This window comes from Cydia amplana, chromosome 4 (assembly GCF_948474715.1).
Source record: "Cydia amplana chromosome 4, ilCydAmpl1.1, whole genome shotgun sequence".
Taxonomy (NCBI): Eukaryota; Metazoa; Arthropoda; class Insecta; order Lepidoptera; family Tortricidae; genus Cydia; species Cydia amplana.
The window spans coordinates 12,897,778-13,041,956 of NC_086072.1; the positions used below are offsets into that span (position 1 = coordinate 12,897,778).

General features: G+C 36.4%; 2 protein-coding genes across 3 annotated transcripts; one reads left to right on the forward strand and one right to left on the reverse strand.

Moving 5' to 3' along the window:
* Positions 1–29,473: 29,473 nt before the first annotated feature.
* Positions 29,474–112,694, forward strand: LOC134647235 (lachesin-like). Of its 2 annotated transcripts, XM_063501502.1 has the most exons (9): positions 29,474–30,020; positions 58,673–58,792; positions 99,399–99,505; positions 101,350–101,535; positions 103,202–103,394; positions 106,364–106,492; positions 110,644–110,763; positions 111,389–111,559; positions 112,269–112,694. In XM_063501502.1, exons 2-9 carry the CDS (start codon positions 58,732–58,734, stop codon positions 112,508–112,510), a joined length of 1,209 nt encoding a protein of 402 aa, XP_063357572.1. In that variant the 5' UTR covers positions 29,474–30,020; positions 58,673–58,731; the 3' UTR covers positions 112,511–112,694. The 2 variants fall into 2 exon arrangements, with proteins under 2 accessions (XP_063357572.1, XP_063357571.1); XM_063501501.1 differs by lacking the exon at positions 29,474–30,020 and having other exon boundaries at positions 58,186–58,792.
* On the reverse strand, positions 43,071–45,455 carry LOC134647456 (uncharacterized). The gene is made up of 2 exons (XM_063501805.1): positions 45,320–45,455; positions 43,071–44,796 (listed from the first exon to the last, which is right to left on the reverse strand). Exons 1-2 carry the CDS (start codon positions 45,453–45,455, stop codon positions 43,724–43,726), a joined length of 1,209 nt encoding a protein of 402 aa, XP_063357875.1. The 3' UTR covers positions 43,071–43,723.
* Positions 112,695–144,179: the final 31,485 nt, after the last annotated feature.

The window sequence follows — 144,179 nt, forward strand, 5'->3', positions numbered from 1 at the left end:
TGAGATGGGTTTTTAAGGCTACTGCTCCAAAAATAATGTATTCCAATTTAAAATGGAGCTATAGTAATACTCATAATAAAAAAAAATCGATCCGACACTCTTCCAAAATCACCTTTGTATGAAAACCCAACTCACCCCCAATACGAGGGACTACGGGGTGAGGTGGGTTTTCCTGTTTATCGTCAAAGTTATGAAATGAAACTACCCAAAATAAAATAAAAACTGAAATGCAAACGTCCGGAACACTTAATATATACACCATTCAGTTTGCATATTATGTAAAAATAAAATGTTATCGAGGTTTGAATGTCAGTTTTGCACCTACTCACCCCATTTTACGGAACGTGATATTTTACAGCATATCGCTATCCCCTTGTGCTCGTATGTATCATGATTTGGTGCAAAATAACTCGGCCGCTGCATGTGCATGACTCTACTACGAAGTTTGTTGGTTGTTTGAAGCACCTACTAAAACAAGCTGGAACGCGCTTTGGGTAAGTATAATACCGTGTCGGGCTATTTATAGCCTCTGTATTTAGTCGTATTTTGAAAATATTTGCTTCGGATTTTATCACTATTTCAGTACAATGTATAGAACTAAGTACCTAAGTAATATATTTTATACTTAAATCAATTTGGTCCAAATATAAGACGAATAGGTCGAATAGTACATCGAAAATGCGACGAAACGTGCCGAGAAAAGATATGCACTGCCTTTTGCCCTTTGTCTCGTCTTGCATATTCTAGATTAAAATATCAGAGTTAAAGATAAGATAAATATAAAAGATCGTTTATTCAAGTAGGTACATACATATATTACAATGCGTTTATGAACTTCAAATAAAGCTACACCGTTTTCTAAGATCCAAATAGCCTACATCTAAAACCTACCTGAAACTATATGCCTTCTTACTATTTCGTATAAAATATTTTTACCTTTTCTCATGCACAACAGTGACATCTTTGGAGATAGTAATACCTAATATGTATTGGATTTTTTAATGATAATGGGCAGATTTATAAACGGAACGGCGGCGGTGTCTCACGGAAGTTTTGTTATTAAAATCAGATTTATTATAAACGTTAAAGTAGGCGTCATATATAGCTCTTGCTAGCTATGTTACACCAATGATTTGATGTCTACCTCTCAGCGAGGAGAGTGCACTTCAACAAGCTATCGATCATAAAGCATGTAAGTGAGGCCCCTGATATTGACACTTACGCAAAATGATACGTTAAATCTTTTAAGTCTGGAAATACGAACAAGCATAGTAGGAAATATAAGGGATAGGTATTTATACTTTTAGACACAGATCACCAATAGATTGATTTTATAACTTCGCCTATATTGGGTAGACACTTATCACGGTAAATACATATCTTGTGGTGTCCCGCTTACGCCTCGGTAAGTGCTGCCTAAATAAATAAATATTATAGGACATTCTTACACAGATACAACGTACAAATATTCATGTGCTTTATTATGGTCCGTATAGGTCCGTATATTTTATGTATAATGTCATCATTCAAATTTACTATTGACAATTACTTACTTTAGAACTGATTTAGACTCTTAATTGTTTTTAAAGAACACAACAACAAAAACTTGCATCTAGGTATTCCAAATTCTCACTAATAGTAGAGCGTTAACACAGGCTTTAGGTTAGTTCTCGTTCATGTCGTCTCGGATATGGGTGAATATGGTATCGATGCATTCAGCGTAATACCCTGAACACAAATATATGAGATGACAAGCGCGAAAGTGGTGGGGGTAGTTGCTGTGACGTCATAAATTCGCCAGTACAAACTTTATTTTTATTTATTTTTAAACATACCATGTGGGGTACCAAATGAAAGGGCTTTGTAAGTAAATAATAAATATATAACATACTGTACCATTTTCAATACTTGGTCTAACTATATATTAGAAAATATTCAAAAATTTCACTTCGAACTGCTCTATTCAATTTCTAGCAGTTCGATGTGATCTACTCACAAAGGCCTTTCATTTGGTACCCCACATGGTATGTTTACACGAAAATAGAAAAAAGTTTGTACTGCCGACTTTATGACGTCACAGCAACTACCCCCACCACTTTCGCGCTTGTCATCTCATATATTTGTGTTCAGGGCATTACACTGAATGCATCGATACCATATTTACCCATATCCGAGACGACATGAACGTAAATCGATTTCTAAAAGAGTTTTCTTTCGTTAGACGCTTTACTATAAGTGCACCGTCTTAGTTTAACCACCATTTAAGTGAGCTCTTTACAGTTAATTGTTACGGACCGTGAGGTCAAATTATATTGGAGACTAACCTCAATCTGGTTTAAAATGTTTTGTGAATCAGGTTGCTGCTGCCTACAACTGTACTTTAGTCTACCCACGTGCACATTTACCGATTGACATACCCGACAAGGGCGATTCGATGTTGATTGTCGTAGCTTTTCCGAAAACAGCTATTGGAATACTGGTTCTTACATACGAGTATAGGTAAGTATTACTTCATTTATTATTCTTTACTCTAAAAATAGTATAATTTGAATTTGACAACATTACCTACCTAATTGGTCCATTATTAAGTCAATACTTCTTTGTTGCAATTCTTGTATAATAGTTAAAATCTTATATCCGGCCCAGAAGATATATAGCTAGTCAAACAAGTTTGTCAGTAGAAACAGGTGCGAAGTTCAAATTTTCTATGGGACGATAATCCTTCGCGCCTACATTTTTTAAACTTGCCGCTCTTTTCTACTGACGGAAATTCTGTAACAGAGTACCTATAGTAAATATTAGACTCAAAATTATTTAACCGGCTACACTTTTTACTCAAACTTCATCTGTCAACAAACTTCAAAATCAAAGTAGGGAATCACAAAAAATATATCAATTATAGTGTAAAAGTAATAGATTGTCTCGCTAAATATTAGCCTCGCACCAATTTGACCGTGGCAACTTTAGCTGTAGCGCCTTGACGTCGATTCAGTAACATGATTTCCCAAATCGGCCGGCGCTCGTGAGTGCTCTCCAAACGTAGTAAAAGGAACAGCTCCGATGCTCGACCTCTCAGAAACGTGATACTGGTTATATGTGTTCTAGCACTTCAATAGTTTCAGAACTCAATAGCTAATATGCTTTTGTGTAGATATTATTCAATTAGGACGTGTTGTCACGTGAATATAAATAAGTATACCTCTAGACATAAGTATATTAAGAGGAAGGGTTAAATCATCGCTTATTATGTATGTCGTCAATACTAAAGCTGTAATTACAAGCATTGGTGCTAGGTTCATTGGAAAATTCATCCGTTTTGCTACAAAATTTACTTTAATCAAAAGTTATTTAAAATTTAGCACTCAATACACGACATTTTTGACCAAAAGTCAGCAACTTGTAATGATAAAAGGAATAGTTATCTGGTTTATTTTATTAATTTGATTTTAAGCAGCATGAAACACTCGGCGTGGGTCAGGGGCAAACGGAAATAGCTTCTAGTATTAACGTTTACAGTTATGACTAACGGCGTGATACAAATTTTAATAAACGTCAAAAATTAGATCTCGATACGATATGGATTGGATCTGCCAGTGCCAAGAGTGACGTTTCTTCAAACAAAAGTAGAATCAGACCGTTAGTATACATATAGGTAGGCCTTATTATTCAAACAATAAATTTAAAGGTGAAAATGCTTGAGGGAATTTTATACATAGTGTGAATTTTATTATATCCTAGTTTATCCTACGTGGACAAAATCGAAGGCAACAATTTATTTTATTATATTTAAACTAATGCATACAACTGTAAAAACGCTGTAAAGAAGTTTAAGGGTCGTTCTCTGAGAATAAGTCTGCGGTTGCGTCTAATCGCCACGACTTTTTGCATACATTTTGTATGGGTCGCGGTGATTAGACCGCAGACATATTTTTCGAGAATGACCCTTAAAAGTTATTTTTTACTGGCAATCAATAAACGGGAAACGATTCTCATAGGTTTGATGGACTGAGTAAAACCGAATATTTAAAAAATATAAAAAATGTTATTTAACTTCATGCACTGAACCGATTGTAATGCTAAAGAATTGTAAAAAAGTGTATCGTTAAAAGCTCTAGTTAGGTCGTGCTCGTGTTCATTAAATTCAATTGAAAAATTTCATGGAAAATGGTAAAATGAAGAAATATTTATTTTTGTATTGTATGTAAAGCAAAATAAGTTTACGTATATTGTTTTAAAGTTGCTCGAAGTACTAGCAATTAAAACGAGTCGCTGTGTATATGTCGCAGGGAAATGATCAAAACAGAGATTTGAACAAATCTCTAAGGGATATGATCAAATCACGCAGGATGTTAAAATATCATCATTTCCCTAGAAAAATTCAGTCATTTGACCAAATTACTGACTCTGTTTAGTGAAAAGACAAAATCGGCCAATAAACGCGAAACGCTTTTTCATTTCACTAGATTTGTTTAGGAATTTGACAAAATCCCTAACTACGACAGTAAGTTGACGAAACGAACTCAAGAGGTCAACTAGTTTTATCATTTCGCTAAACAGGTTTAGTGAAATGATAAAGTCTCAACTGGAAGATGGTGATTTGATGAAATCTCTGAACGGTTTAGTGAAATGACGAAAGCAAGTACAGTCAGTACAGAATACAACAGTTTATTCTAATACAGTTAAGCGATTTGATCAAATTTCTGACTAGATTAAAGTGAAATGGTGAAATAAAATGTCAATAGTAGGTATTAAATTTGTTTATTAAACCAGCTATTTTAATCGAATACAAGAATAGGTGGTTGTAAACCGAAACATAATATTAATTATTAAGAGGGATTGTCTTTTAAATTATACCATACTTTCTTACTACAATAGAGTATGGTAAAGTTACCTTCTGATGGTAAAGTTGCAAGTTTTGACGGTAATGAAAAACAAAGCAACAAGTGCGTAAACGTAATTTTAATTGAGTACTTTCCTCTACTTCAAATAAATTGTTTCTATTTAATAAATCGGATTGAAATGTAAAAAGTATGTGAGCTAACCGTGACGTCATTGTACACGTTTTCATATAATTTCCATATTAATAATAATAAATTTAATTTATTCAAGTAACATGACTCATATAATTTGTTAGTATACAATATTAATTCTTAACTCTAATGTTAGTTCCTAATTAATAAATTAAACATAAAATATTAGGAAATCGTTATGACAGTTCTAAAAAAGTAGCTAATTTGACTAGTAGGAAAGTAGCCAATTATTTGTTAAAACATGTTGTAGATTTGTGGCATCTTGAGTTACACATGACATTATGTTTTTTACAGGCACATCTATTTGTTTTGCATTGTACTTTGGACTTTTCACAGGAACACTTCTTGAACCCCTGACCTCCAAATACAGATAACTTAGCTGCAATTTCACGTAGACTGTACTTTGTAGAGGGAACTGCTGCAGTAAATGACGTTGTGGTTGGCTGATGTGCGTTTCTAGGCAGCCAGTCTTTTATGGTGCCGACAGATGTGCCGATTTGGTACAGATTATTTTTAATATTTAAAACAATCCCCGGTACATTACTTCCATCTAATGGACCTCTGTCTACCTTAGGGACGTCCACCAACACGCTTGATTTGATTAGCAACTCTTTGAATTTGTGCAGAGAAGTATCTTTCATTTTTTCAGCCGATATTTTCAAAAATATTGCCGCATTTTCCCTCTCAGCTCTAAAAGAAAGCAATTCTTTTTGGCATAATTGGCATTTAACGACTGAGCCATAACCTTCCTCTCCAACAGTACTTCCACATATTGCATGCACTGGATTTTCACAAATATCGTACGTGTGAGCTCCAGTACATTCTATTTCACAAACTATGCAAAATATTTTTTTTTTCAGTGTTGTCTGCTCCGCTGTCTGAAACCATGGACGTTACTATTTTCTTACCGTTGATTGCAACTTCAGCTGTTGTTAGATTATTCGAAGTTGAAGCCGTGTGATTATTTAATTGAACTGCTGGGAGATCATCATCATCATCATCGTAGTTGTCGAAGTTATTGATAGGTGTGTTTTTCGTGAATGATTGTAAATCGTTTAATGTTATAAGTTCGTCGTCGTTATCAGCTGTTATTGCGTTCTGTGATACTAAGTCCTGATTGTGATTCGTATATGTTGCTGGTGAGAGTGGCGAGTCCTCTGGTGTTGAAACAGCACATCCAGCTGCTGCAGTAAGGTTGTTATTCTGCTGTTTGAGAATTAGATCCAGATCTTCTTCATTAATAAGCTTGTCAAGCAACTCTTTCGGTATATGAGTAGATTCCAGCCCAGTTTTTGGTTCGAATAACGCCTTATAGGGTGTTCGTTTTATAGTGCGATGGAAGGAAGAATTTTTTTGGAACTGCACAAAATAACAACCTACCGACCAATGTTGAGATGAATTGTCCGTTAACCAAGCACGTAACATGGTTTCAACATCTGCGTTGGATCTCTCCACGGACCCTTGACTGGCCGGATGTCTAGGCCGACCGTTTACTATTTTACAAGATGGCCACAGGTTCGTCAGTTCTTGTATAATGGAAGCCGTGAACTCGCGACCATTGTCGCTCTGAAGTATATGTGGACAACCTACTTCCAAGAATATTTTTAGCAGCTGCAGCGCCACTTCAGCGGCTCTTTTCGAAAGCAACGGCCGTAAGAAACTAAATTTCGTTGCATGGTCTTGGTAGTGCAACAGCCACTTAAAATTTCTATCGGGCGTTGACTGGAAGTCAACTAAATCGACTTGACCTCGAATATTAAAGTCACCAGATGTAATGGAGTTCACAACAATTCCTTTTCTTGGAAATCGCTTTTTGGTTTGACAGACCGTACACAATTTCAAAAGCTCCAGTACTATCGAAGTAGGTATAAAGTACCTCGATTTTAAATAATGCAGCATTTTATCTCTCCCTCCATGTCCAGTAAACTGATGACTTTTTTTAAGTATGTCATAAAATTCATCCACAGCAACCACTATCACAACGGGGTCAGAAACTGACTTTCTCTTTATAATCAAATATTTTTCAGTACCAACCTCCATGAGATCGTATTTATTTCCGTAATACTACTGTTTATTTGTCCGTGGTGCTTTTAATACTGGAGCTAATTTAAATTGTTCGATAGCCCTGATAGCTTCTTCAATCCTTTCACGAGTCCATAGGGGTTTTTCTTTACCTTGCCTCTCATTATAACACGCACTAATAGTTTCATTAAACTGTTTTTCACACACAAATTGATTTTCACGAGCGCCCGAAGCCATTTTCTATAAAACGTATATTTTCTATAGAAACCGCGCGTAAAATTACTGACGTAATGTTTGTTTACTTGCCGCTATTGCACTGGGCACGTGCGTCTGAGCCGAGCCGGCCGGGCCGGGGAGACAGTAGGTAATCTACAGACTAACGATAGTAACGATGTTTGCCGAAGGAGTGTGTGTGGTAGAATGTAGAATGCTCTGGGTAGCCGTATCCTTTACTGTTTTGTGCGAACATGTGCATCACCACTACGTCCTGCTAACGGTACGCTGTACTGTACGGTGCCAAGAGCTTCCCACGCAACTAAACTACGCTAAATTACACAATAATAAAATACAATGATTCTGCCGTTAGGCTTAAAACACAAGGATAATAGACCCTAATAAACTAATACAATAACGTTACAGGAACTTAATGAATACAAAGGCCACGCGTAGCGGTCGGAGCTTAGGTATGCATTGCAATAATAACAAAGTGCACTTTTATGGCCAGACAATATTGCCGTTACGGGACCGGCCTACAAGACATAACTGTTATTTTTAGCTTTACTTATTAATACTATATAGGTATTCTATACATATATATTCTAATGCTACATATAACTTAATCACTTAATCTAGTCAGAGATTTGATCAAATCGCTTAACTGTATTAGAATAAACTGTTGTATTCTGTACTGACTGTACAACTTGCTTTCGTCATTTCACTAAACCGTTCAGAGATTTAATCAAATCACCATTATACCATCTTCCAGTTGAGACTTTATCATTTCACTAAACCTGTTTAGCGAAATGATAAAACTAGTTGACTTTTTAAGTTCGTTTCGTCAACTTACTGTCGTTGTTAGGGATTTTGTCAAATTCCTAAACAAATCTAGTGAAATGAAAAAGCGTTTCGCGTTTGTTGGCCGATTTTGTCTTTTCACTAAACAGAGTCAGTGATTTAGTCAAATGACTGAATTTTTCTAGGGAAATGATGATATGGATTCGCCATTTTAACATCCTGCGTGATTTGATCATATCCCTTAGAGATTTGTTCAAATCTCTGTTTTGATCATTTCCCTGCGACATATATATCACAAATTGAAAAATGTTCTTACATTCCGTAATTAATGTATTTTTTCTTTTCACAATACAATAACGAGTGGTTTTGGCAATGAGCTTTGGCCAAATTTATCATAATAGCGTCATAGACTCGCAGGTTTCATTTTATTGCCTTTTCTTAGCTTTTAATATCAAGTATTATTTTTATAGTTGTCATCATAATTAACTTTAATAAGAGCTTTAATTTTACTCTTAACCAAATGAACCAAAAAAAAAATTGAAGTAATATTTTTCGCGGTAAGGATGAAAAAAGCTCTTAAAATTACAATACTAACAAGTTTGGATTGACACTATAAATAGAATGGCCCATTTATTACATTATGAAAGATAAATAGAATTATTCCTGGCATTATAAGAAACTCGGGAGTTTCTATACTTTTTGACACCATTATACTTCACTACAATGGTTTAATAAAACCGTAAGTTAAACTGTTAGCTATAAAACTATTTTGGCTGGTGCGAGCCAAGTAAATGGGTTAATGAAGGGGAAAATGACGTCATCCATCTTAGTTGGATTCCTCTTAGCATCCCTACGCCGTGCCGCGCTTAATTCACTTCATTATTCCTTTTTTGCTTTATTTCATTATGCAAAAACCTCGAGAACAAGTTAAATATGCTTTGTTTATTTCGTTAATTTATGAATAATTGAAAAATACATGATTATTTGCTTAGATTCGTACTCTATACCTACATACGAGTATAACTCGTAGAAACTAATATTTGTATACCGGGTGCTTCCTGTAACAGGAGCAATAAATTAAACTGTAGTCTGTACTCCTCAAACTGACTAACATTTCTTCAGCAACTTTTAATCATTACGAATCCTTTAGACTTCCTCTTTTTCATACAAAATAAATATTGCCTTCAATGTACGCTGACATCAGTGTGTTTGACGTTGCTTGTCACGCTTTAAACATAACAAAATTAGCAATACATTGCGTCTTAGAATAAACTTAAAAGTGTAATAAAAATCAAAACCTGAGTTATTTTCAAAAGTTGCTGAACAAATGTTGGTCAGTTTGAGGAGTACAGCTTACAGTTTAATTTATTGCTCCTGTTACAAGAAGCACTCTGTATACTAATATTTGTCACACTATTACAATAAACCAATGAGTATAATGCAAATACAGGAATGCCACTTCATGTTTTCAGACTAACGGAATATTTATTCTATATTGTATGATGATATTTAACTCACATATAAGAATTTAAAAATAGGTACTTTAATCCTTACCTAACATCAGCGACCTATTTATATACACAAGAGTCTAAAACCATCAATACATAATTTATTTTTTGTCGAAACTCTGGCATCATAGTACCTACTACAAACAACAGTAAAGGAACTCAAATACGAAAAAGTTAAATCTCTTAATTTGACTTGTTATTACAGCCATTCCTATTTCTGCCAAAATTTCTATAGTGTACCTACATTTAGCTGTACTATGTAATTAATAAAATAAATAGTTAAATACTTATTTAGAAACAAATTTATATATATAAGGTATATTATTCAAATTTAAACAAGATAGATCTATGTATCGATTCGATTTAACATCGAGTGAATTTTGTGATATTTGTGATAGCGCTAGTTCTAAAATGGAAACTAAAATACCACAAATCGGCCTAAGCAACGGGAATAATACTGTTTATTAAAGCAGATTTCGCTCTATTTTGCAAAACAAAATTAAAATAATTCCTGTGAATTTTTAATTTCGTCTCAAATGTAATTACTGCTTAAAATCTGCCTGTGCGCACTATGCCAACGCCTGCGACCGTTATCTCCGAAACCAAGCGGTCTTTATTTTTCATTGTCTCGCCGAATGTGGGCTCGGCGCCGAGACTGTACAGTAAATACCTAAAATCACTACCCTGCTCGTTCCGAACGCAATAAAATACGCTCAGCGTTCGGCTAAACCTACGTTATTTACATACATATGAAGGGTGTGCACATCTACGCGACGCGCTGGCAAATCGGTCGCATACGGACTCTGCAAACTACATATTTCGAGTTTCGGGCGTATTCGGATTCAGAAAATGATTTTAACACGATGTTGGTCAGCATTCAGATAAGTGCACGTGAGAAGCAAAGAAATTATTATCTAATTGATTAACTTTTTTAATGAAGTGTCATGCAACAAAGTTTGTTGCAAAAGTCTGAACTGTTTGTTGAACAAACAGTTCAGACTTTTGTATTGTTAAGGACATAAATTATTTTACAAATAGTAATGCAAAATATAAATAGAGTGCGCTAATAAATAAATAATTTTCATATGCATTTGTGACAAACCAGATTATATTCTGATGAATTCAAATTACGGCCGTCTATATTAGGTATGCTTATTTAGATAAATGAAATTGGAGACATTACATTCATGTACTCGTGTTGTTTTGTTAAATTAAGCCCCGACTTTACCACGTTATTGTTGTATTTTCGAGTATTTTTCGTGCTATTTTTTGATAGTAATAAAATTAAAATAATCTTCATTGCCGTTGTTTAATCATTTTATTTTCATGCAAAAACTGCCAGAATAACATTTTTGCTTCGTTCTTGCTGTTCTTTATGAACCTCATTTAGCGGAATAGATGTTATTTTAAAATTTTGCTGGTTTTTCCGCCCAAGGCACTGCAGTAGTAGAAAAGTCAATTATTACGGACAAGCTACTGGCCATTGCATACCTGCCTTAGATTCAGCATTATGAAGCATTTACTAAGACATACGGTCATGAAAAATATACTTACTCGTAGTATATTTTTATAATTATAACTTATAAGTGACTATACTTGTTAAGGTTGTGTGAATAGTACCTTTCAGTCAAATCCTACAATTTACAATAGGTACTATTCAATTTTAGAAAATCAAATGGAATTAGTATGGTTTTAAAATACAACGAAACGAAACAGTTTCAAATTTAATTTTCATTCAGGGTAATTATTACTAAAACATTGCGACTAGTGGTTAAACCTATAACATTTTTATGAATGCTTGAATACCTCTCAGTACGAAAAAACCTATGTAAGTATAGGTTTTTTTAATATTTATATTTACGGTGTGTAATTGATTTTGTAGTTAAGCTTATTTTGGTCCATCTATGTTTGAGTAAATTAATATCGGCTGCAACCATGCACACACGAGATACATATAGCTATACTCGTATCATAAGCACTCTATAAGACTGTACTGGATTACTGCACCCACAAAGCGATATTGAGCCTCAAAGGTGTTATAGTTAATCTTTTGACAATCGATGTACAACATTAAAGAGATTACAAAAATAGTTATACAATATACCTATTGTACGGGTTTATCTTGCGAAAATCGAATCGACGAATACATACCTACACAAGCGTCTAATCTGCCCAATATGCAATAAACGTAGGTATGTGACGTACTTAATACGATAAACAATTCATTGAGTTTCAAAATAAATATAAGTTGATATGCCTCGTAATTAAAAAACAACGGGTTGCACTCCGGAGTGCCGGCAGAAGTGAAAACTCAATGACTAGTGCAAAATGTCTGCAGCACTATGTACAATTGAGGTTAACGCCATCTAGTGGTATTTCGTCGCATTACTTGAAACCTCTAAACACATAACTGTTAGTACTCGAGTTATGACCATGACAAAAATAATAACTAATCAATTTATTACCATTGTAATTTTAATTTAATGATTTAACAATATAAATGTATTTTCTGATGTTGACATGTAATATTTTAAGAATATTATCAATAAATGAGTATGAGTATATTAACCTGTCGAATCCCACGATATGACGTCACCATAAGCGTTCTGGCTCATATATGAGCCGTGGGAGCTGACAGATTAATACCAGTTAGAGGGAAACTCACTAGATGGCATTTAAATCAATAAAGAAAAACTCAATGACGTAACAGTTTTTCGACCAGGTCACGTGTCCGTCTTACAGTCACGTGCCCGTCTTACGGTCACGTGATCTGTCGCGAGTTTAACATTTTTTCCCCACCTCAAAAAGTGCACAGCGCCGCTAAAGAAGTTTTCACTTCAAAAATCCGCATGTAAGATTTGATCGAATACGAGACTATTCCAGATTATTTTTTAAAGATTTAAACAATACGACTTCATACAGGTATTAAGTTGTATTATTACGTAAGTCATTGAAACAATTATATTATTTATACCTACTCACAATTACGTTACAGATGTTATCGAATATGAGTAATATGACAGTTCTGTTTGACACTGCTAAGGCAGTCGTGGTTAGACTACATGTTTATTAAATTTTAGAATACAAGTTTCAATTGCTCTTTTTTGCTACTTAAAATAAAATAACCCCGTTATAAAACGATTTAACTCACCGAGCAAGCAATTTGACTTTAACTTATTCTATTTCATTTCTTGTTCTTTCGTGCCGCGAAAGCCAGGAGCGAAAGATAATGCTCCGGCGATTCTAGCAGTGTTCTATGTACACAGATGTGTATATTAATAGACGTCGCATAGACCGCGATTTAAATCGAAACGCTCTCTTTCTTGTAAGATGTACGTATTTTAAATCGATTCTTTCTTTATTCATTTAAATAAGCATTAAAATACAAATCTAGTAAGACAAATGTAAAAAAAAAAAACTAAAAAAAAACATTTTAGAGTTAAGATCTAAATTACTTTTTTATTCGACATAAGATCATAAGTCATTTATTCATAAAGCTCATTTACACGTTATATATAAATAGAATATATTTACAATATGCCGTTAACAATAAATAAACTCAATTTGAAATAAATATAGTATCACATTATTTTAATAATATAAAAATAAGCATTACTTGACATCCTTTTATGAAAATTAAGGTACCTACTCGTCATAATCATAAAACGGGTGCTAAACAACATAGGATAAATAGTAAATCGCGTCCGTCTATTTTTCGATTTATCAATCCGAATACCATCACGCCCATGCCTACACGACCATTTAGGTTCTATGTAAGGTTTAAGGTTGAAACCTCTGCCAACGACAATGGTGCGGCATCTAGATATATATCCGTGTTCTATGCTCGATATTGCTAATCCGATTTCTAGTCGTACACGTTCGTCCACTCGGAATATCCGTACAAAGAACTTCCATTTAACTGGCAAAAAATCCTTAAACCGTTTCACCTTAACGCCCCGCCCGGTGTTGGGATTCAGGTGCTAATACAATATTAGCTAGGTACCTGGATTTCGACACTGGGGCACAGAATAAATAATAGTACTAGGTACAGAACACTCACTCTCTAACAAAACGCGTCTGTTACGATCAGCACAGATATGGCCGCTAAGTGGCGACAGCGCCACGCCCGGCTTATGGCTTTCCCTAAAATTGGTGTGGAACGGATGTAGGTACTTTTAGCTACCTGTAGCAAAGCCACGAAATCGCGGAGTGAGCCACGCCTGACTGGGGGCCCGATTCGGATTTTGAAATAGACATCTATTAGATATCTTTTAGACATCACCAAGATACGATAACGATATGTTTAAGATCTAACCTATCAAATTTGACATTTGCGCGATTCTGGAGATACTCTTGAACGATTTCCACAGGATATGACTTAGAGATCTAATTCACATCTAATAGATATCTAACGTAAAAGTGACATTGGTTGTCCGAATTGCGCTGCAAAAGAGAACTAGTTGATATCTAAACTATAACGTATCTAGAATGGATCTAGTATGTGTCGTCTCTTGTGAATATCTTGAAGTTCGAATACGGCAGTGGCTGTGAACGGTAAATGAGACCTGATTTTTCAGCGGCTGTAAACTTAAAGGCAATTTTTATCCTTTTAAGACCCAGAAGCATTTGTTTTGTTTTTGAATTTGGAACCCTTAGTTAGGTACTCAATGAAAGTTCAATAGTAGTTTGTGTTACAAGGGATCAAAATGATATATTTCCGTCAAGTGTCACGAATAACGTGAATGTAAAATAGTTAACGCTCACAAAGTTATTTGCCGCCTTAGGATACCTTTATTTTATACCTACTTACGCTCATTGAATAATAAAAGTATTTGTATTTATAGTAAACAAATACTTATATTTTGTAACCTACTATTAATTTTGACTTATACTCTCATACGTTTAATAATAAAATAACTATTTCTTTCTTCAACGCACAGACAGATATCCTACGCTGTGATAGGTATTTTATATATACGTACGACCGACCGGTCCCGGCCGCTGGTCACCTCGCCCTTCCGTCGCGCACCGCGGGAGTCCCCGCGCTCGCGGGCGCCGCGGGTCGCGGCATTCCGCTCCCAGCATTGCTACGCACAGGCTGCGTCCCTTTATATTAAATCCTGTCCGCGGAGCGATCGCTACTGCGCGGACGTGTTTTATATTTAATTAAAAATTAAATTATTCCTTAAAATCAGTGAATCCCATATTGGGTAAGTGTTGCATTAATCATTTTAACCTGCCTAAGTTGTTTTAGCCAATTGATGTAACGTAGCAACCGAGAAATACCGCTAGCTGTAACCTTTGGACTTTCTTTGTCTAGATTGTACACGTGTTAATATTCGAGGCTATCCATACATTTCATTTAAATTTCTTCATGTTTAATAGTGGGAATTATTTGTATTGATTAATGTGAATCAGTAGTGCTGTAGAAATAATACTAATTTCATAATTTTAGACCATAAGCTTTTCTCCTGCATAAAAGGGCTGTTTGTTTCTTCTATCCTTACATTTCTATTTCTTTCTTTTCCGCTTTTTCTTCGCAAGATGATTTTGCCCGATTTAATTGCGTATTGCTTTTGCTTATAAATAATACCTAAGATGTGCTACAGCGCTTGTTATTAGAACATAAAAGATATCTGCTTAATTCGCAACACATTTAGGCGTTGTTTATAAGGAAAGGTTCGCTTAACCATAAATATAATCACTATTTTACTGTGCTGCACCGATTTCCTCTTGTAATGTTACGAGTATCTGATATTGCTACAACCTAATACTAGCGTTATCTGCGGGTTTGCTTGCGCAATTTATTTTCAAACCGCTATTTTAATTATATTAGTACCTTGTCTTGCCATACTGTGGTATAGTTGTACCAGTATCTGATGCTCGTTTCACCGCACCGCTTTCTCATGTACCTGGACTGCCCATCACACTCAATGATTGCTTCATTGTAAATAAATACCCACCCTTGTTAGTGCTAGCGTGTGATGGTTACCAGTCCAGGGCGAATATTGAACACAGGCCTAATTTTACTATTGGACGCGTTCCAGGAACTCCCTACGGGGTTGGCATTTTTGCCACCATGACCTTGGGCTTGATGAAGCCTTAAGCGCTACCTCCGACGGCTCAGCTACCGTCGTGAGCTACCTCCGTGTCGACCTTGGGCGACCTTGACCTTGGCTGCGCCTCGTCTCTTGGCCTTAAGTCAAACTCCACCACGCTACGCACATCCGAGGGACGTGGGGTATTGTACTAGAAGACCGGCCAACTCTCTAGTAGACAGACCCAGAATCTAGGCTTCGAACCCACTCTTGTTCTAGTATAATTATTAGCCTTAACTTATTAAATAACTCTTACTTTACTACTTTAAGCTAAAAACTTAATTGCTAGACTCAAACTTAATCTAAACTTAACACCTACAACTTACTTCTAGAAAATTTAACCTTATCTTTAAACTTAAACGAGATAGTGTATATTAGTATTAGGGTAAATTAAATAAATTGTTATTAAGATTTAAATATTCTTGATTATTTACGTCCCAACAATATCTCCCCAGGTAATATACGGTTAGGTGATATTTTTAGGTGACAGTTTGGCGCCCAACTGTTTTGTTTTAGATTTTGGGTCTACCTGAGGGTTGGTAAGTTTTCTTTTTATCAGCATTATTGGTGTTGGTGTGTGCATGTCGCAGATTAGTAAATACGTAGTTATATAAGGTGTCATTATTTTAGTTAAGGATTATTAAATCGCTGTAATTTCATAGTCTCATTTCCTAGTATTTATCACGCTCACTATATACTAAATCTGATTTTTGCAATACTTACCTACACTTATATAGTAAAAAAAAAAAAAAAACAGAATGTTTCGCCCAATTAAGTACTTACAGTTGACTAAGTCAGAATTAATTTACGAGGTAAAAATACGGGCAGAGGAGCCTAAGGATAAGGTGGAGGAGTTAAGGCAGCAAATATCTAAGCTTGCGATTAGGTATCCAGCAGAGGATATTCTCGATTCTTGTTATGAGTTTGATGATGATATCGCCGGTATAAAACACACTTTAGCTAAAGCGGCAATTAACGTAGCTTGTCTCAAACAAGACCCCCATCAAAAGAATTTACTCGAACGTACCCAAACTTACCTTAACCACATTTATCACAGGCTTAATCGAATTAGTCTACTTGAAGCTGCACCTGAAAAATCAGCCTTGCTACACGAGACACAGCAGTTCTATAACGAACAATGTTCGTCCCTTCAGGAAATCTTGGCATTATTACCTCAGGTTGTCACTCAACCTGCTTCTATCAAATGCAATACAGCCCAAGTTACTCCTAGCTTTTCAGCCCAAGGTAACTTAACTGACGATTCCAACGAACTTCCCACTGACGCTGAAGCCTCAAATGCAGACGGTATAAATAATTATAATATTAAGGTTACTTGTGACCGCGGTCTAAGCTCAGATATATCTAAACTCAAATATGACGGCAAGTCTTGTGTTCGAGCTTTTATTGCACGCGCTAAAGAGTTCCGCCTTGCTAAAGATGTTAATGATAAGAAGATGCTTTCATTGGCTACAGAAATATTTACCGGGGATGCCTTACACTGGTATCGCAGTGTTAAGGACTCTGTTCATTCCTGGGAGGACTTGTTGATTATGCTAAAAAGTGATTTCGATGCAGCCAATTTTGATTATCTCATGCGTAGGGAAATTAGTAATCGTAGCCAGGGTCCTACGGAGTCAATCACTGTTTACCTAGCGATCATGCATGGCATGTTTAGTAGATTAGACACAATGCCCAGTGAAAAAGAACGCCTTGAGATTATTTTGCATAACATACGCCCTTGTTACTCGAGCGTTCTTGCTACTTGTCCCAACTTAAGCTCGCTTGCAGACTTGCGCACCCTTTGTAGGAACTACGAACAAATTAAAGCTCGGTCAGACAATTTTAAAGAACCACCTGCGGTTACTTCAACTACACTAGCTCCGGAGTACTCCTACCAGCCTAGGAAGGACATTACAAAGAGTAGCCCAAGGGCCGGCCCTACTAACTACCAGACCCAGCCCACTGCAAGCTACTCACAAGCATTCGCTAAACCTAGCTTCAATAAAACGCTTAACGTTTCAGCTGTTACAGACAACAAGTACTGCTACCGTTGCCGTGTAAATACGCATTCAATGAGGGAATGTACAGCAGAGCGTACTATAATCTGTTTTAAGTGTGGCCTTCAAGGTTACCGTTTTCCTGACTGCCCGCAGTGCAATCCCTCAAAGAAGAAGGAAACTAGTGCCATCGAATCGTCTGTCGAAACGGTTCCAAAAAACGGATAGATGAAAATTGTTGCACACCACGACACGAGAATTCAGATTGGAAAAATTGGCTCGTGACCATTCGTCATTTCTTTAACACTTATAAGGTTGCAACAATTTTCAATTCAAAACCCACGGTCGATCCTCGACCATTCATTAAAGTAACTATTACTCCTGAGCTTGAAATGTACGGCCTCTTAGATTCCGGGTCCGCTTTAACTATTATTAGTAACGAAACTTATTTGCATCTCTCTAAAACTAATTCAGACATAAAGTTACTACCTAACGTAACAAACATTACTGCAGAAGGTGGCAACAAGTTACACTGTCTCGGTTATGTACCATTACCCGTTAGTTTCAACAACAAAACCCATGTATTGAAGGTACATGTAATTGTTAATTTAGAAAATTCTCTCATCCTCGGCATTGACTTTTGGAAAGCATTCAAACTTCTGCCTAAATTGCTAGACAACATTGATTATCTTTCCCCTAATGAATCTAGGTCTACTGAAATAGCTTCTATCCGTCAGGATATACACCTGCATTCATACAATAACCTTGAACCCTCGCAAAATCTAGTGGCAGATGAAATAATTACACGTTTTAATGACATTTCGTTCGAGAAAAAGGGCCTTGGTAGAACATCGTTAATAACCCATCGTATAGATACTGGGAATGCGGAACCCATCAAGCAAAGATATTACCGATTGTCGCCTGAAAAGAAACGGATTATTGCTGAACAGGTCGATGAAATGTTGTCGTTAGGAGTTATTTCTCCTTGTGAAAGCCCTTGGTCTTCTCCAGTTTTAGTTGTACGTAAGAAGGACGGTAAGCCGCGCTTTTGTTTAGATAGTCGAAAACTAAATGCGGTCACAAAGAAAGATGCTTATGGTTTACCCTATGTCACAGAGATCCTAGACAATTTAAAGAACGCGAGGTTTTTGACTAGTATTGACCTCTCTAAGGCATTTTGGCAAATACCTATCCACGGGGCAGATAGGGAAAAAACTTCATTTTTCGCACCAGGTCGTGGAACCTTTATGTTTAACGTCACAGCTTTTGGTCTCACTAATGCTCCGGCAACGCAGCAAAGATTAGTAGATTCCCTCTTTATGCCAGACTTTGAGCTTAAGGTCTTTTGTTATCTAGATGACATCATCGTCATAAGCGAAACTTTTGAAGAACATGTCTCTATCCTTGGGCGTGTCCTTGATAAACTTAAGAACGCTAATCTTACTATTAATGCTGAAAAGAGTAGATTCTTTAGGGACTCTTTAACATACCTTGGTTACGTTGTCGATCAACAAGGCCTGCGGACGGATCCAGACAAAGTCTTAGCTATGGTAAACTATCCGGTTCCAACTAGTAAAAAGGAAGTAAGAAGCTTTTTAGGTGCTGCTTCCTGGTACCGGCGTTTTATACCCAATTTTAGCACCATAGCAGGGCCTCTCAATAAACTTACATCAACTAAGAAGTCGTCACCACCCTTTGAGTGGACGACTGATGCGGCTGCCGCTTTTGAAACACTGAAAAAATGCCTCGCCCAGGCACCTGTCCTAGCTTGTCCTGATTTTAACCATCCTTTTGAAGTCCACACGGATGCCAGTAATTATGGCATTGGCGCTATGCTGTGTCAATCTATAGGTGGTGAGGAGCACCCGGTTGCTTTCATGAGCCGAACACTTACAGGTCCTGAAAAAAATTATAGCGTAACGGAAAGAGAGGCCCTTGCTGTGATTACAGCCCTTGAGCACTGGCGGTGCTACCTAGAGAACGGACGTACTTTTACGGTCTTTACTGATCATTCTGCGCTCAAATGGTTTCTCTCCTTGACAAACCCTACAGGCCGCCTAGCCAGATGGGGTGTTAGGTTATCAGCTTTTGACTGTATTATTAAGCATAGGAAGGGCAAAGACAATGTAATACCAGATAGTTTATCTAGATGCGTCGTAGCTGCTGTAACAGCCTCTACTACCCCACCTGCCACTACTGATAACTGGTACTTGGGCATCTTCAGAGGTTGTTTAAACTCTCCGGCCAGTTATCCGAACTATATAGTAGAAGGAAATAGATTGTACAGACTTATGAAAAACAAAAATCCTCTTATCTCTGAGTTCAATTGGAAGGAGGTCCTTTATTCGGAACAACGTGTAGATGCGCTGTCTAAGTGTCATAGCGAACCAACTGCTGGTCATTTCGGGGTTTTCAAGACATACAAACGCGTCAGTCTTTCTTATTACTGGCCCAAAATGTACGTGGATGTTGTCAATTATGTCGCTAATTGCGAGGTCTGCCTTGCTCATAAAGACCCTACGCACGGAACCCTTGGTAAAATGGGCAGGCCTAAAGACTGCCGCAGGCCCTGGCAAGTTATTTCCGTAGATTTAGTTGGACCTTTGCCTACTAGTAGGAAACAAAACAGTTACATCTTCGTAGTAATGTGTTGTTTCTCAAAGTACTGCCTCATATTTCCTTTGCGTCGTGCTACTGCTGAGGCTACGTCTAAAATACTCGAGGACAACGTGATCCTAGTACACGGGGTACCTCAAACTATTATTTTAGACAACGGGTGTCAGTTTGCTAGTCGGGAAATGGATAATTTATTTAAAAGGTATAAAATACCAAATGTCCACTTCACTCCAAAGTACACACCCCAAATTAACTCGGTTGAAAGGTACAATAAAACTATTGTCACCGCTTTATCAACATTTGTGGGAGAAGATCAGAGAGCATGGGACGTGAACCTTCCAAAAATTCAGTTCGCGATTAATACTTCTACAAATGAAGTAACTGGCCAAACTCCAGCGCTTCTCGTGTATGGTCGTCAACTTATTACGTGCGGGTCGCATTACATAGATAATGACAACCCAAACGAGTTGATATTTGCTCCCAGAGAACCATACGCGGAAAATCTTGGCCATTTAGCCGTAATGTTTGATCGTGTACAGACTACCTTATGGCGAAGTCAACAAAAGAATGCTGCACGGTACAATACTAGACGCAAAGATGTCGAATTTCAAGTCGGGGACATAGTTTTTAAGCGTAATTATTTCCAAAGTGACAAGGGCGCTTATTTTAGTAAAAAGCTCGCGCCCAAGTTTCAGAAATGTCGTGTGAAGGCAAAGCTGTCCCCCTTAGTTTATGTAGTAGAAGACATGTCAGGGCGCGATCTAGGTGCCTGGCATATAAAAGATTTTAAGATATCTAATAAGGCCTATTCACCCTGATTTGACATCCCCGTGTAGGGACGGGTGGAAGAATACGTCTCCCTACCGCCGCCAGAAAGCGTGACGTAAGAGCCGTCTGATCTGAGCAGCTGCGTTCGTAAATTTCCGTAGAACCAGGCTGTAGTTTACAATTACTTAGTCTTAGTTAAGCAATAGTTAGTTTATTGTGTCGTTTTTTTTCTTTTTTTTTCTTTGGGTTGCCCTCTTAATAAGCCTTCACCAGAGTCATTCTGTCCCTTAGAAGAATGCCCCAAACTGAAGCGGGTGGTGACTTCGACGTCTAGTTTTAACCTTATAAACATTTAACTTAGTGATTTAGGCGGATTTTTATTAGGAAAAATCCTATTCCGAAGAGAGGGGGTACTGTCACGAATAACGTGAATGTAAAATAGTTAACGCTCACAAAGTTATTTGCCGCCTTAGGATACCTTTATTTTATACCTACTTACGCTCATTGAATAATAAAAGTATTTGTATTTATAGTAAACAAATACTTATATTTTGTAACCTACTATTAATTTTGACTTATACTCTCATACGTTTAATAATAAAATAACTATTTCTTTCTTCAACGCACAGACAGATATCCTACGCTGTGATAGGTATTTTATATATACGTACGACCGACCGGTCCCGGCCGCTGGTCACCTCGCCCTTCCGTCGCGCACCGCGGGAGTCCCCGCGCTCGCGGGCGCCGCGGGTCGCGGCATTCCGCTCCCAGCATTGCTACGCACAGGCTGCGTCCCTTTATATTAAATCCTGTCCGCGGAGCGATCGCTACTGCGCGGACGTGTTTTATATTTAATTAAAAATTAAATTATTCCTTAAAATCAGTGAATCCCATATTGGGTAAGTGTTGCATTAATCATTTTAACCTGCCTAAGTTGTTTTAGCCAATTGATGTAACGTAGCAACCGAGAAATACCGCTAGCTGTAACCTTTGGACTTTCTTTGTCTAGATTGTACACGTGTTAATATTCGAGGCTATCCATACATTTCATTTAAATTTCTTCATGTTTAATAGTGGGAATTATTTGTATTGATTAATGTGAATCAGTAGTGCTGTAGAAATAATACTAATTTCATAATTTTAGACCATAAGCTTTTCTCCTGCATAAAAGGGCTGTTTGTTTCTTCTATCCTTACATTTCTATTTCTTTCTTTTCCGCTTTTTCTTCGCAAGATGATTTTGCCCGATTTAATTGCGTATTGCTTTTGCTTATAAATAATACCTAAGATGTGCTACAGCGCTTGTTATTAGAACATAAAAGATATCTGCTTAATTCGCAACACATTTAGGCGTTGTTTATAAGGAAAGGTTCGCTTAACCATAAATATAATCACTATTTTACTGTGCTGCACCGATTTCCTCTTGTAATGTTACGAGTATCTGATATTGCTACAACCTAATACTAGCGTTATCTGCGGGTTTGCTTGCGCAATTTATTTTCAAACCGCTATTTTAATTATATTAGTACCTTGTCTTGCCATACTGTGGTATAGTTGTACCAGTATCTGATGCTCGTTTCACCGCACCGCTTTCTCATGTACCTGGACTGCCCATCACACTCAATGATTGCTTCATTGTAAATAAATACCCACCCTTGTTAGTGCTAGCGTGTGATGGTTACCAGTCCAGGGCGAATATTGAACACAGGCCTAATTTTACTATTGGACGCGTTCCAGGAACTCCCTACGGGGTTGGCATTTTTGCCACCATGACCTTGGGCTTGATGAAGCCTTAAGCGCTACCTCCGACGGCTCAGCTACCGTCGTGAGCTACCTCCGTGTCGACCTTGGGCGACCTTGACCTTGGCTGCGCCTCGTCTCTTGGCCTTAAGTCAAACTCCACCACGCTACGCACATCCGAGGGACGTGGGGTATTGTACTAGAAGACCGGCCAACTCTCTAGTAGACAGACCCAGAATCTAGGCTTCGAACCCACTCTTGTTCTAGTATAATTATTAGCCTTAACTTATTAAATAACTCTTACTTTACTACTTTAAGCTAAAAACTTAATTGCTAGACTCAAACTTAATCTAAACTTAACACCTACAACTTACTTCTAGAAAATTTAACCTTATCTTTAAACTTAAACGAGATAGTGTATATTAGTATTAGGGTAAATTAAATAAATTGTTATTAAGATTTAAATATTCTTGATTATTTACGTCCCAACAATATCTCCCCAGGTAATATACGGTTAGGTGATATTTTTAGGTGACACAAGGGCGTACAATGAATCCTGAATGAAGCGATGGATTCCACAATATGTTCTGTGTTCTAAAGTAGAATCCTGAGCGTAATGAGGGATTCAACTGTTAACGCCCAAGACAAAATAATTTTGATACCGTGTGACACATACTGCTTTTCACATCAACTATGAGGAAAATAAAAAAATCTTAGTGGATACAATCTGATGCTTAAACAGATTATTTAAGCTAAAAAAATAATGTGCAAAAAATGTAAAAATTGTGTGCTAGAACAGAAAAGTGTTACTTTGATCCCTCCTAGCAGGAAGGAAAAGTGCCACTTTGATCCCTCCTAGCCGGGAAGAAAAAGCTCTTTTCCGAATAGGTGGTGTGAAAAATATTTTATGGAATATGTACAAAGATTTGTACGCGAGGCCTAAAGGGAGGTTAAAAGGTTATGGTCATGTTTTAATCGTACTCGTATTATATCTGGGGGCACGGCAGTGCCCCCGCCAAGTTGAGCGCGAAGCAAACACTGCCGTACCATCCTTTACTGGAACCATTTCGCCGCATTTTCAGGCCCCTATTTGGATAAGACCAGAACGCAGAAATTTTTGTCATCCAGTAAGCTATAATCACATACTTAAAATCTAAAATTTCAAGTCTGTAGGTCATTTAGTTCCGAAGTTAAGCGAAAGCAAAGTTTCGCATTTATGACACTCACTCACTCACTCATGATCATCAGAATAGAACTAGTACTTCCCATAAACTCAGAGAGCTGAAATTTGGTACAGAGTTAGGGTTTAATGGCCACATAAAGGGAAAACCTAAAAATATTGCAATATCAGTCACGTTTTAAAGATCTAAGAACTGCATAAGTAAGTTTGTAATCCCATATAAATATATGATATTACAAAGTTACTGTTGCAGTTCCTACAAATAGTAGGTAAAGTAAAGGTACACTACGATGTACGATGTGAGTATGAATGAAGATATGTTTAGTTATGATATGTGTATACATAGTATGGGTATGAGTACCCGAAAAGAAGGACTGCCTACAAAAAGAGATGAGATCCCATCAAAAACATTACATGTAAAAAGGTGCAAGTCTCGCAACGCTTTTACTACAAAAAAGTTTTGAGATGTAATGTGAAACCAAGTCGGTTATTTTAATCAGTTCCAGGGGGTGTTTAAAACCGTATCAATAAGATATCTTTAATTTGTAATACATATAATGACTTGGCAATCGCACATATTTGTAATGCTTTACTCGTACCGTACTCGTAAATATGTGTAATGCTCAAACGTTATGTTCAATTAAAATTATTTTTAATAGGTGACGATGATCCTTTTGTCATTATGCAGCCGTGCGATGGCCAAGTCATTATACGTATTACAAATTAAAGATATCTTATTGATACGGTTTTAAACACCCCCTGGCACTGATTAAAATAACCGACTTGGTTTCACATTACATCTCAAAACTTTTTTGTAGTAAAAGCGTTGCGAGACTTGCACCTTTTTACATGTAATGTTTTTGATGGGATGTGACATTTACTTGCTCAACTAGGTTCCCCGCGATACAGGTGTAACCTAGTGCGGGGGCCCCTGGTTACTATGTTTGTAACACTTTTAGAAAATAAACTACTTAGGTATTCTTTTTCTTATTCTTAACTGCCACAATTGCCATTTAGGGAGGTTAGTACCGAGTTTTGCGAGCATTGCGAGTGTTTGCAGCGATTTAGTGGCGCGATAGTAGTTGCAGAACCGTGTATATGACCGGCGACAGCATCACGACTGTATCGATACTGAATCCCGACTGTATTGTTACTAAAAAGAGTCGCCTTAATGTGTTAATTGGCTTTCTGTATTTATTAAGTTTAAAAGAAGAAGAAAGAATTTGAGTTTATTCTGATTAAAATGATCAAGGATCTCATGGGGTTTGGAGGTTATCCAAGCAAGGCGTGAGACTCTATTTAATGGTTATCAAGTGTCGCAATGAGCTAGTTGCGATGTATAAGTTCTCCTACAAATAAGGTTTCATTTATTTATTCCCCCTCAATACAGTCCAATATATTTAAACAAAATTATGATTAAGTATAGAAGATATATACCGCGGTATTCGGAAATCAAGATCCGTTCTAAACTAGAGAACGATACGATATGTACTAGATACGTTGTAGTTTAGATTTCAACTTTGCAGCTCTATTCGGGCAACAAATGTCACGTTTACGTTAAAATTATCTGGGTGACCGAGCTTCGCTCGGAAAACATATAAAACCTCGAAAATGTGCGTTTTCCCAGAGATAAGACCTAGCTAGATCGATTTTTCGCCCCCGAAATCCCCCATATAGCAAATTTCATCGAAATCGTTAGAACCGTTTCCGAGATCCCCGAAATATATATATAAATAAATAAACAAGAATTGCTCGTTTAAAGGTATTAGATTAGATTAGATATCGTAATAATATCTTGTGGAAATCGTTCAAGAGTATCTATAGAATCGCGGAAATGTCAAATTTGACAGGCTAGATCTCAAAAATATCGTTATCGTATCTTGATGATGTCTAATAGACATCTAATAGATGTCTAGTTCAAAATCTGAATTGGGCCCATAAGCGATCACAAATAACTGTGTACATTAAATAACTGGTTACTTATACATTTATATCTTTCAGCTGTGATTCTACGACGCAATTACTCGACATTAATTTACGATTAAAAAGTAACAATCTAAAATTGAAGTAGCTAATTTTGTATGAGCTGAGATCATTGTAGCGTGCTAGCTGCCGTTCGGAGATTTTAGGATAATATGGATAATCCAGCTAGCTCGAAATGAAGCTACGAAGAATCACTCCGCCGCGCAGCCAACTTGAAAATTATTTATTCATTGCAAAGTCATGTTTATACGTATGACACAAATTTAAATTTTCGGTTGAGTACAACATTTAATAACAAATATTAAAATGTGGTTAAGTTATGTGGTTTGTGAATTATAGTCCTTTATCATGGAATCGGTATATAAAGGACAATTAAATAAGTGGAGAATTTCATAGCAAACAATATTTATTAAGTATTTGAATTATTTCTAGAAGGACAAGATACAAATTAGGGGTTTTCTAGTGTATGTTACGTATATCCAAATTTTGTCCCAAGCTCATACTTGTTTTGCCCAGGCGCGTTATGTTTAACTAGTTTAAATGCCTCCGCTGTTAAAATCATTCGAGTTCCTCTTCAGCAACATATTACGGTTAGACTGAATAATAGAAATGACAAGTAAGCGTTTATTGTATAGCTGCCTACTGTAGAAATTACCTCATACCTAAATTAAAATGTACTAAATACTCACGCATTACAGGTATCGTTAGATTCATTCCAACGGAATGATATTGTTATTTTGTTTTTCAATACTGTATGTTGAGCTTACTGTGGGGCTTAGTCAGTTTGTGTTTGTTTAAATTATTTAATTAAATAAATTTCTGTATTGAAATATTTTAATGTTTTGTTTTATCTAAGAGAAACTGGAAAATATCGCATAATATTTCCTAGGTACAAAATTTACAATCCTAGTTCACGGCCAACATTCTTAAATTATTTTATTAGTGTTGGCACCATATTTGTTTTAACAAAAAATCATTAAACAACATATTTATTGTACCGTAGCAAATTTGAGCATTGTCCGTTAAACGACCATCAAAGATGCTCAAATCCATTTCATACACTGCCCGACTATTACCAAGAGATATTGAGCTCCGCCGGAGCTCTAAACGTTATCTACTTATTATATTCGTTTTTTATTCCTTTGGTTCTGAGCATTTATTACGTCTTATTGCTTGTGGAGTGCTTGGGGCCGTGCGGGCCAGCGTAGTCAACAAGAGGTTATTATGTTGAGACTGGCGAAAAATGAGCGAAAAGACTGCATCCTTCTTTGTTGTCGGGAACAAAAAGTTACTAAGATCGTATAATATCATGCTGCCTGACGAAATTAATTTTTAAATCAGAATACTTATGTAATGATCTTATAATTGCAGAAAAACGTTTATAACCTTGATTTAAAACCTGTATGATATCACGAAAAATTATAAATTAGAAAAGTGTGTTATTCAAGTAAGAGATGTAAAGAAGCGAAACTTAAAAAAAGTCAATATGGAGCATGCGAATTGTTTGTTAAGTTAAAAGGCATTGTTCGACAAAAAAGAATCCTTTCAGTTATGGCGTAATGCGTATAAAGGTACATTTGTAGCGGATTTATGGAGAAGGCCTCGGTTGGTTTATGATGACAATGCCGCCGCGAACGCCCGGGAGCAGCACCTCATTTCCTCGCTGAAAGTTATAAAAAACATATTGAAAATGAGATTCCCGCAGTGGAAGACCTAGCGAATGTTATCTTGTTTCGTGATTTGCCTGTTTTTATATACGCTCCCGGGAAATAAACGTATTTTAGAGAAAGGGTCCCTTCTGGGTTTCAAAGTTTTTTCCGATACTTTGCATGTGTTGATTTGGCTATTTGGAGCCAATTTATTTGTGGACAGTATAAACTGCGCACACAGTTATTTTAAATTGGTAACCGCGCGTCTTTATTCAGGATTTTGTTAAAGAGGATTAGTCAAGGAGAGCTTTAAGGCGACTTTACCAATTTTAAAAACTTAACAGACTAAAAACATGTGCATTTCGCTCGCGCCAAGTATAAATACAAGCGGGTAGGGGTAAGTAACGTCAAAATAAGATCATATTGGCAACAATTTGCAAGTTTGAGTCAGCCAAGCAAGATGTTATTAATGATATAATTATATAACATAAATAGTTTCTCGTGTGACATGCAATTAACTGCAGCTGCCTTTAGTTAGCGTTAGAAAGGTAATTATTTTATACATATTGCTTCAATCTGTAGGTATTTAGTCTTGCTTTGAAAGCAAAGTCTTTACCGTAAAACGGGGTGAATAGACACGATTTTCAACTTCAAAACAATTTTCACCAAGTGTTTAAATAATAAAAGTAATAATTTTGACGTCTTTATTTGAGTCTTGCGTAGTTCTTCAAATTTGCATCTGTGAAATCAATTTTTACCTACCTAGTTCAGAGAAAATCAAAGAAAACTACCTGTTTTCTCTATATCCTTATAATGGGGTCGATAGACACAAGAAAGGGGTGAATATAAAAATACAGTTTCAGTTGTCATAAACATCTAATTTGATTATTATGATATTCATACTCTATTGGCACATATTATGTAGGTATATCTGTTAAACAGTTCTTTGACAGAAAATGTTTTTTTCGTATTTTTTCACCGCCGAAACGTGTTTTTTCACCTCTTTGTGGTATCTAATCACCTCCTATGGCGTAACTACTCACCCCAATATGCGTGTCCGGTGATCCCTTTGTCACGTAAAATGGCTTTGTTAATTATTTTTTTGCAAAAAAAAATGCTTAATTAGGTATAGAGAAAATTGGTGAAATTACTTATTATTTAGGTACCATAGTACTTAAAAATATGTTCAAGGACAGCTTTTAGTTGTTTTTACTCTATTATTATTTATTAATTATCATCTCATCCATGTTTTGACAAAGATTTGAGATATTTATTTTTAATGAAACATTTACAAAGCTTAGTCAGGTTTTGTACCTGACCGCGGAAATAATATTTCTGCGGTTTATTATGATTTTAGCAGTTAATGTATGATTCGGATATGCTTCGAAGTTATTGTACTTACATATTGCAATCATAATGACACTGGAGTGCAGGTAGTTAATATTTATATTTTGGGCATTTTTAACATGATCTCTCTTCATTTTATTTACTAAACATTTTAGTGCCTTGCTAAAGTGTATATATTTCGTACAATATTCTCCATCCAATAATTATTTACTCTTTTTCCACGTTACAGTTTTAAAATTTTACAACCATTGAATAAATTCGCGGTAGACCCGGTTGTAAATACGTGTTCAAAACGCGTAACTTTAAATGTTGGGTATGTTATTATTACTGTTATTAGAAAATTCCTTTAGCATCTAAATAGAAACAGATTTCTATTTAGATAATCCTTTTAACATCCTGAATAACATTTCATAGCGTAGACCTAAAAACATTAGAGCTCCTGTATCTCTTCTTTCTTTATTTTTTCATATAAGTACGTAGGTAGAACCTCTATGTATTTGTTATACCTAAATGAACTGCTCTTTGATTGTATAAACTGTGGGACCCGTTCAAGAACAAATTATACATTGGATGTCTTTGAATTTCATTGAGCGCAGATATACTATTGATATTCCATTTACGGTGTTAAACGTCGCCAATTAGCGGCACGACACTCGGCAAGCAGACGAAAGACAAAGCTCCCGTTACGGGAGTTATCCGTATGAAAGCACACAAGTTGCTGTTATGTTGAGGGCCACTATGTACAGTATTCAGGCAAAGATTGTCTTGTCAAGAGCCTGAGAGCTCAGTGTAACGCGCCCCGCGGTACAGGACGGACGTCCCACGCCGCGTCGATGCCGCCCACGCTCCTCTGACGTATCCGATACTCGAACAAAAAGTTTCCGAACTCAAATACTTTTTTCGAATGAACAACTTTGATATGATACGTTGATATTTGACTTTGAGGACAAAAAATAGTGAACGTTAATGGATAGGTACATTAGATAGTTTCGGATACGGTATTGAAAGATTTTTGATGAAATGTGAATGTCTAAAGTAATTATTTAGCTTTCTACGTCAACTGTGCGAGGTAAGTACTCGTAAATAAAGTTTCGTAGATTTAATTGGCAAAATAAAAAGTTTTGTTTATTTCATATTTATTATTCAATTACAAAAATAAATTGGCATTCCGATGTTTGCCAAGCTTTAAATATTAATTTCGCTTCACTTTTCCATTTTTGTTTTTATGCAGTTGTAAATGCTTCACTTATATTTTATTTTACCACTTATACGCGTAGCAGGAAAATGTTACGGGTAAACTTTATTGACATTCAGTTTCAATTTTCCGGTCGTTGAAAACATAGATATGTCCTAAATGCCAGTTGAATATTATTACCTAGCAAAAACACCCAGTGATTCTGATAAGCAAATATCCGAGCCGGATGGCAAACCCGCAGTTGGTTTATTTCTATACGAGACCCTCCGAATTCGTCTCCAATACTTCCAGGGCAAAGTCAGCATAACAAAGAGAATTACGACAATGACGTCTACATTGAACCCTCTTAATTTTCCTTTTGGGATCCTTTGTTTTATACAGAGGCCGTGGCTATTGTCGAAATCGCTTTATGTTGCCAGTTTGTCGAAGATGAAAGAGAAAAAATAATTAGTCATAGTATAAACTCTTGGCCACTTAAGTGAAGTACAGTCAGTTTCAGATCATTTTATAAAATTAAGGCAAAATCCATGTTTTTAAGAATTTACTGGGCTTTAGTTACTGTAAAACGTATTTTAGTTTTAAAGAGTATCATTCCACATTAAACTAAAAAATAAACAGCGATTCTTGTAAAATACGGGCAAGCCAATTATAAGCTTGAAATATTATACCAGAATACCTCCAGCTCCGTTTCTGGCTTTAAACATTTTAATGAAATTGCGTTCACCCAATTATAAATTTAAAAATGAATTTCTGGGTTCGTCTCATTGGGTTTTACGTTTTCACTGTTGCGCCGATTGCTATTTTAATTGAATATAATAATAGTTAGTAACTTATATATAGGTTACATTGCTGTTACACAGTTAATGCTTTACCGACAATTTTCTCGCTTCAATCAACTGTCGTAAATAAAGCTTCTAAGACGTGTCCAATTGTATCCTTCCGAAACATATAACTAACCCGATTAATTTGGTGAAATTATATGTTTTTGAAAGACTAATTCATAAAGCGTCGAAACTTTTTTAGCATAACCGCCGAATGGGGACAATCTGGAAAGTAAAGAAGATCATGCGTTCATGGTTAATGCCGCAACACCAATCTATTAAATCACCCGATCAAGAAGGCAATTATTATCCAAATTCTTAAGTCGCCCCTGCAGCGGTTTAACGTCAAATTACTTCACTGGCTCAGTGACCCCCAAAAGGATCTTGGACTCCGACACAAGAGAACGCCACTCTGCCCTATTCTGCGCCACTTCACGCCAGTTGGGTACTTCGAGAGCGAACAGGTCTTTTAGGGCATCGTCACTCCAGTGGTATCTGGGACACCCGCATGAACGTTTTCCACTTATGTCAACCCTATACCTACAAATTCTTAACCTCTCATTTCCCAGTGTAATTTTTAAGTTCAATTGCTTCCAGGCCCCTATTTCACCACGGCGACAGGTGCGACAATTCGACAAATATCACTGTTGCTGACGTCACAGGCATCCATGGGCTACGGTTACCGCTTACCATCGGGCGGTATTCCTCTTTGCCACCATCACTGTATTATTTAAAAAAATCGAAATCGACAATTATTATATCGGCAAAAAACAGGTATTTTTCTTTCGAAGTTTATGATGATGATGATGATGACAATTGTCACACGATTTAATAGAACTTTCGGTAATTCTTGACAGGAAATAAGTTCTGTGTCGGAATTTCGTAACAATTGTCGTGTTTCTTGTGACAATTGTCATTAGCTTCGCAAAATAAGTACTTATTTATTGGCGATATAATGGAGTTTTATTTTAACTAATATATTGCAAACAGGTACACCGCCCGTCCGATGGTAGGCGGTTACCGTAGTCTATGGAAGCCTGTGACGTCAGTAACAGTGATGTCAACAATTGTCGCACCTGTCACCGTGGTGAAATAGGGGCCTGCTTGTTTGTGATAGCCGATCAAGCCAAATGCATAGGGTGCTAACTCGCGTGCCGACGGGCAATACTTTTATTGTCAAGCAAAGCTACGTGTGCTACGCCGGAGATCGTAGCAGCCCATTGGGTAGAATTCTTGGATATCCAATACAATGAGATCTCGTTTATTTAATAAACTGTAAGCAATCAAGAGGCGCATTTATACTGGCCGCTATATTCGGAAAACAAGATCCGTTCTAGAGAAGAGAACGATATGATATGTACTAGATACCTGGTAGTTTAGATTTCAACTAGATATCTTTTGCAGCTCAATCCGGGCAACCAATGTCACTTTTACGTTAAATTATCGTATTAAGATCGTTTCAAAATCGTTTTGAGATCTAAAAAATACATAACGAGACGTTTTAGACATTGTGGAAATCGTTCAAGAGTATTTCCAGAATCGCGGAAATGTCAAATTGGACAGGCTAGATCTTAAAAATATCGTTGTCGTATCTTGGTGATGTCTAAAAGATATCTAATATTTAGATGTCTAGTTCAAAATCCGAATCGGGCCCTAAGTAATAAAGAGGCGCATTTATACTGGTTCTCCTGAGCATTCAAATCCACTCTACTTAGTAAGAAATCGTAATACCAACACTTAATTTTTCCGTTAAGCCGTGAAATTGTTTTCAGATGTCTGAGCGTTGAGCGTGTCAGAATAAAAAATATTAAACAATCTAGGACTATGTACAGTCGCAATCAAATATATCGGAGCGGCCAAGGTGACAACTACTGCTGCTGAACACACCTCTATTGCTCAAGTGTTAGAGTGCGTGTTCGCATATTTTTGAGCACTTTGGCCGCTCCGATATATTTGAAAGCGACTGTACTACCTTTGTAAACTAGAATATCTTAAATATTAAACAGTTTTTGCGTGTAGAATTAATCAAATGAAAGAAATGTCGTTCTAAAAGGATAAGATTGAACAAAAATATATAAGTAGACTCGTTATTTAACTTTTACATTATTAAAGCTTTAAGCATGACCTCGAAGCTCAGGTTAATCAAGTAAAAGGTAATTATTAACTAGCGGTCGACACAGCAGTCAGTTTGAGGTCAACTGGGACGAATGCAACTGTAGCGGGTAAATATCAACACAGATAATAATTGATGACCCACGTAAATATTTACACATTTTGATGGTAAATATGATAATCCTTCAGTTTTATGATAGATTAAATAACTTAAACTTTGAAAGCATTATACATTATTATGATTTTTCTAACAGTTTTTACGATTTGTTAGATATAATTTGTAATTTCATATTATTTAGCTTTTTACGAACGGAGAGCGTTATGTGTAAGGGCGAATATGCTGGCCCGTTTGCTAGATGTTCAAAAGCGGTAAAAATAACTCTGTTTAAGACATTTTGTTCATCCTTTTACACAGGTTGCCTTTGGGTCAGCTATACCCAAAACTCGTATAATGCTCTGCGAGTGGTGTACAACAACGCTTTTAGAGTGCTGGTTGGGCTGCCTAGGTTCTGTAGCGCTTCAGCAATGTTTGCGGAGGCTCGAACTGATGCCTTTGCAGCAATCATACGCAAGAAAGTGGCCTCATTACTGCGTAGAACCAGGGATAGCACAAACAGCATTCTAAGGATGATTGCTGATTACGTTTGTTGTCCCATAATGATAAGTTTAATTAAATTAATTAAGTCTAATATAACTTTTAAGTATTAATATAGTTTTTAAGTCTTAATATGTAATACTAACACAATGGGATCACTGTTATCTTGAAGTAAATAAATAATTGAAATTTAAATTATTAATAATCTACGCCTTAAATACATGTTGAATACCTAGGCTCCAAATACGTCGTATTCTCATGAATATTTAAAAATACTGTTGATGTTTGATTTTTAGGTTTCCGTAGTCAACTTTTAACGCTTATAGTTTGGCCATCTCCGTCTGCCCGTGTGTCCGTCCTCGGTTTATTAAATAAGAGCGGACGTAAGATTGTCGTCAAAAACCATTTGTAGATTTGCTGCTTTCATAATGTTTAAATTTCATTTTAATTAATTATTTTACCAAGTCTACTATTTACTGCGCTCGTTCTTTTTCTTACTCTTTAATATTTTATCTCTGCAACTAAGAGCACGAAAACCAATTATTAATCTAGTACTAAAACCAATACATCAAATCTTGCTGGAAAAAATGTTAAGGACAAATCAGTTTTAGAGCAATCATTTCTTTAGACAATTGGCCACTACGTCTAGTACCTACTCAATGGGACTAAACAGTAAGGGCGAGTGTTTTTAGAACAACCTATATTAGGGATTAAGACAGACCCCATCGCTATTCACTTTAGTAGCTTCGCTTTCTTTGATTCCGCAATACAAAGCTTGTGTGAAATGTGTGAGAGATCGGTTTTTGCAATAAATTTGCAAGCGTTTTGTCTTTCCTTTTTTTAAATTTTTGTATTCTATTGAGGTGTGCAATAAAGTGTATTTTAATTACTTATCTATCTGGTGACCGAAGAGCTGGCGGCTACCTCGCACAACGTATCAGCATTGCGATACAGCGAGGAAATGTCGCCAGCATCCTTGATGGTACAATGCCTCAAGGGCCTATTTTAGATTTAAGCTAGTTATTAATTTCTTTTAGCTGTATATAATAATATATCTTGTTATTTTTAAATAACAAGATATATTATTATATACAGTGGTATTCTGTATATAATAATATATCTTGTTATTTAATTTTTTTTTCTTATCTATCTATAGTATCAATATAATATACATGTCGAAGAGGGAGAGGGGAAAACGCTAATTGTGTGGGGCTATTGATAGCGGGTGGTGGGCATGGTACCTCGATGTATTACTTCACAGCCAAAATAGTAGGTATGCTACCAACGCATGAAATGAACATTCAGACTCATTAACCATACTAGTGCCTACTATATTTCAGTACTAAATAATCAAAACGACCGATCACTATTTGAATCCAAAATTATTTGATTTAAAATAAAAAGATCACATGATCGTTCAAATCTTTAATTTACAAAAGTAAGCTTCTAATGGCACATAAGACATAAGAAATCAAAATCACACTTGGAATAAAACACTTAGCTAAACGGTTAAAGAACGTGAGAATCTATAAGCTTTCAGAATAATCCTTCAGGTATAAGCCTTCAGGAACGTAGCGAATTAGGCACGAGCTTGGCTAACGTCCGATCTCTAGCGCGGTCCGATCAAGAAGAAGGAAGCCAAACCCCAGCGGCGGAGCCAACCGCTCCCGCCTCCAAATCAAGTTGGCAAACCTGCCTGACCAGTCCAACATAACGACAAAAATGCCCACTCGTGCCTACGTTCACTCAAGATACATCTCTTGACGTTCCAAAGCCTTTTCTACCTGTCATCTTAGTTCAACAATACGCCAATAGATGGTGGCGTTATTCACTACGAAACTTTATTATTTCGTTACAAGCAAAAATAATACGTAGCCAAACATTGCTAATCGACTTTATACAGGCGTCTAACTATGAACTGTAACGCTGCAATTCGTCCTTCTGGTGTCTCGCTCCGACATACATATAGAAAATATAACTCAATTTCAACCAAAGTGTCGCTTACAGGGTTCTGCCTTTGTACCGTCGATATTAACCTTGCCCGTAGATACCGGAACGCCGTATGTGAATAATACGTTACGTACCGTATTTTATGGTCTGCAGAACCTAAAAAGTTGGCAGAGTTTACTGCGGACAGAATTGTGGGGTTCGACAAAACATCCGCCCGTCGGACCGTGTCCGGAACAACCCCGGATTTATTTGACCACATTGCGCGGGTTCCTTCCATGTTCAATGGTATATAAAATTATAGTACTCGTTATGAATAATAATATATCTTCGTATATCAGTAAGTTACCACGAAATTTCATTAAGCAACTTTTAATACTTCTCTCATTTCTTAAATGATTTGTATACTTTATATAACTTCCTTACCTATCTAATATATTACATTTGTCAATCACACCAGTCATTTACCGCTCTCTAATTTCTAAATCGAATTATTATAAATAGTTACGTTACGTGACAAAAGTATGACAGTATATATCATATACCATCAAAATATTTATACAGGGTGGCCCATTTAGATCGGTCAGTATGGGAAAATCTGAAACTAAAAGACATACGACGATCTCTTCTTAGGAACCATGTCATCGATTTTAGTAACAAGAAAAACTGCATCATACATTTAAAAAAAATGTATGTAAAATGTATTTAAAAAAATGGTGATAATTTCGAATACTTACTAAAATAAATTAATGGATATGAAAACAATGCATTTTATTCATTTCAGACATCATGTTTCATAGTAACATTTACTGCTTAAGACCCACACAATCGATATCTCAATAGAAATCGTTTTAGTTTTATTTTTCAAAATGTTCGGGGTTTGATTCCCGAGCTGAGTACACATTTTTTTAAATTGTATGAATGCAGTTTTTCATGTTACTAAAATCGATGACATGGTTCCTAAGAAGAGATCGTCGTATGTATTTTAGTTTCAGATTTTCCCATACTGACCGATCTAAATGGGCCAGCCTGTATACATAGAGTTATGGGTATAACTCAGGAACAAATATTTGTGAAAACACACAAATAAATACCTTACCAGGATTCGAACCCGAGACCTCCCCATACACAACACAAAATGTAACGCAACGAATGTACAACATTTAGATCATTGGTTTCTCTATTTTTTATTTATTTAACTAAAAGCTGGCTGGGCACACCGAATTTGATATTGATCCAGTGAGATAAAACTTTGTTGAAAATTGTATTTTATTCATTTCTCGAACAATTAAATAACATAAGATTGTTTAATAGGTTTAGGTTTCGCCACTAAATTCAGAATTAATTAAGAACGCAATCCCTATTAAAGTGTCCATGGTACGTGCCGGGCGCTAACTATAAGGCCCGCGTTCCATCGCAGATGAGGCAAACATTAAATTCTACTTATGCCATTACCTTCTCAATTACTGGCAATAATGTTCATCGTGTAAAAATTACGTTGGACTTTTGACGAAACGAAAACTCACTTCCATCCGTGCCCTTTTTGAAATCGAGTTATCGCCAATGGATCACGCGCTTAAGGCAGTCATTAACGGACAGTGTTGTTGTCCCAACTTATTATCGTTTAATTTATAGCCACACATTAGCGCTTGAGGCACCATTAAGCTAGGGAAGAGTCGAGGAATAAATAAACTCGGGGAAAGTTCACATGATGAACACCCCTACCCTAACTCACTTTCCTCAGCACGTGCAGTCGTTAAATTGTCGCTGGTCGGTATAGCGTTTGTATTTATACCTTAATGACACGGTCTAGGGAAGTTTTAGGTCAGTATTCTTTAACTCCAGAAGATACGGTTTAATATAATATCACAGACGATTTTGGTCAGACGTTATATTATCCAATAAGGGATGTATTATCCCCACTTATTCGCCCCACCTTTAACGTCAAAGTATGTGATTCTTTGGAATGGATTCCTCAATGAAAACATTCTAAACCCCTCTAATTACAAGTACGCTCTTGTGAAGCCTGCAGCATTATTTCTCTGCAGAGCCAAATTCACAGAATCACCGAGGAAGGGTTCAAATTCTAAATTCTACCGACAGATCTGACATTAAACAGTGCTATGTTTGACATGTTTCTATTTGTCGTGTCATCTTTTTAAACAAAATTCAATTGTAATACCATCGTATTAAGCTTGCTTCTTCAAAATCAAATGCTAAAGGTTCGTTAACGAATACCCAAAGAAGAAAATACCTTACTGACGAGTCATAAGAACGAATATCATTTCGTCATTCCTCGATGATTCCGCTCGGATACTTGAGCAAAATTGCGTTTTTGTGAGATACTGTGAATTTTCTTTCAAGTACGTTAGAGTATATTTTACGGTGTCGAAAGATAAGGAAGATTGCCTATTCGTAGACAAGTCAACGATAAGAGTAGTCGTTATAAAGGTTGTCGGAATCCCTAAAATATAAACATCGTCCAGATGTCACAGATGGAGGCTTTTTGGCCTAATGGAGGATTACCTTAGCCGTCGGCAAAGTCAAATATCTAAAGCTGAAAGATTGCACACATTGATTTAGGTAACTATCTTATAGATAATTGTTTAACTGTGTGATCACTTGAATAATTTCCGAATTTTTATAAATATTCAACTTCAACTTCAACTTCAACATTTATTCAGCAAATAGGCCACAAGGGCACTTTTACATGTCAACATTGAATTTACATACAAGCAAAATAATAATAATTATACATCAACAATTATTAAATACAACTACAACTACCAAATCAAACTAACGTAATACAATTACTTAGAGATGTATAAGGTCTCTTAATGTCGAATTACATAAAAAAACTATAATAATAATATTAAAATAAAAACAAAACAGATACATGGAAAAAAAAATCTAAACTTATTTAGAGGTGTAAATGTCTCTAAGTGTCAGAACTAAAAAATAACATAGTTTATCAAATTATCCTTAGAGATGTATAGGGTCTCCAAGAGTCACAATCCTGTATGATTAACACATTACGAGAAAAAAAAACATACGATATATTAACCTATCCTTGACTTAACTTTCTCATTTATCCATAAACTTTTGCTTTATAGGTACTGTTTTTCTTTTGAATGCTGTATTTAGCTATAATTAGTTAAGCATCACTGAATGTTTCCTTTTACTGGTTCTATTTAAGTAAGTATTAGACCTAATAACTTTTAGTAGACCTTAATAATCAAAAATAAAATAACTGCCTAATAGTTTCATAATGCTCTATGCACCGTGATTAATAAGTATAAATGGGTCACATTTTTTCCTCGTTAGATTCGATTTCGTGGGACCTTTTATTACATAACACTAATTTTACGTTTATATTAAATTATATTTACCAAATTCACTTTTAAAACTCCCAAAAAATGTTATTCAATATTTTCCTTAATCATTTTCGGAGACATGATTATAATATTTATGTTAATTATGCTAAATGATACACCTTGACCCTGAATTAGCAGTTTAATGGGGCAGGATCGAATTATAAGGAAACTGAGCGGAATATCTCGCTCATTTTCTAAATGAAACAGAAAAGAAAACCTCGAGATCGGACGGTCAATAGTAGGTACATCTATTATTTCACGTAATCGCAAATTCCAACCTTAAAGGTGGTCTTTAATTTTTACTTTTAATGACAATTAGATGTGAGAAAAGATAGCTAAAATATATTGTTTACGTGAGTTCATTTGATTTGAGGTAACAGTTTCGTACGAGTATGTGTGAAATCTTTAGTAGGTATGGGTGTCCCAAGAAGTAGTGATATACTGAAGCTGGGAGGTAGAGGACCTACAGGGCTATCTGAATTACCCCCATGTATGTTCCGCGATTTTTCGTATTTTCGGAGTTATGATTTTTTTTAATTTTTCACCTATCGCCGAGTACGATGAGATTTTTATTTATGGTGACGTGAATTATTACGGTAGATGCTTGATTTTTTTTGTGTGCTAAGCTGATAGATAGGCCAATTCAGTATGGTAACATTTACTATCGTTAGATCTTTGAATGGAATTAAAAAAAAATTTAATGCCAAGAAAGATAAAATTACCCAGTATATTTAATTTTTCTAAGCGCCCTTGAAGTTGTGAACATACTGGGTAATTATATCTTTCTTGGCATTAATGTTTTGCCAGCCAGGATTGATGGCTGTTTGACAGAAACCCAACGAATCGTAATTTTATTGAAGCCACAGCTGCGGACTTACCTTCTCTTTTGTGAAAAGCGAAATTTGTCCCTCAGGTATCATTTCAAATTATTATACAAATGCTCGAAAAATATAATATCGCTATTAATAAAAACAAAAGATTACTAAACGTAAACTAATCTTTTTAACGAATGTATTTACTTATAAAAATATTATGATTAACTTTTGTGTCGCTGTCAGTGAAGGACCACTTAACTATATCATTATATTCATTATTAGAAAGCATTTTTTTTTAGATTTGGAATAAAAATAAAGCATTAGATTTGGATTTTTTTAAGTATTTATGTAGTTTCATATTGTTTCCAATTTTGTCAAAATCCATTTCTGATAATGGTTTTCAAGCTTACCCGAAACTCGTAACTTTTCAGTGACATGACTGTTTGGCCAGAGGAGCGAGTCCTGCAGAATGCAGATAATTAGAGATTAAACGAACTTACCTGTAAGTGAAGTTCTATCCTAATTATGCGAAGGTTTCGTCCGAAGATATTAGCATAAGAGACACATGTAGTATCGCGTAGCGCATGCCATTTCACACTATTTTGAGAATCATAAATTACTTTTTTTTTTTTTTTTTGTAAGGTAGTTTGCCTACCAGCTCCCGTCTACCCGTACTTCATTTCTTTGAGAGTATAGCTACCAGCAGGTTTATCATATTTTTACGATCAATGGGGTGTATGCTATTACACAATGCGGAGGGGGGGTTGCTAATATCTTCGGACGAAACCTTCGCATAATTAGGATAGAACTTCACTTACAGGTAAGTTCGTTTAATCTCTAATTATACTCGGTTTCGTCCTCTATATTAGCATAAGAGACACATGTAGACTTTTAGAGACAATGATCGTAAAAGTATGAGTAATAATGGAATGAAATACCTTAAGGTACTCATAAATCATCTTTTATTGATTTACTTTATAAGTAGATGTATACATGTATACATTGATTTTTGGTAGGTATATATTGACTAAGAGATAATCTACATTACCTACTTAATATAATCTTTAAGATTTAGTTGACATTTAAATATAATTAACTTTCCATGATTGTTAAGCCAAAGCAATCATCATCATTTGGATCAATAACAGGGCGATTATAAAATTTGGCAAATGTTTGCGAGGTAGAACTCCAGCCCGCAGTTTTGCGTATTTTATCTAAGCTGACACCTGATCTCAGAGCAGCGGAAGAGGCGGCATGCCGGGTACTATGCGCAGTGAACGATGACGTATCAATTCCGCTTAAGGCTAAAATATTTTTAACCCATCTACTTAATGTTTGCGTACCGACTTGTTTATGGGGCTTTTTAAAACTTATAAAAAGACATTCTGCTTGATTTCTAATATTTTTAGTCTTTTGTAAATATGAGTTAATTGTTCGTGCCGGACAAATCTCTGGTTTCTCATTAAAAAAGGGCAAGACCAGTAATGGTTGTGTAGAACCAATTCGCGAAGTTTTAATGAGGTCTGGAATTTTAATTTTAATTTTATCTGAGCAATTTTCAATATTGCATGTTTTAATATTAGCCAGCGTTTGTACTCTATGAGCTGTTATGAGAGCCAAAAGTGTTATTAACTTTTTAGATATCTGCTCGAGAGATAAGTCTTCATTGGGATACCATTTTTCCAAAAAATCTAACACGACTGATGGATCCCAGGTTTCGTTATATTTAGGAAGTGGAGGTCTAGAGCGAAATACTCCTTTAAAAAATCGCTTTAAATCATCGTTATCTGAGATTTTTTCATTAGCAATCAACGAGAGGGCAGATCTATAAGAATTTAATGTTCCATATTGGGCACCATTAGTAAACAAAATTGTTAAAAATCGTATGATTTCTGGAATTGATACATCATAAATGTTCAATTTATTCTCTATACAATAAACGAACCACTTTTTATAGCACCCTTCATACTGCTTGTATGAATTATTAGATAAAGAATCCAACAGGATATGTGTAGAAGATGGTGGGACACCTCTTCTTAGCATCGCTTCGCGGATAATATTCCTGCCACCAGGGTAGTCTGTGAGCGCACCTGCCGGCGGCTGGAAGTAGCAGACAAAATTAGATTATTATTTGCTTCCAGTACTAAAAGTTTTGACACCAATAAACTTTTGAAAAGTGGATACCACGGTTGCGTGGGCCATTGTGGAACCACCATTATACCTCTAGCTTTATCGTTAATGATTTTTCTTAATGATTTTAAGATCATAGTGAATGGGGGAAAGGCATAGAAGTAAAAGTTAGACCAGGATACTGTAAATGCATTTATCGCATACGCGTCGGGGTCTCTGTGCCAAGACATATAAATCGGGCATTTATTATTAATTCGACTAGCAAATAAATCGATATTCGGACAGCCAAATTCATTTACAATATTTTGAAATGCGTAGTTAGCAAGTTCCCACTCAATATCAGGATGCGAACGCCTCGACTCCTGATCCGCTATAAGATTATCCGCAGAGCGAATATACGAGGCGAATACAAATAGTTTTTTAGTTTCGCAATATTGCCAAAGTTGCTTTGTGATTTCTGTCAAATGAGGGAACTGAATACCTCCCATTCGATTAATGTAGGAGATAGCAGTGGTATTATCAATGCGAAGAAGAATTTGTTTATTGTACAAGTTTCGTGAGAATATTTTGAGACCAATAAATGCAGCCATAATTTCTAGCTGATTTATATGGTTTTTGCGTTCGTCTGCATTCCATGGACCGCTTGCCTTCTGGTCTCCACATGCTACCCCCCACCCAGTGGTTGAGGCGTCAGAGAAAATTTCTACCGCGTAATAATCGTCTTTGATTTTACAACTAGAATTTTCTATTTTATTTTTCCACCATTCAAAGTCAGTGCGTAAGTTGTTTGGGATAGTCATGAAGATATCGTAATTATCATGATCTTTTAAGTTTAGATATTTGCACCTTTCGAAAAGTTTCGTATAAAGCCAGCCGTATTCGACGGCTGGACATGCAGATGTAAGAAGACCTACAAAACTTGCGAAATCTCTTATTTTGCATCGTTTAATTGCTGAGAATTTTTTAATTTCATTTTTTATTTTTAATATTTTTTCTTTTGGCAGAGTAACTTCATATTTGTTAGAATTTATTATATATCCCAAAAACTTGCAAGTCTTTGAAGGGGTGAGATTGCTCTTTTCTTTATTTATAACAAAGCCGAGAGAGGTAAGAAGCTTTTTTGTATTTTTTATATTTGTGAGGCATTCCTTATAATCTTTGCCGATAAGTAATAAGTCATCTAGATATATGGTAGATAAGTAACCACATGACCTTAGCAACTTCACTACTGGTTTCATAACTTTTGTGAAAACAAAAGGAGCAGTGTTTAACCCGAACGGAAGGACATTAAATTCAAAGATATTATTTTCAAATTGGAATCGGAGGTATTTCCTGTCACTATTGTGTATTTTAATAAGGAAATAAGCATCCTTTAAATCTAATGTACTTAGATAATAGTCCTTTGAAATTAACTTTAAAGCAGTGCGCAAATCCTCCAATTTAAAATGAGATGTATCTATGAATTTGTTCAAAGATTTAAGATTTAAAATAAATCGCATTTTTCCATTCGGTTTGGGTATAAGAAAAATTGGCGACAAAAACTGATCGTCTTGCGCTTCACATTGTGAGATTGCTCCAATTGACAGTAAATCTGAGATAGATTCAAGTATATGTATTCTTTCTTGATTAGAGTAGTTTCTTGTACTTGGTGGTACTAATTGTGAAACTGGTTTAGAAAATGGAATTTTATAACCCTTGATATAAGACAGTACTAGAGGATCATCTGTGAGCATTAGCCATTGAGTATAAAATTTAGCTAATCTACCTCCTGGTATTACCGTTGTTAACGATGTCTGTGGCTCGTCCTGTAGTGCTGATGCTGCGATGGCCTCGAGGTGTGCATGGGCCGATGACGTGTCGAGGTCGCAGGCTCCTTCGCTCGTGACGGTCCCGGCTGCCTGCGAGCTGGGCCCGGCTTCCAGTTTAAATTTTTATTTGTATGGGGTATATTAGGCTTTTTAGCCTGAGATTTAGGCGCCGGAATCTTAAGGTCTGCTCCAGATTTAGTAATGGCTTTTGCCGATTTCAAAGTGTCGGCTAAGTTTTCACTGAATAAAAACTTGTCAATTTTAGTATTTTGAAGCTGATCCTTCATTTCCTTCTTCATGGTGTTCAATAAGAAATTCCGTCTGGTAATAGTATCAGCATGTTGACAATCACATAAGATTCTACTTGAATCTATCAAAAGTTTCAGTAAAGGTGTATTTTTCTCCTTATTTGACATAAGGAGCGTTATAGCTTCACTTAGGCAACTTATAGCGGAGGTAAGTTGTTTTTGTTTATTTTCAATAGCTTTGTCGCGTTTAATTACCACATCCGATACCGCGGCCTTGACTTCCGCGTTGATTTCTGGAGGATCTATCAATCTGCAGTTATCGGGTGTCAAATATCTCTCTTTGAATTCTTTGCGCAACTCCTTCGTTAACCCGTTTGTTGCGCAATGTTCTAATCTAATAGACAGGTCCTTTTGTATGTCTTTTCCATATTGTTTTACAGCATTGGGATCAGTACCAAGTATTTCCATCAAATCAGCATCTAACTCTTCTTCTGTTTCAGGTAACGGCTTGTCAATGTTCTCGATGGCGGGAGTAGCTGGAGAATCCAGGGACGGCGCGGCAGGAGCAGCTGATGCAGCGGGATTAGCTGGCGCGGCAGGAGCCGGCTGCGGGTCTGCTGGAGGCACAACGGCGGCATGCTTCGAGCTTGCGGCCACAGGCGGAGAAACTTCATTGGTTACGGAGCCTGTATCTGACTGGTCCGACCCCGAGTATTGCTGTGCCGGTGACGCATGATAGGCATCATCCTCAGGAATCGCCCATGCGTCTAAAAGGTCCGTGTCTGAAAAGGAGACACAGCCTTATGTCCACGGTGTAGTATAATAACTGTGTAAGTGGCAGTCGCAAGTTTGTTTAACAAGAACTGCCCCCGAACTGTTATTCCACACTTTTTAGTGTACTACGACCATTGTACGTGATAGTAAATAAACACGCCTAAAGAAAATTGCAAGGTATTTTTATTGACAAGTTAAATTATCGGCAGAACAGTCCCAATGCATAGCAAGTACTGTCCGTAGCCGTCAACTTTGTTGTTTACATTTATATACCCGTACCTGGTCTATATATTTACGAGTGAAGTAATTATCTACTTTGTTCAAGAAGAAACAGTCCCATTGTACTGCCCGCAACTCAAACATAAGTAGGTAGGTATAAGGTACCATGTAAATTGGTAATATAACTATTTACTCAAACGTTTAAGGTTTAAAGTGTGTTTTTTAAAAAAAAAAACATCAATTTAATCTGCTATTCATAAGCAATTAAGTTTAAACAACGTTATTTACGTAAACCTTAATACGATTCAAATAAGGTTGCCTATCGCATACCTGATTCATCCTGCGAGTTCGACGAGTCACGATGTTTGTCACGATCTGGTGATCGTAATTTCTTCTCGAGCCGTTTGATTTTCTTTAAAAGATAATCGTAACTATCTTTATCCTTTTCACGTTTACGTTTAGGCATCTTTTAACACGTTAATCACTGATATTTTATCACTTTAACACGGGAGCACGATGTGAAACGGCGGGGCACTAAAAAGCGAATGAAGTACGGGTAGACGGGAGCTGGTAGGCAAACTACCTTACAAAAAAAAAAAAAAAAGTAATTTATGATTCTCAAAATAGTGTGAAATGGCATGCGCTACGCGATACTACATGTGTCTCTTATGCTAATATAGAGGACGAAACCGAGTATAATGCTGCATCAATCATAACAAAAACAGAACCCGGGTGCCACTATTAATCCATAAACCGTTTTAAATAAATGATTTTGAATGAATTACGTTATTCCAACGAACAGTTTCATCTCTTTCTTTTAGAAAAGTTAAAAAATGAGTCGCATTAATCCGCATTCTAGGAAGCAGGAATTACGAACAACGTTCAATGGTAGAGGGTGACAAAGAAATGCCTCCCTTGTATAACAAGAGTTTGTTTGTGCTAATTAGGTTGCCCTAATGAATACAGGGCGGTGTTCATCCGTAGTTGTCTGGGTAATTAACTGCTGAGATAGGAAATATTAATATTTATAAGTCCGGGGTCGAAAGCAAATCTTCGTTATATGTTTTAACTAGAACCCGGTGATGAATTTTACATGCATATTATAATAATATACGCAGATTTGAAATTGTCGGTTTTGGTTCTGATTAATATTAAGTGTATTTTACCACTTGAAAGAATAATTGCTATTTTTTATTTAATATCTGAAAAAAAAAACTCGGTTATCTTATTTTTTAAACGAAACAATTTTAAGCTGACATAAATGTCATATACTGAAGACCAAGTGACCAAGGCCTCCAGTGCCAAGGTTGTAATCAAACTAGCGTCCTCTTTAATCGCGGCAGATGATTAAAACCGCTTGGCCACCCTGGTCACAGAGGCATGGGTCGATTCCCTAGTATACACAATTATTCCCTAAGGGCTCGGCGCACTCTGTTAAAAACAATTTTAATCAAATTCAATCCGTCCGTTTGGAAGTAATGATACCACAAATACACAAACGCTTTAATCAACACCCCTCTGTTCATGTCGGGGGTGAAAAAAACCATGGCAGTGACGATCTCAATTCCGTTACATTAAGCAGTTATTTGTCGCATAAAATCTCATGCCGTTAAACTTTATATTATGTTTATTGCTCAAACAAAAACAAATCGTTTTATGTTCAAATTTAAATTTTCGAGTTCCCCAAAGGGCGCGGGACCCTGGTTGTAATAAGGCGATGTTTTTATTACACTGGCCCTTCTAATAAGCCGACACTGCTTGTTTGCAAACAATCTCGTCCTGTTCCGTAATTTTATTATAGTATCCGGGTAAACAATTAATAAAAGACTTATTATGTTGAAAAACATATATTATACTATACCTAGTGCCTTTAATCGAAACGGTACGGACAAGTACAGAAGTTCTAATATAGCTCTCACTGATAAAAGTAAGTTTAAATGGACAAATACATACTTATTTTAAATATTTTAAAAATCAGAGAGCTAAACATAATGCGTCGCTTTTTTAATAATAATAATGGTGCCTGATGGCCGCCATAATAATGTTTTCTTATTATTTATTTTCATGTCTTTAGTGACACTCGGACAATAAAGACAGATCGATTGACGTAATCAAACACGTGGTGTGTAGAGTGCTACAAAGAAATACACACACACATCGTATTCGAACTTCAAGTTATTCACAAGAGACGACACGTACTAGATCTATTCTAGATGGGTGAATCAACTTTTAAATGTCCACATGATGAAATTGTGGATTTTTATTTTTAGTTCTTATTTTCCATATTTATATATTTTATTCTAAAGATAATGTTCTCTTGTTTATGATTATGCATACAGCAGAGCTGTTTCTTTAAGAATTTAGTGAATTTGGCTAAAAATGTTCACCAGCCCAGATCAGCCCTGTCCCCTGGGCCACTCTCCAAAAGTATTTTTAAACAAACTAGATGTCAATTATTGTTGAAAAATTATTATACTTACATTCATTAAACAATGCTGTTTAATATGTTATCTTTATATATGACATATATCTCACGAAAGCTCACAATATATCCCTTAAAAGTGTCCCCTGGACAACTCTTATTTAACAGAATCGGAACTTTTAATTTAAACGCAAAATAGTTATAGTAATGTAAGAAAATTGCTCCTGCTACTTTCTTTTATATTGTGTTATTGTATCTTTAAACATTTATGAACTGCTCTTGAATTTAAAAAGAAATAAAATAATGATATGTGGTTTTCAATTAAGGGACAACTTAGTTGTCCCATAGACATATCTGGTTGTCCAATGGAAATATTAATAATAAATCTTAAAGAGGGTACTAAATGAAACAAATTTAATAAAATATCAGAAAGCAATAACATATATATGTATGTTAGTGCTTTCTGATAGATAATTAAATTTGTTTCATACCTTATAAAAAATCTTATCTCATCGTTTTTGTCCAAGGGACAACCAAAATGTCCTACGGACAACCACTTCCGTTGTCCAAGTGACTAGTTGTCTGAGGGACTTTTCTAAAACTTTCAGCCGTATAATAAATATTAAGGATTTTTTGTGTTTTTTTCACCCTTACGGTAAAATATATATAAAATAGTATCTGGTACAATGTCATTTATTGTAATATGTTAAGTATTTATGTATTTGTGCCAGTGGTCCGATGGACATGGAATAAAGCCACCCACGCTCTCCATCAGTACTCGACCGACTGACGCCGCGAGTTTCGTGTAATCAAAATGACGGGTAGGCCTATCTGCTTACTAGAAATTTGAACTTGTTGTCAAGTATCTTACCACGTTATCTATATTTAGATTTCATAACTAATTTATGGTTGTCCAGTTGACCTGCATGGCGTAGATAATTAAAGGGACAAAATTAAAAGGCAATTTATTCATAAACCAACTAACGCAAATATAATAAATCGGTATGTTTTATTAGTTATACTTATCCATAAACATGATTATGTCTTTAAATACCAATTCCACAACAGTATTTTTTTATGATACAAAGTTTTATGTTGCACCGTTGCACGGGGACAATCTGTCCTACTATTGAAAACCAACTTTTGGTCTTTTGGACAACCAATATAGAACGGGTAAATTGTAGACAAAATAAAATGTTTTGTAATAAAATGTTAGATAATATTAATAGAAACATAACGGAATACTAAAAAACCCATTACTTTTATTTAAATTTGTATTATCGATCAGGGACTCGGTACGTGTGATGGTGAACACTAAAAAGTTGATTCACCACGTTATAGTTTAGATTTCAACTAGTTCTCTTTTGCAGCGCAATTCGGGCAACCAATGTCACTTTTACGATAGATCGTGTTAGATATCTATTAGATGTGAATTAGATCTCTATTAAGTAATATCTTTTGGAAATTGTTCAAGAGTATCTCCAGAATCGCGGAAATGTCAAATTTGACAGGTTAGATCTTAAACATATCGTTATCGTATCTTGGCGATGTCTAAAAGACATCTAATAGATGTCTATTACAAAATCCGAATCGGGCCCATACTCATATAGACTATTAAACACATTAGGTACCCTCCTTTGCGTTGCGTTGATGGGTATTAAATACGAATAGACTTTCGGCTTAAATGCTGAACGTATTACACTTTTTTTCTGTAATCTAGGCCCCTTCCAAAGTGAATTATCAAACACTACTATCTATCTACAAAATATTACTGTTAGACTACAATGTATTATTTTTAAAATAATGTAAATGTCTTACATTGCCTGTAAGTCTTAAACGTTTAGATAATAATTATTAAGTTCACAAAGAAAGAAAAATTAAATTATCAACTGCTAGGTATATAAAACTAAAATAACATTACAACTGTTAACTGATAGGTACATAAAATTGCATACTTACTGATAAATTATTCTGATATCGGAGGAAATGATAAACCTACACAAATTTTAATGATACCTACATAAATAAACTACCTACATGTTAACTTTTTTTAAATACAATTTCTGACATAGAATTCTCTGAAACTATAACTATAAGGTAGGAGGAAAGAAATAAGAAAGGGATGTTTTATCAGTACCTCTATCCAACAGATGATGGACTCCATTTCGATGAATATATGGTAAGTATTCCAATAACAATATCCTGAAATATTTTATCGACAGGAAAAACAACGAAGTCAACAAATATGTGAAGATGAATACCTTTAAATGGCATTTTCCAATAACAGTCGCGGTTAAGTACAGTACGGCGCCGTAGTGGCCACTAGAGTTTCAAAATGGAACCCCAATATCTGGAATATTAGAAATAATTCTAGCAACCCGCGTTTAGTATTCGCTCTTTTCCACTCGATTTGATATTATGAAAAGCGGCCAAGTGCGAGTCGGACTCGCCCATGAAGGGTTCCGTATTTAGGCGATTTATGACGTATAAAAAAAACTACTTACTAGATCTCGTTCAAACCAATTTTCGGTGGAAGTTTACATGGTAATGTACATCATATATTTTTTTTAGTTTTATCATTCCCTTATTTTAGAAGTTACAGGGGGGGGGGGACACACATTTTACCACTTTGGACGTGTCTCTCGCGCAAACTATTTAGTTTAGAAAAAAATGATATTAGAAACCTCAATATCATTTTTGAAGACCTATCCATAGATACCCCACACGTATGGGTTTGATGAAAAAAAATATGTGTAGGTAATAAATATATTATCATTTCTAAAATAAGCTCGTTTATAGGAGCTTTTTAGGGTTCCGTAGCCAAATGGCAAAAAACGGAACCCTTATAGATTCGTCATGTCTGTCTGTCTGTCCGTCCGTATGTCACAGCCACTTTTCTCCGAAACTATAAGAACTATACTGTTGAAACTTGGTAAGTAGATGTATTCTGTGAACCGCATTAAGAATTTCACACAAAAATAGAAAAAAAACAATAAATTTTTGGGGTTCCCCATACTTCGAACTGAAACTCAAATTTTTTTTTTCATCAAACCCATACGTGTGGGGTATCTATGGATAGGTCTTCAAAAATGATATTGAGGTTTCTAATATCATTTTTTTCTAAACTGAATAGTTTGCGCGAGAGACACTTCCAAAGTGGTAAAATGTGTGTCCCCCCCCCCCCTAACTTCTAAAATAAGAGAATGATAAAACTAAAAAAAATATATGATGTACATTACCATGTAAACTTCCACCGAAAATTGGTTTGAACGAGATCTAGCAAGTAGTTTTTTTTTAATACGTCATAAATCGCGTAAATACGGAACCCTTCATGGGCGAGTCCGACTCGCACTTGGCCGCTTTTTTTCCTTTTGAGGTACGAAACCTAAAAAGCAACTTTTATATGACCTAATTAAATAAAAATAACACTTTCAAATAAGTTTACGTCATCCAGTTTAGCAAAGCGACGAAAAACTTAAAGCTTCACCATTTAATTAAGCAGGTGGATACTCCCTTTGTCTTAACTTCACTGCATAAATCAGACACCGAAAATGAAGCCAAGTGAGCATAAATTCAACATTAATATTGGCATCGCGTATATTATAACTGCATTATCTGCTTAATATTCATGAGCAACAAAGTTCCGCAAGTGAAACGGGTGACGAATTCCGACTTAGCCGCATCGAGTTTTCCATGAATATGTAGTCATGCGAGAGCGCCATCTTTGCCGGCTTCAACTTAAAACGCTTCGGATATGAGGTATAATAAAATTATGAGATCATAAGTTTTTCACTAAGTTTAGGACGGTTGTCGAGATGAACAGGCGGTCGAATTAAATTTAGTCGTTGCTTTCAATCCTGACTCGTACAAATTGGTTTTATTAAACGCTTGAAGTAAATGATCTGCACACCAAAATGTTAACAAAATATCTTTATTCCAAGACGGCGCTGTACGGATAATAATATGAAAACACAATATTATTGTTTAACCTATGCAAACAATAAGCGGCCTTTATTAAATTTTACCGTTAATTTCAGCGTTTTCACATTTATTAATTTTGTAAAACTCTGAAGATATTAGTAACTCGACGAGAATTCACATCCCTGCGTTTCTAGCATAAGTATTTAGTTACATAAAGATAGTTTGGCCCAGGACTGTCTCATTTCAAACACAGACGGAGAGAATCATACTGTATTTGTCTTACGCTAGTCCTAGCACCCAAAAGAAAGGAATGAGTGTAGTTTTCCTGGGATTTACTGAATGATAAGTTGTGTTTGCTAGATTTTACTTATTAAACAATACTAACACCTTTGCACGCACACCACAGGGACAAGTGCGAGGAAACGCTAGTGATGTATTGTGTGTGTATCGTTTATATAGTTTACAGATAATCACTTGTTTTTACTACCTCTGGCAATCATGGGCACCTTGCACCAGGAACGACATGAAGCATTTTGTCTGTCTAAATTTATAATTTTTATTTTTATTTGTATCTGTCTTAATTAATTTGCATGATTTAATAAATATAGGTGCTTTAGAATTTATGTGAGTACCTAAATATTCTACCTCAGCTAGTTGAAGTACCGGGCTGATTCAAGTACTCGTATTTTTAAATTTTTATGGTCTGTGCAGTACTAGTGCACCTCCTAAAACATAGAGTAACTTATACATACTATGCCTTAAACAGTTTTCACTATGTCATTGATGCATCAAGGCGGTTTGTTTACAGGTGGCCTACCGCGCAACGCATAAATCGAAATTTCGATTGTGCTAGTGATGACGCCCTCTACGCAGAGATTTGCGTAATATTCGCTATTGTTTATCTATGTTGCGGGCTGGCAAATTGGCGTACTACTCGTATTATCTATAAAGAAGACATTTCTACAATATTACCCACTTTAAATATGTTTTACTTATTGGTGCAGGTTAAGTGCTTTTTTTATGAATAAAATGAAAATCTTCTCTGCTTTTCTCTATGGTTGACTGGTAGAGAATGCCATGGTATTAAGTTCGCCTTTTGTACATTACATACATACATTTTGTACATTGTTTTGCTTTCGAATGCCGTTATACAACAAAGTAGGTAAGCCAATGCCTACTGACCGAAAACTGAATAACGTTTTGCAGAAAAGTATTTCAAGATTTAAATTAATAAGGCTTTGGAAAAGCCGAGTGCTATCAAGTAAATAAAAATCAATAACGGAATCGATGGCGAGTTTCTTTTTCACAATCCATTTACTCCAAGAACGTAGTTCTTCCTCAAAGGGATCTGCTCGGCCCTTATTTCGAGATCCTTTAGGGCCACACTTGAAGAACGGCAAACCGCCTTTAGGGCCTCGCTTCCGCCCTTCCGAGAAATGTCCAAGATAAGAGAGACGTTTTGGCGCCATTCATGTTTATGGCAGAGCAAATGGCCCTAGAATACTGCGTACTTATTATAAACAAGTACTTATACAGTATATTTTAAAGAGGGGCGAGATTGAAAAATGTCATTTTCTGAACGAAATAAGTAAATCTTAGTTTGTTTCTTTTGCGTAAGTACGAATGAATCGAAACGAAACTTGCCATTGCTCCGGCCCAATTAGGAACTTGGTGGCTTATGAATGCGACTTCCCAGCAACTACTGAAATTCGATACCTAATAGGGTTGCGAATTTTCCTAGTTACGGAATAGTCAATCTGCGGTAAAAGCTTCATACACATTCCTATACCGAGATTGAAGAGTAACTTGTATCTATCAGTTTCGGAACATTTAAATTAATCCTTTAAACTTTAAATAATCCGCACTGCTTAATTGACAATTGTTTAAATGAAATTTAATGAAAACTAGTAGCTCGTACTTAGAATTCATGGTTATTTTGGAGTGTGAAGGGATGGGTCGGGTGTTACTTTATTTTACAAAACGTAGTCTCCGTAAAATTTTATGGGGCCCGTTTGAGAGGGAGGGCCGCGACGACGGTCATTAACAACATACCTATACGAAGTTACGAACGATGCGTTCCAAGTCGCGCGGCCAAAGCTGCCTTCCAAGTCGTTGCTTTCAATTACCTTCCTAATTCTCAACAGTCTAACTACCAGCAATAAGTTCCTATTAAAACGACTGTAGTGCCTTTTTAGAGAAATTATTAAAATATCTATGATGCTCGAGTAAAGTTACAATGCAATGGCCCTCGCGCGCGGTAGAAATATAATGGTAAATAATACTCTTTAGGTTCCATAATTATTTTTACGTAGAAAAAGATACTTTAATTATTTTAGAAATAAACTGATCAATGTCTTCATTATATTTGAAATATGGTATGCCTTATTAGTTATTGTTTTGGTTTCAGAACATAAATAGATAGGTACCTACTAAATTACAAATAGGTAGGTATATCATAATTTACGTTATCACAAACCGCATTTCTCATTTGGTCCGTCAATATTTAATTACTTGATTACAATTGCAGTGGTTAACTGCAATTTAGCCATTAATAAGTAAAAATAAAGCTGCATAAAAACTACGACGATGGTGGTGGAATTTGAATTAGGTAGGTAAATAAATCCATGGATATATAGATTAAAGATAAATAGATAAGAACATTATTTTTCATCAACAGTCAAACGCTACAAGCCTGAAAAGGTCCGGGTGTGCCGGGACGCATAGTCGCGTGGGCGGCGAGTACATAGCATAGCTTACAATTAGTTAAGATTACGAAGCTAAGTTGAATAAAGTTTAAAATGTATTTGCTGCTCAAATTGTATTGATGTATAGATATAGATCTAACATTGTATTAATATTACTTACAATCTCCAAGGACATGTATAATATGTAATGAATGAGTTGCTAACACACAAAAACAGCACCATCGGAATTCAGATGCCAGATCCAAAGACAGGCAAAATCGTAGCTCGGTTACTGCCTGTCCTATGGGGCACTTGCCAAACTTTTTGTTTTATCAAACTGGTAAATCTCATTTTTTTGTTTTATTACCCTAAATCTCTTGAGATTTATAGCTGGCCGTTTGGAATTAATTTCGCATTTGTAACAAGCACGCTTTGTGGATTTTCGCTTAAATAGTTGTAGTTCGGATTTAGGATTGAGTCGAAATTAATGTAGGTTCTGAGCTCCGATGAAGTGCAAAACATTGCCGTAAATTAGACCCTGCTCAAAGGAGTAATTAGTATACTATTAGTACGCTTGTTATCACTAACTAGTTCGAGTTATTAAACTATCTGTGTATCATTTAATTTACCTCTGTTTGATGTTTATTCGTAGTGGCGTCAAAGTGAAGGAAAGGTAATCAGGTACCAGTACGGCTACCATCAGTATGGCACAGACATAAACGCCATCGAGAACGTAATTTACTTTCTATATATCTCGCTCGTACTCGCATATTAGTGCAAACGAGATGTATAGAAAGTAAATTACGTTCTCGATAGCGTATATGTCAGTTTTGACACTGTCAGTGACTCATGGTACCGGCTCTTATAGTATGCTGGCGTTTAGGGGATGACGGGACAAAGAGACCCAAGCTTTGATTTCCAAAAAACTGATGTAGTGTATTGGTGATCAATCTATTTATTTAAACGCAGTCTGACTCCTTTGAAAATTCAGAATCAATAAAAAAAAATCAGATTTTCAACCGTAAAAGGTTGAAAATCGTCGAATAATACGATACCAGTGATCAATTTACTCGTAGCACATAACTTCGCACATATATTATCATAATTATGAGCGATAGCTGCAAGGCATACCAAAATAAAATGCAAATAAACAAACTACATTTAAGTACCTTGCGCCAGGCACTAGACAATTAGAGGTATATTCCATTAGGAATCAGCAGAAACGAAGCCACAGTGAATGTGTTGGCAGGATGTGTACTCTCTCAACCAATATACAGGCTGATTGGTAGTCGAGAAACTTATACTAAAAATGTATTCATAAAACTGCTGTCCCTTTACTTACTCTTCCTAATTCGGGGTATTCTCTATATATGTATGTCCTTGCAGAGCTCGTTTTTAAACGTATGTAATAAGTAACACGAATAACCTATTATATTTAAGTGGGATGCAAATACTACTTGAATACCTACTTTATTCCAAAAAGGCCCGGCGCATACTTAACTTCGCTTTGGCTCCAGAACCCGTAACCATGAGTCACTGACAGTGTCAAAACTGACATTTACGCTATCGAGAACGTAATTTACTTTCTATAAGTACATCTCGTTTGCACTAATATGCGAGTACGAGCGAGACGAATAGAAAGTAAATTACGTTCTCGACGGCGTTTATGTCAGTGCCAAACTGATGGTAGCCGTACAGCAACCGGCCCGCGGCCTCTCGTTAATGGTTACTTCTAATCAAGCAGTCGTTAGCCACGGACTCGGCACTCGATTACGACTGTTACGGGATACAAAGGGACACGCGACACTTCCGAGGGATAAGGATAGTTCGCTATGACTTCGTTCGTTTCGTGTAAGAACGCCGTAAGAATACAAATGCTTGGTTGATGTAACTTTGAATTGTTCTCTTTTTCCATTAAGCACAGTAGGGGTTTCGTATAAATTGTCTTAAGTTTTTTCGGTGTTGTTTTTTAGTAAGAATCGAGGATTAATGATATGTATGATATTTTCTGTCATTAATTTAAAGATTATTATTAAACTTACATTTTGTATCTCACCTGGTATTTCACTGCCAATGCCTTCTTAGAGTTTAAATCCCCCCTTTTTATACTTATTTCTGGCCAGAAGAGGATCAATGATTCTGATCTACTGTACTGGTAATTAATCACTTAAACTAAATAATTACCAGTTTATATTATTACCTAGTAGGTACTCATATTACAGTAAACACTTTCTTATTTTAATTTTATACCAATGCAAAAGAACTTATATTACCGATAACAGATATTAAACGTCATTAGGTGATTCAGCACTGGTCTAATACATATATTAGATAAAGTTAAGCTTTATATCGATTAAGAATTAAATTAAATGCTAATATTTTCTTAAACAATTCGTAGTCACACATTAAGTGTGGCATTTAGTAAGGGTAATAGTGTCTACAGTAACAAATATGTGTTTCATCGTCATTAATCTTCATTACGGTTCGCTTAAGCTACGAGTATGTGCGGTTAGCTTCAAGGAAGGCGACCTTATGTTACGTACGTATCTATTTGTGTCATCAAAATCTTGAGACTGTTTTATTGCACAATAGAATGTTCGAACTTTGTTGTTTCGAGAGCCTTTGTCTAGTTACCTTGCTACTGTATTAGCTCAGTTGGAGTGGCGTAGGTTAAAAGATTTATGAAATCAGTCAAGTTTTAATTTTTTGTTTCTTCTTAGGATTCAAAACATGTGCATTGCTTGGCCTGTCAGCAGACTTTTAATTAAGAAATATATAGAAAGTATTATTATTATAGACAAAGTAACCTGGCGGTCCATTGTATGGAGATATCCGTACTAATTCCTCAGTCTCTAAAAACTTTGAAGGGATGTAACCTATAATCTATATACCGCTATATAGACTATTTTAGGAGCCCCATTTTTTTCACTGTTCACCCTACAACTTTTTGTCATGATAAAAAATGTGTGACTGCAGTCCCACCGTATATATGAAGTCTGACTTTGTTCCTTGCGTTGTCCCGGTATTTTGCCACGGCTCATGTTAGCCTAGGGTATGATTGACAACTTATCCCAGAAGTTGGCGTGGGCACTAGTTTTTAGTTTAATTTATATGAAGTCTATGAGTTTATTAATAGGTATATCAATATTAATATAATTTTACCTTGAAGTACAGCGAAAATTCTCTGTTAGCTAAAATTAAAACTCAAGCAAGTGAGCTTAATCGATTTTTTAATATAGGCACAACAGAAAGAAATCTATCACCCGTGCACCTTGCACTTTTGTTATCTTATTAGGGCGTAGAAGAGTTCGAAGCTACTTATACATATAATTATATTCAAGGTTAACAAAAGGCACTTGTTCTTCTAAATAGTATTATCTAACGTCCCGGTTCCGCTATGTAACCAATAATATCTAATCCACTTAACCACCCCTTATCGACGAAATCCATTTCATTACTTTTCTTATAAACGCTGCATTAAATCCAACAGAGCATCGAGAACCTATAAACTAAAACATTGTTGCAAATCCGTGCTCGAAATTACTTCTCAGTGTCGACGGGTATGAGGTGGTTCGAAATAATTTATCTAAAAGCCGCTCCCCTCTGTCATCAAAACTAAATCAAGTAGGGCGGGGAACATAAACTCGACCGCCCTTGCAGTTAGATAAAATGTAAAGGGAAGTTTGATTCACTCGTGTGACACCGTGCGCGTCACTTCCCCAACCGCTCGGGCCCCGCGCTCGATCCGCAACAGACCTCCGAAACGACGTCTTTATGCCAGCTATCTCTCTATTTGACTACGACTCATCTTATATCACATATCTCAGCGTAGAGGGTACTTAGTGGCACGATATTGGAAAACTCAACCTCTCTTCAGGTTTCCAAAGATCAAATTCCGTTCAATGGGCAGGTACAATGATACTCGCGGATGTTATCAACGTTATACAAATAAAGTCCCAATATTGTAAACAAAATCATGCTCTGTGAACATCAATATAATTATGTATATAGGTTTACATAGACTAAAATTTATGTCAGAGTTTTACTTGTTAGATTAAGATGATAAATTTACCGATTTAATATTCAGGTAATTTTGTTCTATTCAGGTAACTAATTCCGTAATTAGTTTTTGTAATTTTCCTAACAATAGAGCAGAGAATAAAAGTCTGAAATAAGCATTTGGAGGCGTCTAAGCGGGCAAATATTGTCGGCGGGGTCTAAGGTGGAGGTTCATTCCGAGATGAGCGCGGCGCGGGCGCGGAGGCTAGCATCTGGGCTGGTAATTAAGCGCATCTGCCTACGTTCAATTTTGAAACGCGGTGGATGAAAGTTGCCCCTCGCGCCTTCGGGTCCATTCGAGAGGGTACAGCAAATTGCTAAACTTTCAATTAAAGAGTTGTTATTCAAACCGCTTCCGGTTCCTCGGTGGAATTATATTTTATTTCGCAACGCGAAACTTGTTTCTGGTTTTACTCGGCTACAGTTTTACGATTTCACAACGGGGAAGGCGTGGGAACCTATTAACAACTGTCCAATTTGAGTCATTTCTCAGATCAGTCAGATCGCTTAAACATTTAAACATTGAAATTGTGAAATTGTTATAATCTTAGTGGAGCCGGAGGCATGTTTTAATGAGGGATATTAATTTTGTTTCAGTGGTCCGTGTCGGCTGTGCGCTTTCAGCTCGATGCGCGTCCGGAAAGGGGGGAGGGAGCATGCTGCTGCACCTCTTGGTACTTAGCACCGCCCTCGCGGCAGCTACCACCGGGAAGCACGGTGAGTCCCTATCGACGTTTTATCACACACCCGCCCAAATGTTTGGCTCCATGAAGGAAGTCAGATATAAACAGCACAACGTAACTTTACACCATAAATCGTTATCATCAAATTTAACATCTCCAAGGCGTGGGCTGGATGAAGTCGAACTCTGCCCTGTTTGCGTAATAATAATACCAAGTTGGTAACTTAAGAAAATTTTCGTGTAAAATTTGCGTAAACCTTGCGGAGCTTGTTCACTTTTTCTGACTTTTCTTTAGATTATCCCTTACGCGGTTAGGCCGTAACTCAATTTATTAAAACGAAACGTACGTTTCTTTGTCTCACCTGTTTTTTTATTAATTCGAATGAAAGCGATTACCTACTTTAGCAAAATGAGAGAATAATGTTGGATAATCTTTTTATCAACTTGTCGAAAACTAAAATTCGTTTAGTTTTAAAGTAGACTTATCGCCAATACCCATCATGAAACTTTTAGTAATTGGCTACAGGTAACTCGAACATTTCTGTAATAAAAAAATGATATGAATTTTATAAGTCACCTCAACTTGAACTTTTTCCATCATACCGATTTTGCCACATCCATGAACATTCTAAAAAAGGACAAAATAAAGAAGCGTTGTCTGTGAACTAAGAACTGAATCCCTTAAGGTTTATGTATTTTCGGATCAGGCGGCTTACCGGCACAGGCGCGCGAAAAACTCCTTTCCCTCATAAATATTTACTTTATGAAATAACACCCCAAGTTTACCTTAGTCTCACATGCCGGCTGGACGCAGGTGATAAGTCGATGCGACGAAAAAAAAACAAAAATGTTATTTCGTTACCTTTATATTTCTGTTGAGAAATAATCCTGCTTCGTAAATATAAATATCAAAGGACAGCGCCGAGTAGCTCCGCTTTATCCCAGAGGCAAATAACGGACGTGCTAGGGGTATTTTTGTTTTCATAACAAACATACAAAAATGGCAAGTAACGTCTTATTTCGGGCAGTAACTTATAAAAATGGCAATGTTTTGGCTCTAATGAAAATAAGACCTAAGACTGGGATGAAGTAAATTATTTAAGTTATTTTGAGTTAATTTGAAATTCTCTGTATGTGTGACCATTAGGCACAAATTCCTAAATACCTAAGCTGAGCAGAAGGATTTTCAGCGCAAACTTTAAATAAGTGTGTCTTCATTAAACTATTTATGAAGTTAGTATATAAGAGTGTACACATTGGCATCTAACTAAACTACATTTTTTCATTTTGATTTTGATTTTCCTCATAGTTTTCGTTTTAATAAATATATAGATGTTCGATCCGATCCGATAGGCTTTTAAAACCACTCAAAACAAACGTCCACGTTCACGTTATAAAATTGTATGTTAAGCGTTCAAGTCAGGTACGAAAAATTAAAAGGGAGCAAAAATTTAATTAATTGGCCGATCATGACTGAGTTAATACAATATTCATCGTATTCGGGCTGAATGATGTGAGGCAGTGGCGTATGAAACATTCACGCGCTTGGACGGTGTCCATCGGCGGGCAGCTAGGCGGCGCCGTAAAAAGTTACATCCAATTAGTGGCAATCGATGACGCGCGTTTTCCACTCGCGCGAGTGAGTTTGACAACCGCCTGTCACGGTTTAAAATTCAAATTATCCCACGGGCCGATTCAAGCGCACTGTTGCATGGATGCTTTATCAGCGAGCAGTCAATGCGTTGACGAGAAAATGGCGACAATAATTTTGTGGATTTAATACTGACATTTTCCTTTCAATTAGGCACAGTGAGCTCTAACAAAGGTGAAGCCTTTTTTTAGGGTTCCGTAGCCAAATGGCAAAAAACGGAACCCTTATAGGTTCGTCATGTCTGTCTGTCTGTCTGTCTGTCCGTCTGTCTGTCCGTCCGTATGTCACAGCCACTTTTCTCCGAAACTATAAGAACTATACTGTTGAAACTTGGTAAGTAGATGTATTCTGTGAACCGCATTAAGATTTTCATACAAAAATAGAAAAAAAAACAATTAATTTTTGGGGTTCCCCATACTTCGAACTGAAACTCAAAATTTTTTTTTCATCAAACCCATACGTGTGGGGTATCTATGGATAGGTCTTCAAAAATGATGATGAAAAATATATGATGTACATTACCATGTAAACTTCCACCGAAAATTGGTTTGAACGAGATCTTTAGCAAGTAGTTTTTTTTTAATACGTCATAAATCGCCTAAATACGGAACCCTTCATGGGCGAGTCCGACTCGCACTTGGCCGCTTTTGACTAATTGCTGCTGGGAAATTATTGTTTCATTTGACTGTGATTTATATTCGGGTCCAGAAAAACAAACATAAAAATGAAATTTACTGATAAATATTGTATGGTATTGCTACCGTTTAATAAGCTACCTTCCATTTAACCCGATTTTCACATAAAAAAAAATCTGCGTGGAATTCGTAAATACATTTACTGATATAGGTAAGTAATCATATAAGTTTTCTATTTGTTTTCAAATTTTGTATGGACCATACGAAACAAAATAAAAATATCCTAGGTAAATTGATTATTTCATCTCGCAATCAAATTAGGTAATAAAACTGTAGGTGCCTACAGACGCCCAGCAAGTTTCGTCATAGGCGTAAAGGGCTTTTTAATTAATTTTAAACGAGTTTTGTCATTTCGTTCCGATTGTTCCTATATTTTCCAACGTAATAATGGAGCACCTTGGATGCGTATGGAAAAGGGACCGCCACGCCCCTGGCAATAAATGTGTTTAGTAATCCACAATCATCAGTTTGACTTCTTGCCTACGAGTACTTCTATTTGTTAGCATAGATGCTTAAAGAAAACTGCCTCGTTGTAGTCTAAATTTAATTTTCGCCGCCACATCAACCTATACTCGTAAACGCTGATTCTAGCGAGCCTCGTCGAGCGGAAAATTCTAAGGAATCGTTATGAAAGTAATAAAGGAAAGGACCCCGTTAAAATAACGTCTTTCATCATAATAACATCTGTCTATTTTTTTGTCTCAGCGAATGTTTTTAGTTATTTAGGAAAATTCTATGTGAATGTCTGTTGTAACGAATCTCAAATTGTGCGTAAATAACATCGCATTTCTGTAACATTTGTTATTATTAAAATTTTATATTAAAGGAAAAGATGGAAAAAGTTACGCTTCCGGCAGGACTTGAACCCGCATCCTCCACAATCCGTGTGTTGCTCTTAACCAATTGAGCTACGGAAGCTTACCAGGACATCGCAAATCCATTTCCATTTCCATTCCATTTTTTAATAGTAATATAGAATAAAAATGAATTAATTGGTGTGACGGCAAACATGATGCCCATCCGTTGGTAGGGGATGTTAGGTTATGATTAGATCGGGTCAAGAGCGTTTTTTTTAAACTCTTAATATAAAAAACAATATTTTTAGTGAAAATAGCTTGGCAACCCTTCGATAGCTAATAAAGCTCGTGATGATTTTAATTGATTCATGGTTCTCGCTTAATGAACCGTTATGACGAGTACAATACTTTATAGTTTATAGCCCTAAAATACATTCGGCAATAAATATTTCAAATGACCGGCAATGTCAGTGTGTGCTCGCCAAAATAAAAGGAAATTTTAAGCGGTTGAATGGAGTTCCAAAATTATGGATCTTGTTTCCATGATTTACCCCTCAAGTGGCATGTAAAATCACAGCTAAGATGAAGTTAAGTAGTACCTGTGCGGAGGTTCATGCAACAGCAAACTTTAAATTAATAAAACTGAATAAATTCAATTAATAAAACAGATCTAATAATAAGTACTTAGTACCATCCCCCATGATGAGAATCTCGTGAAAGCCGAGAAGGACAAGTCCAGTAAGTACCTAGACTTGGCTCACGAGATAACCGCCATGTGGGATGTTGATTCGACGATCATTGTCCCGATAGTCGTTTCAGTGAACGGTCTAATAGCGAAGAGTCTCGACCAACATCTTGAGAGACTCTCGCTAGGTGGTTGGATCAAGGGTCAGATACAGAAGGCGGTGATCTTGGACACGGCGCGGATAGTCCGCCGGTTCCTCTCTCTGCGGCCCTGACCACCGGTAGCTTGGGCCCTACCCCGCTGCTGGCGGCACCCTAGGTTAGGTTTTTTATAATGTGTTTATATGTTTTTTTTATTGTTTTGTAAGTGTTTTTATATTTTACTTTTGTCAGTTGTCGAACATTGAAACAATCGTACACAGTGAAACTTTGCGATATCTCGGAAACTAGGTGTTATCAGCTAGTGCCGTCTGTCAAGCAAGGGCAGGCTCAAGGCCCCCAGCACCTCCCCAATACGCGAGCGCGCCTCGGAGAAGGAGCACGTTGCTACGAGCGTTATTGTGAATTCGTGTGACAAAAGTAATATTTTTCATTTATGTTTCGCAATTTTTTACCAAGATATAGTCTAGTTTGGCGTCATTTAATTTTTTGTTGTGTTCTATGTGTATTAAAGTTACTTTGGAGCTAAATTGTATTTTTAAATTTCTTTCACTCTTTGGTGCAGTTTTTTTTATTGTTTCAAAAAACACCCCCTAGTCTCACAATGAAACATATTTATGTAGTAAACAATGAAATATGATGTTCACTGAACACCAGTATTAGTACACAATGAAACAAACTCATTATTTTTTTAATTAATTAAAGACTATGTGCGAAATTTGTGAAACTAAAATACCATGAAAATTGATAATAATTTGTCTATCATATGACAAAATATAAGATACTTAACTTTAGAAATGGCTGAGATAGGATAGTTTATATGTTGAATGTTTCATTGATGGCAAGGTTAAGGTCACATGTATAACATTGAAACAGTCGTTTATAATCACTATGTTGCAAGAAAGTGTATGATATCAAGCATGGAGATGCTTAAAACCCTCCCGCGTCCACCTAGTTGGCAATCATGCTCCGTGGACATAAAAGGCGCCTTTCTCGCAGCATGCCATAAGTGCCGACCAGATTTTCGATTCACAATGAAACTTAGGTGTGCGTACAATGACACACAAGTCCTTAGCTTTTAGATATTTTAGCAATCTTATAACGATTCCATATTTTGGAAACCTTTTAAATAACAAATTTCAGCCCACCACTATTTTCTCCTTTCCTTTCTCATTAATTGATTGAAAGGATGTATGTATTAATGTAACTTATTTATTACAACGTTTCAATGTTTATTAAGGATGTTTCATGGTAGACTATATATATTACATCTGTTTCACTGTAAAAATTAGAGTGTTTCATTGAAAACATGCACAAGTACACAATGAAACAAAACTCATTTTTCAAAAAAAGCTTTATAATACAGAAACTGTTAGAAATAAGTAGAAACCAAGAACGCCATATGATAGCCAAATAAATTGTTTATCTTTGTACGAAATATCACACTCATAACTTTAAAAACACCAGAGATAGGAAGGCTTAAACTTTTAGTGTTTCATTGATCAACAACTAACCCTACTTAATATTATTTATAATACTTATATCAGTTTATTCGCGTATCTTCACTATTGAATTTTAGAATGCTAATTATTATACACTAAAGTTGTTCTATAAAAGTGACACTATATATGTATGTCGGATGGAAGCCTTGCGGGTGGGCGTGGTACCTCGATGTATTACTTCACAGCTAAAATAATATGCTACCAGTGCATGAAATAAACTTTCGGACTCGTTAACCATACCAGTGTCTAACTTCTCACTATTGGGAAGTATTGAATTGAGCTCAAATAAAAGGATCACATAAAATCGTTCAAAACTTTATTTAAGTCAAGCTATGCCGGCTCCAACCGTACACCTCTGACCCGAGAAGATTTAAATCCTTCTCAATTGGAGAAGGGTATCCCAATATGGGACCGGCAACAAACTCGGCGGGACACATCTTTTCAAAACAACACGTCTTCTCTTTATTTTACAAAAGTAAGCTTCTAATGACACTTAAGAAATCAAAATAACACTTGGAAATAAACACTTGGCTAAATGGTTAAAGAACGTGAGAATCTATAAGCTTTCAGAATAATCCTTCAGGTATAAGCCTTCAGGAACGTGGCGAATTAGACACGAGGTTGGCTAACGTCTGATCTCTTGCGCGGTCAAATCATGAAATCAATTCTGCCGGCGGAGCCTCACCGCTCCCGCCTCGAAGTCCAGTTGGCAAACCTGCTCGACAAGTCTACCATCATAATAACAAAAATGCCACACCTTACGTTCACCCAAGTTAAACTACTTGACGTTCCAAAGCCTTCTACCTGTCATCTTAGTGCAACAATACGCCAATAGATGGCGTTACTTTCTACGCAACTTTATTATTCCGTTACAACCAAGTAATACGTAGCCAAACATTGCTAATCGACTTTATACAGACGTCTAAAGCTAGTAAAGCTATGAACTGTAACTGCAATACGTCCTTCTGGAGTCTCGCTCCGACATATTAATATAAAATATTTAGCGTCCGGCTCGACTTTTCTGTATTGTGATTTATTTGAGTTTTTTTTCCAAACGATCAAAGAATAGCCCTATCTTACCCCAACATACCTTACATCATACCTAGAGTATCCAATGTACTAGTTGCTTGCATTATTATTTAGGCTACTTAGTTTCTGCCAGAGACTTCGACTGCATATAATGATTATTTCCGTGATAAAAAAAGGTCATAAATAAGTATTTCTGCAGGCCTTATATATAGGCACTTATAGGCCCCGTGCAGGTACTATAGGGGGCAGCATAGGAGCTGTCAGATTTTTGGAGCGAGGCGTAAATGTGTCGTTTATGCTTCCGATGTAGCCCACAAGATGGCACCACAACAGCAAGGACCTGAATACCGTTAAGTTCATTAAGAATGAAAGCGGCCAGCTACTTACCTCAGATAAAGACATCCAACAAAGATGGAAGGAATACTATTCTCAGCTCCTAAATGAAACATACCCAAACAACAAAGCTACGGGACCCGATAATATACCTGCTGAGTTGTGGAAGAAACTAGGGCCGGATAGTATAGCGTTCCTGACCAACATCTTTAATAAAATTCTGGCCAAGGGTATTCCAAAGGCGTGGAGGAAAAGCTACCTAGTCCCATTCTACAAAAAAAGGGAGATATCAGGCTGTGTGGAAATCACCGCGCAATTAAATTAATATCGCACACCCTTAAAATATGGGAACGAGTAATAAACAGGAGACTGCTTGAACTCGCAGAGGTCACAGAAAACCAGTGCGGCTTCGTCGCAGGAAAGTCGACCACGGACGCCATCCATACCATAAGAATCTTAATGGAAAAGTATCGGGACAGAAAGACTGATCTACATATGGTGTTCATCGACCTAGAGAAAGCCTTCGACCGAGTTCCAAGAGACTTGATTTGGCGGGCATTACGAGCACATAACGTACCAGAATATTACATCAGCGTTGTCAAAGACATGTACAAGGACGTGACAACAAGAGTACGTTGCCCGGCTGGTGTAAGTGATGAATTCGAAGTTAAGGTTGGAGTTCACCTGGGCTCAGCGCTGAGCCCCTTGCTCTTTAATCTAGTAATGAACCATCTAACAGCGAAGCTGCAACGGCCGCCCCCCTGGGACCTGCTTTACGCTGACGATATAGCACTCGTCAGTGAAAATGCGGAACACCTACAGCAAATACTGGAGCAATGGAGAGTCGCGCTAGAGGAAGCCGGACGAATCAGAAAACAAAAGACCGAATACGTACACTGTAATTTCAGCGGCAATAGCAACAGTAACACAATTAGTCTTGAAGGCACACCCCTGAATAGGGCCGACTGTTTCAAATATCTAGGCTCAGTCATCACCACCGATGCAACTATCGACGCAGACATAACACAGCGAATTAACACAGGATGGGTGAAATGGAAAGAGCTAACAGGAGTGTTGTGCGACAAGAGAATGCCTGTACACATTAAAGGCAAAGTCTATAAAACGGCCGTACGACCAGCTCTAACGTATGGCGCCGAGTGCTGGCCCCTCAAAACGGGCATGTAATGCGTCGCCCACCCGAACACATGACCCGACAAGTACTCGAGATGTTTCCGGCGCCAACAAGAGGAAGAGGGCGACCCCGCCAAGCATGGATAGCTACCATAAATAAAGACATGAAAGATGCAAATGTCACATCTGAGACAACCCGGGACAGAGCGTCCTGGCAAAGAAGGACTAGGAGAGCCGACCCCAAATGATGGGATAAGGCTAGGCAGAGAGAGAGAGAGAGTAGCCCACAAGATGGCAGAACCTACTATGCACAAGGAAACATACCGATAGAACGGTAGATGGTAGCACTTGCTTTGGCAATGTACATGTGCACATATGTTTCCGATTCAGGCCACAAGATGGCAGACCCTCCAACGCGCACGGTCCCTATATAAATTCCGTCTACATCGGTTCAGCGGTTAAAGCGTGAAGAGGTAACAGACCGAACTACTTTCGAATTTATGATATTAGTTTGAATATGTAATTATAAAATACCTATGTAAAGTATTTCGTTTGTTGAATACAAAACACTTTTGTTTTAGAAATGCATTTAAATTATTTTTTTATTCTGTTAAAATTGATGAACACCCCAATTTCCCTAAATACAGAGCGTCTGAAGTTGTTTTATACATTTTCAAATATTTTAGGGAGCTTGAGCGAAATGTCTGCCCGGAATACAAATACTGAATTCGTGGGTAGATGCGTGGGTAGACCTACCTACATTTTCAGTTGCGCTGTATTTACTACATAAATATTTAGGCAATCGATAGAACGTTAGGTACTTATACCTAGTACAATTTGAAAAAGCTACACAAAAATTTCTCTATGTATTGGGGGGTTGAGGGGGGGGGTATCACCTCTATCTGCAGCTGACTTTACATAATGCCATAAAAAAACTGTGTGTTATATAGGTAAATAATTTTAAATAACAAAGGCGAAGTTAGCGCTTCCAGGCACTATGGGCTGAAACGGCCAAAAGCGGACATTCAAAGTTTTCGCATAAAATAACGTAACACAACGTACCATGAGTCCCTGACAGTGTCAAAACTGACATGTACGCCATCGAGAACGTAATTTAAATTCTTGCATCTCACTCGTACTTGCAAATTAGTGCGAGCGAGAGTTATAGGAAGTAAATTACGTCCTACGTACGACTTACTCGGCTTATAATGTAGCTTTCATCCCTAAATTATATAAAAGCTGGTACAAATACCTGAACTGCAAAAACACCTTTTCGCGAAGTCCATTAAAAACTGTTAATTCAGCATGGCTTGCTCCAGCTCTGCATGTCGTTGTGGAGCGACACCTTTATTTTCAGCGTGCCAGGTGGGAAGCGTCAATTTATTCCTTTGAGCGCGTTTCGAAAATTGACATGCAACCTAGGCTTAGTCTATTTTACGTGAATCATTCAAGTTCATAAAAATAAGAACAAAAAATATCGATAAAATTATTGATTGAATACGGTTAGTGCAAAACTCAAAACAAAGTACCAATTTACTTTTAAGGATAAATAAAAACAAACACATGCTTTCTATTTATTACGATTAAATAATAAAAACAACAACAACTGGGTTGAAAAGTCTTTTTATTATTTAAAAATATACTAATACATATATTGTTATATTTGCTAATTCATAAATCCATAATAATATATATTCAAGGCACAAATAAAAACAAAATGTGACACACCTACATGACAAAAACTACATATGCAATTTATATTGCTATTTGTATGTACATATATTGACACCGAATGTGATTATTATTCGGTTATAAATGTAGTTGTTTTTCTTTTTTTTACATTTAGTAGCAGTAGATTCGACGATTTAGTACCTACTTATATACAGGTACATTTTTCAGGTAGGTACCTTGTAGGATTATAAAATGAGCCTTGCCGATAATAACTAAGAAATGCCGAACATTTGAACGTATTGTTAATGAACGCGTGTATCGTGTATACCGCTGAGCGGTGATTTCCATATCATTTGTTTACTTGGGTGTATAAAATCATTACATATAAAGTTATTACATTCTATAAACTTATTATTTTCGACAAAGCAAACAGCTTCTCTTATATTATAATCTCAATAGGATCCTATAAAGTAGAAAACGAGCTGAGGCTCTTGTGCCTGATTGCAAAATTGGCCTTTCTTAGTAGGAAGGTTTCACTTAAAAACGCCGTTTCTACATAAAGGAAAAACGAAGGCATATCTGCAAACAAAACGGGAGCAGAAGGTTTAATCTCTGAGAGGTACAAATCGCTCGTTATGTAAATTGAATCTCTTGCAAATTTGAATCGCTTTCATAAGCCAATTCTCTCCGAATAAAAACAATGAGATACTCTTTCAGCGTTTTAGAATTTTAGTAAGAACGGAATTTATCTTACCCTCGCTAATTTATTCTACTGTATCATATAATTATATCGTGCCTAAAACAACGCCTATTCAGTATGTTTTATTACATAATAGATTCACAATTTTCACAAGTACAATGAGGACCCAGTACTCAGAAGCAGTAGCTAAAACCGGAATAAACACACGAGGTAGGGCTTTTCTCACACGTGGCAACCCTAAATGACTGGTTGCCTATTTTAATATTTTGGGTTGTCCCGTTGTGAAAAAGCTAAGAGAATTCAAGCCAACTCTTACATTAATAATCTTGGGGTTTATTCATCACGAAATTATGTTATTCCTATAATAATTAATTAATTCTTATGATGTAGGAATTTTATTTTTATTTATTCATATTAAGGAAGATTCACATTAAGAAATACAAGGTGAAAAAAATAGTGGGAATCCGTTTAAGGTCATATTCGGTATCGTCTTTTGATTAGGAAAAAGTAGAAGAACAATTTTTTGACGCTAAATTTTTTTGGCCTTTGTATGGAGGATGGCTGAATTGGAAAAAATCTAGTCAATTTTTTTTTCTATTTTTCCTAATCAGAACACGGTATCGAATGTGCCCTAAAACGTTTCCCACTATTTTTGTTAGAATAATAATAAGAATTATTTATTGCCACACACATACAAGAATACAAAAACGATAAAAGAAAAACAAACAAATAGACATGTTGATAGGAGAACAACAACAATTAACATAGCATAATTTCTTAGGATAGACTTAACTATACTATAACAATGGTGTGACAAAAGGGATGGGCTCAGCATTTGCTGTGTTACAGACTAGCTGTCACAGCGCTGGTTTTCATTTCACCTCTTATTATAAATAACATATTAAAATACATTTTTTTTTAATGTATTAAATACTAAATCTAAGTTAACTTAGCAAAGGTGTTACACCTTGTATTATTTGTTTCTTGTTATGAACCCTTAGAATATTAGCTCATAATAGTATTTTATGCAACCGTTGTTTAAGAGAGGTCAAAAAAGGTCAGTGGCGGGAGTAACAATTTGAGGCGAAGCCGAAAATTGTTAATAAAGACGCCACAAGCATTTTTTGACTCAGATAAACAACGTTGCATACAATACTTTTTCTACGACCAAGCACTTACTTTTGTAAATTTAACAAATATTTTTCATTCAAGAAATAGCAAAGAATGGAGAGTACAGACGGGAAAAGTATGAATGAAATAAAATAAAAAACATTTCTATGGTTCACTCATCTGTCAGAGATGACAATTAAATTAGGTTGGCAACAATGTATTTCATACAAAAAAATTTTAAGAGGTGATTACACGGAGTATCGTAAAAGTGCCAAAAAGATACCTACTGCGTGTATGCACAAAAACTTTTATGGGGAATAGACTAAAGACTTGTCTTGACAACTATAAGATAGGGGTTTAAAGGTGTGTGCACGACCCTTTAAATGACAAATAAAAGTACGGGAGTAGAAAAAATACATTAAGAACGCACGACGATGCAGAATAAGAAGAACGACTAGTCTTGACTTAGTGCGACTGGCGACTAGTTCCCATCATTGTTCCCAGTGACCATTCAGGCCACTCCATTTTGTAAAACTGCCCTCGCATTATACATAGTTCTAAGAGCTCTGGTCACTTGCTCAGTTGAAAAGAAGCGCTTACCTACCTGTTGTATGAAATGTGTAGGCTTGTTTTAAATGAGAACTGCGAAAATAGAAGTCGTTAATCTCTTAGGTGCGTATCTGTTATATAAAAATGTCGTGTTTTATGTAATAGTTATAAGAGAGGCTACCAGATAAGCTGAAACCGCAGTCAAAGTAAACGTTTTAAAGGAAACCCTAAAAGTATATTTTGAATATTTAAAATTAATTATACAACGTCGCCTATAAATCATAGTTCTAGTTAGTGTTGAATAAAAAAATTAATTGATTCTTATTCAGATTAAGTACATACTTGAATTTTAGTAATATTTACAAACAAAAACTTAATAAAAACATTATCCATACATGTAATTAGAAAGCTATCCACCATCTACAAACTTGCTTCTACTGTGCTATAACTAGGGAATGCAATCTCGCACCAAGATTGGCGATTCGAGATCTCACACGAAAAATCTGAATCGAGATAGGGTATTTCGAGATCTTGACCGTCAGACTTTCGAGATCGAGATTAATCTCGACGGGATCGAGATTATACAAAGTAATTAAAAATGTCCTAATCTGGTCAAAAAACTCTGTAAACACTACTTATTTAGGGTACACCATGTTATGTATTGTAAATAAAAACAACAAATTTAATCAACATTTAACAAAAAAACTACTTTTATTTAAACAAGATAATTCTTATTTTGCTCTAAGTAACTAACGTAACCATGTTAATAAGAAAAAGTGGTAATTATAATTTTTAATTATACATAATTGTAACGTGTTTGACTTAGAAAATCAGCATTTTAATTCACTATGCATTTTGAAAATGATTTTGTAAAAAACACAGGGTGCTCAAGGTATTGTCGGCCAAGCGTTTGTTGCAAAAAGGCCAACAGCAGAAAACGCTCGCTCATTATTCCGCATATATTCCGCACAGAGTGCGCCACAGTACTATTATCGTCGGCTAAAGCTGGCTACACACAATAGTACTGCCTGAACAACATGAATCTAAGGTAAAAAGATTGCTCAAAACAAAGTAATTCACAGAGATCAATATTTCAATCTCGTTCGAGATTTCGAAAATTTTAATCGAGATCTCGACCAACATTACATAAATCGAGATTCCCTATCAACGAGATTGAATCTCGCAAATTCGTGCGAGATCTCGCGAGATCTCGAAATTGCGAGATCGAGATTGCATTCCCTAGCGATAACTTACGTCCATATTACTCAATAACGTCAACATTATTGCCGCTACAATTCACCCGCCCATAATCAAATAATACATATGATTGAGAGAATACATTGTAACGAAGGACAATAGTAGAACATGAGCATTATGTCGGTGGGATAAACGTAACAAGTGACAGCAATAAAAAGGAACAAAGCAGCGAGTAGTTGAGCCCCACGATGACAGCACTGAAGTCGGTGTCAAGTACAGAAAATTATGTCCATTCATCCTACGGAGCCGAGGATTAAGCGAAAGAGGGCGCATCTAGTGACTGCGCGCTCACGACAGACGACACCGTTTAAGGCTCTTATTCCAGCGAGCTGGCATTCTGTGAACTTTAATCCTTGCTAATTACAATGAGAGGTATATTTGGAAACTATTTTTGCGTCAATATGCATAGGTACTTACAGTGTTAGATGAATATTTTGAAATATAGGTAGGTATAGTTACTACCTATTAAATTTTTCTTTTAATTAACTGTATTCGTTATTACTATTCCGTCCTTTAAATCAAACTTAAACATTTGCGACAGTTATACAGTTTATAGAAACGTAATAACATATTTAGTAAATGGCCCATGATTTTATGGGTTTATACTTGATTCTTACAAATTGCAAGTAAGTATTACAACAATTTCTATTAAACCACCTTTTTAAAGAGTGAACTAGAATTTATCTTGGCGTTATATTATACAAAGAAAGGCTGATCCACTTATTTAGAAAACAATGGATCAGTAGCGGCCAATTGATATACACGCCAAGAAAGTAATCATTTATAAAATCGGCTCCGTTCTTATACTGAGTACTATGACGAATATCTAAACAAAAGATGACGTGGAAAACGTAGTTATTTAGTGAAAAGCGAGGTAGTAAAAACCGGCTAGGCGAGCTGGCTTGATACAATCAATGATGGCTGCAATATATATATTCATCCCTCGATTAAAAAATAACATAATATGAACTTAAATTACTTCAATATATAATACGTAAGAATTAGCTAATATTGCTCCTGTGATTACATCTAAAAAGAGTTTAAGATAACGCTGAAGTTCTCTCAAGTTAAAGTAAGAAGGGATTTGGGCGCAGGCCTGAATAGTTAAGACAAGAGCTTGGATAATGTCCTTGGGCACTAATTAAAACTTTGGAGAAAAAGGGTAGAGAAATATGGCATTCGGCGGATAATAATGACTCTGTGGGTTTGTTAAATTTCCCTCAGATCCTGTTTTCCTTAAAATTACAATATTAAAATCGACCCCATTATGCAACGTTTATTAATGCTGTTTATTATTCTTGTTTGGGGAGTGTTTATAATGAAATTTACTGCGCAATAATTAATGTAAATTGCATTAGTATTTCATTAAAATATTATAAACATAATAATGATTAAGTAGTATATCTAATGTATATTAACAAGCCAAAAATATATCAGTTATCTCTCCTTAGCTTTTCGACAAATCACAAGGAGTCATAACAAAGAAATCACTATTTATACCGTATTCCTAGTAACTTTGAAAGGGCGAAAAGGAAAGTGGCGTATTAATTAATATCGTCATCAATCATTGCCACGTTCCCTCTGAACCCGACGTCATTCACATTGTTACTGGACACCAACAGAAAGTAGAAAAACTCTTGAAACAATTTACCGGTCTCATTGAAAAGGGTAGCAGACATGATTTCGTTACAACCTTAATGAATGAAAAACAAAACTCAGTTACCCTAACTTTTATTCATACATTTATAAAATATACGGCGTATCAAACTAGTGTTATTGACAATTGAAACTATACTACTGTATAGTACATACTTAAATCTATTGTATTTCGTAATTGGAAATCGAAATATATTCGTGTGAACAGCTTTACAACACAAAGAACTTAACAAACAAAGCAAAATATGAACATATACCTATGTATCTACTGATATTTTCAACTGTATATTTAAATCCAAATCAATCGCACTGAATTTAAATGAGCAGTCGTTACTGGCAGAGGATACTGAAAGCCAATACATCTTTTCAAATAGATAGGTACCTATTTAGGGCTCAAATCTCATTTCGCTGGCGCCTATACGAATACTAGAGCTATCCTTTACGAAACTTGATCTTTTTGACTTGGTATGAAAGAGATAGAGACATCTAATCATAGGATACGATTGGGAATGAGTGTGAATGAACGGGCTTGTCCGTTGGCGATCGGAGCGAAAACGTTTTGCTATTTGAACGCAATCTTTTGAGTTCCGGCCGTAGCACCATCGACGCAATTAGGCACCGGAAGCTCACTAATGACGCATACAAACCTAAACCTTTCCTTTCCACTTGTTACTTCTTACTGTCTGAACGGGAAATCAATACGGATCTTTAAGTTTGTGTCTGTAGCAAATACAATCATTGTAAATCGATTACGAGCTTTTAAAAAAAGGAGGTTTGTATACGGTACTCATCTGTGGGTAATCACTTGGGCACGTATTATTGAAAATAGGAAAATAACTGTATGTGTATAGTAGTAGTTAGCATTATGAATATTTCTTCATATTTTAACAGGCTTGAAGATTACAAAAGGAGGAGATTCTCAATTCGATTTTACAGTCAGCATCAAAAGTACTGGATTAGACTACGCTTCAAAAGTACCTGCCATTCTCTAATAACTTAAGGAAAATATAATACTTAGGCATATGTATAATGTCTCTATATGCAGAAGTTCTGCAGCAGAACAAGACTGTCACAAATACTTTTTTTTTAATGTAAACTGCAGACATACGAGGGACGTCTGAAAACTTCTAAGCCTAAGGTATTTCGAGGTTGTATATGTGTTTATGATACTGGCCGCTAGAAAGGCCATTTAAAAATAAATTATTAAGAAAACAATATGTCAGATTTTTATTATTCTGTTTCGAGATATTCAACTAGAAACTACATAATGTGTGAATTACCAGCGAATATTACGAAAATTGAGCATCGTGCTGTAATTAAGTTCCTTACAAAAAGTGCAAAATCACCGCAGTGTATTTTTGAGGAAATGGCTATTATTTACGGTGCTTCTGGGCCTTCTTATGCCACAGTCAAAAAGTGGAGTCGCTTATTTAAACTCGGGCGGGAATCCATCGAAGACGACCCCCGCTCAGGGCGGCCAATATCGGTAGTGACCGAAGAAAACGTAGCCAAAGTCAAAAAGTTGGTATTGGAAGATAGAAGAATTAAGGTTTGGCAAATAGCTGAGGTCCTAGGTATAAGTAAAGAACGAGTCGGAGAAATTTTACACGAACATTTGCACATGAGTAAAGTTAGTGCTCGTTGGGTGCCGAAAATGCTTACTGCCTTCGATAAAGAACGTCGTGTTGAAACTTCCCAGGCGTTTTTAGACTTGTGCGAAGATAATATAGACGAAGTTTGTTCCCGAATAGTAACTGTCGATGAAACATGGATCAGACAGTATGACCCGGAGTGTAAGTCCGAATCAATGCAGTGGATTGAGAAGGGGGAACGGCCGCCGAAGAAATTTAAAGTGCAAAAGTCGGCCTCTAAGTTAATGGCTACGGTGTTTTGGGACTGTGATGGTATTCTTTTAATCGATTATTTAGAAAAGGGTTCCACAATAAATGCACTTTATTATGCAGATCTTGTAAGACAGGTACGACAAGCAATAGTTGAAAAAAGGAGAGGTAAACTAAGGAAAGGAATTTTGTTTTTGCAAGACAACGCACCCGTCCACACCGCTCATGTTGCGAGGCGTGCTTTGAAGGAAGTTGGCTTTGACGAAATCGACCACCCACCGTACAGCCCCGACCTAGCCCCTAGCGACTATTTTCTATTCAATAATTTGAAGAAAGAGTTGAGGGGAAAGCGATTTACTAGTGACGAAGAGATGAAGGCGGCCGTAGAGGAGCATTTTGAAGGGCAAAATAAAGAATATTTTTTTAATGGGCTAAAAGCACTATATAAAAAATGTAAAAAGTGCATTGATTTGGGAGGAGATTATATCGAAAAATAAACAGTGATTTACCTTTGAAAATTGTGTTTTTGTATCTTAGGCTTAGAAGTTTTCAGACGTCCCTCGTATATCTCCATTTGGAGAATTATTCTAGAGTGGCAGATACTTTTGGTGTGTTGTTTCATCCGCTACTACTATTGATGCGGACTGTACCTATGTTTCTTTTTATATTCGTTACTTCAGAACTTCGTCATTCGTCAATATTATTTTAAGTTTTGATACTCTTGAATATTTTCGTGAAACGATATTGATATGACGTCTGATATCATCTCATCATATAATTATCATAAAATAAATCCAAATGGATAAGCAAGAATTAGTCCAAATAGAGCAATCTGATAAAAAAATAAGAGCTCCGTGAACAAATTTTTGTACGGAGCTCTGAAAATTATGCCTTTTCGTTCGGCATTACTTAATGAAAAACAACGTCTTATTCTGCTTGACGAATTTGAACGTCATTTAATATGGTAGTAACACAAGATTCCAACCCGGAGAAGACATAACAATTAGGTAGGTACACATGAGCCCAAAATAAATAGAACAAACATTGCGCCATTCATAAACTTTAATTGGGAACTTTCGGTTCAAAACACAAGGAACTTGGCTAAGTTTATTCAAACCAAACACGATGTGCCCGTGTGAAATCTCATTTACGAAAATCCGTAGGAAAGTTGGCGGTTGGCAACATTAAAGTAAACAGGGGAAGCCGACTGGAATGCATCACCTCTGTAATAAACTCGTGCCGCGGGGGACGACACCAGACTTCTTTTATTTCAATTCCCTTAGCTTGTTCGCGAACTTTGAATATTATAAGGTAACTACGCCCCTTGAGAGAAAAATAATAAAATCACGAAATTGCAACGCTTAAGTTGCTTACTCTTACTGCCTATGAATAAGATTACATTTTTGTAAAGACTACTGTCATCTGTTCGGAGAAGTTCACATCTAATATTTAGTGCCGACTACGCACTAGGTTGTTATTAGCCTTCAATTGTATTGCATTAGGTACTTTAATAAATCGTTTTTGTTACCTTCCAAGCTGTCAAAAATCCTTTTTATCTTGAAATAACATTTAACCTTTTGGACGCCAATGATCGATATATCCGCACCGCCGGTTCAACGCCAAAGAACGATTAATCGGTCACAGACCACAGAGCAACATAGACCTACGTGCATATGCATAAAGATCAATTTCAGTTTTGACACTTTGGTGACGTGGCGTCTGCGTGACATCTTTTGTGTTTGACACGGCGTCGAAAAGGTTAAGGTACCTACATCAAAATACAAACGTAAGTAGGTATGTGCCTATAGGTACGTTTAATATTAGTATATGTATTCGCTAAAATCAATATTATAAAATGAAACGTTGCTAGATTTGTGATAATATTAACGTCAATCCTCATTAGCCCGGTTGATTGTATATTTTCGTACTACACATTTTATGATATATATTTTAATGTTTGTCTCCATTCTCTTTTAGTACCTATTCAGCCAAGTGTTATCTCAACTAGATAATATAATGTCTTGATTGAGCATTTGAAAACATTAAATGAGACTGTTCGTTCACATTAGTGTGATGATAAACATTGTGTGTAAATCCGAGGGCAAGAATATTGCAAACTCGGGCCTTTCACTAATCCCAGTAAATAAAGAAAACATGTTCATAACTTATACAGGTATTGTATTCAATCTTTCACTAAGCACTAAAACTGTTCGTAATAAAGACATCAAAAAAGTACGAAAAAGCACAATTGCGAGTCATGGGATCTCTTAATGGGCTAATAAAGTTGGGAGAAAGAAAACTTTGTAGCGCCACCGTAGCAGGCCGCTCTTTTGCGTATAACATCACCATTATAATAACAGCTCTCCGTCCTCCCCTTTTGCGTTAACCCTGGGGTGAAAAAAGAGGGAGGGCAGTGAACTCGCAGAGATCTCGCTAAAATGGTCATGTTGCGAAATCTGCTTGTGCTAAGTCGTCACGTGCACCCACTGATGAGCCGTAGACGTGATATCACTCACTGGCACGTGATGCTTACTTTATACCAAATCTTAACAGCAAAAGTTTACAAGACGATCTTAAAATATAATTGTATTTTCTCTACGAGTTAAAGCTTGAAGTTAAGATTAATATATGTAATAGCAAATGTAATTTTTTTATTTATTACTTCTAACAACTTCTGACAGAAGTCAGAGTGTAAGCTACCTAATTAATAATTTTGATTTTTGCCTCCTTTAGAGAAGAATCGCAGTACTTTGTTCGCTTGGCAAGTTCTACTGCTAATTGTATTGATTTTGCACATGATAGGCCTCCGCCAGGTGGCTAAAATAATACAATTATATATTTGGCAGTTAGAAGGTGTGAAATTGTGAGCAACAAAGGCAATATTCGTGGCACGTCTAGCACGATCATCGCATTTAATTCTACGACACACACTTTGCTCACAGCTAATGAATTGCATACAAATTCGCATTGACACATTAATCGCAATCATGGAACATGAATTGAGTCTTTAGACGAATATTCCTCCACGGAGAATAATTCTGGACAATATTGTTACGTTAGGTAGGTATGAAAATAAAGCTCAGAATCAGGAGTTCAGCATACAATCAGATTAGCGTTATAAGTATAATAAGAAAGAGATAGAGAGACGTAAAAAAAGCAAGCGCAAACGCTTACAATGAACTTTTCTTCGTTCTGGATAATTCAAATATGTAGGTAATAAAAACATGTCTTCTTAATCAGGTGCTTTAATTTTGTCACATATGAATTAGATAAAAACTAATTCGATTTTAAGTACCTACAGCGGTAATTTGCAAATCCGGTCTGGCGCCACAGTTCAGTTCTATCGCTCCGTCTAGCTTAGTCGAGCTAAACCACTTTTATCTTTTCTTCAATTAGGAGTCATTACGGAAATGAGAAATGAGAAAAGTTAATTCCGGCGGCATCGAGTTGTGGCCAAAATTTTTTAATGAAGCTTGAAACGGCTGGCTCATTTTTTTGACATGAAAAATTAATTCACCTCTTTATTCCGAATTTGTTAGAAAAAGTTTATGGTGTAAACAAAATGGGAGCTCCAACCCTTACTGTGCCGCAATCAGAAACAAAGCAATACGGGGTGTTACGAATATCAAATAGGTAATTTTCCTAATTACATATTTAATCGTTTCGCTTCTATATAAAATCGTACATTAAGTATTGTTGTTAAGCACCTCAACGAAATCACCTAATATTAATACTTAAAAGTATTCGTTTCGAACTCTAGGAAAAAATTTAGTAGGATTAAAGTCAATAAGTAAAAATGTATTCTGAATTATATATTTTTTAGTTTTATGTGAACCCAATACTGAATTATGTTTTAAAATTTCATCCAAATCCTCTTATTGTTCAACAATAACAGTGCAGTGTGCACTCGATATATTTCTAAAATTGTTATATTAACTTTAAATTAGTGTTGCTTATATAATAAGAATCAATCAGATTTATATATGTTTTCCCATTTATTTTAATAACCTTTATATTACAATGCATTTATGAATTAATAAATACAATAATACAATTAAAAAAAACACAAACAAAGACACTAAAACTACCTTAAAATAAAAAAGCACACTATTAATAAACTAACCTACTTATCGCCCCCATTCCGACCCCCACCCAGCCCAAAAGTGCCAAAGATACTAGCGGCATTACCGCGCTGGATGGCAAGGGATATCTGTTGGACTAAGTAGGAGGAGGTTATATAATTATGTATTATAATCTCGGAACCTGGCTTGTTCCATATATGGCTGCTATATAACTACCTATATATTAAACAGGCGCAGAAAGAAGAACATCAAGATTATAAAATTTAGACGAATAAGATTATTTTATCAATATAGTTCATTAATATCTAATATTGAAAATTCGAACTTTTACCCTTGTTAAAAGGTTGTTTCTGCTCCAGTATTTCGTTTTGAAATATTATTAATGTTTTGTATGCCTACTTAATCTCATGTTATTATTTCCAATTTGCTACTCAATTACTCAAAGGTTACACGTAACTGGTATAGACTAGGGCTCCTGATATCCGTGATACACGCCGATCCGTAGCTACGGGTTCTTAAGCCCGGCGGTACTAAGATCACGAATTTCACGAACACGGCAAGGTACGTACCTCGTACCTGCGTTCGCGTCCGGATTCACGTGACACGCCGTGACACGCCATGATACGTAGCCCGTACTTACCTGCGTTCGTGTGCGGAGCTTCGGGCTCGGTTCCGTTGGATTGGATACTTATCACACGTCTCGTAGGTTCGACACGCCCGGGAGAAAAATAAATAAGGACTAAGTATTATTGAATTGAGTTACCACTTAGTATATTGAATACGGGACGTTCGTCGGACAAACATTTACGTGTGAATTAAACTTAAATTGTATTTTTTGCATCGATTAGAATATAATGGTTATATCTAAATAATTTATGGGGTTATTGTGTTTTCTGTATAATCAGCTATTGATTTTAGTCAAAACTAGAGACCTGCCCGTTGCATTGCACTAATATAAATATAAGGTGTAAAACTCCCTAGTAAGTATCATTATAATTATGAACTTAAGCAACGCTATGCTACTGGTTGTTATTATTAAATCAAGAGAAGACATTTTTTCTGTTAAGTATTAATGAAATGAATGAAAAATACTTGTAACAGCTTGCTACTATCAAAGAATATAACGTAGCCTAAATATTAACAAGGCAATCCTAATTCAAAGAAACAAAAGGGTAGGTAAATTTCTGCAAATCTTCGGTAGGTATGATAAAGGTAATACAGGTAAACAAATTCAACAAAAACACATGTACGGGGCCACGGAAAAAAAAGTACACAGCTGCAGTTCTTAAGTTCTTATCAGTTTCGAACTTTCGGCACATTAAAGAGTACTGTTTATTTCTAGATTGAAGGTAATAATGACATATAATATGTCATTATTACCTTTTTTAATAATAATTATTATTTAATAATAATTATTGTTAGAGTGTTTTATTGTATGACTAACAAGCTAGCCAACCTACCGGGTTTTTTTTGTAGATAAGAAGTGCAGTTGCACGTGCAGACAAAGATAATAAGATTAATAAGATTTGCGAGCGACTTATTAAAATGAAACAAACAATATACGTAAGTAGCTGTGGGCTTTACCTTTTGTTTGTGAAGTTGAAAGAAGTGACCGCGATGTTTTGTTTTACAAATTCGTGGTATTTTTTTATTTAATCTGGAGGGGGCGGGCACTTTAGAATTTATTAAAGTAGCTATTCATTGTAATTAATGTTTGGTTCTTTTAATTTATTACTGATTAATATTTAAAAGGCCGTACTATTGGAAATAAAATTTAATTCAAAAGTAATGAAACGGAATTAGAGCTATGAATAAAAAACTCACGATGCATTTTTATTCGTAGCTCTTAGAGACCGCATCGTATTTTCACTCAACGTCGCGGGCGGACCGAACCGGCGTGTTCTTAAGATACGTGAAGCCGTGATCACGCCTACACGGATCTACACGGATTCACGTACCCTAATTTCACGTAACCGAATGTCACGTGCGGAACGGACCAGAAAACCGTTGCCGTGATTCACGAAACCGGGCGCACGGCTACGGGTTCACGAATCACGGACACGACCGCGAGCCCTAGTATAGACCTCTTAGCGTTTGTATCTTTTGTGTTTTTCTTCATACATTTCAAAGGCTAACGAAATGTAATCGTGTTAAATAAAGTGATTCTATTTACATACCTACAATTAGATCTTATTTACGAATTGTATCAATAAACGGCAATTTTTATTTACACACACCTACGTTATGATATTACGAAAACCAATGGCGGCGACTAATATTCATGATCAAAAGACGAATAACGAAAAAATTCGGTAGGTAGATATTTAGGCGTGAGCTAACATTAATTTTGTACCTTTGATATGACAGAGCAGGTAGGTTATTACCGCTAAGAAAATTAAGTTAATTCACGGTTCGGAGTTCGCATTGGATTCCAACCGCGAGGGAATGGCCCTACTTCGTTGTGATATTGGAACTTGCTGTTTTGATCTTCAATATACATATCTTATTGGGATTACACATACCTACGCTACGTAGTCACAAAATATTATTATTATATTCCGTACATAATCTGTATAGATATGTAAATTTATACAGATTATGTACGCTTCCCCACACTTATAGACACTTATGTGCGGGTCTCCTTATTTTCTCCAACCTCAGCGAGTATATATCTAGATGGATTTTAATTATGTAATATCCGTTTAGCGGAGCCTGTAGATAATTAAGTATTATGTATTTATATAGGCTAGGTTTAAAATATATTTTTTAAATATAAATTACAGTCAGTAGATCAAGATAAATAATAGAAGGAGTAGGATTTTATAATTTCTTTTAACTAGATTGTTTAAAAGGTAACACTGGTTTTTCAATAGTTCGTCTGAGTCACTTTTTTTCGCCTTAGTTGGTAGGTACTCGTTGATAAAAGTTTACTTAAAGGAATATTCCGCCTAAAACATAACAGTTCAATTATTGACTGCTCTGAGACTGCGATCAGGTTTTGTTTAATCTTCTTTCCTTGGCAAGCGTAATTAACTATACAAATAGGCTTTCCTCCCAGCGCCATTGATCTCTGGAGAGGGGTCTTACACTGTTAAACATATCACAATTAACTTTTCTTTAATCATTTTTATTTAATATTTGTGTAGGTTTTTTACTAGAAAATTAGAGGAAAGAAGCTTTATATTTACTTTACGCTTCTTTCGATGGTTGCTGCGACAATTACATTTTTGAGTGGCAATCGCTCTAGCTAGTATGACTTGGTGTGTCGGCGGGAAGTGACGATATTATTACTTATTGTGGGCTTAAGGGCCCGATTCGGATTTTGTAATAGACATCTATTAGATATCTTTTAGACATCGTCAAGATACGATAACGATATGTTTAAGATATAACCTGTCAAATTTGACATTTCCGCGATTCTGGAGATACTCTTGAACGATTTCCATAAGATATCACTTAGAGATCTAATTCACATCACGATCTATCGCAAAAGTGACATTGGTTGCCCGAATTGCGCTGCCAAAGAGAACTAGTTGAAATCTAAACTATAACGTATCTAGAATGGATCTAGCACGTGTCGTCTCTTGTGAATATCTTGAAGTTCGAATACGGCAGTGGGTTATAGAGTCGACGCACGATTCCGACTAATGTAGCTTGGTTTGTATTTGTACTTTTTCCAGTAAAGACTTGTTACCGATTTAAAAATCAAATAGGTGAAATATGCATTGTACTTATACTGTTTTTTATACAGTAATATAATACTTATACTATTTTTCACTTTGATGACCATCTCATTTTATGTTCTGCTGAACAAGATCTTCCGATCGCAAAGCACTTTGTTATCAAATTTAAAAATATCACCTAGAACGTGTACTATCGCGATCCAGTCGAGGAAATTCACCGCTTTAAGTTGCCTTCACACCGCATAAACTAGCGACTCGCGAACTTAGTTCATGCTAGACAACAGGAACCAGACTACCGAACTGATAGTCGATAACGAGGGAAACTCAGGCATCTATAACTCAACTCAACTAAATAACAAACGCGTAGACTAAATTATGTCACGGGCGGCGACAATAATCGGCTCAGAGGGCCTACCGCGAACCACGTTCGACGTGTTACCTCCCTGTCACACTTACGTACGAATTTACAAGTGCGACAGAGAGGCAACACGTCGAACGTGGTTCGCGGTAGGCGCTCTGTTTGCGGAAACTCAGAAAGACTGAGCACCTACCGCGAACCACGTTCGACGTGTTGCCTCTCTGTCGTACTTGTAAATTCGTTCGTAAGTGTGACAGGGAGGTAACACGTCGAACGTAGTTCGCGGTAGGCCCTCTGTTACGGAACAGCCGTCATTGTTGATGAAGGTGAGCATTGTTCATTGATTTTAATTGTTCATATAGATAATAGATATTCATTTTATAATTGTAATAGTAATCATTGTGAAGTTATGTTTCAATATAAACATAGTTACATTTCAGAAGTTAGGTTAAATTGATAGGTGCATTGGGGTAAACCCGAAGACGGGGTAATTTTGAAAATGGCAAATATCTGCTAAACTAGAAACACTTCATACTTTAGCTACACTTATGCCACTGCAACTGTTGCTACACAGTAGAAAGCTTTTCTAGTTTAGTAGATATTTGCCATTTTCAAAATTACCCCGTCTAAATTACCCCACTAATAAATGTTTGAAGTTTGACACCAGAGCATGAATGTCTAAATTAAATTAGCTTTTGTTACCCGTTTGTCACGAATATAGCGTTTAGCAAAAATATTGGAAAACAGACTTCATTTTATAAAATACCTAATGATTTTGCATTTTAATACAAATTTAGGTAACATTACGTAGAGAGAAGATATAAGTCCGTTCGAGTTTATTAGTACTTAGTTAGCAACCTTTATAAATGCTTCAGAAAGTTACACTGTGAAATAATAAATCTCTGCCCTACCTGTACACGAGTATGTGCCATTTTTAAGTATTTGGCCTCATGGCCAGATATATTTTTAGTCCCAGAGAAGAACGTAGGATAGCATTTTACACATAAATTATCATATAAAATCGCAACAGAATTTAGCTTATACAAATCAACTAGAAACAGTTTTTACTATTAAACATCACATTCATCGCTTCTGCTAGCTTAGTGTTATCCAGATAATATTAATGTTGAGCCTTTTTCCCGATTGTTACTTGAATATGAAACCGTAATCATTATTTAATATTTTACGCACGGAATCTAAACAACATAAAGCACTTAAACAACACGACAACACACTTTTTGCCATTTTTTTACTTTCTTGTTTTATTACGCGCTGGGTTTCACCCGCAGAACAGGAAAATTATTTCGCCATGTAAAAAGAAATTATGACACGAGGATAAAATTTACCTCCGCTTGCTCTCTGCGGTCTTATCCTACTTTACACAAAAGCGGGTGATCACATTACCACCGCACGTTTACGCTCCCACAGACAAGACATCCTGTATAGACTGAGCATAGTAACGCTACCCCCTCTGCCACTTATACGGTAGTTTTACTCCATCTTCGAGTCAATCTCGTGCCGTGATTGGTCCGTGTCTTTGAACGGACCAATCACGGCACGGGATTGGCGCACCTCGTATTTTTGGCAGCATCGGTTTCATGAAATAATTGCTCTAGTTAAACTCAGTCTAGAGGATTCCTAGTCTATCTACGCTCCTCACAAAATATTTTCTTAAGCTAGGTACATTTATACTGGCGTATCATACAACCTTTGCGTGTAAGCCTTATTGTAATCACTAACGCTACATTGTGTTAAACCCTCGTCATTGATTTTGACATACGCATATTGCCGGCATGTTCACCTCTCCAGACAAAAACCGTGACAGGTATGAAATAATACCCGGTACATAATATTGAAGGCAAAATGTGCGGTTCAATCAACGAACAGTTTTTTTTATATGTACAATGTTGCGCTGGACATTTAACACTTGTGTGCATTTACAAAAATGTATTATACGAAAATATTACACTATTCATAGCACGTATCTCACAGTTATTCATAGTATTAGATGTGTAAAGTCTAAGGCAAATTAGCTTACAAAAACTTGGTTATTGGTGATTTTTAAGAAGAGACATGTATCGGGTTTGATCTCATGATTTATGAACGAAAATATTACTTACTAAATAGGTGAAACCATTTTTATTGTTTTTTGAAGTGAAAACTTCTTTAGCGGCGCTGTGCACTTTTTGTGATGGGGAAAAAATGTTAAACTCGGGAGAGCGTGAAAGTGCCCACTGATTAACAGTCCGCCGGACGATATCCGCCTGTCAGTTAGGACAAAAAGTTGACAGCTCCGAACAACTGACAGGCCGATATCGTCCGGCGGACTGGTAATCAGTGAGCCCATTAAGACTTAAAACGTAAGATGTCATTGAGTTTTCACTTCTGTCGGCACTCCCGGAGTGCAACCCGTTGTTTTTTTTTTATCACTATAATGATTATACATGCACACCCCGAACTTGGTACATAATTAATATGTAAATATTAGTAAAACTGTAACCAGCAAATAATAAAAACTGGTCAAACGTGCGTTAGAATAACGATTAATTGCAAAACATCTCAGGGTGCGAGTTAGACTCACACTTAAAAAAAACGCTTTCATTACAATACCTTTATAAAATAAGCCCACCATTTACGAAAATTCAGAGCTTTTTAATCTCAAGTTGAAAGTGAATTCATAATACCTACTGCAACTGTATAGAAATATTAATATTCTCATTTTATCCTTAGGCATTCAAGCTTTCTCTTAGTGCACATCTGACTTTTGCAATCAAAACGACTTAATTACTACAATACTTTATACAGGGTCTCTGACTATGGGGCTTTAAATCCAGGGCTCGATTCTACTCGCTAAACTGAGCTACTTTTATTATGGCACCAACCCCGAAATCCCGAATTTTTTTTTTTACTTTTTCATATATTTTGGCTGATCAGATGTCGACGTTTTCTATGGAAAAGCCAAAAAAAAATCCCCGATTTTAGGGTTGGTCCCATAGTAAAAGTAGCTCAGTTTAGCCAGTAAAATCAAGCCCTAGATTTAAAGCCCCATAGTTAGAGACACCATGTATTTGTACGAAAAATAATCATCTTTATGAAGGCGAAAGCTAAAAATAAATACAGGTTTAAAGTAATTCTAAGCGAACTCAACGCGCTTTGTATGCTTAACTGAAAATGAAATGGTAGTTCCCAGCTGGTCATTTGTCATTGGTCTAGCGACGCCGGTGCAAGCTTTTATTAATATTTCCAGCGAATCCAGGCTTTATTAGCAAACAACCGTCACTTGGCTGATAAATTATTAATGTGGTAGCGCAGGCTGTTCCGCTGCAAAAGGAAACGGCCCGATACTGCATGTTTCGCTATTTATCGTGAATTAAGCTGGAAATCTCTGATTCTAAATTGCATTTAACAGTCATTGTTATGAATAAATGACCTGTAGTTAAATACATACCTACACATACAGTTGATACAATAAACGACATCAGGTTCGATAATTTGAACTAATATCGCGGTTAATTTTACTAGAGTTAGAAGGTAAGTACCTATATCAAATAGTAATGTATTAAATAGTTTAAGCGATTATGCTCTGTTAGAACTTACAGCTCGATTCGAACAATGCTTACCTACAAGTTGTTACAGCTATACGATACTGATCTGCCATTGTCAAAAATGACGTTTTTGGTTTAAAAAGGTCATTCTTGACACTGACAGATCAGCGTCGTATCGCTGTGACATTTTATCTCTTATAAGCATTGTTTGAAACGGGCCTTAAATACGAGAACGCTTTTGTTTTCAGAATGTTATATGTAGAGTATGTGCGGAAAGAGAAGAGTTGTGGAATGTATGGGGCCCAATACATTCCACGACTCTTCTCTTTCCGAACAGACTTATATTAAAAGTTAAGTTTTCCTCCTTTTAAAGATTCTAAAGCCATAGTAAGAATGCTACCTCATTCGAAAACTTCTTTATATTAAGAAGAATTGAGCAACTGTACATTCAGCAGAACTATTAGCTCAGCCAGGGGTGCTGAGTTAATAGTTTTACTGGCTGTGTACGCAGGGGTACTGACTGTAGGTATGTTCTATTGACCAACCGATTAAATTCGATGGTTTGAGGTTTGCAATGTGTGCAAAATCAGTTCAGTCAGTGGATGAGTTTTTTTTCTACTATGCTTCGATTCAAAATTTAAATTTAAAACTGCGAGTAGCCTATTTTATCCGAAGGTTGCATTACATTTTTTATAATTGCTTTTCATCAGAGATGTACAAAATGGTTTTAAAAAAGCATTTAAATACAAAATGCAAAATACTTTTCAGATTTACTATTTCAAATGCAAAATACCAAATAGTTTTGCGTTTTGTATTTCAAATGCTAAATACAAAATAGGTATTTTCAAAATAAAATACCTTTTGACCAAATCTCAGATATTTTTATTTATTTTAGGTACTTATTTATCATGAGAAATAGAGCCACAATGCCGAGCCGAACAAAAACGTCTAATAACATGGCGCCTTATGCATGACATTTTGGTCATATTTATCAGTAGGTACGCGTATCAATAATGTAAATCATGTAAATGTTTACATTATCTTGTTGTAGTACAGTACATAGCCGTTCCAGTATTGTAGGGATAACAACAACACTTCAATATCACAAAAGTAGGTAATCAAATCAAATCAGTAACCACTTCACCAGTGAAATCGAATCGTCGGCGTCAGCGGCGTTGCGTTTCATAGCCATAGATCATGTTCGTCGTTTTCGTTTGACATTGACACTAGTCAGACATAATAGCCGGTTTAGACTCTCGCGCGATCCACGAGACGAGCCGCGAGCCGCGCCACGAAACGCGAGTGTAAGCGGTGGGCTCGCGGCTCGTCTCGTGGCTCGCAAGCTCGTCGAGCTAATATAATTTAAACACTAACGGCACGGCATAAGGTTTATAACCGAATGACAAGCCGAACGCGAGTGCGTCGAGGCGAGCCACGAGCCGAGCCGCGAGCCGCAAGTCTAAACGACTATTGAGACCGTGCACGATGGCAGCGCCGCCTAGCGTTCGCAACGTGGTCGGCGCTGTCAAATAGCGAGCGCAGCAAAATAAAGATTATTCCTTAAAAATATTTACTATAATGTACTTAACAATGTGCGGAATCTATTCGTATTTGTTAAATACACTTGGTTTTTGCTTTAGTGAAAATAGTAAGAATTATCTGTGTATTTTATATTATTCGGTCAATATCCTTCGTTGTTTCGTTACAAATTCAATGAATAAACGCATGTTTCACTATGTTTTGATTACTCACTTAGTGATCCTTTTCCTGGGGATACGTACGATGCTTGCAATTATAAAAACTTTGACCTTTTTCACAGGTTTTAATCAACACATTTTATGTTAAAAATGTATGTTCTCCCGCTTAAGGCACAATGTCTGTTGTGACACTTGTGACAGACGACAGATAACCCTACGTGCTTTGTCGTAAAGTGTGCTTTTGACGGGCTTTAAATAACTAATATTACAATCACTTAATGTTGGTACACTGCATTAGCTATTTTATTAACATACAAGAAAAACTCTGTGTTGACATAGACTAGATAAAATGTTTAGCCATTACGTTGTTAAGCCTGGAATAGTACTATATGGTATAAAAAGCTAATATCTAGCTCGGCGTTGAAAATATATAAAATTTACTATTACGGTTTCGTCCAGTATTATTGCAGTTTACCACACAATAGCTATCGTGACCAATTTTTATCGTAAGTATGATTATAAAGCTAAAATAACTGAGAAGTATGGGAATTGACAGAAACACTGATACCAATCTTGTCATTATTGGCCACATCAAGCGCTGCGATCGTTTCGGCTTCCCCTACGGGTGCTTTGCACGGAGCGAATAAGGCGCGCACTCTGACTGGCATGGCTAGCAGTAGGCGCCTCTATCGGTCAAATTCGGCAATACAAGCGTCATTCGTTCATTTCATTTTGTTTGACTGGTAATGTTGGCTAAACTTAATCACAAAGTATTTTGCATTTTGAAATGAATGCAAAATGCAAAATACATCTCGAAAAGTATTTCAAATAAAATACAAAATGCTTTTTACTAAAAGGCATTTAAATGCAAAATACAAAATAGGTATTTTGCATTTTGTATTTGCATTTTAAATAGAAGTATTTCAAATAAATCGCATCTCTGCTTTTCATATATTATAGTTTGATATATCGTTATTTTGAATAACGTAATAAATGGCATACTACTGTAATAGCTAATTAGCTTAATTAATAATTATTACATACTCTAAAGCATATTATTTGTTATAACAAGTGATATCACATAATTATTTGTATGGCATAATAGTTGCATGACATAAATGGGTTAGGTTAGGTTAGAACTGCGACTCCGCACAAACGAATAACTAACTAGCAAAAGGAGGGTTAGGTTAGGTTAGAACTTTGACCCTCCGTAGAATGAAATACCTAGCAAAAAAGTGGTTTAGGTTAGGTTTGAACTGCGGCCCCCGCAGAATCGAAAACCATGAAAAAATTGGTTAGGTTAGGTTAGAACTGCGACCTCCGTAGAATAAACACTTAAAAAGTTTGTAAAACTTTACGTTATCATTAAATGAAATATGACAAAAAATGTTATACAATATACGTATTTATATTTGATAAAATTGTATGAAGTATTACGTTATACAAAAATATATTATAACAAATGTCATTATAAAACATGTATTTATACTAATTAAAAAATATATTACAATAGGCATTATATCAATGACGGTTTAGATGAAATCACAATATAACAAAGGAAACGTATAATAAAAATTACATTATAACGTATAATAATATATCAAATGGCGTTATAACAAATGTATGATAGTTTTTTTATAATTATATTAAGCATTACACACCCTTATCCGAATCTTTCTGTCCTCTATCACATAGTATGGGTAGGTATTTTGTAACTTATATGTATGTATATATCCGCAACGTGTACCCAGTCATAAGCTCTTATACTGATTTATCATTCGCGTGATGCCCTGCATAGCTAGGCGTTGTCTCCACGGGGAAATATATGGCCTCTTTGAAGCGCAAAAAGATGGGTAATTTCATTGAATTTATGATCGTATCAACGCTAAAATTACTTTCAAAATTCGGACGTGAACCATTATAAAATAATGTTACTTAACAATTTATATAAATCAGTAAATATTTAACATACTTAGATACCAAATTGATCATCCTTAAGTAGGTAAACCTACCTAGTCTCATGCCGAGTTATTTCCTCAAGAAATACTTACCAAAAAATAACGCAGCACCAGCAGCGTCTAACTCATAATACTATCACATATATTTCGATTCAGATTTATCTTTATGATTAGTAGGTGCTTTATGAAATTTACCTCTTGTTCTCACTAACGCGTGAGTTACGTCAAATGTAGATAGCCTACCTAGTGAATCATCAGATTACTTATTGTGTGTTACTAGGTATCAACAGGCGTGTCTCACTCCGCGATTTCGTCGCTTTGCTACAGGTAGCTAAAAGTACATCCGTTCGGCCCCAATTTTGGGGAATGCCATAAGCCGCGCCAGGCGTGTCTCACTCCGCGATTTCGTCGCTTTGCTACAGGTAGCTAAAAGTACATCCGTTCGGCCCCAATTTTGGGGAAAGCCATAAGCCGCGCGTGGCGCTGTCGCCACCTAGCGGCCATATCTGTGCTGATCGTAAATAACAGACGCGTTTTGTTAGAGAGTGAGTCTTCTGTACTTAGTACTATTATTTATTCAGTGGCCACGCGTGGCGCTGTCGCCACCTAGCGGCCATATCTGTGCTGATCGTAAATAACAGACGCGTTTTGTTAGAGAGTGAGTCTTCTGTAGTTAGTACTATTATTTATTCAGTGGCCGCGCGTGGCGCTGTCGCCACCTAGCGGCCATATCTGTGCTGATCGTAAATAACAGACGCGTTTTGTTAGAGAGTGAGTCTTCTGTACTTAGTACTATTATTTATTCAGTGGCCGCGCGTGGCGTTGTCGCCACCTAGCTAGTAACACGCAATAAGTAATAAAACTAATGGTATGAATGTGGACTTATAATAAATTATTTTAGTTATAATTGCCTACAATTGAATAATTTACGGTTTAGGCTCACTTGTTTTAAGTCACTCGCGCGACATGTTTCGGAGAGCCTAGGTCTCCTTTCTCAAGCACTAACAGTGCGAGCAGCGTTCACGACGGCCATGTATCGCGTACCTAGGTACTGCGGCACGCCGCCGCGTCGCACGCTGCAATTCAATGTTAGTAATATGTCTCACAACAGTTTAAATTAGATTATTGCCTACAATGTTACGCCATACGCTTAAATAAAAAACCTATCTACAATTAACCAAAATAATTATCTAATATATGTATATTACCTATGCTTACTCGCCATTCTCTTTGTACATACACCATACCCACTTAGTAAGAACAACCGAACATACAAGTCCAATAATAGAAAGTTCTTAATGTAAATGTTCAACCATCTGGCAGTAACAGCACATTGGCAAGCCAAACTTTACTCGATCTTCGTCTCAGAACCTACTAAACCAGCCGACCTCTAAACCTCTATTACATTATGAGGTTAGAATGACGACTTTAGGTTCCACCTACTGTTTTCTTAGGCTCGGAAACGCCAATCTGTGCAACAAATATAACACTTTAAACTCTCGCGTTTTGTACACATATTTAATTGGGTCAATCAACTATCTGTTTCTTGTTGTTATTCTGTCCCATCAGCGAGGAGACAATAGTAGCATAGATTGTTAGAAGAACTGCTGTACCATGTTCTACTAACATGCTCAGTAGATGTCCCATTATGGGAAGGTCTTATAAGTTATAACTACCATAAAATGCAAGTTTGGTTCATTGAAATACGAAAAACCTAGAATTTTAAGAGTGACTCAGAAGACAGTAACCATAGCAACGTGTGACAAGAAAAAGTTGATTAACCCAATTACACAAACAAAACAAATTTCTGTGCAACAAATCCCAATTACTGACTAATCCCAATAAGGGTGTAGTTTACCCTCTGGGTAGGAAGGTCAGATGGCAGTCGCTTTCGTAAAAACTAGTGCCCACACCAATTCCTGGAATTAGTTGTCAAGCGGACCCCAGGCTCCCATGAAAAGTCGCCGTGGGAAAATTCCGGTACAACGCGAGGAAGATGATAAGACCTAAGTCATTTTTGATACAAGCTTTTATCGCCGATTGACAAATATAAGTACTTATTATGATCCCGTTGATTTTATAGACATATTATAGTAGGTACGAGTATTTAAGATTGTATACGGATTAAAAAAACTATACCCTGTTTCATGAAAGCTTGAGAATACGTAAATGTTATTATGTATACCTATGCGGGCCTTTGTTTATAAGCTAGAGCTAGTTGAAGTATTTATAAACAATTCGAACGTACATTTGCCATCAAAACGATATACAGTGAAACCTGGATAAGTGAGATCTCAAGGGACGAGCAGATTTGTCTCACTTAAAGAGGTATTCCACTTACCCAGGCTCTCAGTTAGCCAGGTACAAATAAATTTCTGTCTCATTTACAGAGGGTCCCACTAATAGAGGTGAGAATAGAGGATATATTTCAGTTATAGAGGTGGTTAATAAGGTATTTTGTAATTATCTTTAAAAATAAATAAGATAAAATAATCCTTGTCCCTAAATATTTTTTAAATCTGTTTACATATTTCATCGAATTTATTTTGAATGATTCTCCAAAGGTTATATTTTTTTCAATTAAATTTGATACGGACTTCATTGCGTCTTAGAAATCTATTAAATGAAAATTTATTTATTCGTGTTACTATCAAGATTTCAGCTTTCGTTTCGATAGTTTTAACTACATAAAGTACCTAAATGAAACTTGAAGTCGTTTAGACACAAGCAAATGCGGAATTTGTGGATAGACTAAGATTTAGTAAGAATACGGAAATTGATCAATAAAGTCCAAGTTAGAGAGGTCATAGATTGACGTTATCTCAGATACAGAGGTCAATTCCTATTAAATTCTAAAAAAAAAATTAGGAAAATGTGATCTTATAAATACAGTCTCAGTAAAAGAGGTAAAATACACTCTCTGTCTCAATTATAGAGGTAAATGTGACTTTAAAATCACAACAACTAATCCCAGTTATAGAGGTTCGTTTTTTCTCACTAACAGAGGTAATTCAGTGCTAAAGTGTCGGGACCGCACCATGAGTCCCAGCTATAGAGGTTTCTCACTTATCCAGGTCCCACTTAACCAGGTTTCACTGTATTTTAATGATGTCAGTTAAATATCATTCGCGCATGCCGGGCCAATTTGAACGTACCCTGACATCAGATACACCATTCAGATATCGTTTTCATGTCAATGTCATCTTGAATCAAATGTACCTACATCAAATTGCATAAAATTAAAGCACATGTTGTAACATGCATCCTATGTTAAGTTAAAATATGAGAACTGTTAACTTTCAATTACACAAGGACAGCAAGCATATACAAGTAAATGGGCGTTTTTTTTTTGTTGTACCCTACACTTTTTTTTTCAAATTTGGGATTTTTTATGTTATTTCTACTCAGAATCACGAGCTCTTTCTATCCTAATAGGAGAAAAAAAGTGTCCTATGGTTTTTATTTCCATTACGTCACCATTTTTCATAGACTTTGTATGGCGGTCGCAGAATGGAAAGATCGAAAAATGTATGGAAATTTTGGGACACTTTTTTTTCCTATTAAGCTGGCCACACACACTAGGTTTTGCGTGTCGGTTTTGCTTGTGCAAGCAAAACCAACAGGCACGACCGAGTTCCATAGGGCACACACACGTAACGACAAACCTGCACAAACTCTCAGTTCAAACATGGCACCGGTAGCGGTGGTTGTCGTAGACGCAATAGCGCTATTAGGTTTATATTTCGTCAGCCATACACGCATACAAACCATGAATCCACTCCACACTTAAAAAATAATAAAACTGGCCAAGTGCGAGTGGGACTCGCGCACGAAGGGTACCGTACCATTATCTATAAAAACGGAAAAAAAAATCATGGGAGCCCCACTCCGACTCGCACTTGGCCGGTTTTTTAGTATTTGTTGTACTAGAGGCAACAGAAATAGATCATCTGAGAACATTTCAACGGTCTAACTAGCATAGTTCATGAGATACAGCCTAGTGACAGACGGACGGACGGACAGTGGAGTCTTAGTAATAGGGTCACGTTTTACCCTTTGGTTACGGAACCCTAAAAATCTACTAAAAATCCTCTACAATTGCATTTCGTTTGCGAGACGACATTGTTGCACAGTGACTTGCGACCTATCCCCTCGGCAATCACTGGATAACTGAAGCCTATCAAGCCTGCCAGCCACACACGTTCAGTTATGCCTGCGCAAGCGAAGTGCGCAAGCACAACCGACAGGCAAAAAATATAAATTTTGATATTTTCAATTTTGCTTGCGCAGGCAAGGAGTTTGCTTGCGCAGGCAAGGAGTCATGTCATACACACGTTCAGTTATGCCTGCACAAGTAAACTGTGCAGGCATAACCATCGGTTATAACCTAGTGTGTGTGGCCGGCTTTAGGATAGACAGAGCTGAGTAGAAATAACATAAAAAATCCCAAATTTGATAAAAACGTGTAGGGGACAACAAAAAACCGGCCAAGTGCGTGTCGGACTCGCGCACGGAGGGTTCCGCACCATCAACAAAAAATAGAGCAAAACATGCAAAAAAACGGTCACCCATCCAAGTACTGACCCCGCCCGACGTTGCTTAACTTCGGTCAAAAATCACGTTTGTTGTATGGGAGCCCCACTTAAATCTTTATTTTATTCTGTTTTTAGTATTTGTTGTTATAGCGGCAAGAGAAATACATCATCTGTGAAAATTTCAACTGTCTAGCTATCACGGTTCGTGAGATACAGCCTGGTGACAGACGGACGGACGGACGGACGGACGGACGGACGGACGGACGGACGGACGGACTGACGGACTGACGGACGGACGGACGGACGGACGGACGGACAGCGGAGTCTTAGTAATAGGGTCCCGTTTTTACCCTTTGGGTACGGAACTCAAAAAAAAATCGCCCAAATACTTGCCATTCAAAATAGGGATTACCCGCAGGTGCGGGAAGTGGCTGACTCAGTTTACACTAAAACGGTAGTACTAAAGCAATATGAAACACTTCCAGGGACACCAACAAAGCGAGGTATTTTGTAAACATTTTACTGCGTCCCAGTCTGCGACGATATTGTGAACGCTCTCGGGGCAAAACGACACTTTTTACTGCCCTCCATGACCGTTCACTAACCTCACATCTTGGTAGTTGTTATAAAACGGGCCGTTTGCCGAATAAAAAAGAAAAAATCTCTATAACATAAGTACGAAATAACGTAAAAACATATGGCTTTTCTTTTTAGGGTTCCGTAGCCAAATGGCAAAAAACGGAACCCTTATGGATTCGTCATGTCTGTCTGTCTGTCTGTCCGTCCGTATATCACAGCCACTTTTTTCCGAAACTATAAGAACTATACTGTTGAAACTTGGTAAGTAGATGTATTCTGTGAACCGCATTAAGATTTTCACACAAAAATAGAAAAAAAACATAAATTTTGGGGGTTCCCCATACATATAACTGAAACTCAAAAAATGTTTTTTTCATCAAACCCATACGTGTGGTGTATCTATGGATAGGTCTTCAAACATGATATTGAGGTTTCAATATCATTTTTTTTCTAAACTGAATAGTTTGCGCGAGAGACACTTCCAAATTGGTAAAATGTGTGTCCCCCCCCCCTGTAACTTCTAAAATAAGAGAATGATAAAACTAAAAACAATATATGATGTACATTACCATGCAAACTTCCACTGAAAATTGGTTTGAACGAGATCTAGTAAGTAGTTTTTTTTTTAATACGTCATAAATCCCATCGTCCCCTAAATACGGAACCCTTCAAGGACGAGTCCGACTCGCACTTGGCCGCTTTTTTCGCTTTACACTACAAATATTTATTTTTCGATACGATGCGGTTCACCGTTGGGTATTTACTGCTCAGCCATAGTTTAACACACATTCCACGGTTTTGAACGTGGAGTATACCTCTACGAATGCAGTCGATCACTTTAAAGTCGACTAACAAGATTTATAAGCTTCTTCCATTTTTGAGGGAACTCTAGAACATGCCTTATGAATGTCTGAAAAATGCGGAATGAATGGTGGCACACGAGGTGCGCTATTTCGCTGCCTCTGGACGGTCATAAAAGCGACATAGCGCCATATCTAGTTTCCTCTCACCATATTTCGGACACAGCTGCAAAATTACTTAGCCACGTTATATTATGGTATGGCCGACCTGGTCATGTTCTTACCATACGGCACTTGGGAACAAAGTGCCAGCATAAAGTAAAATTATCATTCTTCTGATATGGCATAATATGCAATATTATGCACGATAATTAAAATGTCGTTTTATATCGAGTTAAATTGGTCATGTACATAGGAAGTTGTCAGGTTTTAATATTATTCTAAAATTTTTTAAGCGCTGAGGGCCTAGCGGTAAGAGCGTGCGACTTGCAATCCGGAGGTCGCAGGTTCAAACCCTGGCTCGTACCAATGAGGTTTTCGCAAGTTATGTACGAAATATCATTTGATATTTACTTACCAGTCGCTTTTCGGTGAAGGAAAACATCATGAGGAAACCGGACTAATCCCAATAAGGCCTAGTTTACCCTCTGGGTTGGAAGGTCGGATGGCAGTCGCTTTCGTAAAAACTAGTGACTACGCCAATTGCTGGGATTAGTTGCCAAGCGGACCCCAGGCTCCCATGAGCCGTGGCCAAAATGCCGGGACAACTTAAGGAAGAAGAGGAGATTATTCTAAATTTTTTTGCGTTTAAAATTTGACAGTTGCATTAACTTAGATGGCGCTACGCAGCTCAGTACATTAAGCAGTAACTCTGGCTGTCAAAAGTTTACGTTTGACAATTAAATGACTACAAAACATACGGCGCAATATTATACAGCGCCAACTGTTTTGGCTATCAAACTACGTTTATTTCTTAAACTTTACCTCTCTATTACAATCAATAACCCTTTGATATAAATTAAGTCGAAGCGCACCTAAATAATCAAGTTTGATAATGGAACAACTTTTCCATTTGACAAACCAAACAATAATGTCTGTAATCGGAATATAGGTACAACTCAACCATACACAAATTTGACTATTCTTACACATTAATGGCTGCACAGCTTTTAACAGTTGAATAATTGATATGTAAATAAGCAGCACTATAATTACAGGCGCGGCGTCCGGCCTACTTACAATCTGTGAAGATATTCGTGTCACATTTCTAAAGTTACGCAAGTAGTCCAAGTTGAAGTGGATAGTTGACACTTTGTTGCAAGGTTTTAGCACCGAGGTGCAACTGTGGTTGACAGTATCGCGAGCGCCGACAACGAGCTCGCGGCAACTTGGCGGTTTTCTCGCGATAAGCCCCACTAGCGTACGCCCCACAAACTAATGTCAGGGAAACTTAGTTCGTCGCTCATCAGTCTCTGCGGGCGTGCAATTTAAACGATTGTCTTGCGAACTAATTCGCACCGCATAGCGTATAATATTTGATATGCAGTCGCGAACATGAGCAGCAAATATAATACAGAATTGCATTGCATGTGTGTTATGTTATGTCTCACAACAGTTTAAATTCGATTATTACAATCACTTTAACTTTATGCCTCTACTAATGCGTTGACTTCTGTTGTAAATTAAGGATTAAATTTTTAATTGAACCAGTCCTTTTACACTAGCGTATGAACATTCCAGATCCGGCTAACCCACGGATTATTTATGTAAAATTGAAATTAAGCGGCAAAACGCTCTCTAGCCTGGCCGGTGCAAAAACTAATAAAACATTAGCAAGTTCCGTTGGTAGTTAATTGAAGGGGCTATGACTAGACTCTCACTGAGTAACCAGTGTAGAAAGAAAACTTTAAATACGTTAATGGTGCTTTTCTACCGGTAAAGAGAAGCGATTTTTTTCTTTTGCCTATACTCGTAAAATCAGCTTTCTTTTTATCGTCAGCACGCTCGATTGATAGGTGGTCTATGGATAAAATAATATTCTCTTATTATTCATCAGAGCTACCGGTTGCTGTGCTGGTTAAGGTTGTTATTTAATAGATTAAAACTCGCGTTTGTGGTTATAATATAAGTACCTATATTATAACGAAGGCAAAAGGAAGTCTGTTCGAAATAAGTAAACTTTATTCGTGTTAAAATATTTAATTTCTTTTCATTTAATACATGTATACTTACTTCATGCACCCATTCGGTCTAGCATATAGCGACTTCGCGTCGCTGTCACTAGTGAGAAGAAAATTATTTATACACTTACATATAAGTAGATATTTATTCATTTCGCGCCAAAACTACTACTTCAATGTCACGATTTCACTGCTTGTTGGATAGAATAAAGTTTTGCCCACTTTACTTTCAAGACATTCATTACATATTACTTTCATTGGGATCAAGTATGTAATGTTTTTGATTATGTGTCTACATAATTACTTATAGTATTTTGTCAGTAATTAGTAAAATGAAAAGGAATTAGGGTATGATTATTTATGCCTATGCTCCACTGAAAAGCGACTCTTGCCTAACTATACCTAGTATAGCTACTTAATATTTTTATGCACATATTACATCCTGGACTTTCTTTACAGGCGGAGTAGAAGTGCCAGAATTCGGAGAGCCGATCACAAACCTAACGACACCTATAGGGCGCGACGCTACATTCAAATGTATTGTCGTCAACCTTGGCAACTATAGAGTGAGTACAAGTTATAATCAATTTATTGTCTAAATATAATTACATGCTTCACGTTCAACAGAAATCAATGGCTCACAATAATAACAAGGAACCCGTTTCAATTGTGTAGTCATTCATAATGTATAAACCAATAGGTTTCACAAAACAGTAATTTGTAAAGCTATAAAATAACGATAAATATTGTGTTGGGATTAACTCTGTACCATTAAATAAGCTTAAGCCTTGTGTCATACTTATTTAAAAAATGATAATTGATAATTAAAAGCTTTAAATTATTACAATATGAATATCAATTTATATTATTGCCTTTTTTGGTAATGAATGTAACATTTTCAATTTCGACACTTATAATTTCTAGATCTACGTGATTTTTATTTTCAAAATCTAATGGCGTTATACGTAAACGCTCTACAAGCCTAAATAGTGCTTTATGAAATTGTAGAAATTAAATTAAATATAACTAAGTACTTAAACGCAAAATATAGTGGCAATACCAGTTCACTTGTCACAACAATCGCGTTTTTGTTAGATTTTTGTAAACATGAGTTTTATGTTTAAATATTTCTGTGTTAAACTACTTAGTTATTTTTCGGTTATCAATATTAAGCTACAAAATTAATAAAACCAAAATGATGTCATTCAGATAGTGTGCATTTCGGTCGTACTTGTCGGTACATGTATTGACGCGAGCGAGACGCACGATAACTAAATGACATTGTTGAGATATCATCCTGATGTCAGTGTACGTTTCAACGAGTTGTCAACGAACTACTGCCGTATTCGAACTTCAAGATATTCACAAGAGACGACACGTACTAGATCCATTCTAGATACGTTATAGTTTAGATTTCAACTAGTTCTGTTTTGCAGCGCAATTCGGGCAACCAATGTCACTTTTACGATAGATCGTGTTAGATATCTATTAGATGTGAATTCGATCTCCAGAATCGCGGAAATGTCAAATTTGACAGGTTAGATCTTAAACATATCGTTATCGTATCTTGGCGATGTCTAAAATATATCTAATAGATGTCTATTACAAAATCCGAATCGGGCCCCTAGAATCGTCGCGGCGAGTAGTCAAGTACACAAGAGCCCGTTATCGATTTTAGAGCCAAAATGTAAAATTGATAGATTTACTCGTTGAAATTGTACTCCTTTTGTTACGTAATATCTAAATAACAAGTATTGGTTTCTATTAGCACGTCTTCTTATCTTGCCTTTTAATAATGAGGTCCCGAGCGTGCGTCACCGCCAATATATGATGAGAAGGGGCAATTTTTAAAAAAATATCAAAAAATTATAGTGGTAAATTATAAAAAAAAATATGTATAAGAACAGTTTCAGGAAATTGTTTATCAAAATTACGTTGAAATTAAGTCGATTTTCACGAAAAATGTTCACTTGTTTTGAAGCTATTTCTAGTGAAAATTGATTTCGTCTAACTTTCATTTACTCTTGTTCAATATCATATAACAAAAATGTAGTCTATGAAAGTTAGAGTACAGGATATGTGTAATACAAAATTATCATTTTTAGCAGTCCAAACTTTACGAAATTTACAAATAAGATCGACTAAATCAGTGCTTTACGGGCGTTTACCTAAACGTCCCTCAGAAAATATATCATTTCTAATTTAGTGAGTCAGTTTTCAAAAAAAATATCTGTACAAATGCAAGATAAGAAGACGTGCTAATAGATAGCCAGTAGCCAGTAGTTGTTATTTCTATTACGTAACAAAAGGTAAACAATTTCATCGACTAAATCTATCAATTTTACATTTTTGCGACTAAAATCGATACCGGCCTCTTAATCATATTATATTTGTTTTTTTTTTCTCTAAGGTCGGCTGGGTGAAAGCAGACACGAAGGCCATCCAAGCCATTCACGAGCACGTGATCACACACAACCCCCGCGTGTCCGTGTCGCACGCGGACCACTCGACGTGGTATCTGCACATCAAGAGCGTACAAGAGGAAGATCGGGGGCAATACATGTGCCAGATCAACACGGATCCTATGAAGAGTCAAGTGAGATACTCATATTCTTCTTTTTTTTTAATGGCTTTCATCAAATTTATGATAAAAGTGTGCCCGTAGAACATGACGTTGTTCGTTAGGTAGTTGCTTTTAGTAAAATGAAAGCTGGACTTTAATAGCCACGATGGATTGCTGGGTGTTGACTAAAGAGAAAAAAGCGCTTCAAGACTAATTCTTCTTTTGGTGCACGCATCGACTTTAGTTCACTGCATACTCGTAATAAGCTATCAACATTACACTTTGAACAACATTTTATGAGCGAAAAAACTAAAAAAATATCATCGAGACAACTTCGCCATTTTGAAGTTTCACCGGAAATCCCAAATGAGATTTCATAAGTTTTGTTTAATTTTACCCGCCAATTAGAATTAAACTTTGTCCGTTCCCAGTCCGTCTGTTTAAAACATTTTGTTTTAGCATGTGATTTTTTGCTGGTGAAATGTAGATCTCTAAATATACACTCTCTATGCGGCCGAACGGCAATAGAAATAACCTTACATCTATGGATTTTTTTTGTATCGAAGCGATTACAAAGCTCTTTGACACCTGCCCTAAATATAAACGCTGAATTAAGGATTTTGAGTAATATGTTTCTAAAATATGATGTACTTGTAGTTGCACGAGTATACGAGTAAAACAGTGCTGATAAACGTCAGAAGTTTAACATGAAATTCATATCCCAAAAATGCTAAAGTGAAGCCGTATTCAAGCGCTGTGGAGCAAATTGGGTCTCTTTCGCTATTCATCATTTTGCTTCGATGCATGAATCGTATAGGTGTCTATTAACGAGGAGAAGAGCTCTGTCCGGTATTTCAGAATTGGCTAATTGTGGCTGCAGGATTAAATCCTAAGGGGATGAAAGACTAATTCTTCTTTTTGTGCACGCATCGACTTTAATTTACTGCATACATGAAAGACAAAACTTACTAGAGTAAGTACTAACATGGAATACGGAGTCACTTTTTACGAAATCATATTTTCTGGTGCCTGTTTACGAAGCGGGCAATGTTTATTCTGAGAATAGACTTTCCCAATTAGAAGTTACAACGAACATTATATTTTGCCTTAATTGATTACCAACATGCGCGCGCAAGCAGGTTCACAAAGGAAATGCCTGTGCTTTCAGTTAAGTCCATTAACTACTACATACACATATGCTCATTACCTGCTTTAAAAGAATTTCGTATCTCGTAATGTCGTGTAGGTATGATGGCTCTTTGGCACTTGTACTTAAAGGCATTTCACATGAAATATTACATAATAGATATACCTATATATTATTCAAGTAATGATTATCAGTAATGCGACAATTTGTTATTATATGTTAAATACGATACTATATTCGGTAATCATTTTCCTGTTAGGTATGTATCTAGTTTGTGTGCTCAAGCACAATACCTACAAGGTGTATTTTACTATAAAAATAACTTGCATGTAATATAACTATAGTGCAGCCAGTACAGCACGGCTACCGCGAGTTGACATTTGACATTTACGTTAGTGACTGCCTGAACTCCATCGCATTCCCTCTCTATCGCACCGATACATCGGTGCGAGCGAGATGGACTGCGATGAGTTTACGCAGTCACTAACGTAAACGTAAAGTGTTAAGTCGTGGTACGGCTATATGCAACAACTAACACAAGTCACTTTATAGATGGGCTTCCTAGAGGTGGTAATACCACCAGACTTCGTGCCAGAAGAGACTTCTGGTGACACGATGGTGCCGGAAGGTGGCACTGCCCGGGTGGCGTGCAAGGCCCGAGGGGTGCCGCTGCCACGGGTTATGTGGAAACGCGAGGATGGCCAGGAAATCGTGGTGCGAGACCATACGGGGTCTAAGACAAAAGGTATAATTTAATTTTAGATATGTATACTACTTACTTTTTAAGTAAAGTGAATACCCTATTGAAAGAGTGGCTAGATCCGGGAAAGATCTTATATATCGTTCTATCTACATAGATTTTCAATTCACTTTAATTTGATCATATAGATTTATTCCGTTTCTTCGCAGCACAACTTTCACATTACATTAGCCGTTATATTTTACCTAAATAAAAACGGGGCACAAAAGGGATTTTTTAAGGAAATCCTGTTTTATTTTCGGATTATTCCGTGTAATATTCTGTTCTTATCTGCTTTGATTTTCAAAGCTTATTTCAGTAATGTGTCCTAGGCTGAAACCGTGGTATCTTCTCTTGTTTCAAGAAATATGTTTATTAAATACATTAGCTACCTATCTATTCATTTCTTATTCCCATTTAGTTAGCTCAAATTATAATACAATCGAGTTTGTCTTAATTCTCTAGAAATAGTTACCTAAGGAATTTTCCATAATATATGCATACAGGTAGGTAATTTTGTCACTGTAATAAATACAGTGTTTTTATCTATATAAACAAAGAATATTAACAGCTCGTTTATGTGAACAAATTGATATTAATGTGTCTGGATGTTAATAAAATCAGCAAAACTAATATCCATGAGATACCGCAATACAAAAAACCGTGGACTGAAATGTGGGAACAAATTATATTACCCGATTGATTACATCATGTCGATGTCAACTTACTCATTGTATATTTCACAAATTTCACCTAATGCGAGCGTTCCTGTTTCCTATGATGAATCCACATTGCACACGTGTGCGAGTTCTAATAAATAATGAATTTGCCAGATTAAACGTATTTTTTTTTAAAGCTAAAACACTCAAAAATCAATCACACTCAATGTATAAGAGATGCATACTTAAAATACGTATATACCTGTACACACCATTTCAAAAACGTGTAAGATTGTGTTACTTAATTAATGAATAATAGTTACTCGTTTGGTAGCCACAATGGTTTTAAGGAATCGACGAAGAAATTAATCCAAGTTTCATCAATTTCATGAAATTTTGATTTGACTAAAATGACAATGACTTGTTTGGAACTTTAAAGCGCTGATCGAAATTCCCTTTAGAAATTATTTCGATTCATAAATAACTGGTGCCAAAATAGCAATCTGACTCGTCGTAAATAAGCAGAAAACATCCCCGATAAAATCAACACTGGGGCATGGCATGCAACCTCAGAATAATAAATTGAATTGAAACCTCATATATGATGACAACTTCACAATACATATTACAGATACATATATTAACATAGTTACCATAAATTACGAAGTCTGCGAGAGCACAATATTACATGTAAGGAAATAAATTGCTGCTTGGTAAACGGCGCAGTGCTTACAGTGAACATTTTGAAATATAGGAGAGAAAATCCAGTTTGTAAGAGGTATCACTGAACATAATTTTAATACAGATTTTTACGTAATTAATAAATATTTATGTGATTATTGATAAATTTAACACCTTGGTGGACACTAGAATAGGCGTAAAACGTAATCCCATTGTTCTTTCGATTTATATATTGTGTCTTGGAGTAAGCTGAGGTGGGGTTCGATTCCCACCTCGGCCACCGGTGGACTTGGTCACTTTTTCTTTAGTGTATGATAATATATCTATTTCAGTTTATAATTGATACACTGTTAGGAGTTAGGAGGTATACCAATAGTATCACAACGGTTCCGATTTGATTACCTATTATTACATACTGTATGAACTAGTCAAGAATGATAGGTTTTGTTTCACAAATACGCAGCATAATCAATGCGATTAAAAAAACACAAAACAAAACTATTTCATTAGTCGTTGTTTATTCGAGCTGCAAGTAGTGCATTGTTTTTCACGAATATGTATAATAAAACGTCTGTGTGACCGCATTCAAGGCACAATGAACCGCGGCGACTATTCTCGGGATGAGTTTCGTCCAGTATTGTTTAAAGTTTGTCGTAATTAGTAGAGTTCCGTGCTGAATGGAGTCCTAGGTCTCATTGTGTGAACTCTGAAACCATTTTAATGGTTAATTGAAAAAATTTGAAGCGCCATCGAAACCGTTGGAACTTTTGAAGTCTGTTTTTCCGTCTAATTACTTGAGGGTATCTCCGTCGAGTATTTTAAGCAGGTTGCGTACGAAACAGTGACAGCCAATTATTTAAGCTAAACAATGATTTATTGTGCTTAAAGTAAGCGTAAAGTAAAGTAAGCGTTGTCTGTGCGAGAACACATGTACGCGGTACCAGAACTGACAGTATTGCTTCGCGAAAACTCCATTATTTATCACTAGACCCGCCACCGCTCGAGATTGACTAAGTACTGGTTCATGCACCAGACATTTTTTTATTAAATCCTTACAGTCATTTTGACATACTTTTACGTCGTAGAGTAAATAAATTAAAAAAATTGATAAATATTTTTAAATAAAATGAAACTAGTACTTATAATATCTATACAATACTTATTGCAATTTTATTTAATAAATGATATCCAGTAAGATTATAGATTAATTATTTGTGCAATGATTTTTAGTATTCAGTAACAATGTGTTTTCCCGATGGTTCCGGTCAAACACAATTTCTTTTGACCGCCAGTTTTTCTTTTACAATCAACTTTTTCCATTATTCTCAGAAGCACAAGTTCGTATCTTTCACGTTTGTGAACATATTCTAGATATGCAACTTTTCGCTGTTTGTAATTTTGCTACCTTACTTTTCCGGCCAACCCGATGAAGAGGAGAGTATAGGTGACTTTCGTAGTCCAAAATGAGTGGCATGTAGAAATGTGAATTTGGGATATATATAATAAAATGACACAAATTAAATCCGTGAACCCAGTTTTGATTATAAACTTGTATCGAAGTATAATATTTTAACAGGGACATATTATGTTTCCCAATATGTACTTTTTTACTAACTGTTTTTACTGTTTTCTCAGTACTCACATACAACGGCGAGGTGCTCAAGCTTACCAAGATATCCCGTTCGGAAATGGGCACATACTTGTGCATCGCGGGCAACGGCGTCCCGCCTACGGTCAGCAAGAGAATTCACATCAGCGTACACTGTAAGGTCATATTTTAGCGGTGGCTGTTATTATTTTTATGAAAAGGAAAATAATTAAGTATTTTAACGAAGATTAATGAATCTTCGTTAAAATACTTAATTCTTTTTCTTTCGCGCAAGGTCAATGGACCTTGTGTGATGAAAGAAATAAAGAACTAATCGTGCGCCCAGTTTGATAGCTGAAATAGATGGTGTTGTGCGGCGCCATATATTTTGTGCTAACTGAATTTTTAGACACCAACGACCCAGGTAAGTACTGTACATCTTGCCCCCGAATCCATCTTGGCCGGGGTCACTCGTAAAACCCATCGCCCCCAAACATCATCATACGACGTAATGTGCTAAAAGGTCAGTACAGTACCGTTCGACTGATTATTTGTAAACCTTACTCCAAATACAATACAATACAATACAAATCCTCTTTATTGCACAACCTCAGAATAAATGTACATGGAAACACAAATAATACATGAAGACAGAGGTAAACAACAGGCGGTCTTATCGCTAAAGAGCGATCTCTTCCAGACAACCTTTAGGTAGTGGAGAAATGAAAAATGATATAATTAGGAGGTGCAAAAAAACTAAATTTAAACTAGAAAGAATACCTTTAAATTTTAATTCTACAACAATAATAGGTAAAATACATAAACATACATACTACTAAAATTATTTATACCTACATATACAGGGTCCAAATACATAAGGACAGCAGTAAATTTTTTGTGACGTAGACTTTACTTATCTTATATAATCCATGAATAACCTTTTTCTTAGATTATAAGTAATAACCGATTATAAGAAGTAGCACGGACGAACTTGTACTTACGATGGATACTAGCAGGCGCATCCAAATGAAAAAATACGATCTTGATTTGATGTTAGTGCATCTTGCCAATGCGGAAAGTATATAACAACGTTTAAAGTAGAGATTGCGCAAGGCACCGACGTGGGGTAAGTACCTGCTCACTTAGCTCAGGCATCAGAGCGGCTACCGCGAACCACGTTCGACGTGTTGCCTCTCTGTCGCACTTGTAAATTCGTACGTAAGTGTGACAGGGAGGTAACACGTCGAACGTGGTTCGCGTTAAGCCCTCTGACTCGCATACGGAGATTAAGTCATAAGCGAGTGACTACGATCTAACTATTCTAACTCATCAAGAAAAATATTAAGAAAATTATTCTTAGTAAATAATTACAAAATTGAGAAGCAATATTCGTAATACCTATTAGATAGGATTGCGCTCTATTATTTCTGATAGGTATATTTGCGGCCTATTTAAATAAATCAAATTTTATTCTAGATCCTAATACCTACTTACATGGGCGTTCAATATATCGGTATAAAAAATGCAGAGAATATTTTAAACTTAAGACTTTCCCGTTTTACCATAGGTACGTTAATAATTATTTCTGATAAATAAAATCTACCTCTAACGCCGGTCTTAACATATATTATTTCAGTAAGATTCAAGAAATCAAACTTTTTTCTTGTAATTACTAGCTTGAATGCGGACTCTCATAGTCCGCCTATTGTCCTATTGAATTCTGTAAGTATATTAATGCTAGGGTAGACCGGGGTCGATTCAACCACGAGGCGATAGAACCATCGTTAATATATTGATAACTACACCGAAATATGCACATTTCTGCGTGCCTTAAGCAAGCCTCGATCTGTTTACCAGTCAGCAGCAATTTATATACTAGTCAGTCGCCCGCCGCCAATGAAATATCAGTTTACGAGCGACAAAAGTAAAAAATTGCGAGTTAATGTTTTTTATTTATTTTTATTGTTACCTTTTGCTAAAATGTTCCCTTGTCCATTTTCAATTGCAATTTTGAGCAAAAGTAACTACCTACCCATTCCTTGATTTGTCAATACATGACCATGTCTTGAGACCATTCTCGACCACAAACTCTCTCAGAGATTGACTACTTGCTTACACTGCAGGCGGGACCAAGGCAAACAATTGCCGAGATTGTTTGTTGTTCGAGAGAAACAACAGCCGATCGCCCGTAGCTTACCCGTCGTGAATCAGACAGCCTTATGTAGTATTTATTTTGCACCTCGAACCTAAGCTACCTAAGTGAACACGGTATTTACATAGAAGTCGAAAACCGCTCGCGGCTTTAGGCGTTTTTGCTAAACGGTCATTAAGTTTGGTTTACCTGTGAATACTCAATTTGTTTATGATAATACCTTGGTGCTTAAGTGTTATACGATGGGTACAATACAGTAAAGGTATATTTGATGATTTACGTAAATGACAAAGATGAATATGCGCACATATTAATATGATTATATGCTTGTAAAATAAATGCATATTTGTAATGTTATTTTCATTTATCTGTATATACTTGTAGATGTATATTCAAGCAAGAGCAAACCCATCCTTAAAGTTAAATTTTTCTGTAAAACGTCCGAAAAAAAAAATCGAAGCAAGTTGTTACAGGAGTCGTCTTATTTTAAGATGACTCCTGGATCGAATGGAAAATGTATAGTTTTTGGAATTAGGTTGTTGAGCGAACGCCAAACCCCTTTAGTGCATTCTAAATGTACAAAATGGGCAAGATGCTTTAGAAACCGCTATTAATTCTAATACTCTTACGAGTATATTATGTTGCTACATTTTATAATGTTGGTCTTATTTATTAGCCCCGTCAACGTAGTCTACAAAGTCTACATGTGAGATGATTAACTAGTCTCTTACAAGCACCCGCCGAGCATGATGCCGCGAGTAACATGAGCCATAATATAAATACTACACTACCCCAGACTTAGATAAATAGGTTATGTACTTCTTTAGTAGTATAACGACAATCTTGACACACTTATCTCTCAACGCTTTAAGTGTTTTTGTACCCTATTACAAACTAGCGACCCGCCCCGGCTTCGCACGGGTTACCCAATACTTTAACAAATTATATCTAAACCTTCCTTAATAATCACTCTATTGATAGGTGAAAACCGCATGAAAATCTGTTCAGTAATTTTTGAGTTGATCGCGAACATACATACAGAGAGACACGGCGAGGGACTTTGTTTTATAAAGTGTAGTGATATGTGAATATTGACTATGGGTCGAGACTGGTGAATTGCATATCCAACTGCATAGTCAGTGCGCAATTCCAATACAAGTTACTGTTGGAATTTAGTCCATTTGTTACCGGCCTATAATAAAAAAGTCGCGCCCAACGCGTTCGTTTCAGTATAGTGTTTCAGCAAAATACGTTAACAACTTTGTACAAACACACAATAGTATTTTTTCTACTCCCGTACCTTTATTTGTCATTTAAAAGGTCGTACACACACCTTTAAACCCCTATGTTATAGTTGTCAAGACAAGTCTTTAGTCTATTCCCCAAAAAAGTATTTGTGCATACACGCAGTATCTTTTGGTACTTTTACGATACTTCGTGTAATCACCACTTAAAAAATATTGTATGAAATACATTGTTGCCAACCTAATTTTAATTGTCATCTCTGACAGATGAGTACTAAGTGCATTTGTGACACCCGTAAAGCAAGATCCATAGACTACGATACGAACACCGCTTAGCGTTGCTTGTTAGTCTCCATAGGCTACTACCGCGCCCCGCGCCCCACGGCCGGTTGGTCAGCGACACCTTCTTGTAACTCATGAGGCCCTGGTACTTGCTCTTAGTTAAATTACAATTTTGGATAGTTTCTTTCTCGATTTTGGCCACAGTAGCCTATGGAGACTAACAAGCAACGCTAAGCGGTATTCGTAGTCTATGGATCTTGCTATATTACGAGTGCCACATGCGCGTTTCTGACTTCTGAAGCAATTTTATTGTTTGTACCTAATGAATATTTTGTAAATTGGCAGCAATGCACTTAGTACTCATCTGTCAGAGTTGACAATTAAAATTAGGTTGGCAACAATGTATTTCATACAATATTTTTTAAGTGGTGATTACACGAAGTATCGTAAAGTACCAAAAAGATACTGCGTGTATGCACAAATACTTTTTTGGGGAATAGACTAAAGACTTGTCTTGACAACTATAACATAGGGGTTTAAAGGTGTGTGTGTACGACCTTTTAAATGACAAATAAAAGTACGGGAGTAGAAAAACACCATTTCAGTTGCGTTACTAAAGCTTGATGCACATGTTTTCTTTGTCATACAGTTCACCCAGTGATCCAAGTGCCGAATCAGTTGGTAGGCGCTCCGCTCGGCACTGACGTCACGCTTGAGTGCTACGTGGAGTCATCACCCAAATCCATCAACTACTGGGTTAAAGACCCTGGTAACTATTTGCCTATCTTCGAAAAGTCAAAATACCATTCGTTATATTTATTTATTTTTTATTTAAAATAGCTAAGATAGTTTTCTATTTTAAAACACAGTTCGTCACATTTATAACCATCTAGTTTTGAAACTTAAAACTGGGTCGATATAAGCTACGTTTCTCTATGCTCTCTTTAAAATAATCTTCAGAGAACAGCGCCCCAACTATCCAGGTCAGAATTATCTGATTACCGACACTTTTAAACATAAAAATTCTGAAAATATAGAAAGGTTTTCCTGGTTACTTATTTTCGAAAATAGATATACATTATATTGTTAGATCTATTAATGTAACAAAATAAAAAATAAAGTGAAATAATGTTGTTCGATGAATGTCGCTAATATAGACTTAACAGTAATTTCATTAATTAAGTCAAGTGTACCAAGGACAATCGCAAACTAGCGGAAATTTTATTAAGGTACCGGACAAGACGGCGTTAAAGCAAAACAAATTACAAGAAAGCCATAAAACTTCTAGGTGTCTGAAGCAAGTTTTTACATTTTTCATAAAAGTTCTTCTTCGCAAGGTGAAATCCTAATATTGAATTTGAAGGCGGGTGTTTTAGCAATAAATTGTTTCGCAGGTGAGTTGATAATACCCTCGGAGCACCACGAGATGACGGTGAGGCAGAAATCCATGTTCGAGGCGGAGATGACGATGACCATCAAGAATATCCGACGCGACGACCTGGGCAGTTACATCTGCGTTGCCAAGAACTCGCTCGGCGACGTGGAAAGCAAGATTAGATTATATGGTAGGTGCATTTAATGTATTTATAATGAGGTTTTCCTCGTTTCCTAGTTTCAAATACTTAGTTATTTACCTGTGAGACAAAAATTTAAGATGTTTTAGTGTGTATGTTTTATGTTCATTTAAATTTTATGTAGGTATGTACAACGTGTTGCAGACTAATTGACTACCTAAATTATAACGTGAAATAGGATTACTTGAACATACGGGTAATTAATGTTCTGGTACAAAACATGTAGTTTAATTTGCTTACACAACGCCGCCAGGTGACGTTACATATTTGCTCACACACGTGGATTAATTTATATGTGACCACTATGTGACAGTACTGACAGTATGAGTGTTCTTTTATTTATATGACCATTACATAAAAAGTCATTATAGTTAACCATTATAAAGCATATAATGTGGCTTTCCATACAGAAGGGTCCTTATGCTTCGAGTGCAATAAAGTTTTTAAATCTGAAATTCCAACCGAAATTCTGATAGAAAGCTCCTTATTATTGCACATGAAGCAGGATATATGTGGTTTTCCATGTGAGAAGGGTCCTCTCTCATGGAAAACCACATGAGTATATCCTTTAATATCAGCATATAGTATTTGATCTTTCTACATTTTGACAAGCACAATTGTACATACAAGTTATTAATTTCCAAGTTTCCTTCCCTTTTCCTACTTTCCACGAACTGTATATATTACACATTGTACACAGAAATACCTGGAAACGACAGGCACGTGTACCAGTACCCGGACGAGCGGATCGTTCCCGACGACGACTACGGAACAGAAGTGTACGAGGACGAGGAACACGACGAGAAGAGCAACCGGGTGCCCGACCGGGCCAACAAATGGTACGCAAACGACGGGAAGGTCGTTACGGCGGCTAACGACGCGGCCAAACCCGCTTGCACGATAGCGATCTTCCTAACGGTACTCGAAACACTAGTAGTATAAAGCGTTGCGTATCTGTGTTATTTTTTGGCCTAGTAGGGTCGCGAATTTAATCACTTATCGATGTCGATAAGACAATTGTTTCTTACTTACTTGTTGGAAATGTTGTCTTGTCTTACCTACGACGATAAGCGCTAATCGCGATCGTTATAATGTTTTGTTAATCATTAAAAACAACCTGCAACTAAAAAAAAAACAATTCATAGCTACTATAATATGCCTATCTTGGAAGCTCATATTTTTAAAAACCTGTACTACTTTAACGATTACAAACGATTATCCAATTAGTTTATTGATCTAATTAAACATAAGAATGCCAAATCGAATAAAAATAACGAAATAACGACGAAGAATATATTTTACAAAGTAAAATGATTTGAACCAGTATAATTGAGTTTACATTAACAGGGTATGATTAATTTAATACACCAGATAAACCTCAAAAATCAGTCATCGCTACCAACTGAAATGGAGTAACGGGCAGTAATTAAAATACGAAGAAAATTCGAGCAAATTGTGCATCGCAGCTTTGTGGTTCAATTAAGTTTTAATAAAATGTATTTTATTTTGGAACAATGTATTTACAATAAAAGCTGCATACCAGTGTCATAATTCCATCAGCATGTAACGTGATAATAACTAGTTTTAATGTGTATATAAATTATATTAAGGGAATATCTACAGTGTTGTCTATAATAGTTATTCAGATATCTACATATTTGTTAAATATTATAAAGGAGCAGTGTAAATTAAGGCAGTTTATAAATTAATGTAACTTGGGCCTTGTATATTGCAAACATTATCTTAAGTAGAGTTTATAATATGATTGATTTTTTTTAATGGAACTCATGTAATTGTATATACTTTGGGAATGTTAAATATCGTTATTGAATCAAGAATACTAAATATCTAAATAGATAACTGTCGGAAATGTAATTAATGTATACCTAATTATCTAATCACTGTACGAATCCAAGACACTGACGATGACGGTGGAAATGACGACAGGTGAATTCTTATAAAAACGGTTGCGACTAGCGATGGGCAATTTGTGAACATATTTAATTACACAAACGGGTCTACCGCGATATAATTTAATTGTTTTTACCTTTAATTCCGTGACCACAGCTGGTGCAACTCAGCTGAAACGTCGGAATTAAAGGTAAAAACAATTAAATTATATCGCGGTAGACCCGTTTGTGTAATTAAATATGTGTACAAAACGCGAGAGTTTAAAGTGTTATAATTTGTGAACATGTTACATATACATATATTTCAACTGTTGTATATTACATAGCTGACAGGAGATATTTCTGATGGAAATGTTAATCAATAAATTATAAATTCCGCTACTTGTGACGGCAGTAGAACGGATTGTGATCGGAAAATTCGAGAATAAAAAGAACAAAAAAATAATTTCCAATATCTGTTTACGAGTAATAGCTAATAACCATTGCCTATGAGAAATATGCCCTACCATTGCATGACCCAAGGTCAAGTGCATCATTAAAATACATAGTCAAACCTCCCAACTATAGTCCAATACTACAACTATGGTTCACAAGTTCAATACGTTCAAGATTGTTCTCTCAATTGTGAAAAAAAATCCCCTTAGAATTGGTTTACTCAAATGATAGTCTCACCTAATCAAAGATAGGGTGAGTGCTATAGTTATTGACCACTACATTGTAATTGGCCACTCCTAACAAATCAGAAAGAAACAAGCCAATAGGGATGATGACACATGTTGAATTTTATAACAAAATCTAGTAAAATAGATAGCAAATGAAAGTTTCAAAATTTAAGTTTTTTTTTTTTAACTTTCAAAAACGAAATAAGTATGGATACCATTCGATTCCTCACATTTTATCCAAAAAAAGATTGTATAGCAACTATATACATAAACGCAATATTTCATGGACAAAAATGCAATTTTCTTGTTTTGTTCATACTTCAAGATGCGATCTCAGTGACCTTGACATCACGTTCATATAGCGATTTGTTAGGGGCGTTTCGCGAGTGAAGTACGACTGTCGGACTTTGACTATCATTTCTGACTTTTGTATTGCTTTAATGCAATGGGTCCCATATATACATTTGATCCTAAAAACAAACCTGATTGATTTATACCATAAATGAAAATTTGTCATCTAGCCCATTGAAGCCTTATTGTTAAGAGTGGCCAATTACTTTGTAGTGGCCAATAACTATAGCAGTCACCCTATTCGAGTTTTTTTTGGACATATAGTTGGGAGATTATGGACTATAGTTTTACGGTATATAAAAAGAAGATCCCAATAGTGTACAAGTATTTATATTATAGACTTTCAAATAATACAGACTTGATTTTGTAATATAGAAATGCTGAAGTCGGTGTATTGGATTTATACGGCATGTTCTTTGTTTCCGCCGCTTAGCCATGCCATGTTGCAACGTTGACAGCTTATGTAAATTACAAACGTTTATTAGTAAATCTATAAAGGGAGACAGTTAAATCTTGCATAGAATTTTTTCCTGTGTCTTTAAACAGAAATAAGTCAAAGCTGGTAGCAATGCACTGAGGGCGCATTACTCCGAGCTAAGTATTAAATAGCGTAACTAAATATGATATGTATAATTTGAGATTGAACAATGTAAGTCTACATCCTAATTGTTGCAAACAAATGATTAAATCAAAGCCGTAATTGAAATGTCTTTTATTACATTATATTAAGGTGTCAGTACCCTGGCGAGCCTCTGACCAAGATGTAGTACATTACATCTAGGTAGGTAGGAGGTTAATTCGTGAATGCTCCAGATCGCAGGTATTTGTGGCCCGAACCGAAGGTGAGTCTACTAAATAACTAGCCACCTTATACTAAAATGAATTCTGTTTATAGGTGAATAGAATTCATTTTTAGTTTAGGGTGGCCAGTTTATTAAACAGTGGCCAGTTATTGACGAATGACACAACTTCCCTGCGCTTGTTAAGTTTATGACAAGATACGCGCGTATCAACTTAAAGAATAATAAACAAAGAGGTTTATGCATTTTACTATTGCTCATTTAACTAAGTAATTAAATATTACGTTGACATGAAATAATATATGTTCTGTGTAAAATTAAACTAGCTTAAACGTGCGAAAAGCTATTCAGTATTCATATTCTTAATTAAGTTTTAATTTAGTATTTATTATAAATTATATATCTTCTCAATCAAATATAGGTCACTTTCTAGAATCAAATAAAGGCTGAAATCCGGGCAACTTGTTGTTTCGTTGAGATTTCCCTGTTATTTGTATATTAAATATGAATTCACGTTGAAACGCGAAGATACGCCGTTTAAATGTGTAACTGTGCATCAACCCTCGACCTGAATGTACAGCTGCGTTCTTGCTAAACTTTTTCACGTTTCATAATGTATGAACCATTGACCCACATAAAATTACCTGTACGTCATTCCAGAAAATGATTATTTTAGTGTTAACAAAATTGGTGAACACTGTCATAGTCGTGTTAGTAAACAAAATTGGAGAGCTTATTTATAATTAGAGAACGTTTGCAATGCCAGAGCTATAGCATGCGCACTTCTATTTATAAGTAAGTACATTAGTTTTTTTAGGGCTCCCTTTGTTTCCCATAAAGTCTTAAGTCATAATATATTGTTTGTCATATTATCATTAGTAATAAAACTGAAACCATTAACTTTTCAGGATTTTCGTAAGGATATCCTATAGATAGGGGTATAGATAGAGGTTAGGTTAGGTTTGTTTGAAAACGTGACGTGAAAACCAAATGAATTATGACTAACGAAAATGTGGGCAAACAATACATTATGACTTAAAACTTTTTGGGAAACAATAGAGACCCATTTTTTTTATATGCACAGAAATATTGTTAATGCAACAGGATGCATTTTTGTTTCTAGTTGATACTCCTCATGAGGGATTATTAAAAGTAAATCATCGCGTGTACGGACATATAGCTATAGTAACCAGAACACAGGCTTCATTTGATCCTTTAATTAAATAATTTTCATTTTTTGCAAAATTACGTGATTAGCCGTCGTCTAAATGGCCGTAGCTCGTAGGTATAAAGATTTATTCGCTGTGTCATGTTCGTGTGTACTCGTCAAACAATCCTAACGAATGTAGCGAACAGAAGAGTTGAATAATCGCCATTATTTTTCCTCGAGGCGTGTGCTCTCACAAACGGCCTTAATTTGGCCAATCTAAACATGGCAAAGCAAAGTGATTGATGCCGTCTGTCGTTCGCGAGTAACAAGTGTTTTTACGTGACTGCAATCAAGACTCGATTTGCTCTACTTATGACGGGAAATTGGCGTATAATTCAGGGAGAAGCGAAGGGGGACTATACTACGTTCGAAATAGCTGCTTGACTCGTATTGTATCGGCTCAAGAGCTGAATACCCAATTACGACGATTAGGCACATATATTGCTAAATACTATTCCAGGAGCTGATAAGCGGATTTATTATTTTCTGATTTATCGTAAGTACAGTCAGCGCAAGTATAACTTACGGCCCGATTCGAACTTTAAGATACGTCTAAGATACGATATGGATAAGATATGACAGTGGCAAAAGTGACGTTTTTGTTTGAAACGTCACTTTTGACACTGACATTTTGTAAATAACGATCCTTTTACCTTAATTGAAGGAACCCTCAAGAAATACTATAAAAGTTTATATTTTAGTCATGTTTTGTAAAATATATGGTTTTTATATTTTGTGAAATACTTTCCTCGTATTCGTAGGTAATGAAAAGTAGAGTTTTTAATTTCTATTTCTATTATAGTAGGTATATGCCTAGAATGACAAATTTCCTTTGCCTCTACTCTCCACTACTAAAACCGTAATAATTCGGACTGTATTATAAAAAATATAACATAAATATTTTCCCGCATATCAGAAAACGCGTTTTATGCATATGTAAATAATTGTGGTAACTAAAGAGAATTTTACTAGAATAATACTGCAGTTCTGCAGATAGTTTAAATAGAGAGGCAATCTGTACCGGACACTTGGCATGTCGCATAGCGCTTGTAGCAATTTTAGGATTTAATTTAATTGCGGCTGCGAGCAGCACTCCGGCCACCGCGGTGTCAAAGTGCTTGCTATCAATCGAGTTATAGAGGTAACCAACCGTGCCGGTGTTAATAACAATACAGGATTGAGGTGTGATTAGAAATAGCAATGCTACCTACAATTGAGTATAGTATTTTTTTTTTTTTCAAATACAGTAATTACTAGCATCAAACAAAGTAGCATAGTAAACTACAATTTGATAAAACAGAACGGGAACAATTACTTAATTAAGTTATACTTAGGTCAAAAGCGTGTTTTATATAAGAATATCATAAAAAGTATATTTTTATTTTAAATTTAATGCTTCAACAAAACACTGTTTCATAAAAAGAATACCTAGGTACCAATAAATCCACGAACTAAAATAAAGAACTTATTTATTTGATGTTTCTTATTATGAAAACAGACAAGCTGTATTTTTTTCTATGACTCTGCGCTGAAATTATATTGTAAAGTACAAAACTTAATATTTATCAACATAAACATTTTTATTAATAATCCCATATTATAATCTTATAAGTATAAGATTGCTAGTTTAAATTTTAATTTTTTTATATTTGAAGGTTTTAAAGCCAAAAGTAAAGTATTTTTAAAGCACCGAGGCCAATAGATTCCAAGTTGCGCTAAACACTTTTTTTTATGATGAACAATGTGTACTGGATGATTCGGTCAAGTGTACTTCGGATGATTCGCCTGTACCTAAACTTTTTTACGATAGAATATGTAGCTACTACTTATAGATATTAATGATATTATAGACTTTTTTAATGTACAGAACCGAAACCGAAAGATGTTTAATTTTGAACCAACCGATCTTTTATTGCGTCCGTAAACAACCTACGTGACTTTGACTTTTTATGTCCACTCAGCTGTATCGAGAGCGAAAGAAATAAAGGGTCATTTGAAGATAACCCATAGCCCCGAATTAAAGTAAACAACTTCAACAGGAAACTGGGTCACACAAATTGTATGAAAATTGTTGAAATATACACTAAGATTGGGCTCGATTCGGATTTTGTAATAGACATCTATTAGATATCTTTTAGACATCGCCAAGATACGATAACGATATGTTTAAGATCTAACCTGTCAAATTTGACATTTCCGCTTATACGCTTGAACGAATTCCACAAGATATTACTTAGAGATCTAATTCACATCTAATAGATATCTAACACGATCTATCGTAAAAGTGACATTGGTTGCCCGAACTGCACTGCAAAAGAGAACTAGTTGAAATCTAAACTATAACGTATCTAGAATGGATCTAGTACGTGTCGTCTCTTGTGAATATCTTGAAGTTCGAATACGGCAGTTAGTATTAATAATCAAGCATATAGTAATTAAATAACAAAATAAATCTTGCAGAAATCGACTTAGTCCTACAGTCAGTCTAATAAGCATTTAGTGTTGAAGACGATATAAATAAAAGATAGGTATATATAAATACTTATAAACACGGAAAACTCAGTAGAAAATAATTCCCTTACCGGGTTTCGAACATGACCTTCAGGTATTTTCAGGCGTTTTCTAAAATAAATATTGAAAACCCGATTCTCACGGATCCTGGTGTTTTTGCGTTCTTTCAACTCAGAATCACTAGCATATTCAATCCTAAAGATAAAAAAAGTCCCAAAAATTTGTATGAAAATTGTACATTCCACTACGTCTCGTCCATACAAGTGAAAATTTTTCTCATAATAAAACGTGACGTAATGGAATGGACATTTTGGGACATCTTTTTTTAATGGAAGGATGCAGAGTGCTGTCGATTCTGAGTAGAATGAGCCCAAGAAGGTCCAGATTTGAAAGAATCAGGTTTTCGATATTTATTTTAGAAAACGCCCATTTAGAAAAGCTAGGCAGAATCTATTTCACTTTGATCACATTCAATTTCACAGTTGCCACAGACTATGCCAATCTTTCGTGCTAGAGGTATGAAATTTTTACGTGTTGACAAAAAGACTAACGCCATATTCGAACTTTAAGATACGTCAAATACTAGAGATTGAAACCATATGGAATGGATATGTCAGTGTCAAACAAGTGTCAAAAGTGACGTTTCTTTAAATAAACGCGACACCTTTGACACTTGTTTGACACTGACATATCCAATCCATATCGTTTCAATCTCTAGTATTTGACGTATCTTAAAGTTCGAATATGGCTGTAACTGTCTTTAATTACCTGAATGGCATTGCATCGCTTATATTAGTTTATCATCGCTTATCATCATCACCACTTATGGTTCTACTAAATACTAGGTAAATCATTTTAATGGGTGTTGTACAAGAAGGAACAAGGAGGTATTTATCGTCAAAAAGATAAGACATCATTGAAGAATACTTCCAACCATAAAAAACCAAACGGAAGATAATTAAAAACTGTAGCTAAAAAGCAGTAAGTAATAATATACAATTTAATGACGGTTCGCTCAAGTTTGCACTCTGTTTTCCGTTTGAATGAAGTAGCCGGCAAACAGTGTGTCTGGTATTGAGAAACTTTTAATAGAATTGAACCGAATACCCACTGAACTCCATGCGGAAACTATTGAAGTGACGTTATACGTTATATAAAATGTAAAATAACAACATGAGACAAAGTTGAAACGGTATAATAAGCGTGTAATTAATTGTATGTTAATATTTTTTAACAATCACGGGTACGATTATTAATGGTATGAATTGAATCGTATAAAACTGACAAATCCATCGTCCTTTGTTGAATTGTATTTCCATTATTTGAAGTTAGCAATAATGTGTTTCGAGCGATCTGTATTAAAGTCCCTTTAATTTATTTTCATCCAGATTTACTACATATTCTAGCAGACTTCCGTGGAGTTCAAATTTAACCCTGATAATACTTGATTTTATTTATATCCATCTATTAATTTATTTTAGTCCTAGAGGTCCTTTTTGCGAGCTTAATACCCTCAAGTATCAAATCAAGATGATCTAAGTTCGAATGCCGCTCCTGGTTAAGACGACTTCACACGCTTCGAATGGAGGCCAAGCGTGCTAGCTAATTATGCGTACTCGTCACCGCAATGTCCGCTACGGCAGAGTCACGTAGACCGGCTACGAAGCTACGGCTACGAATAGCAACACAGCTGTGCCATGGTATATAAAATAAAATTATGAATGAAATTAATCATCGCACGGAATAGTCTACCAGAAACTCGTATTTTTTAATGCCAATTTTCTGTAAGTACTTATTCTAGCACTTCAATAATTTAGCGCTGATCAGATGATACTGTCGAGCGAGGGTGTTGATATCATTTGAATGCGTCAAGTACAATTGACAATAAAGACAACAATTGATATAAACTTATACTGACAACGGAGTGAAAGTGCCCAGGAAGCTGATTCTGTTGAAACAATTCGATATAGTTTTCGTTTCATTTTGATACGAACTTAAATCGTGTTATCGGGCGTCTACGTCTACGCGTACCAGTAAGTGAGAGCCAAATGACTTATGAGACGACTCCTGAGCCCGTACCATGAGTCACTGACAGTGTCAAAAGTGTAATTTACGCTATCGAGAACGTAATTTACTTTCTATACATCTCGTTTGGGGTCATCCATTAATTACATCACACGTTTAGGGGGAGGGAGGGGGTCAAGAAAATGTGACATATTGTGACATGGGGGAGGGGGGAGACACAAACTTTGTGACGTCACTTTAACTTCATCAGTAACCGAAAATTTATTTAAATTATTTTATTCGCTGTACATTTAAATAACAAGTTTTAAAAACGACAATCGTTTTTATTCGTTTAATTTTCTTTCCTTAGCAGTTTTGGGTTATAAAATTACTAATATTTATATCGTCAAAAATATTTTGATTAAATATTAATAATACTTAGGTAGGTACTTACTTAATCCTTAATAGGGCAGAGATATGAATTTCGAAATAAAACAACTTCAGTGAGTGATTTAGATATTTATTGTAGCCACAATCAACATGATAGTAAAAAAATTTTTTTCGGGAAATCAGTTTTCATGAAAAACAGGGTGGTAACTATATGACCGTTACCTTTTAACGGTTTTTAGGAAGTGGTAAGTATTTTACCGTTGCCCGTTCGTGCTGCATGAGACAATACTGTCCTCAGACGGTGAAGCGTGGACATGCCGTCTGTGGGTGCACAATGAAAACTTTTAAAGCACGGCGTGGCGCATAAAGCCACTTTGCACACGTCACATTGTACTCGTGATCGTTTTTGTTGTTTTTTTGTGCTGCAGAAACGGCATCTTGTAAATATTTTTTGGTCAGCCACATATTTTGACTAAGGTGTAGAATTTGTGAAGTTAGGGCTTGTAGAGTTAGAAGCTTGGCTCTACAAGAGATCTGATAACTTTTTGTCAGTGCGAGCCTTATGGTTTCGTCTTGGCAACATTTTACATGAAAATGTTTTTGGTGGGTTTGTTTATTCTACAATAAGTTCGCAGGCCGCGTCAGGAAAAAAATGGTCAAAGACACTGACAGGTTGTGTTTTGTGAGTAAATGCCATAAGATTTTTAAATGCCATTAGTCTATCAAAATTGGGAATGCGATGTGCTGGTAAATCTGAGGACCATTCTTGAGCTGGTTCTATACGACGAAACCTAGTTAGATCCATATCTTGAGGTAGGTTTTGATTGATGATCGGAGACTGTATCTGCGTTGAACGTGGAAGGGAACTAGGCCCGACATTTGTAATTTCATTATGTACAACAATGACTCGTGGTATTTTTTTGCTGGGCTGAGGATCAGCAGTTGTCTCAGTAGGGCTAGATGAAGCAATAGGGGTCAGCACATTATTCATGGGAGTATCAGGTCTTGTGATTTCTTAAATTTCCACGGTTACGTAGTCAACTAATTCCAAAATATCTTCGGAAGACCGATCAAGGGCCCCACTACATGTTTTCTTCACATGTTCACCGTATCTGAAACATTTTGTGGGGCAGTTTGGGTTTTTGCCATATCTTCTACCTCTAGATAATCATCTCTAGTGTCAACACAATGCTCTTCGTCAACCTCTGAACTCAAAATTTTTGATAACCCTCGCAAAACTTGGTTGTTGTAATTATACTCAGTAACGAAATTAGAAATGTATCCCATGTCATCATCTGAGTCACTTTCAAGGCCGGCAAGATTATTTTCAAGTATTTCTTGAATATCTTTATCGGTTAACTTCTTTTTTCTAGACGTATTAACTGAAAAAATGAAAATAAAAAAAATAATTTTAAAACTGATCCGTACTTTTATGACCGTAACGGGCTCTGGTAAAATATTTACCACCAACTTAGAGCTACTTTTCGAAACTGTGGAAATGTGTATTATAGGGTGGATAACACGTAATTGGGTAGATAAAATAACAAATTACAACATAAAATCAACAAAAACCACTTACCGGAATCTTGTTAGAACACTTTGATAAAAAATATTCGCTAAACACTATAAAAATCGTTCGAAATTCAAATTTTCTGCTCAGCAGATGCAAAACCTACATTTGACACTTCACACTTCGTGACACTTCACAGTGTTGCCAACATATTTTTTTTATGAATGACAGGTTATGTATGCGTTCATAAACCTATCAAACTATCAGATAAGTCAAATTGTATTTAATCTGTGCCTGACAGAACGAAGTGGTAAGTATATGACAGGTGCCCTATTAAGGGTTAATTCGATTTGGCGATTTCGTAGAAAAAAATTTGACGTCACACTAGGGGGGAGGGGTTTGTCAAATGTGACCAAGTGTGACAAGGAGGGGGGGAGGGGTCAAAAAACCTAGAAATTCGTGTGACGTAATTAATGGATGACCCCTTTGCACTAATATGCGAGTACGAGCGAGATGTATAGAAAGTAAATTACGTTCTCGACGGCGTTTATGTCAGTGCCAACTGATGGTAGCCGTACTGATTGCATTTTGTCAGCACCAATCAGCGTGCGCTGCTAACGACGATTGGCGCTCACGCTCAAGGTCGTATCGGAATAAGATGAAAACCATATTAAATTGTTAAACAGGTTCGGCTCTGGGCAAATATTTATTTATTGATTTAGGTACATACTTAATCCAGTTTGGCAGTCCTATTTCAATGTAACACCTATGTACTGTGTCTTATGAAAATAAATAAAGAGAATAATAATAATATAGTAAAAAGCTACTATAAATGAACCTCGCGTTTGCACGAGACATTTCTTAGAATAATCCAATAATAAATGTTTGTATATTTTTTGTCACTGAAATATTTGATATTTTGAATCGACTTATATATATATAGGATTGAGCGCTGGTAGCCTAGCCGTAGGGCGTGCAGCTTCCAAACCGGAGGACGTGGGTTTGGATCCCGGCCCGAGTCCAAAAGTTTCTTGGAACTTCTTCTCTTCAGTTCAGTGAGGAAATAGGCTAAATTCAATAAGGCCTAAGGCCTAAGGTGTCGCTGTTTATAACTTGAATAAATATAAAAAAAGAACCCAGGAATCCCCTCCTAAAAGGGTGTAATGGAAAGTAAAATTTAGTACGGTAGAAATTACAGGGGGAAAACAATTTAACCAATTCCACCCAAACATTGTCGCGGACAAAGAAAAATGGGCACATTTTGTAAATTGTTTTCTTTTTTTACAAAATTTTCTTATTTTATATCGATTTGTACGGCTAAGTACGTGAGACAAACAAAAGTGTTCTTTTCAGAACACATAAGGAAATAAACACTGCATAAAAATGCACTACATTTCTTAATCCTTATTTACCATGTGAAATTAGCAAAAGACTTAAATATATGATTGAGGTACCTATTGTAGTCGATTAGGAAAAGTCGATCGTGAAAGTACTTTTACCACAAAAAGGGCAATCTATCTTTCCGGCAAACAAGGGGACCACGATGCACTCAAGCTCCTTATGCAATAGACAATTCAATCATGTTTGAATGTAACGCAGTAACACAAAATTTCTGTGTTCTAAATTTAATTCTCACATAATTAATTAATTTTGCTACCGGAGCAGGCTAATTTTGTAATGCAATATCTGAGTTGAGTTAGTCTACATACTGGTGTGACAATTTAAAGCCGCAAAAACTATTCGTCACAATTCCTGCTATTCGTCGATGCTGTCCATCTGGCAGAAAAATCACCGCATATTGGCATCGTAAGTATGTTGTGAATATTTTATCTAATAACAGTAATAACATTTCATGTATGAAAATGTGACTTACCTACTGTTGTGAGTACAAGACTACGATATACTTATAATATTATTATATATATATATAGATACATATTAATACTTAAATACATAAAAGTAGTAGTAGTAAACACTTTATTGCACAAAAAAAGTAGGTTTAGAACATAAAATATGATTCTTATCGAGATTCGAACCCGGAATCTCCGCTTCGTAGGCAGGGTCACTACAAACTAGGCTAGGAGGCCGTTAAGTTAATAATGTATAATATCTAATACTGTGACTGCTAAAGTTACTTTAGTTACTACATATTTATAACAGCCCTTTCCTAACAAATTACAAAGACCCAAGCCAAAAGGGGTCTTATTGTTAAGAGTGGCCAATTAAGCAGTCACCGTAGGCTCTAAGAGTTCAGTTCGATAATCGATTAATTTGTATTCATTTAAATAGATTTACTACCGGACTAGTTGGCAACACTTCTTCCTCGTTTACCCATTAGATATATTTCGTCCTGCTTTGCCAAAATTACGAGGCTGTCAGTTTATACAATTTGACTACCTCTGAGCACATTTATGTTACAAGCGGCTGGCTGAAGCCTTGGTAACCGTTTCTACATGTGACAAAGCGGATAAGTTAGCGGCCGGCCAGGTTTTAAACATATCAATAAAACATACAGGTTTTACTTGATACCTACTGTGCTAAAATGTATAATCACAATAAAGCTATATAATGGCTGATCTCAACGATTTTTATTTCCTTAGGTAATGTTTCCATGAGAAAACAGTAATTATGATTGCTCTAATACTCGTTCGTACGTTCGTACTAATTTAGACTCACATTTGTGCGAAATGCGTCCAGAATCAATGTTAGATAATTTCACTAAGCGCGAATTCTCATTCAAATGAGATGGTCGCGCTTCTATCGTCTGTCGTCGTGGCCGTTGTTTTCTTAAAAGGTTACATGACAAGGCAGACTATAAAAGTGCAACCATTGTGTTCCTCATGTCACCCAATGTACATTAGGTTATACATACAGTCAATTTCGATGGAATATCAACCTGCACTGCACTGCAACAAACAAATTAGCTCGTAAAGTTTTTGAACAAGTGAAATTCAACCCAAATAAAAATAGGTACAACTAGATTACTTACTAGATTCAAACTTCCTTGTATGGTGGGTGTCCAGAGGCTATAGGTACTGGTTGGTATTAGTCTATTTTCGATACGCGTAGACGTAGCAGTTAACCTATTCTGCAGGCCGAAGTTATTTTGTGATTTTATTATGAACTAGCGACCCGCCCCGGCTTTGCACGAGTTAACAAATTATACATAAAACTTCCTCTTGAATCACTCTATCTATTAAAAAACCGCATCAAAATCCGTTGCATAGCTTTAAAGATCTAAACATACATAGGGCAGACAGACACGGGAGCCACTTTGTTTTATACTATGTAGTGAAGTGAATTTTATTAAACTGTATGTTAGTCGATATAAATAGCTACTATGATTAAACCTTAATCTAATATCTTTAAACGAGCAATTCTTGTTTATTTATATATTTATTTATTTATATATATATATATATATATATATATATATATATATATATATTTCGGGGATCTCGGAAACGGCTCTAACGATTTCGATGAAATTTGCTATATGGGGGTTTTCGGGGGCGAAAAATCGATCTAGCTAGGTCTTATCTCTGGGAAAACGCGCATTTTCGAGTTTATATGTTTTCCGAGCGGAGCTCGGTCACCCAGATATTATAGATATGACACCGTAAGATTGTGAACCCGTTAGTTTATAATCTAACGTAGGTTAGGTTAGGTTAGATTATAATCTCCCTACCGTCAGTATATAATGTAACTAGCGAGATTATAATATGACGAGTGTTTACAATTTTACGGTGACATATATAAAAAAATTATAACAATAATCACTGGTGAATGTGTTCAATAAGACCTACTGTATTTGAATTAATTGTGCGGAAGGGAGTAAGATAATTGACATTCTAGGAAGACAAGCACTCAGGTGGGGTCTATTGAAGCTGATTACTGATTAGGAGACGATTAAACTAACCGATCGGACTGCCTAATAGATATTCACATCGGTTAGAGGACGATCATTGAACGAGTACCTACAATTGAAATTGTCATATTATAATTTCTATTGTAGTTCTACGAGTCTACGTAAGGTAACTTCTCCTGTTGTTGGCAGATTTAGATTACAATAAACTAGCAACAACTACAACCAGTGGCTCTAGAAGCTGTAGACAAAAACATATATTTTGGAACCTAGTTTGTAAGATTTTTTTGCAGGGGGATCAACTTTTTCTGCAGCTCACTATACGTACAGGGAAGGTCAATGTTTAAATAAGGTACCTATATATATAGCTACCTTCACAAGTGATGTTCAACATTTTTCCAAACAAGCCGCCGACGAGATCGCGTGTTTCTTTTACCAAGCGTGTATTGTCTACGTAATAATAACTACTACATAATAATGCTCGTGCCGTAGCCGTGTAAACCTTAGTAAATAAGCTGCAAAATAAAAATTCCTACTCAACTATTAATAGACAACATTTACGACATATTGTTATATACATATTTAATTACACAAACGGGTCTACCGCGATATAATTTAATTGTATATATATCTTCGGACCAGTGTACGGATACTGTCAGTGTTGCGTGTCGTGCCGTGGACAATAAACATTAAACTTTGACGGGTAGCTGCAATTTCTTTGTCTACCCCGAACATTTTTATTAACTAATCTTGGGTAGTTTAGTGGTGTTTTACTAATATCTCCGTTGACATTTGTTGGGACGTTAGTCTTTCCGTGACCACAGCTGGTGCAACTCAGCTGAAGCGTCGGTATTAAAGGTCATCATCTTCCTCGCGTTGTCCCGGCATTTTGCCACGGCTCATGGGAGCCTGGGGTCCGCTTGGCAACTAGTCCCAGTAATTGGCATGGGCACTAGTTTTTACGAAAGCGACTGCCATCTGACCTTTCAACCCAAAGGGTAAACTAGGCCCGTATTGGGATTAGTCCGGTTTCCTCGCGATGTTTTCCTTCACCGAAAAGCGACTGGTAAATATCAAATGATATTTCGTACATAAGTATCGAAAAACTCATTGGTACGAGCCGGGGTTCGAACCCGCGACCTCCGGATTGCAAGTCGCACGCTCTTACCGCTAGGCCACCAGCGCTTTTAATTCGGAATCGGAATTAAAGGTAAAAACAATTAAATTATATCGCGGTAGACCCGTTTGTGTAATTAAATATGTGTACAAAACGCGAGAGTTTAAAGTGTTATATTGTTATATAACTTTAAGGGCCAAAATCAATTGGGACGTAAGTATCGCAACGTCAGCGGTACCTACCGTAAGCTGTGTGAGAGTAATAAATAATATATACGCAGAAATCAATCTTGCTCTTCCTGAATTTTGCGTTATAAATGTGTTTGTTCATAAAATAATCATGTAGATAAACACCTGATATATAATTTGTATCTCCTTGGATATCACGGGCCTATAATCCCGGTTTTTTGATAGGCTTGCATGGGGACACAGATCCAACACGTAGAGGCCCCTTGGAGAGCTTTTATGTCATGTAGAACGCCTGCTGGAACCTGTTACCAGGTGCAACAATAGACTCCAGATAAACACCTGATATATTCTTATTATCACGCCTAAATGGAACCAACTAAGCGAAATATCCAGCTTGAATAAAAATTCTACAGTAATTTTACCCCATGTGTGTGTAATATAATAAATAATGTATAAGCAGAAAACAATCTTGCACTACTCGAATTTTACGTTATAGATGTGTTTGACCACAAAATAATCATGTACCGTAAAATCGGGTGAGTAGGGTCAAAACTGAAATTCAAACCTCGATAACATTTTATTTTTACATATGAAAACTGAATGGTGTATATAATAAGTGTTCCGGACGGTTGTATTTTAGTTTTGATTTTATTTTGGGTAGTTCCATTTCATAACTTTGACGATAAAGAGGAAAATCCACCTCACCCCGTAGTGCCTCGTATTTGGGGTGAGAGGCAGGTGAGAGGGGTTTTCCTACAAAGGTGATTTTGGAAGATTGTTGGATCGATTTTTTTTTATACGTATTACTGTAGCTCCATTTTAAATTGGAATACATTATTTTTGTAGCAGTAGCCTTAAAATACCTTCTCACCCCCCTCTCAAACCTTCTCTCCCCATTCATAACCCACCTCTCCCCGCGAAACCTACTCACCCCGTTTTACGGTAGGTGAACACGTGATATATTATTTTTATCGCGCCTAAACCGAACGATCTAAGCGATATATCCAGCTTGAATAAAAATTCTACAGTAATTTGTACCCTCTTAAACATTGAACACAACATACTAAAAGCCTAAAAAACTCAAAGTTAGTAATTGAGGTTATCTTCCTTTTTTGAAGTCGGTTAAGAACAATATTTTTAATTTTAACAGATGCGAGCATGCGTCAGCGAAAGCACGTAACAAAACCTATTATCCTGTACGTCACATCTCGGCGTACCCTGGGGGAATAACACGGCACAAACAAGGCGTTAACCCTGTAATTACAATTAATTCACACATGAAAGGGCTAAACTCTATGATATCACGTTTCTGTTTTAATACTTAAGCGCTTAACATCACCTTAGTAATGGTCGATTAACATTTTAATAGGAATAAATTGCAGTGCAGCGCTTTCAGGATTATGGCGAAATGGCATATTACAAACCGGGCACAAGGTTGCGTTATAAAGTATTTATTTACATTCAAGATTAATTTCCTGTTTCTTGGTAATTATATGTTAGGATTAAATTTCAGTTTAGCCAATTTTAGGGCTGAACTGAAATTACATTGATTTAGCTGCCATATCTGGAAATGTGCACGCGCTGTACGAATCGTCCATGATTCCAAATTCACAAACAGGGGCCGATTGCATAACAACTTGTAACTAATAATATTAGCGGAAGTCACTTTTCCATTCCTTTGATTAGAAAGAGACTTCCGCTAATATTATTAGTTACAAGTTGTTATGCAATCGGCCCCAGTATAAAGCAAATATAAGTACGATTCCCACCGAACGGACGGAGTCGGCACGCATTTCAGATTTGTACGGCCGCAAGCCGGTCTGCTCCTCGCGGACGCGGACGGATCCGGACGGACTCTATCGCTTCTGCCATACATAATGTATAGGCACATTGAAAATGCGCTCCGGCACGGCCCGACTCCAGCGGTCGGTGGGTATAGTACATTAGATCTCATTTAGAGGTGACTTAAAAACGTTTGCGTCTTTTTTATACATTTGAAAATTTGTGTGACCCTGGAGCAATTTAGGAGTATATTGTCATGCCTACTTGGTCATGGTCATTTTTAAATAAGTATACCTATATTATATTGTAAACCAAATTGCTGGATTTAAGGAAAAACCCCATTCCATGTTTGTATAATTTTCCGCCAATTGCATCAGCGCAAATAGCATCAGAAAATAAAATATTTAATAAGGCAAGAGCATAAAAAGCAGGTTAATGCAATTAAGTTTGCTTTTAAATGCCTGAATGATCAATTTATCTCGTCGCCGCACATCGCTGCTGTTGACGCGATCAATGTGTCAATACACTCGCGTTCAAATTATCTAAAAATTGGAGTAGGTACCGTTTTTAACTAATAATAAGAGAAATAGAAATTATAAAATCTAATCACAACATTGTTCTCACATTCACAACATTCATCTCTACATAAATTTAAAATGGGCAAGTAGTTAATAAAGCTGAAAGATTGCTAAACGTGTTTGTGACGGGATGACAATGTAAAATATACTATATTATGTAATTAACTCGAATAAACTTATAATTTTACAATCCCATTTTTATCAGAGGTTTACTACAAAATGTGGGGTAGGTCAAGGAAGTATGGTTGTAAATCTAAAATGTATATTGATACCACGAGCATAACCAACCACCACCAAGTTTTTGTAAAATTCGTAGCATCTTTAGCCAATTTAAAATAAATCCAATTCATTTAGGATAAATTGTCAAAATTGTATGTATAGGACATTAAATCGTCGATCAAAGGCAATAAAGATTCAAACGGTTTGCATATTTTAGAATAACCATAACCAATATTTAAGAGCAGGAAGCAACAGTGAATCAGTGTACGAACACGATCACGATTCTCAATATAGGAAATATACGCTAGCGATTTCAGAGAATCTCCTATTCAGGTTCAAAGTAACGTCTCATCGCAGTACCACCAACTTACACAAGCTAGCCGGTAATGTTATTGCCTGGACTATAGTTGGCCACGGGTTTAAATCATAGTGGGAACATTTATCGATGTAAAAAGCACAAAAAACGGTATGTACGTTGCAAGCATGTATTTTAAATTATGTATACAGTGTGGAAAGATAAGTCGGGCCCTGGAGGGAAACTACCTTAAATCCTTAAGCTGGCTCATTTTACTTAATGGAGACATTCCTTTATTTTTAAAAAGAAACAAAACTGCATTCAAATTATTTTCCTTTTTTTCTTCAATTTGGCCTCTCTAAAAAAATCTTGAGTACTAAATATTACATTTTATGGATATTTTGTACGAAAGACGAGTTTAAGACCTAATGTTTCTTGGAGAAATGTTATCATTAACATTAACTGTATCGACTAGTAGAATAAAATTGTGAGTTTTTATTTTTTGGAATTTTTAGTCGGTTCGAGTCCCGGGCGAGGCAAGCGAGTTTTTGAAAATCTTTGAATGCAGTTTTGTTTCTTTTTAAAAATAAAGGAATGTCTCCTTTAAGTAAAATGAGCCAGCTTAAGGATTTAAGGTAGTTACCCTCCAGGGCCCGACTTATCTTTCCACACAATATAGTCACTTTTTAAAATAGATACCATAAATATTTGCTGAAAGAATATTCGGTAGAAACTTGTCTAGAAAATTATGTCACTACTTATTGTAGACTATAGCGAGCTTAATCGGTTACCGTAAAACGGGGTGAGTAGGTTTCGCGGGGAGAGGTGGGTTATGAATGGGGAGAGAAGGTTTGAGAGGGGGGGTGAGAAGGGATTTTAAGGCTACTGCTACAAAAATAATGTATTCCAATTTAAAATGGAGCTATAGTAATACGCATAATAAAAAAAATAGATCCAACAATCTTCCAAAATCACCTTTGTATGAAAACCCCTCTCACCCCAAATACGACGCACTACGGGGTGAGGTGAGTTTTCCTCTTTATCGTTAAAGTTATGAAATGGAACTACCCAAAATAAAATAAAAACTAAAATACAAACGTCCGAAACACTTATTAATATACACCATTCAGTTTTCATATGTAAAAATAAAATGTTATCGAGGTTTGAATTTCAGTTTTCACCCTACTCACCCCATTTTACGGTACATAAGGTTCGTTTTAAAAATCATCCAAAACTAAATATTAACTTATATTAAAATAAATAAACCACTTAAAATTAATTATCCTCCTATGACATTTCCTCGTTATACCACTAATCCGTTGAGTAAGAATACTGCCAGCTCCACTGTTGCCGGAAACGTCGACAATTTTTATTAGGTTTACATTTTATTTCGATTTTTTTCTTATAAAAAAAGCGTGGGCCGTGAGTCTCGACGCCTAACCATGCCTAAATTATGAGCTACCGACGTTACATAAATAATATCTGAAAAAAATCCGCAGTAGGTATTCAAGATTCTGTTTACAAAGTAACGTCCCATGTGTACATATGTCATCATACGTCGGGCCACAGTCTTCCGCTTTATTTGTTTCACTCTTCACTCGTCACATTGTGAAGGGACGCGGCTGCTACAAATCCGCAAGAATAATTGAAACGGAATATTACGTTTTTCGCTTCAGCGATCTTGCCTTCGATTCTATTTCACCCCATTTTGAGAATATCTCCAGGACATAATTTGTGATAAGGAGTCATGGGTTGAACGACTGTCCGCTAGTCGGGGTCGCTGTTTCATCACTACTTGAAAAACCGGCCAAGTGCGAGTCGGACTCGCGCACGGAAGGTTCCGCACCATCAAAAAAAAATTGAGCAAAACAAGCAAAATAACGGTCACCCATCCAAGTACTGACCCCGCCCGACGTTGCTTAACTTCAAAAAAAACACGTTTCAAACGGTCAAAAATCACGTTTGTTATATGGGAGCCCCACTTAAATCTTTATTTTATTCTGTTTTTAGTATTTGTTGTTATAAACAGCAATACATCATTTGTGAAAATTTCAACTGTCTAGCTATCACGGTTCGTGAGATACAGCCTGGTGACAGACGGACGGACGGACGGACGGACAGCGGAGTCTTAGTAATAGGGTCTATATCCTGGCTCTAGCTGTAAGGTGCAATTTGTTATTTGAAATAATAAATAAATATCGTGTGTTGTTATTTTTTTACTTCTGGCGTAAATAGAAATATCGGCACTACTTTGAAAAAACCTCGTATCTCACACTCCTACTCAAAGTTGAAAGGCAATTATACTCTGTATGCATACCATACATGTACTATACCACATTTTTCTTTTGATTGGCAGAACAAGATAGGTACCTACGAGTTTTTTTTTTCAAAGTAGTATGTGATATTGTGATATTGCTTTGTTTAAAGAAAAAGCCATACAAGCAAAATGTCGTACCTTCGCAGTACTAACGTCCGTTTAATAATTGTATAAATTAAAAAAAAAAATGATTTGTGCAAAATCATCCATTTTCCTGGAAAATATTTATTAGGCTACATTATCTTTATTACTTTTTATACCTACGTTCGAAAGTAAGAGGCGCGGGGCACATTTTTTGGACTTTCAAAGCAACTACGGAACCCTATAAAAAGTGGTTACCTACAATTTACATTAAAAATACAATCTCGTTGATAATGCAAATATAAAAGCAATATATTCTGAATATATATTATAATAGCCATATTTGTTTTATAGTTGTGTTAGGTATTTAGCATACTTATATATTATATTATATCATTATGTTTATAAATGCGTACATTTTTCATGAGTTGTAAAAGTAATTACACAAGTCACAAGCCATGAAGTTTATAGAAAACTAAATAGGATAATTGTATAAAATAAAAATAGACGACAAGCTCCGAGAGGCAGCTAAAATACAATCCGCGGCTTAGCCTAAGATAAATGAAACAAACATACCCTTTTGAGATGAAGTTTTACCGCTCAAGTCTTAGGGACATAGCACACTGCTGCGCACTTCGGAACGACATCCGATGCTGCGATTTTTAACTTTGTACTGTAGAACCTCGATTTGTGTGCAAAAATCGCACGGTATAACATATTGCTCCATATCTCCGTGTAAGTTGCGAATTGCGCGACGATTCGTGCTTTCGGACGAAGATGCGGTGCCCGCCGCAGGGTATGCGGTATGCCACACCGAGCTCCATAGTATCGTGCATCGTAGCTTCGGAAATAGATACGAAGAAATCGCACCACCGGACCTTTTTCGCCGCACGCGAATTCGTCGCTTCGAAGTTTCGGAACGACATGCGACGGCAGTGTGCTATGCCCCTTACGAGTGAAATTTAATAAAGCAAATACGACTCCGACTTTATGGATGCATATTTTAAAGATTTATTAGCTTGAAACCATAATACCGTTCGAAAGATTTGTAAAACGCCGTAATTTTATGCGGATTGGTTCAAACAAAAATGTACTTGACCCGTAAAATTTTATATTTAATATATACGCTCAAATTGCATCTATGATTGACTGACTTAAAAATATACGCACATATTTTTTTATAATTAATATAGTATGCGCGGATATTTTTTTGCTATCAGCCGCATATTAAATGAATAACATTTTTTAAACCAAAAATAAGACTTTGTAGTTTTACATGTATGTAAAATTTATAATTATTAGTGCAATAAAGAATACTTACTTACTTTGAAGTAATAATGTGGCACACATTCGGATTTAAAAAATGTGAACTGGTGTGATACTCCTTACGCGTATTGCGCCTTTTTCAATAAAAGCGATTTCCAATTTTTAAATATTGCCCATAGGAAGACGCCTCTTCAATCTAAAAGCCCGGTTTATTATATTTTTTTGCTACAGTCCGCAAAGAATTCTGCATTGCCAAAGCGATATTAAATTAACTTGAGATTTTTAAAGTTCAATAGGCTACTGGTTCCAGTAAGCCTTTTCTTGGTTTATAAATCTATTTTGCAAAACCTCATAAATGAAATTAGTCAATAATCGATTTAATCTAACCACCAAACATAATTTGTGTTGACAGGAATTGCTTTGCCCGGGTTGTGTGTAGGCAGCCAACCTCATATGGCCGGTGTCACGAATAACGTGAAGGTAAAATAGTTAACGCTCACAAAGTTATTTGCCGCCTTAGGATACCTTTATTTTATACCTACTTACGCTCATTGAATAATAAAAGTATTTGTATTTATAGTAAACAAATACTTATATTTTGTAACCTACTATTAATTTTGACTTATACTCTCATACGTTTAATAATAAAATAACTATTTCTTTCTTCAACGCACAGACAGATATCCTACGCTGTGATAGGTATTTTATATATACGTACGACCGACCGGTCCCGGCCGCTGGTCACCTCGCCCTTCCGTCGCGCACCGCGGGAGTCCCCGCGCTCGCGGGCGCCGCGGGTCGCGGCATTCCGCTCCCAGCATTGCTACGCACAGGCTGCGTCCCTTTATATTAAATCCTGTCCGCGGAGCGATCGCTACTGCGCGGACGTGTTTTATATTTAATTAAAAATTAAATTATTCCTTAAAATCAGTGAATCCCATATTGAGAACTCCCTACGGGGTTGGCATTTTTGCCACCATGACATTGGGCTTGATGAAGCCTTAAGCGCTACCTCCGACGGCTCAGCTACCGTCGTGAGCTACCTCCGTGTCGACCTTGGGCGACCTTGACCTTGGCTGCGCCTCGTCTCTTGGCCTTAAGTCAAACTCCACCACGCTACGCACATCCGAGGGACGTGGGGTATTGTACTAGAAGACCGGCCAACTCTCTAGTAGACAGACCCAGAATCTAGGCTTCGAACCCACTCTTGTTCTAGTATAATTATTAGCCTTAACTTATTAAATAACTCTTACTTTACTACTTTAAGCTAAAAACTTAATTGCTGGACTCAAACTTAATCTAAACTTAATACCTACAACTTACTTCTAGAAAATTTAACCTTATCTTTAAACTTAAACGAGATAGTGTATATTAGTATTAGGGTAAATTAAATAAATTGTTATTAAGATTTAAATATTCTTGATTATTTACGTCCCAACAATATCTCCCCAGGTAATATACGGTTAGGTGATATTTTTAGGTGACAGTTTGGCGCCCAACTGTTTTGTTTTAGATTTTGGGTCTACCTGAGGGTTGGTAAGTTTTCTTTTTATCAGCATTATTGGTGTTGGTGTGTGCATGTCGCAGATTAGTAAATACGTAGTTATATAAGGTGTCATTATTTTAGTTAAGGATTATTAAATCGCTGTAATTTCATAGTCTCATTTCCTAGTATTTATCACGCTCACTATATACTAAATCTGATTTTTGCAATACTTACCTACACTTATATAGTAAAAAAAAAAAACAGAATGTTTCGCCCAATTAAGTACTTACAGTTGACTAAGTCAGAATTAATTTACGAGGTAAAAATACGGGCAGAGGAGCCTAAGGATAAGGTGGAGGAGTTAAGGCAGCAAATATCTAAGCTTGCGATTAGGTATCCAGCAGAGGATATTCTCGATTCTTGTTATGAGTTTGATGATGATATCGCCGGTATAAAACACACTTTAGCTAAAGCGGCAATTAACGTAGCTTGTCTCAAACAAGACCCCCATCAAAAGAATTTACTCGAACGTACCCAAACTTACCTTAACCACATTTATCACAGGCTTAATCGAATTAGTCTACTTGAAGCTGCACCTGAAAAATCAGCCTTGCTACACGAGACACAGCAGTTCTATAACGAACAATGTTCGTCCCTTCAGGAAATCTTGGCATTATTACCTCAGGTTGTCACTCAACCTGCTTCTATCAAATGCAATACAGCCCAAGTTACTCCTAGCTTTTCAGCCCAAGGTAACTTAACTGCCGATTCCAACGAACTTCCCACTGACGCTGAAGCCTCAAATGCAGACGGTATAAATAATTATAATATTAAGGTTACTTGTGACCGCGGTCTAAGCTCAGATATATCTAAACTCAAATATGACGGCAAGTCTTGTGTTCGAGCTTTTATTGCACGCGCTAAAGAGTTCCGCCTTGCTAAAGATGTTAATGATAAGAAGATGCTTTCATTGGCTACAGAAATATTTACCGGGGATGCCTTACACTGGTATCGCAGTGTTAAGGACTCTGTTCATTCCTGGGAGGACTTGTTGATTATGCTAAAAAGTGATTTCGATGCAGCCAATTTTGATTATCTCATGCGTAGGGAAATTAGTAATCGTAGCCAGGGTCCTACGGAGTCAATCACTGTTTACCTAGCGATCATGCATGGCATGTTTAGTAGATTAGACACAATGCCCAGTGAAAAAGAACGCCTTGAGATTATTTTGCATAACATACGCCCTTGTTACTCGAGTGTTCTTGCTACTTGTCCCAACTTAAGCTCGCTTGCAGACTTGCGCACCCTTTGTAGGAACTACGAACAAATTAAAGCTCGGTCAGACAATTTTAAAGAACCACCTGCGGTTACTTCAACTACACTAGCTCCGGAGTACTCCTACCAGCCTAGGAAGGACATTACAAAGAGTAGCCCAAGGGCCGGCCCTACTAACTACCAGACCCAGCCCACTGCAAGCTACTCACAAGCATTCGCTAAACCTAGCTTCAATAAAACGCTTAACGTTTCAGCTGTTACAGACAACAAGTACTGCTACCGTTGCCGTGTAAACACGCATTCAATGAGGGAATGTACAGCAGAGCGTACTATAATCTGTTTTAAGTGTGGCCTTCAAGGTTACCGTTTTCCTGACTGCCCGCAGTGCAATCCCTCAAAGAAGAAGGAAACTAGTGCCATCGAATCGTCTGTCGAAACGGTTCCAAAAAACGGATAGATGAAAATTGTTGCACACCACGACACGAGAATTCAGATTGGAAAAATTGGCTCGTGACCATTCGTCATTTCTTTAACACTTATAAGGTTGCAACAATTTTCAATTCAAAACCCACGGTCGATCCTCGACCATTCATTAAAGTAACTATTACTCCTGAGCTTGAAATGTACGGCCTCTTAGATTCCGGGTCCGCTTTAACTATTATTAGTAACGAAACTTATTTGCATCTCTCTAAAACTAATTCAGACATAAAGTTACTACCTAACGTAACAAACATTACTGCAGAAGGTGGCAACAAGTTACACTGTCTCGGTTATGTACCATTACCCGTTAGTTTCAACAACAAAACCCATGTATTGAAGGTACATGTAATTGTTAATTTAGAAAATTCTCTCATCCTCGGCATTGACTTTTGGAAAGCATTCAAACTTCTGCCTAATTTGCTAGACAACATTGATTATCTTTCCCCTAATGAATCTAGGTCTACTGAAATAGCTTCTATCCGTCAGGATATACACCTGCATTCATACAATAACCTTGAACCCTCGCAAAAACTAGTGGCTGATGAAATAATAACACGTTTTAATGACATTTCGTTCGAGAAAAAGGGCCTTGGTAGAACATCGTTAATAACCCATCGTATAGATACTGGGAATGCGGAACCCATCAAGCAAAGATATTACCGATTGTCGCCTGAAAGGAAACGGATTATTGCTGAACAGGTCGATGAAATGTTGTCGTTAGGAGTTATTTCTCCTTGTGAAAGCCCTTGGTCTTCTCCAGTTTTAGTTGTACGTAAGAAGGACGGTAAGCCGCGCTTTTGTTTAGATAGTCGAAAACTAAATGCGGTCACAAAGAAAGATGCTTATGGTTTACCCTATGTCACAGAGATCCTAGACAATTTAAAGAACGCGAGGTTTTTGACTAGTATTGACCTCTCTAAGGCATTTTGGCAAATACCTATCCACGAGGCAGATAGGGAAAAAACTTCATTTTTCGCACCAGGTCGTGGAACCTTTATGTTTAACGTCACAGCTTTTGGTCTCACTAATGCTCCGGCAACGCAGCAAAGATTAGTAGATTCCCTCTTTATGCCAGACTTTGAGCTTAAGGTCTTTTGTTATCTAGATGACATCATCGTCATAAGCGAAACTTTTGAAGAACATGTCTCTATCCTTGGGCGTGTCCTTGATAAACTTAAGAACGCTAATCTTACTATTAATGCTGAAAAGAGTAGATTCTTTAGGGACTCTTTAACATACCTTGGTTACGTTGTCGATCAACAAGGCCTGCGGACGGATCCAGACAAAGTCTTAGCTATGGTAAACTATCCGGTTCCAACTAGTAAAAAGGAAGTAAGAAGCTTTTTAGGTGCTGCTTCCTGGTACCGGCGTTTTATACCCAATTTTAGCACCATAGCAGGGCCTCTCAATAAACTTACATCAACTAAGAAGTCGTCACCACCCTTTGAGTGGACGACTGATGCGGCTGCCGCTTTTGAAACACTGAAAAAATGCCTCGCCCAGGCACCTGTCCTAGCTTGTCCTGATTTTAACCATCCTTTTGAAGTCCACACGGATGCCAGTAATTATGGCATTGGCGCTATGCTGTGTCAATCTATAGGTGGTGAGGAGCACCCGGTTGCTTTCATGAGCCGAACACTTACAGGTCCTGAAAAAAATTATAGCGTAACGGAAAGAGAGGCCCTTGCTGTGATTACAGCCCTTGAGCACTGGCGGTGCTACCTAGAGAACGGACGTACTTTTACGGTCTTTACTGATCATTCTGCGCTCAAATGGTTTCTCTCCTTGACAAACCCTACAGGCCGCCTAGCCAGATGGGGTGTTAGGTTATCAGCTTTTGACTGTATTATTAAGCATAGGAAGGGCAAAGACAATGTAATACCAGATAGTTTATCTAGATGCGTCGTAGCTGCTGTAACAGCCTCTACTACCCCACCTGCCACTACTGATAACTGGTACTTGGGCATCTTCAGAGGTTGTTTAAACTCTCCGGCCAGTTATCCGAATTATATAGTAGAAGGGAATAGATTGTACAGACTTATGAAAAACAAAAATCCTCTTACCTCTGAGTTCAATTGGAAGGAGGTCCTTTATTCGGAACAACGTGTAGATGCGCTGTCTAAGTGTCATAGCGAACCAACTGCTGGTCATTTCGGGGTTTTCAAGACATACAAACGCGTCAGTCTTTCTTATTACTGGCCCAAAATGTACGTGGATGTTGTCAATTATGTCGCTAATTGCGAGGTCTGCCTTGCTCATAAAGACCCTACGCACGGAACCCTTGGTAAAATGGGCAGGCCTAAAGACTGCCGCAGGCCCTGGCAAGTTATTTCCGTAGATTTAGTTGGACCTTTGCCTACTAGTAGGAAACAAAACAGTTACATCTTCGTGGTAATGTGTTGTTTCTCAAAGTACTGCCTCATATTTCCTTTGCGTCGTGCTACTGCTGAGGCTACGTCTAAAATACTCGAGGACAACGTGATCCTAGTACACGGGGTACCTCAAACTATTATTTTAGACAACGGGTGTCAGTTTGCTAGTCGGGAAATGGATAATTTATTTAAAAGGTATAAAATACCAAATGTCCACTTCACTCCTAAGTACACTCCCCAAATTAACTCGGTTGAAAGGTACAATAAAACTATTGTCACCGCTTTATCAACATTTGTGGGAGAAGATCAGAGAGCATGGGACATGAACCTTCCAAAAATTCAGTTCGCGATTAATACTTCTACAAATGAAGTAACTGGCCAAACTCCAGCGCTTCTCGTGTATGGTCGTCAACTTATTACGTGCGGGTCGCATTACATAGATAATGACAACCCAAACGAGTTGATATTTGCTCCCAGAGAACCATACGCGGAAAATCTTGGCCATTTAGCCGTAATGTTTGATCGTGTACAGACTACCTTATGGCGAAGTCACCAAAAGAATGCTGCACGGTACAATACTAGACGCAAAGATGTCGAATTTCAAGTCGGGGACATAGTTTTTAAGCGTAATTATTTCCAAAGTGACAAGGGCGCTTATTTTAGTAAAAAGCTCGCGCCCAAGTTTCAGAAATGTCGTGTGAAGGCAAAGCTGTCCCCCTTAGTTTATGTAGTAGAAGACATGTCAGGGCGCGATCTAGGTGCCTGGCATATAAAAGATTTTAAGATATCTAATAAGGCCTATTCACCCTGATTTGACATCCCCGTGTAGGGACGGGTGGAAGAATACGTCTCCCTACCGCCGCCAGAAAGCGTGACGTAAGAGCCGTCTGATCTGAGCAGCTGCGTTCGTAAATTTCCGTAGAACCAGGCTGTAGTTTACAATTACTTAGTCTTAGTTAAGCAATAGTTAGTTTATTGTGTCGTTTTTTTTTTTCTTTTTTTTCTTTGGGTTGCCCTCTTAATAAGCCTTCACCAGAGTCATTCTGTCCCTTAGAAGAATGCCCCAAACTGAAGCGGGTGGTGACTTCGACGTCTAGTTTTAACCTTATAAATATTTAACTTAGTGATTTAGGCGGATTTTTATTAGGAAAAATCCTATTCCGAAGAGAGGGGGTACTGTCACGAATAACGTGAAGGTAAAATAGTTAACGCTCACAAAGTTATTTGCCGCCTTAGGATACCTTTATTTTATACCTACTTACGCTCATTGAATAATAAAAGTATTTGTATTTATAGTAAACAAATACTTATATTTTGTAACCTACTATTAATTTTGACTTATACTCTCATACGTTTAATAATAAAATAACTATTTCTTTCTTCAACGCACAGACAGATATCCTACGCTGTGATAGGTATTTTATATATACGTACGACCGACCGGTCCCGGCCGCTGGTCACCTCGCCCTTCCGTCGCGCACCGCGGGAGTCCCCGCGCTCGCGGGCGCCGCGGGTCGCGGCATTCCGCTCCCAGCATTGCTACGCACAGGCTGCGTCCCTTTATATTAAATCCTGTCCGCGGAGCGATCGCTACTGCGCGGACGTGTTTTATATTTAATTAAAAATTAAATTATTCCTTAAAATCAGTGAATCCCATATTGGGAACTCCCTACGGGGTTGGCATTTTTGCCACCATGACATTGGGCTTGATGAAGCCTTAAGCGCTACCTCCGACGGCTCAGCTACCGTCGTGAGCTACCTCCGTGTCGACCTTGGGCGACCTTGACCTTGGCTGCGCCTCGTCTCTTGGCCTTAAGTCAAACTCCACCACGCTACGCACATCCGAGGGACGTGGGGTATTGTACTAGAAGACCGGCCAACTCTCTAGTAGACAGACCCAGAATCTAGGCTTCGAACCCACTCTTGTTCTAGTATAATTATTAGCCTTAACTTATTAAATAACTCTTACTTTACTACTTTAAGCTAAAAACTTAATTGCTGGACTCAAACTTAATCTAAACTTAATACCTACAACTTACTTCTAGAAAATTTAACCTTATCTTTAAACTTAAACGAGATAGTGTATATTAGTATTAGGGTAAATTAAATAAATTGTTATTAAGATTTAAATATTCTTGATTATTTACGTCCCAACAATATCTCCCCAGGTAATATACGGTTAGGTGATATTTTTAGGTGACCTAGTGTTTATGTGTTTCTATTACGTTTCCTTTAATTACTATTGTGTGGTCTACGGCATGCGATACGATAATAGTCGCTCCTACGCGCAAAATGATGGCTTTGCCACTAAGTGGACCCCGGCTATACTTACCAAATTGTTACACCTACTACTATAATCGTATACTAACTCGATAACGACTATGGGAACATAAATCAGAATGTATACGTTTTTTGTTGTTTCATAAAGTTACATCATCATCCTTATAAATTTACATGGGTAGCAATTTTGTTGGTCGGAAAGAGCGCATTAAAATTTTACTGCATAATATTTCGAACGGTCAAATAATCATAACGCGCTTATGACAGGTAATAAAAAATTGGGCAACATTAGGTTTTTTTCCCAATGTATCTTTAACAACTTGTTTTTACAACTCAATTTCGTGCAAGTCGTTACGATAATAGATTTACTACATCAATTATAACTTTGCGCTACCTCGCGCGTTGGGTTGGTGGAAAATAATATGTTTCTCTGGCGGAGTTAGCGGCTGAGACGCGTCGCTTGGCTGTCACTCCACAAACAGAAATCTCGGATGGAATCGTTTAATTGACTCAGTGAAGCGGCGCTTCTACAAGTGTGGCTGTAACGTAAGCTTCTTAAATATTAAACTTACGATCCTATTACAATCGGAACATCACGATATTGCTGATACTTACACCTTTGCGGGGAATATAAGCATGAGTCAACATATGTTGCACAAAGCATTGCGTTGTGGTTACTTATACTCTGAACGCGGTATGCTCATGAGGTACATGTTGTGAAATGGTTAGTAATATTAAGGTTAAGTAATTACTTACACACCTACAATTCCTAGGACGTGGTGCTGTCACACATAAGACCCGTACCTATCAGACGATTTACTTCTTGACGATATGGCATTTCGATTAACACGATAGATATCAAACCATATTTTTTTCTATATAGTTTCCTTTTTTTTACTAAGGCAACAAATTATATGTTACCGCTATCGACTAAAGGGTTAATGTTTCGTTCCAGTTCATGCATGCTTTAGACACATTAATTCTTTATATCAGTGTATTGATTTTTACAAGGTAGTGACATATTTTAATTATATATCAGGTGGTGTGCCACATACTTATGTTACAAATAATTTAAATTCGTAAGGAGTTCCACTTCCTCAAATGTCACTTTTTTGAATGTCTATGCTTGATTTGTTGATAAAAACACAAAAATCACTATATGTATGCCTTTATCATTTCAGGAGTTCCCTTGATTCCTCATGGATTCTATCATCAGAACTGGGTTTTGAAAAAAAACGGGACCAATCTGTATGCATATACATACAAACAAAAAATGAATTTTCAAAATCCGTCCAGTAATGAGGACAACCTCCTCTTTTTGAGATTTGGAAGTCGGTTAAATTACTAGGGACTATTGCAGGCAAGTAATTACTGCAAATATTATTTATTTATTTTGTGCACGGTCTCAAAACGTACAGATTGATTCTTCAATAAGTATATAGGAGTAACTGGGATCAACTTCGAAATGGTGAAAAATTATATTACCTTATAAATCCCTTAAAACCCTTAAAAATCGACCTCGAAGATTAAATCACAAAAAATGTTAAGTCGTAAATATGCCAGAAAATAATCGGCGTCCTCAAAAAAGGCAGGGCAGGCGATGCGCAGGTGGAAATAAAACAAAGCTCTCCTACAATTAAAATACATATTATGTATGTGTAA

Coding starts and splice junctions, on each gene's coding strand:
- LOC134647456 (XM_063501805.1), bottom strand. CDS start 45,455: ATGCCTAAACGTAAACGTGAAAAGGATAAAGATAGTTACGATTATCTT. Junction 44,797..45,319: donor GAACTCGCAGGATGAATCAG/GTATGCGATAGG, acceptor CGTGGACATAAG/GCTGTGTCTCCTTTTCAGAC.
- LOC134647235 (XM_063501501.1), top strand. CDS start 58,648: ATGAGGGATATTAATTTTGTTTCAGTGGTCCGTGTCGGCTGTGCGCTT. Junction 99,506..101,349: donor TCAACCTTGGCAACTATAGA/GTGAGTACAAGT, acceptor TTTTTCTCTAAG/GTCGGCTGGGTGAAAGCAGA. Junction 103,395..106,363: donor TACGGGGTCTAAGACAAAAG/GTATAATTTAAT, acceptor CTGTTTTCTCAG/TACTCACATACAACGGCGAG.